Source organism: Balaenoptera ricei, chromosome 4 (genome assembly GCF_028023285.1).
Source record: "Balaenoptera ricei isolate mBalRic1 chromosome 4, mBalRic1.hap2, whole genome shotgun sequence".
NCBI classification, from domain to species: domain Eukaryota; kingdom Metazoa; phylum Chordata; class Mammalia; order Artiodactyla; family Balaenopteridae; genus Balaenoptera; species Balaenoptera ricei.
The window spans coordinates 120977778-121121156 of record NC_082642.1 but is presented as its reverse complement, the minus strand read 5'-3'; the positions used below and the strand labels follow the sequence as shown (position 1 = coordinate 121121156).

The 143379-nt window shown below is 35.7% G+C and overlaps 3 protein-coding genes across 4 annotated transcripts; 2 read left to right on the top strand and 1 right to left on the bottom strand.

Annotated features, from left to right (window-relative positions):
• Positions 1 to 22493: 22493 nt before the first annotated feature.
• On the bottom strand, positions 22494 to 29433 carry CGGBP1 (CGG triplet repeat binding protein 1). Its single transcript, XM_059921359.1, has 3 exons — positions 29217 to 29433; positions 28417 to 28622; positions 22494 to 26486 (listed from the first exon to the last, which is right to left on the bottom strand). The coding sequence occupies exon 3, from the start codon at positions 26465 to 26467 to the stop codon at positions 25964 to 25966; it is 504 nt and encodes a 167-aa protein (XP_059777342.1). The 5' UTR covers positions 26468 to 26486; positions 28417 to 28622; positions 29217 to 29433; the 3' UTR covers positions 22494 to 25963.
• Positions 29434 to 29643: 210 nt separating this feature from the next.
• ZNF654 (zinc finger protein 654) lies at positions 29644 to 121217 on the top strand. 2 transcript variants are annotated; one of them, XM_059921358.1, is made up of 9 exons: positions 29644 to 29912; positions 51976 to 52121; positions 88820 to 88901; positions 103998 to 104133; positions 106848 to 107050; positions 107647 to 107786; positions 114181 to 114322; positions 117859 to 120205; positions 120799 to 121217. In XM_059921358.1, exons 1-9 carry the CDS (start codon positions 29724 to 29726, stop codon positions 120804 to 120806), a joined length of 3393 nt encoding a protein of 1130 aa, XP_059777341.1. In that variant the 5' UTR covers positions 29644 to 29723; the 3' UTR covers positions 120807 to 121217. The 2 variants fall into 2 exon arrangements, with proteins under 2 accessions (XP_059777341.1, XP_059777340.1); XM_059921357.1 differs by lacking the exon at positions 120799 to 121217 and having other exon boundaries at positions 117859 to 120762.
• Positions 121218 to 129410: 8193 nt separating this feature from the next.
• C4H3orf38 (chromosome 4 C3orf38 homolog) lies at positions 129411 to 135119 on the top strand (the record flags this gene model as incomplete). The annotated part of the gene is made up of 3 exons (XM_059922209.1): positions 129411 to 129792; positions 132353 to 132591; positions 134059 to 135119. Coding segments are annotated over 3 exons (1194 nt in total), but the record flags the coding sequence as incomplete, so codon positions are not given.
• Between the last annotated feature and the right edge of the window lie 8260 nt (positions 135120 to 143379).

The window sequence follows — 143379 nt, the reverse complement described above, 5'->3', positions numbered from 1 at the left end:
GAGGCTGCTAGAAAGACTGGAAAGAGGGCTGAGAGAGGGCTAAGGTATTAATTGTTTTAGGCTGGATTTTCCCCGGTCAGACCCTGAGCCAAGGATCTGAGTGCAAATATTTTATTTTTGATGGTGACTTAAAAAATCGCCAATAGGGGAATGAAGAAGTGAGACAGCGAGGGGAAGAAAGTCAATACAGAACATATTAAGGAACAAGTTATCACTTTGGACAATGAAACTAAATCCCACGGGGGCCCTCTGGGAGATGTAGAGCAGGCCTCAGATTTACCCCATTCGAAGAGCAAAAAAACTGGGTATTCACCCACCAACTCCAGTCCCTCATTGGTTAAGGGCTGTTCCCATGGTCATTAGCTCCCTGGACATTCCAGTCTGCCCCACATATTTCCAAGCACCCTCCTGAGATCCAAGATAACCTCTGGCTAAGATTCACAGTGCCTGAAGTAAGAAGCTATTAGGATGTATGGGAAACATAATCACACAGGGGATCTGGGTTGGACACCAATGGCAACTGCTGTAATCTTCCCCTTGCACTGCACAGATCTACTTATGCCCCACTGTCTAGTCACTATTCTTCAGTTTAGTGGACAATCACAATTTTAAAATAAAATGAAATGAAATACTAACAATAGGAAGCTAATAGGACAAACTACAGTCTCCACTGCTGCAGTTGGTCGCGAGCCTATGACAGCTGTGCAGCGTCTTACTTCTGTAGCAGCCATTGTATAGTCCACTCATCCTTGGCTAGCATTTCCACTAGTCTAGGTTGCTTCACTTTAGGAAAATTCAGACCCTCATCCCTGAGGGGTCTGATCCCTTTTTTTACCATTTTCTAACTAATTCATGGTTGTTGTAGTTGCCTTCTCACTGTTATCATCAGACATATGATCATCAAGAAGAAAGCAGTGAATCCCCTAAGTTCCAGACATACTTCTCTTTGGCCCCATGATGCAGCAGTAACTCTATCTTCTCATGATAATAACTCAATTACACCTTCCTATATAGTAACTCTTATTTGCTTCCTGGCCTATTGACCTGAGGAGTCAAAAGTGACCAGGTGGCAGTCACAGCCTCAGATTCAGTAGAACCTTAGAGGTCCCCTGTAATCCAGCATAACCCAAGTTTTGCAGATAGAAGGACAGACATCCAAAGTGGTTCATTGTGAGTGATGCCAGGAACCGCTTCTATTTCTATCCTTTCATTCCTATACCCATGTGTCCTGGCCGTTGCAACATATATAATGACCATTGGTTCAAAGTATATATCGCATCCTGAAGAACAGCACTCCAGTGCCACAGAGGGTCATCCACAAGCTGATGCCTTGGCTTGTACCTGTTAAGAGGCTATTTCAACATTCCATCAGACTGGCAGATTCTGGTAATGCAGTATACGGTAGGACTGTTGGTTCCTGGTCACCTGAATATTGTCACGCTTCCTTTGCTGTAAAGAGGTCCAGTGCAACCAATTTGCTGCAGAGTTGTTGGTTGAGCTCCTTGAAGGACAGTACCGTTTTAGGGCTGAGCATCAGTCTGTGCTGCTGGGAGATATGATATTCAGCAGCAGCAGTAGTTAGGTTAGCATCAGTCAAAGGAAGCGACGCTATTGAGCTAAGCTATTGAGTCCGTATACAGCCTCCATCTCCACCACCATGACTATTCTCTTTAGGCCCATTGTGAGCAATGGCATGGCCAAGGACAGAGACTGGTAAGTGTCCCTGGATGAGTTATCCTGTATACTTTGTTGTTCATTTCCTCCTCCTCATGCTATGCTCATTCCAAAGATTTATCCACGTGTCTCTTCCTCAATCTTCCTTCATCTGATCTTTCAGTGCTTCACCCAGGCTCCTGACCCACCAGCCAAGCCACATGGCACTTCTCAAGATCTTATGTACAGTCTTCTTTCAGACTACTGAAAGGGGTCACCTAGTGTGAGTCTTGAAGCCCTGCTCTCTGGGAGGATTTCCTCTCATTATCGTGTCTTAGGGCCACACTCGAGTAGGTCCACAGTGTAGCAGTGGTTTATGTTTAGCTCACTCCAACATATCATGCCAACTTATCTGTAGAACTAGGCTTAAAAGAATGCCTTAAAAAAAACACCAAACATGTTTTGGATATTTTAAATAGCATACTACTAAATGACCTTTTGTTAAACAAAAAAAAGCGGGGTGGGGGGAACTTGCAAAATACTTAGAACTAAAAGACAATGTACTGTATATCAAGTCTAAGGAACTTTACTCAAGCAGTGCTTAATGGAAACATTATAGTTTTGAATGTATTTATTAGAAAACTAGAACAATTGAAAACAAATGACCTAGGAGTTCAACCCAAGAAGGTGAAGAAGGAACAACAGAGTAAAGCTGGTAGAGAAAAAAGAGGAGAAGAAGAAGAAGGAAATAATAAAGATAGATGCAGAATCAATAAACTAGAGAATGACAAAAAATTAAAATTAAAATTAAAATTTGATAAGAGAGATCGAAAAACCAAGAGCTGGTTCTTTAGAAAGACAAATAAGATAGACAAGTAAATATGCATTTAACTTATGACTCAGAAACCCCACTCCTGGTCCTATGCCCCGAGGCAATCTTGCACAGGCCCGTAAAGAAACAGATACAAGCTGCTTTACCTCAGCATTATTTGTGGAAGTGGGCATTTGAAGGCACCTTAGTTATCCATCACTGAGACAATGGATAGTTAAAATGTGATGATGCATATTATAGTATGCTATGAAGTAGTCAGAAATAATGAACTAGATGTAATCAAAGCCACATGGATAGATCTTGTAAACATGCTAAGTGAAAAATACATAGTGCAATACCATTTGCGTAAATTAAAAGCACATGTATAGAAAAGAAACACTGCGTGTTTTAGGGATACAAAATTTTTCTGAGACATAAAATACATCAGCATATACCATGGGGGAGGGATGTAGATATAAGTTGGAGTAGGATCTGAAGAGGAAATATATCAATAGTAAAATTAAGACAAAACCCAACAAGAGAAGTGTGTGCCAATAATGATGGTGTACCATGATCCAAAAAATTAGAATGGCAACTATTTGTACCTGAGATTAAAAAAAATTTGTATGTCACTATTAACTACTAATTACATGACATGGAAGTTGTATTTTATATAATGTAGAGATAATTTTCTTTCATAGTGTCAGGTAAATACATACCTCTCTTTGAAAGATTTTGAGATTTGATTTCTGGTTTGGTTTCCCTTGGGCTTTCTTATTCTTTTTCTGAGAGCGAAGTTTGGGCATAATATTCTCAGTCCCTAAGGAATTCAAATATTTATCCAACTTAAAACTTCATAGAGTATTGTCATTCTGGATGAATTAATTAAAATAATGAATAACATTCAGTGAAGAAAGGTCAGAAGTATGATTCATAAATAAAAAATTCAGAAAATGTCTTCTACTTAAAGATATCTAAACAAAATATATTTCTTTCTGTGTATCAAATGTTACAGGCAGAAATTCCTAGATTTCTTAACATTTATTCATATAGTTTAAGAGGAAACATTTTTCTAATAAACATCAAAATAAAAATCTAAAAATACTTAGCAGAATAAAACATTCCCTAAATAGGGTCAGAATCAATTTTATCTTTATACATTTTCTAAAATTTTTATATCTAAATAGGAAAGTTGGAAACCATGGAAAAATATATAGTTAACCAAATATCAAGATATCCTAAAAATAATGAATTGCAGTATCTGATCATAAAATCCTAGCTTTAGAACTCTAGTTTTAATGTTTCAGTTCCATTTTTGGAGTCAATGTACCTTAAGGCATTTTTAGGTCAGATCTAACTATTAATTTACTTATGTTATAAATTATATATTTTATACATTTTAAAGTGTACATTTTCTAACTATAAAGATCTTTAACAGTGATATTAATTTATCTCTGTTTTGGACAGTTTCAGAACATAATAACCAAATTCATGTGTTTTCCATTGCTTTGAATACTGATGATAGCTTTGTCCTAAGCCAAACACAGTTTTGTACAAAAATAGACATATTTAAGTTGGGTAATCAATTTTGGAGTGGAGATAGAATAAAACCTTCCTTTAGGCAAAAATAATTGTCCCAAAGAAATTTCTTGGCTCCAGGATCCCTGGGTATTAAGGCTGGAAGAGACCTTAAGATAGTTCATGAAAACCAATTGCTAAAAGAATCATTTGTGTTAAAAAATAAAATGTATATAATTTAAGATGTATACTGGAAATATAGCTGGTACTCAATCAATACTTTTGAATGAATGAAATGCTAACATATATTATCACAGCATATCATTCCCTTTTAAATACCCTTCATTGAACTCTTTTGTCTGGAGAAGTAGCAGGAAGGATCAGGAGGCAGGAGGCAGGGCCTGAAGGATGGTGCACATGGGGCTGAGTGAGAGCTTTGTCTATTCTTTTTGTTTTCCCTACTAATGCTCCTCATGTTGCCTATAATAGGCCTCTGGCTGAATATGTATCAGGGGTTGTTTTATGTCCCTAAGGGTACAGATTAGGTGACTTTTAGAGCTGCTGTCCATCAGATTAAATATACGTATGTATGCATTCATGTTAGTAGGTGGGCTACTACGAGTTTATTGCCATTAGTTTCACTTTCAGTTTCTCACGGTATAATGGTCTGGTTTGACAATGAGTGTTGTACTACTGGCACCAACTTTACCTTCCTTTAAATCTCTTTAACAAAAGAGCATCATATACCAAGCCTTTTACAAAATGCCCATCTAAAGGGTTATTCTGCATATTTAATTCACTTGGGTTTCTGTTGCCCAGGTTTTATTTAACACTATTTTTCTTGTTCTTCTTCTCTGACTCTGATTTTGAGAACATGATTTGTGTCCTGCTTCGCTCTGTGCTTGTAGATAATCTCTCTTGCTGAGTTTCATTCTGTATCTTAATAACTTCCATGTTTTTTGTGTTCTGTAAGCTGCCATGATGTGTAAATGAGCCCTTACAATTCCTTAGGTGTGAAACGTCTGATTTTACATGTCTGATTTAATTTCCAAATTCCTTCTTGATCTCTGAGCTCCACAAAGCCAGAAGCTGTAACTTATCTATCTTTGTATCTCCAGTATATAGATCAGAACCTGAAATATGGCAGGCATTCGGTAATTGTAGTGAATAGAAAGAGAAGCAGTTTCAGGGACTGGAATCTGGGAAAAACTTATTCTAATCATCAAATTTATTCTATACTATATGTCATATTTTGTGGCCAGGTTATTTTATGGAATATACTTTTGTTGATGAAAAAATAGTCAGTCGATCTAAGAAAGAAATGGAAAATTTTATTCAAGCCAAATTTGAGGATTATAACCCAGGAAGAGCATCTCAGAAAGCTCTGAGAACTGTTCCGCCCATTAGAAGTCAAGGCACAGTTATATAACACACAGTCAAGGCACAGTTTGAGACAAAGGGCTGTACCTCAAATGACGTATTATTGACAGTTTACATGATCCAGATCTAAGTGCCATGTGACCCCTTACGAGATCAAGAAGGAATGTTATCTTTAAGGAGTCATCTTGTTGATGCTAGGGGAATGTTGTTCTTTATGGTTGAACAGGTATTTCTGCAGGTGGGGGAGGTTTGGTCGATGCATAATGCAGATATGCAATGCAAAGTGGAGGGAGAGAGGAGGTCAAAAGGCAGAGATTTTTTTGTCAATATTTTTCTTGTCTTGTCATAAAATATGAATTTTATTTCATACTTTGTATGTGTATATTTGCTACCAACCTCACAACAAAGAAGGAATTATTATCCTCATTTTATTAAAAAAAAGAAAAGCGAATCTGGTGCTCAGAGAGTTTGAGTAATTTGCCTGAGGTGAACAGGATTAGTGTAAGTAGCAAAAAATTCTCTATCGAAAGTCTTGGCTCTTCTATCTAAATCTAGTTGATAGAAAATAGACAGGGAATTTCTCCCAATCCCAATATGGTGTCAACCATGAAAGGCAGACATATTTGGGGAGGAATTCCCAGTTTAGAATAAGAGGTTGTTGAATCTTACCTAATGGGCTTGGATTACCATTCAACAGACATAAAGGAATTCCGGTCCTCTAATTGGCAGGCAGCCAACCAAGAATATCAAGGAGAAGGAGCAAACAGATGTGTAGAAGTAATGCAATTCTCTTTCTAGATGTAACACTCCAGGAGTCATCCAAGATTAGAAGATCCAAGATTAGAAGGTCTAATGTCATAAACTGTCTCCCCAGTATACCACAAACCAAATAAAATTTCAGGGAAAAAAGACCTACTTCTAAGAATCTTTTATCATCTTGTTTCAGTTACCCATTGCTGCGTAACAGCTTACCCCGGGCTTTAGGGGCATCAAACAACAATTTTGCTGTATCTCACAATTTTGTGGGTAAAGAAGTTGAACAGGTTTTAGCCGAGAGACTCGTCTCCATGTGGGATTGATTGGCATCATCAAGTTATATAAACTGGTGAATGGGATGGTCTGGAAGGTCCAAGACCTTTCACTCGCATGACTATTACTATTACTTCTAGGAGGGTCTAGAAGGCTGAGGTCAGCTGGAACTATTGACCAGAGCATCAACATGTGACCTTTGTAGCATGACAGTTGCAAGGTGGTTGGATTTCTTACAGGACACCCCAGGGCTCCCAGAAAGAGTTTTTCAAGAAACAGGAAGTAGAAACTGCCAGTTTCTTATGTTCTGGTCCTGGAAACTGGCACAGTGTTGTTTCTGCCGCAATCTAATGGTAAAAGCAGGCCTGGAACCCACAATGATTTAAAGTGAGGGGACATAGACCCTCACTTCTAGATGGGAGGAATGTCAAAGAATTGGGGTTCATTTTTAATCCACCAAACAGCCCAATTACCATTCAGCAATTCTTGCTTATAAATGATATTCTTCAATATATTTTTTCGGTACCCAAAAGAAAGGAACTTTTTGTTCTTCTCTGTTCTCAGATTACTACTGCTATAGCTATCACATAGTACCTTATATTATGCTACTCTATATATTTTAATCACCACTTATCTTAGTCTACACTAAGATATGTTTACATTTATGCCCAAATTGTTTATATACCAGTATGAATGAAAAGTTAAGGCAGAAATTTCGTAATGCTTATTGTTGTCCCCACTCTTTCCTTCTTGGCCTCCAACTGTTTAAATACTTCCAGACTCTTTGCTCTTCTAAAGCAGATTGAACATGATACCGTTACCAGCATCTCAGCGTGGACAGACTTTTTCTCATTATCATTAAATGATAGACTGTAAGCCCAAAAAAGTATTTGGGGAATCACATAGACCAAACTTGGCATTTCACAGAAGTGAAATCTAAGGCTCAGAGAAGTCTGTACGAGCTTGTCCAAATCATGCAAGTAATTTATAGGTGAGCCTGAACTAACACTGAGGGCTCATTGATCCTCTTCAGTTGTACAGATGGCATATGTGTTTTGTGTTGGTATTTTTTTCAAATGGAATTTTATTAGAAAACTAAAAAGGAAAAACTTTTTATCTTTTAAAAATTTTTATTGGTGTATAGTTGATTTATAATGTTGTGTTAGTTTCAGGTGTGAATTAGTTATACATATACATATATCCACTCTTTTTTAGATTCTTTTCCCATATAGGTCATTACAGAGTACTGAGTAGAGTTCTCAGTGCTGTACAGGAAAAACTATTTTTCAGTGCTAAATCAACCAAATCCAGAATACCAAACCATAGAAATGATTGAATTTCCTCTGGTTACACAATTAGAGCCTTCCTGTGTCTAAGATAGTTCTGGTCACTTTAGTCTAATGGGACCACTGACTCTTAACTGTTTACAAGATAATGTCTTGTGGAAAATAGAATGCATTTTCCTTCCATAGAAACGCGCGAGCTTGTTAATCCCCATCTCGGATATCCGGTAGAAAACTTACCGCTCTTAAAGAACCTATGAAAGGCAAATCAACTTTAGATTTCATCTTAACCTATTGGCAGACATAGTTTCTCTGAACTTCCTCAGACTGCTTGCCTGGTACTGAGGATATAGATGATAAATAGCGCTTAAGTAGATAAAATTATAACACCAAGGTTTGTAATTAATGCATTTATTCATTTAATTGATTTTATAAATAACTAAGAGAAATTCAGTCATTATAAGAAATCTCACCTCAAGGAAATGATAAATCTCATTCAGTCAAGGTGCCAACCAACTCTCTCAAACTGCAGAAGCAAGTTTAAAAAATTTTTACAGTACTTTTCCTGTAGCCTGTTCTCATCACTGAGGATATAACACCTGCTTTATGTGACCACTATCATTAAGCTCTAGCTGTTGTAACACTGGAAGTGTAGACAAAATTCTTTAAAAAGAAAGCAATAAACACACTATTCCATTTTGCCAGGGTTATTAAGTACCATACACATGCTAGTGTGTCATAATAGCAGTTGAGTAAAGAGGGAGGATGCCAAAATGTATCAGTGATTCCTGAATTTTCAGATTATCAAGCATACAGTGAAACAATTGACACCTTTTATACAGATCCTCAAGATTTTAATTCTAAATTAATATGACCACCATACCTTGGGCACCTCTCATACTCATAAAAGCAGCACATATATAACAGAATCTCTTTGTAATGGATTTGATAGACTCCCATTTCCCAATGGCCAGTTGTTTGCTCGAGAGACATTTCCAGGTTAGAAAGTATAAATATGCATGTACCAGAAAATAAAAATCCCTGCAACTCTATTACCCAGAGAAAAATGTAAACACCTAAGGATGGATATATTTGTAATTTATTTTTTCATTTAATACAAAAATAGGATGTGAAAAAATTTTCATGTCTAAATCCTCTTCTACAGCATCTTTTTCTAAAAGCTGTGCAGCATTCTACCCTATGGCTGGTTTATAAAAATGTACTGATTATTAGCCATTTAAATTAATTACAATTTTGTTTACTAATAGTAGCAATGCTGGATGAATATCCTAGAAGCATATTGGTTGCATACATTCATGAATATTTCTTCATGACAGAATCAAAGACATGGAATCTGTGGGCCAAAGGTTTGCACATTTTAAGGCTTTTATGGCGTATTCCCAAATTGTATCCAGAATCTATAATTTTTATTCTCGCAGCATTGTATGAGATATCCATTTTTCCCATACACTGACTAACATTAAGAAATAATAGTCATCTTTACCAGCCAAAAATAACTTATCTCATTAATATTTCAATTTTCATTTATTTGACTAGAGTGAACTTATTGTCCTATACTGGAATTTGTTTCTCTCTCCATTTTCTCCCCTATCAGAGCTTCTTGAGAATAGGAGCCTAGTCTTGGTCCCTCAGGTCTAGAGCAAAGAGTGTTTCTCACAACACCTGACTGGTTTGTACCCAGTAATGTTTGTTGAATAAATGAAAGTGACATCAGAAAATATTAATCAAGAACTTAATAGAGAGTGAGTATGGGTCATCCATGATTAGAAATTTGTTAAACATGCATACACACAAAAGAACAATTCACACATACATAAATAATATTAAGAAAGAAATTCATTCTCTCATCATTATAATGTAAGAAACTTTTTTGGTACTAACTGGAAGAAGATCAGTCTAAAGTAATGAAAATCTTTAACCTTGGAATTTTTTTATGTGATTTTACTAATTTATGGCCACACACCCACAACTTGAAGTAGGAGCTTCCAGATCCTTTCTAAGACTACTTATGGGCCTGCTACAATGAACAGATGAGATGTATTTATAGTTAGAGCTTTCCCTTGCCTATATTAAATTCATTGCTAAAAACCTCAAAAAAAAGGTATATTCCCTTAAGTAATATGATGAATTCTGTTGATTATTCAAATGCTGATAAAAGAAAAAACCTAGTTATCATACATAATATAATAAAAGCCTTGGATCAAGGAATATAACCAGTAGAATACTAAGCAAAAATGTGTGGAGTGAGTGAGTGTGTTTCTGTGTGTGTGTCTCTCCATCATATTACCAACCAGTTGAGTGAAAGAAAAAGTTCACTGCCCTGAAGACTTTCTAGAGGGAAATCTTCCTGGATGACAAGGCAGTATGCATCAATATTTGCTGTTACCTCTGTGGGAACACAATTCAACTCCCAAACTCCTTTTGCTTTATCATTCTTCCTTTCACTAGAGCCTTGGGTTCAGTCATCAGAGGAGGAAGAGAATAGAAGATGGCATGATAGAGATTAAAATTTGACTTCCACTCACATGCCATTGACCAGGACTCTGTCACCTGGGAAAGGAGGCTGGGAAATGCAGTCTCGCCATCTGCAGGTTTGGTGAGCAGCTAACCATTCTGTGCCACATCATCTTTTGTTTTTTGTCATATTTGTGTAGCATCCCATGGTACCTTCGAGTATTTTGCTCTACCAAAGTCTCACAAATGCTATTATTTCCTTGGTATGTTTTACATTCACTTGCTTTTTATACTTCAAAAAATGTATTTAAAAAGAAAACCTTCAAAACTGTAATTGGAAAGCCAAAGTGAAATATCCACGAATAGAGCTTAACTATAAAAATACATGTACTAAAAACAAAAAGTTATAAATGCTGAGGCATTATCAGTGCTTGCAGAAGCCTCTAAGCTGACGTTGGTGTTTTCTTTGTTGAGAATGGGGATTATAAAAGGATAGAAAGAGGCACAGTGTATATTTGACCAATATCAAAAATTATTCTTTTCTGTTTTATTATAATTGTAAATTCTATTTGTTCTTGGTTGTAATATTGTCAAAGTTGTTCTTATTTTCTGAGCATTTGATTAATATATCATTTTCAAACTTTCAGCACAATTTTGTTGTAAGTACAGTTGTTTCAATCATACCTTGTTTTTCAAAAATCTAATTATTCTTTTAATAGAAGACTTTTATAAGTTATAATAACAGATATATTTGAACTTACTCCTGCCATCTTATGTTTTGTCTTTTGCACTGCTTTTTTCCTTTTCTTTTTTTGTTCCTTTCTTGCTTTGTTTGATTAGATTTCTTTTACTAAATTTCTTTTTTATTAGTGGGATTGGAAGTTACACATCCAATTCCTGCCTTTCTGTTTGTTTGTTTGCCTGTTTATATACAAATTTATATTTTTAGCAATATCAATAGTTAATTATAGCGACATCTGAAAGTTATAATTTTAGCAATATCAAGGATTAATCTTAGCACAGTTTTAGGTTTTATTTACTTTGGGTTTTACCCCATCCCTTTATCCCAATGTCTAAATGTTATTATCATCAGGAATTTTAATGACCACATTTTTCACTCTTTTTAAGCATTATATATCAATAGTATTAAGACTTAACTGTATATTTATGTGTTGCCCTTTCTTGTATATCACGTTTTCTGTTTTCTTATATTTAACATTTTTTTATATTTAACATTTTTCTATTATGATTCTCATGTAATTATCTCAGAGAGATTCTGTGGGTGGTAACTTTTGACCTTTGCAATTCAGAACATTTATTTATTTTGACCTCACATTTAAATTCTAGTTTGGATGAGTGTATACTTGTGTTTTTGAAATAGTTCATACTCAGCATTTGGAAGGTATTTCCGGAGTGTTTTCCAACACCACCAGTTTTTCCAGTGCTCACACTGACTGGGTATCCTACAAATTTAACTCAATTCTGATACTATCTACTTGGAGATAGCATTAGATCCGACCAGTTAAGGGGTCCGTCCCATAAGACTGCCCCCATGTCAGAAGCCAATCACAGCCCAAGTCGTCTGTCACTTGTGTTTCTGACTGACCAACCTAACCGTATATCAAATGTTCCCACACCCCCTCCTCAGTTCTATTAATTTGCTAGAGCAGTTCACAGAACTCAGAGAAACATTTTCTTACATTTGCCATTTAATTATAAAGGATACTATAAAGAATATAGATGAATAGCCAGATAAAGAGGTACACAGGCAAGGTCCCTCATGACTGCTTAATGCTGATAGACCACCTTCTGACCCCTTATGGTGATCTATAGGGAATTCCTTTGGGTAACACTGATTTCATCATGGTTCACTGATGGTTCTTATTTAAAAACTGACAATGGCAAATATAGTGCTGGGTATGCTATTACAACTCCTCTGTTTTTTTTCATTTTTTTAAACTTGAAGTATAATTGATTTACAACGTTGTGCCAAACTCTGCTGTACAGCAAAGTGATTCAGTTATACACATAGAGACATTCTTTTTTTTAATATTCTTTTCCATTATGGTTTATCCCAAGAGATTGGATATAGTTCCCTGTGTTATACAGTAGGACCTTGTTGGTTATTAATTCTAAATGTAATAGTTTGCATCTACCAACCCCAAACTCCCAGTCCATCCCTCTCCCTCCTCCTCTCCCCCTTGGTAACCACAAGTCTGATCTCTATGTCTGTGAGTCTGTTTCTGTTTTGTAGATAGGTTCATTTGTTGCAACTCCTTATGATGTTGTTGAGGTAGTATCTTTACCTATGGCTATTTCCGTCCAACAGGCTGAATTATAGGCTCTTAGATAAGCTTGTACTTTAGCCAAGGACAAAACTGCCAATATTTATACTGATAGAAGGTACACTTTCAGAGTAGCTCATGATTTTGGAATGTCAAGGAAGCAACATGGCTTCCTAACTTCCAGTGGAAATAAAGTTTAAAATGACCCCTATGTTCAGGAATTATTGGTTGTAATACTTTTACCTACTGCTTTGGCTATTATTAAGATTCTGGGGCATTGTAAACTTGACTCACTGGAAGCTAAGGGAAATCACCCACCTTGCTGGCATTTTTGCAAGGAATGCTGCTGTTAAAGAGACCAGAAACAGCCAAATCTCTGTCATGGTTCAAAGGCATATTTCCCCAAATGATAACTTAGAAAAACTGGCTAGAAAAGCCCAATAGTTGGCCTCAGAAAAAGAAAAGCAAAATTGGAAATCAACAACTGTTAGTTTGATAAAAAGAGAAAGCTCTGGTTTAGACCAAATAACAACCCAGTCTCACTGGAGACTCAAATTCCCACTCCTAACCACTGTACATGCATTAAATCATTGATCTATTGACAAAATGATAGCCTTCATGAATAATGTTGGTGGGGAAACATTAACAAGGCCACAAAAATGCCTACCTTTCTTATCCCACTTGTCCAAAATACAACCCAGGGAAGCCTGTTCATACTGCTCCTGGACATTTTAAACTGCCTAACAGACCATTTGAAGTCTGGCAAATGGATTTCATACAACTTCCTCTGTCTCATGGATATAAATATGTTTTAGGCTTGGTCTGTATGTTTTCACATTGGACTGAAGCCTTCTTCTGCAGACAAGCTACTGTTTCTTCTAAAGCCCTTTTGGAAAAGATTATCCTTACCTGGGGAACTCCTCTTGAACTTTTGAAGAACCCATCTTGCTGGACAGGTACTTCAAAAAGTCTATGCTGTTTGGTCAGTTTTACAATACTCTCACTATGCTTACCACCCTCAATCCTATGTTGAACACACTAATGGCATTATTAAGACCCAGTGATAAAATTTGTAGAGGCCCTCCAAAAACCTTGACCAAAATTGTTGCTGCAGTCCTTCTAAATCTCAGATTCACCTCTTTTGGAACACATTAACTCTCACCCTTTGAGATAGTCACGGGACTCCCACTGCACTTGGCTCCTGCTTCTTTTGACCTACAATTCATAGAAGGAGATAAAAGGAGAGATACTCCAATATTACAAAGGCCTGATTGCTTCTGCTAAAACTAACATGTTTTGGTAGAGCAGTCTTTTCACAGTGTGCTCTCAGGAGATGAAGACCTTAAGCATCACACCTCGCAACATGGAGATTTCATCTATTGGAAAAGGCACCTCCAGAAGAACTCTCTTCAACCTCACTATAAAGGCTTCTATCAGATACTGCCAGACTCCAAGGAATAGACTCTTGGATTTATGTAATGCACCTAAAGAAAGCACTGAACTCTGACTGAACGTGCACATAATCTGGTGACTGAAAGTAAAGATTTTCTAGAATAGAAGCGGAGGAAATCTGATGAAACAGCTTTCCAAAGTTATCTGGATCAGACCTCACCAATGTCTATGATCTTGATAACATATGGATTTTAGATAAAAAGTGCCTGAGAGATCTCCCTCCTACCCCTCCTTGTTACTCAAATGTGACTTTAATAGGTTTTCAACCTGTGCACTTTCCCTCATATGTGGGACACTACACCCAGGAAAGGTCCTTCCTGGCACTAAGGAAGAGAAGGCCACTAAAACTATAAAAACCTGATGCTTGATCAGCAATGCTTTCAGAGCAAGATCTTGATCAAAAGGGGGAAATGTTTAAAATTAATAAATAGAAACCTCAATTAAATAGAGTCTGGAGAATAGAAGGGGGAGCTCTCACACCCTGTGACAATAGAAGAGCCCAACAGGGGGGAAGAAAGTCTACTCTTCTTTCCTGGCAGGGGCTCAGCCAATGAAAAGACATAGATTCTTTGTTTACTATGGCCCTTACAACTTCCTTTCCCCCTCTATAGAAGCATTCTCCTTCCCTTGCCCTGTGGGGACTTGTATGTAACTTGCCATGGTTGCAGACCCCAAATTGCAATTCTCTGCTGATCCTGAATGAACTCTTCTTTCCTGGAGAAATATCTGGCAGCCTATGTGTTTTCTGTCAACTCCTACCTATTTGCCAAAAGAAGGAAGACTTTACTTGGGTGATGTATTAGAGTTCTCCAAAGAAACAGAACCAGTAGGATGGATAGATAGACAGATAGACAGGTAGATAGATATAGATATAGATATAGTTATAGATATAGATACAGGTAAATAAATATAGATGTTTATCTATAACTATACATCTTACCGATACATATTATATGTATATTATATATGAAGAGATTTATTTATTATTATTATTTTTTAATATTTATTTATTTATTTGGTTGTGCTGGGTCTTAGTTGTGGCTTGCTGGCTCCTTAGTTGCAGCTCGCCTGCTCCTTAGTTGTGGCACGTAGGCTCCTTAGTTGTGGCATGTGAACTCTTAGTTGTGGCATGCATGTGGGATCTAGTTCCCTGACCAGAGATTGAACCTGGGTTCCCTGCACTGGGAGTGTGGAGTCTTAACCACTGCGCCACCAGGGCAGTCCCTGAAGAGATTTATTATAAGGAATTTGCTCATGCCACTATGGAGGCTGACAAATTCCAAGAACTGTAGTCAGCAAGCTGGAGACCTAAGGGAGATCCTAGACAGCCAATGTTGTAGTTCCAGACCAAATATTTGCAGGCTTGGGACCCAGGAAAAACCCATGCCCCAGCTCAAGGCAGTCAAGCAAGAGGAGATTCCTTCTCAGTTAAAGGAGTATTAGCCTCTTGTTCTATTCATGCCTTCGACCGATTGGATAGGAGGACAATATGTTTTACTCATTCTACTGATTCAAATGTTAATCTCCTCCAAAAAACATTCTCACAGACAAATCCAGAATAATGTTTAACTAAATATCTGGGCGCCCCATGGCGCAGTCAAGTTGGCACATAAAACTGATCATCACAAGTCCACCCCTTGTCAACGTGGCACCCATATTCATCTCATTAAACAATACTCAAACAAAAACAATATTAAGACCACAGTTCCATCTAACATGATACAACTATCCTGTGTACAACTGAAAATGTACCAACCCCTTCCCTAGAAGAGGAGATAAAATCCTTCAGTGATGTTTACTCTTCTTCTTGATATCCTATAATTTCAATACTATGATGTAAAATTAACAGTACTTAAATACTGCAATATAACTTCAATACACCTACGTTATAAGGTAATAGGAGAGGAAAGAAGACAAAGACATATAGATACAGATAGATATATATAGATACACAAATGTATTCATAGCAGAATAAGGAGGAAATGCTCAATGACAGTTACAGTCCTTATATCTATAATTGGTCATGTGGTTGTAGCTGGTAGTTTTACTTTTCTTTCACTACCCACTCTATATTCCTTTTGCCTTTAGCAAGCACCTTGCCTTGTCATGTATCTTTACCTGGGGGGGGGTGGTAATCCAAACCTTGATTCCTGAAGGGTCTGAGCCATTGGTAGTCCTTCCTGGATTGAGTTGTGGTAGTTTTCCATTGATTTTAATCACAAGGGTGGTAATACTAAGAGACGCTAAGAGATCTGTGTATTCCACACATACTCTTCATTACCTCCATTGTGGAGCAGCAGTCCAATTTCCCCTGGGTAGTCAGGATCGGTCTCTCCAGTCAGCACAGTAACTACCTTCTAGGCCTACTGATTCAGAGGCATGAGGAGTCCAAAGTGGCGGGGTGGCAGTCTTAACTTGCAGTTCAATCGAAAATCATTGCTGTGTCTCAGTGTGGAAGCATTCCTCCCTTTGGAACTAAGACCTCTAGGCCAGCAGAACATAAAGTCATGAGAACAGGAAGCACGAATTTTACTAGTGATCACTAGGGGTAATAGAGACTGGTGCCACTCCCATTTTCACCCCATGATTCCTGTACACCAGCTACGGGAGAAGTAGCATCGTATATCGGATGTTGATTCAGACTATATACAGCCTTCTGGAGAATCTTGCCCCCACCCTGCGAGGTATAGCTGGCCTTATTAGCCATTTACCCTTATAATTACTCAGAAACAACATCTCCTATTCTTCATATTTGTTCTTGAGCTTGCTGTTTTTCTGGTTCTGCTATGAATTCAGCAGTGGTTTTCTTCAGGATGTGGTTTTCTTCAAAGCATTTGAGCTTTGGTTTTTCTAGCTGTGTCACTTCTCAATCAGTCTAATACAAACTACAGTTGACCCTTGAACAACTCAGGAATTAGGGACACAGACCCCACCGCCACACAGTCAAAAATCCGAGTATAACTTTACAGTTGGCTCTCATATCTGAGTTTCCACATTCTTGAATTCAACCAACTGAGGATTGGATTGTGTAGTGCTGTAGTATGTATTTAGTGATAAAAATCCATGTATAAGTGAACCTACACAGTTCAAACCTGTGTTGCTCAACGGTTAACTGTGTTTTTCCATCATCTATACAGTTAATCATCCCATACAATCAATTTTTCCATCATCCAGGAATTCCTCAAGAAGTCTTATGCATTCATGAACCCTTTCTTATTTTATAATGCTACTATGAATTTCTTCTCAGAATTTAAGGGATTTGAGGCATAAAGGGAAGGAAGTGCATGTGTTTGACCTGTCTATCCAGTCTCTGGCTTTGATATTCAAACGTAACATATTGAGATCAGAAGCAAAAGACTTCTGGTTAAAAATGGTGGATTAGCATGTATTTATCTCCTTTATCTCATAAAACTTCACTAAAATAAAAATACATGAATTAGAAATATATGTATGTATATGTGTGTGTATGTGTGTGTGTATTTAAAACTTAAGGACAAATGAAATGGAAAAAGACACATAATGTATGAGAAATTTCCTCAACCTTCAAAACATGAAGTGTAGTTGGATAGGTAATAAGTGACTGAGTGGCACAAGTACACAGAGCCAGTCAATTCACTCTACAGAACCCCTCAGAGGCTCAGCACTTGCAGGCTGCAAGGAAGCTCTTGGCATGCTCCAGGCCCACTTCCCTAGACCATACCAGTAGGCAACTATTTCTCCGTCCACATCCACACCCCTAACCAAGCAAGGGATCAGAAGCTTATTCTCTGGATAATTTGAACCAGAGAAGCTCCAGGTTCAGGAAAGCCAGTGAATAAAGGGTTGTAATGAGGCACAGGGCTAACAACATGGGATTTAAAGAATTATTACATATTGAATCATAAGCTCCTATATTAATTTCCTCACACTGCTCTAACAAAGTACCACAAACCACAAATTTGGTGGCTTAAACAACATAAATGTATTGTCTCACAGTTCTACAGGCTAAAAGTCTGAGATCAAGGTGTAGGCAGGATTGGTTCCTTCTGAGGGCTGTGAGGAAGGACCTGTTCTATGTTCTATGTTCTATGTTCTATGTACCTGTTCTATGACCTGTTCTCCTAGCTTCCCATGGTTTGCTGGCAATCTCTGATATTCCTTGGCTTCTGCCACATCACCTAGAGCTCTACCTTTAGCATGGCATTCTCCCTGTGTATGTGTGTGTGTGTGTGTGTGTGTGTATGTGTGTGTGTGTGTGTCCAAATTTCCCCTCTCACAGGCACTAGTCCTATTGGATTAGGGGCCCATCCTATTCCAATATAACTAATTACATCTGCAATGACCCTTTTTCCAAACAAGGTCATATTCTGAGGTATTGGTGGGTTAGGACTTCAAGTTACAAATTTGGTGGGGGAGGACAGAATTTAACTCATAATAGTTCTCTTATTCATCGTGTTCTCAGAATTCCAGTAATTGGGCATATTATTCACATTCTTGTGTTGACCAAACAAATAGACTGCCAGATACTTCTCCAGCAAAGATGGGTTTATTCAGGATCAGCAGAGAATTGCAACTTGCGGTCTGCAACCATGGCAAGCCATGTGCAGGCAAGCCATGGGTAAGTCCCCACATGGGGGAACGCTTTTATAAAGGGGAAAAGGAAGTTGAGAGGGCTATCATAAACAGACCCGTGGCTTTTCATTGGCTGAGTCCTTGCCAGGAAAGAATAGGAGTCTTTCTTCTTCCTGTTGAGTTCTGCCATCATCACAGGGCATGAGCGCTCCCCCTTCTGGTCTCCAGACTCTATTTGACTGAGGTTTCTGTTTATTAATTTTTTACATTTGTCCCTGTGAGTTTGAAGAAATTAAATGCACTTAGATAAAAGATTTTCAGCAACTTACTTCTGGAGTTCTTCAAAAATTGTGTTTTATTTCTGATTACCTGTTGCCTGGTCCCATTCATGCACATAGGGATTCCAATCAGCTATTTAGTTCTTAAATATGAATCAGCATCTATGAATCACTAGATACTTAAATAGTGCTTCCAATAAGGAAGAGACAGATTAAAATTAAAGTCAGAAATAGAGGAGCCTGGAGGAAATAGAGACAGTGCAGGAACAGAAGAAAGCTTTTAAAAAATTACAGTTGTCACAGAGATAAAAGAAAATTCTGCAATCATAAACCTAAAATGGGATGCTATGAAAAGGAAGTGTTCAGAAAACAAGAAAGAGGTCTTAGAAATCAAAAGCAGGATGGAATAAATGAAGGAGAGTAGATTATCAAAGAAATAATATAAATATAATACAAAATAATATATATTCCATTTGTTTCCCTGGAGACCTTCCTTCCCAGCCCTCTTTCCTCTTGCTCCAATATGAACCTGTTTTTCTGTAGATTCAATACAATAGTACACTTAAAAATGTGGATTGATGACTACACAGATTCTAGACATGAATTTGCTACTTACAACTCTTGTGATCTCACAGTGAGTTGATAATATTTTGTGTTAGTCAAAGGAAGGTAATAGCATTAAGAATCCACAAGCAGAGAAGATGAAGAAGCATTAGAGGAGAAAGAAGGAAATCAGGAAAGAAAGATTAAGGACAGATGGCCGTTGGTAACAGGGAAAGATTGCACCTTAATTGTTTTGTGTTACTACTATACTAAGTAGTAAAGAAACTGCTGTTGTGTCAGCAAGCAAAGTGATGTTAGGTGATCCCCCAGTAGGAAAAGAGTATTTAGAAGAGTGTACATTCCACAATAGCAACCTTCATGGAGAGGAACAGAATTAAATGACAAATGATTACCAGACATGGAGTTCCAATCCTGATATAATGCTGGTTTTCTGAAACAGGAAATTAAGGTGTTAGATAGAAAAACTACCTGATGATATTTTATGACATTTGTTTTATTCTCATTAACTGACAGATTAGGAAACACCTACAAGGTTTTAGCAGTTATTAGATTTATGTTTGTTATAGGTATTATTGAAGCATTGTGGAGTAGTACTTACAACTACTATAAAAAACTAGAAAATGTTTAGGCTATTTATAGAGTACAGGGATACTAAAGTCATAGCTTTGGAATTGACTCCCCATTACATACTTAGTAATGAATAACTTGGGGAGAAGAATAATGACTTCACTTTGTAAATATGCAACTAAATTTTATAAAGATAAGTTTTAAAGAATTCAAAAAGATGTTTTAAAATATTTGTTCAGCAATTAAAATTCTTTAATATTCTCATTAATAAAGTAGATGAATTATGTGATATTGCTGTTCTTTACAGTTTGGATATAACTACTGTGGGAGCAAGTTTCAATAAAAATATAATTCATATTTTGTGTGTGTGACACAGATAACATGTGCTTGTTGTAAGTCAACATATGGGAGTATATAAAACAAGGCAAATATTGCCCCCCCACCCCATTCAGTATCACCACTTGTCAGTAATCTTAACCATTTAGTGTGTGTTTTTCACCACATACAAACATATTGTACTTTGCATAGCACTGTTATTTTTCCTCAAAATACACTATATATATTTATAAATGTATATATAGAGAAACTTAGCAACCTTGTAGGTGTCTCTTTTAATACACACTTTTAGGGCACTTGAACAATTCCATAATATTGATGTGTCATAATTTTTGGACCATTGCACTTTTGCTGGACATTCATAGTATTTGCAGTTTTTTATGATTATAATATTAAAATGAACTTCTTTTTACATATATCTTTATATATTGGCCATTTTGTTTCTGATATATTCATAAAAGTAGAATTTGTTAGATTAAAAGGAATACATAAAATTATTACTATTACTATTGAATATGTACTACATGAGCATACTAAGAAAAAAATTTTTAAAAATCAATGTGTTCTATTACATAGATTCCTTGTATGCTTAAACAGAAAAGGTTGTAGAATCTGTCATTTAATATACATACCAGCTCAGGGGTTTGGATTATGATCATCATTTGTTAATGTCTAATTGATTAGGTACACCAGTGACTATCTTGATATTCAGTATTCAATGAAGCTCTTGATGTATCATGGGCATTGCAGTAAAATGTGTGGCAGGTTCTTATTTACATTAGTCAATCCCATTGTTTAATAGAATTTAATCTGGAAAATGATAGTTTCTGTCTAACATATACTACCAGATTTTCAAAGGATGTGCACACATTTAATTTGGAAATTTTCAAATTTTATTGCTCTTCCTGTACAAAATAAGACTTGGAGAGTGTAGATGAAACCGGTGATAACTATTTTGTTGGTAATTTACTAGTCTTACAAGGAATGCTTAAAGAAGTTGGCTAGATAAGACAACAATATGTGCCCTCCCGCTCTTCTGCCCCCATCACTGTGTTAACGACAATAAATCATCTTTATTTTCTCTGATGTAGAGTAGATGTGATGGAGTGGCTAGAGTAGCCACTAGAGTAGTGTGGCTGGAGTAGCGTCAAGCACATGATAAGAACTCAGTAAGTACTAGTTGATTGCATATTATTCAAACTTAACCAAGAACTTGAGGCCATGGACTTTTAAATTATTTGATTCCAACATTTAAACAAGAGAGATCTAAGCATTCATTCTAAATAGTATGCATATAAAACAAATGAAATCAAGTAACATATTAGAGGGGTAATCAGATGGAAGTCATGTCATACGTATCAAATGCATCACATCACAAGTTTAAGTCCTATTCTACTTCCTAGTTTTAGTCTTTACTGCGTTGTTAGCTAGTCTGATCCCAGGAACATCTTTGCATCATGAGATACCATATTATAGGTGCATAATACAACTCAGTTTACACACAGAAAGAAAAAAAGGAACTATTATGAGACCCAAAGTCACACACATTCAATTGGTTTACATTTAATAAAGGTTATGATGAGATTCTTTAGGAAAAATGAAGAAAAGCCTCTGTTGGTTTGGAGATATTAAACTGGAAACAGAAGTATTGACTAATTTCTTAAGGTCCTTTCTACCGTTTTGATTTCAGAAAAAACAAGTCAATTGCTTTATAAATTCATTAATTTTTTTCCAAATAGAAGTAAATAGAACGAGGAATAGCTGTCCTCAAAACTATGTAAAACTAGTAAGAGACAATTTTCCACTTATATGCATTTTCTCCCCAGTGCTGATAAGAGTATAGCAAATCTTTCAAAAACCCAATAAAACTTACAAGATGCAAGTTAGGTCCTTGTCTTCCATAATTAGTCTTTCTAAAGGTAAAAAGTTACAGTATGTTTCCAATTAATAGCACTTATTAAGCTTATTTAAATATTACCTATATAATTTTAGGGGAAAGGGGCTATCTGTAGCTATGATGTAAATTTGGTTTGACAGAATATATATGCTTTTACATTGGACATAAGGACTAATAATCTTACAAAGAGATATAACTAGTAGAAAAATAAATCTAAATTAGTAAAGTTTTATTAATCTGTTGGAATTATGAAATATATGCTATTGACCCACAAAACAAAACATGCTTTCAAAAACTTCTGAAACAATTTTTGAAATTTATTTCTAAAAGTCACAGAGACAAAACTTTAAAAGAGACACATTTATACTAAGGATACATGCGTGAGCAAAAAAAATAAGCAAGGGAATACAAAAATGAACATAGTAAAATTTTAATGAATACAGTATTCTGGATACAAGTAGAATACCACTACATAAGAACTGTATTTACCTCAAAAGTCTATGGTAGTATGGATTGAGATAAACCAGGTTTAGGATAGTCACTTCACTATTCACATTTTAATCAGTGCTGACTAGAAGCCAAAGCAACTTATTTTAGGCTAAGATTTTCAGTTAAATTATAGAATGAATCTTCTATTTAATAAACATGTTTTAAGGTGATCTGTACTCATTTAAAGGCAGCTGGGGCAAGTCAAACCACAGAGAGCCCTTACAAAGACTAAGCACCAAATGACAAATTGTTTGTGGCTTTTGTTTGGGGCCACCTTACGTTTAATTTTGTTTAAATGTGTTTTCCATTAACATTTACATACAAATTCTTTCAGGCAAAAGATTTTAACATGGAACTTTCTGCTTAGCGATCTTGCCAACTGTTACTTACAATAGTTTTTAAGCAATGAAGACTTCAGAACAATCCCAAGCCGATACTTAATTGGTTACAACTGTAAGATGCAGAACTTTTTAAGTATTGGTATTTTGGTCCCTGAAATTCAGTAGGGCCAAATGCGTTAACTGGAAGTAACATTTGTTTAAAAAAAAAAAAAAAAGAAAAAAAGTCTTACTCAAAGATGATAATGAATAAAATAACTATTTAGGCTCCAATACACAATCTTTCTAAATTTCCACCCTGTAAGAAATGATTATACTGTCTTTCAGGCTTGCTATATGCCCCAGAGAATCAAAAGAAACCAACAAGGAATTTAACATTTCAACAAGCTAGGAACTATTTACTGTAAGCATATAGTGAAATTCTGGAAGACATACTATCATACTTTGAGAAAACACTATTAACAGGTAAGCATGTGTTGAAGGCAGTTTATAAATGAAACATTACAAATCTTATGTTTATGCATACAACTTATAAAATAGAAAAAATGTGCTATTTTTCCCAATAGTATAGCATCACACTAACACTATATAGTTAAGATTGAGAGCTCTGTACACACGTCCACACCTCCACAGCAGCATATGCCTCTTAGACATTCTCCATTTGTTACCCAACGTATGCTAACCATGGTTTCACAGATTTGTACCAGTTTGAGCAGGCTAAGACTTATCTTTTTAACTATGAAGTAAAGTTAACCAGTTTCAGGGAACGAAAAGTTTCACAATCAGTAAAGAAACACATTAAACCTCCACAACAGGATGGAAAACGCTTCTAAGGACATGATATAATCCTAACAGGAGGACGGATTATGCCCCTAGATATACTGGATATACAAAAAGGAGCCTGGAGAAATACATTAAGCTATATGGGACCTAAATGATCATCAAATTAGTAATAACTGCTAGAAACTCAAATGTGAATTATTGGTATTTTTCTAGTACAACGTCATCCAGTTTATTGTTTAGGACTACTCAAAGCCATCCTGCCACTATGTGTTTGCTGTTAGTGCAAATTAATGTCCAAACAATAGGGAGCAGTCTGAATCACATGAAAGTCTTGAAAAAATTAGAATGATTGTATGTCTAACCTTATCTTTGTATTCTGAAAATACTGCTATAAAAATCAATTATTTTCCAAGTTTCTTAGATCTTGTACCATCTTAGATAATTCAAATTAAACATGGTTGCCTGCAAATTCTTTACTAGAGGAAGTAAAAGCAAAGTACATTTTGGTTATGTTTTGCCACTGGTTTCCTCTTGCACGTGCTTAACAAATGAGAGCACTATTCTGGGCATTAATTGTGCTACTTTAACATAACTGAACATGAGAAAAACTGGTAGCTCAAATTTTGACAAGTGATTTTTTTTTTTTTGGTGGCAGACTTATTTAAAAACGAAAACAACAACAACAAAAAGCCCACATAAAATCTAAAATAAGATGGGCACTTTGACACCTCATACTAGGAACTTAAGTCCACCAAAAAAACTTAGACGTGGAAAGCCGATTCTGAAAAACATAATATCTAATCTTTTTCTTATTCACTTTGGCTGTTTTTTAATGAAGACTTGTGGTAAAATGACTTCAAAGATAACTCCAAGTCACATAGGGCATCTTTTGTCAGTGCTTTGTAATAGAAATATACTTTATAAAGATTTTTAACTTGAATGGTTTCAAACACTTTGACTTTTTTTAAAGCTCTACTCCAAGTTTTCAGCTGTTTAATTTTTTAAAAATATAATTTGGGTATCCAACAAAGAGGACATACCTGGGCTAAGCCACTTTAATAACCTTACAGGATAGTGGAATTCAGATAGAGATCATTTCCTGAACATGGTTGACCTTTAACAGATCTGATTATTTCCTCACCCAAACAGTTATGCAGGATACTGCCAGATCTTCATTACAAAAATCTTGCCAGTATTTTTAGACAATGGTTTACCATCTATGATTAAAAACCTTATACCACCAGAGGCAAAGCACATAAAAGTGAAAGTAAGTAAACTTGTTTCTAGTCTATCTAAATAAACTCTTATAAAATCATGTGGAAAAATTAATGCATAAAAAGTAATTTCCTTATCATCTGATCTGTCAGCCAAAAAGTAATTACTAATTCTCTGTAAAAACAGGAAACTCAATCATAAAATGTCTACCTGTTTAAATTAAAATGCCAATCTTGAAGTCTTTTAACATCATGACATAAAAAAAAAAGTTTGCAAATTCAAAATGATGCTTGAAATGAAAGCTATGGTTCGAAAATTTGTTTATAGTATGAGACTAAAATCGTGTCACTGCAAAATTCCCGGTGGCTTTTGGCACTGACATTAAAAGATTTTAGTCTTTTGGTCACTTGAAGCTGCTACTAATACAACAATAAGCCTTTAATAAAAAAAAAGGAAAAAAGACAGTGAGGAACTGAAAGATAGTTAACTACATCATATACAAGTAAAGCATAGTCTGAAATAAACAATCATTTTCTGCTAGGAATCTGAAGATATAAGAATAGTTTCCCACCATCCCTTCCTTTTTGAGGATCCTCTAATCAGAAATAATTCCTTTAAGTTACTGTGAGTGGTATTGCCTGGCAGCAGCTTCAACTTCCTAGGCTAGTCTTCAATCCAAGTAATTAGGTAATCTCACAAGGAATAATCATACATGGCAATGGGGTAAAAAAGCAGGGCAGTTCTTCCATGCACAAACATTTCAGGAGAAAAACCATCAATTTTAAAGATAACCATCAGGTTTCAGGTATCCTAGCACACTCTAAACCCTAAGTTTTGCTTTACACCATTGGTGACTAAAATTAACAATATGTTTTGCAGTGAGGTTTCTTTTTTTGTTGTTTTTTTTGTTTTTTTTGCCTGCAACTATATATACATTGCAAAACTATTATGCATCACATGATTTAAAATGAAATAAATATAAAAATGAACCACACAATCAACACATAACTTTAATACTCCACATTATTTATCTTGATCACAATGGTGATAACCTCCTTGTCAACAATCTTGTGAGTTAAGGAGTTGATTCTCATTCTCATATCCATCAGGCAGATATGCTCTCCTCAGTTGGTCTGACTTGGGTATGGAGCCTCCATTCTTCACATGGCGAGACAGGAAAGCACGGACTGCTGGGTGATCAGCCTTCTCAAGTGGGATGTTGGCTTCCAGGCACATTTTCACAAAGTCCTGGATAACACTGACTTTCTCTGTTTGCGCAGTACTGTTGCACTGAAGCGATGCAGTTAGAGGCCTCTGCTTCTTTCTCACGTTCTGCTCTTCAAATTCTGCCTTCCTCTTGGTATGAGTCTTTGACTTGAGGTGGTCACTAATGGCAGACTTGCGAACATGATTCAGAACCACATTGCAAGAAGTGCAGAAGAGTTTTCCTCCATCTTCGTGCAGCTCACCTCCAAACTCAGTGACTCGATCCAGGGGAGTCACATACAAAGCAGTCTTAGAACGGTTTCGAGCAGGTGGTGCTGTCACTACAAATCTTTCCATTCTGACTTTGAATAGGGTTCTTTCAAGACAAGAGAAACAGAGTATTATAACAACACTTCACGAGGGAAGGAATAATAAAAAGGTAGATATAAACATTTTAAGATTAAAGGCTTCACAAAACTTAATTCCAATTAATAGACTGTGTGTCTATTAAGTCTTAACTTACCTGAGATATGTTAAGGGAAGGCAAAACCAGAGCAAGTTACTAGTAACAACTAGGTCCATTCCTTGATTTTGATGAAATTCAAATAAATTCAAAGTATGAAAAAAGAACTATCCCAGATGTCACTATCCTTTAGAAAAACCTAACTACAGGTCAACATTTATGGTATTAATTGTATTAATCTCATCCAATTTAGATATGTGTTCAAGTTTAAAAGAACTTCTTTCCCTTCACAGTTCTGGGGCAACAGATTTTAGGGAAACAACTGCAAGGAACTGTGTACAAAGTTTGTTCAAACAGGTGGGCCACTAAACTGGCGTAATTCTACATGAAGTTGAATATAATTTCCAAAATTGTTCTGAGAAGAAAGAAAGTAAAAACCAAGAAAGAACACAGGCCAAATGCAATTAAAAGCAGCAACAATGATGTTAAATTTTAAAGTCAAAATACAGAGCTCAAAGTAAGTCATTTTTTTTAATGCATATACACCTCTACTAAGATACCTTTCCAAAAGGTGATAGACAAGCTATGTAAAGTGCCTTATCTAACACTTTTTATTCCATTAAAGAATAATATTTACATTTGCTAATATTTATTTCACTTATTTAACTATTAAGTTAGACCAAAATTAAGAACACAGTATTTTGTACATGACAGATGCTCAATCACAATTTGTTGATATGGAATAAGTGATTATCTTCACTATTTTTCCAAATATTTAACTCAGAAGCAGCTTAATAATTTCTCAATTTAACCCCAAAACAAATTTTTGTGATCATTGCCAAAATCGTAAGGTTATGGGCACTGAAAACTTGAGATAACAGAAGTTGTAAGTGATAACCATTTGTTCCCTGAGGCCATGCCATTGGATTAAGCTCTTACATTAACCTAGATATAAGAAGTTGAAATGAATTTGATAGAATTCAAGATGGAATTCTGTTCTGTTTAAATACATTAGAGAAAAATTCCCAGGTGTGCTCTGAAGAACTGTACTTTGTAAGTGTAATCAGAAACAATGGAGTATTCCGTTAATCTATGCTACAGAATTCATAGCTGGTTACCATGAAATCTCTCTCAAAAGAATTTATGTATTAGACACCTGTGGACATAACCTCAGAGAAGAACTCAACATTCCACAGAAATTTTGGAAAGTATGATCAAGTTTAGGTTTTAATAAGTTTAATTCTTTTTTTTCCCATTAAAAATGTGTTTAACGCAAGGCTCTTGTGTCAAATATTATTTAGGTTATAGGTTTTCAATGGCAGGTAAGACAATTCCTGCTTACTAAATAGTGAATTACCATTACACATAGTTGTACTTTAAGTTAATGGTATGTGTTTTATAATCATATAGCAAGTCAGTCCCTATTATAATTAATGGTTCTAAGCTATTTATGAAAAACATTACATATTTGTGCCCAGTAATGCTTAAATCATTCTATTTGAAAAGTCTTCTGTCTTTGGATTTCACACTCTAAAACAATTAACATGTTAGTTATTCTTTGAAGCATAAAACGCGCAATCACTTGTGCTAATATGAAAGGCCTACACATTCCAAAATCTTTTAAGTTTTAAAGTATATTTGTGTTACTGCAGAGGTAAATATCCACCCAGTAGAGGATGCTCGAGTTTACAGAACCGAAGAACGAAAGTGTTTTCCATAGAAGTAAAGATATTTTAAACGAGTAAGTTACAAAGTTAAGAGCAGGAATTGGCCAACAAAAAAAGCAAATCATTTACTAGATAAAAATAAAACTCAACAGAAGTTTTCAAGTTTAAATGTTTACCAGATTAGTTTCCAGTTTTTTTTCGTCTTGATACCTAGTAGCGAAGGGTCTCCAGCGCAAAACCAAAGACGCATGAAATCCTGGCACTTTCAGTTTGTTCAAACCCGGAGATGCCTTCGAATCAGTTTTTCAACAAGTGATGGTGTGGAAATAGTTTCTGGGCTTGCACCCTATTTTCCCTGAGGTGCTGGGAAGTCATGCCTTTACTGTAAAACACGAAAAACAAATGGAAAGAAAAAACGGGGGAGGGGGAAGGAAAAAGGGTGGATGAAAAAACGAACAAGAACGTCCACAACAGCCACCACGCAGGTGTGCTTAAAATCACTCTTAAGTCCACACCACAAATTCGGATCCCAACGTTCACCCCAACTCTCCTCATCCCAGTCCCTCCACAGTGGTGCGCCCGGATCTGCACCTCCCCGGGCGCCCAAGCCCCAAGGTTCAGGAAGAGGGAAAGGCGGGGCTCGCGACGCGCCCGGCGTCTAGACTCCCTCCTCCCGCGCGGAGCCCAGCACGCCGGCGCCCCACCGCCCCTGCCCGCTAGCTGGGCAGGGCCGAGTCCCAGCTGCCGGCCGTGGGCCCGGGAACTCGACAGCCGAGTTGGCGGCAGTCTCAAGGGAGGAGGCAGCAGGCGCCTGGCGGAGGCGGCCGCTGTCAGGCTTCCCGTCCCCTCCCTCTTCCTCCCGCCGACAACGGCGCCCCGGCCCCGCCCCCGGCTCCCGCTTTGGGACGGAAGGCCCCGGGCCCAAAGCCCGCACCAACGGCCGGGCCCACCCTCGGCCTCCCTAGCTCCTTGGTACCGTAGGATCGGGGCCGCCTTGAGGGGAAGTGGACGATACGCGGCCGGAAAGAAAAGGAAGAGGAAGAAAAGGAGGTGCAATGGGGTGAAGGCGGAGGACCAGTCGCCACCGCCGCCACCGCCGTCGCCGTTGCCCGATCGAGCCCCGCAGCGGCCGCCGTGTCCCCCGCCGAGCCCAGTCCTCCTGCGCCGCCTATGGGAGAGCTCGTAGGCGGTCCCCAGCAACCGCCGAGCAACATTGACCAACGGACCGCGGATCTATCAAACAGACGGCTGATTTGGCCAATAGTAGTGGAAGGGCGGGCATGTGCATGATTGGCAGCTAGAGTTCTCCAATGAAAACTGGGGGCGTGGGTGGGCGGAGCCGGAAGTAGAGCCAGCCGAGAGGCCCCTGTCCGGCTGGGGAGGAGGGAAGGGGGAGGGAACTAGACGAGGAGGAGGAGGTTAGCCGAGGCAGCTACAGCGGCGGAGGCGCAGGGGCTGGTACGCGCTGGGCGGCGAGAGCCTCATGGCGGAGGAAGAGAGCGACCAAGAGGCCGAACGCCTCGGAGAAGAGCTCGTGGCCATTGTGGAGTCCCCGCCAGGCCCTCCCGGGCTTAGAGCTGCGGGCGAAGGCAGAGGCGGCGCTGGCGGCGGCAGCTGCCGTGGCGGCGGCGTCGGGATCAGCAGTCGGGATTACTGCCGACGCTTCTGTCAGGTGAGGAGCCCGTCGGCCGCCAGGACTTGTCAGCCAGGTCCTGGGCCTCCCTGCTTTTCCTGGTCTTCCCGTCTCCGAATTTGGGCTGTGTCCAGCGCTCGCGCCACCAGCCCAACAAGGAGCGTGAGGGTGAAGCTCCCCCCTCCACCTATCCGGCTTGGGGTGGGGGGCGGGGAGCGGGACGGGGATGACCTGCGCAGGTTTAGGGTTGCTGAGAAAGTGAGAGTTTGTCGGGGGTGGAGGGGCTGGAGAGAAGGAGGGCCAGCTGGCAGGAAAGCTCTGTACTGACAAGCCTGCCCTGCCCCAAACAGACCCCTTTCTGCCCGAGGGTCCCGCCTTTCTTGTGTTTCCTACCCTGTTTCTTGTCACCTCATTTGGAATCTCTGGCAACATTTCCTGCCTTCCCTTCTCCGCCCCTTGCCCCCGTATTCTCCCCTTTTCCGGAGATCGGAGGCTTGCCATCTCTCTACCGCCCCCTCTTCTGTCATCGCCACCCCTCCCCCTCTGCTAGGGTCTCCTGTCATCTCTTCACGAGACCCCGCTGGGCCGGTTCTCCAGTTGGTTTAGGCGCTGACACACAGTGATTTAGTTACTCTTTTGGGAGGTGGGGTTAAGGCAGTGGGATTGTCATCTTTCCTTTTCTTACCCCTTTCCCCGATACACGCAAGCTCTTTTCTAATTAACTGCTAATAGAGAAAGTAGCTTTCCTGAAACTATTGCTCCAGTTACATCACCACCAACCCCCTTCCTTTAAATTAGTGTATTTTATTTAGCTTGTTAAAAAAAAAAAGAAAAGTGTCTGAATAGTGACAGTAAATTATTTACTTTGTCGACTGCCACTAAAATTTGATGAAGTTTAGACTGACCATAATCAAATATTAAAGCACCAAAGTACTTGTGTAGGGGTGAAATTTGTGTTATCTACATTCACATCTACATATATTTATAGTTTAAACATTTTGTTCTCTTTCACAACACTCTTACTTTGCAAACTCTTTTGGAAAAAAAATTTAACTGCTCCTTTTCCACCCCATTCCTTTATTTGTTTATTATCTTGGCTGTATAGCGTTCAAGTCATGGCTCTACTACTTCTAGCTGTGTTATCTTGAACAAATTACTTCACCTCTTTGTGCCTTAGTTTCTTTCCTCTTGTGTCAAATAGGGATAGTAATTAAAGGAATGAATATGTAAAGGGTTTGGATCCTTTACATATTAATTAAAGTAAGGTGTTAATTTCATTCCGGTAACAAGTAGGAAATAAAGTTAAGCAGAAGTGGGCATAATGTTTGCTGAAATTTGATTTTATGTCTTTCCAAGCATTGAAGGAAAAAGGGTGGGGTTGACATATTCAGGTAAGTTTTTATACTTTAAACTGTTTTTTGATTTCATCCCCCCTTCCCCCAATAGATAAGTTGGTTTGACAGTGGAAATTGTCTTGGTGTAAAGATTATGTCAGTTTTCTTTGGCATTGCTCTCTATTTAGTGACTTTCTTAAAATTTTTTTTGTTGGTATTGGCATTCAGGATTTAGAGGTTCAGTGTCTTTACAGAGCTTGTCTTCTATGTTTTATATCTAGAAACCATGTTATTAGTAGACTTTGTATCTACAGGAGTTTTAAACTTCTGAAAAATTAGGCTACAGTTGCTCTTTTTAACATAGTCATGGAAAGTCTTTTTATTTTTTTCTGTATTTTGCTTTTTATATCATTAATGAGCAACTTGGCTTTGGTTACATTTAGCTTTGTAAATTTACCTGAAAAGATAACCCTTACTTGCTGTAGAATGGGAAATTTAATTTGAGGGCCAGAACATTTTTGGAGAACTCTTAATTACTCTTATTCTGTTTCTTGAAATCAACTTTAAGAACAAATGAATAAATTTAGTTTGTGAAATACGGTGTCCGAATAGTGACAGTAAATTATTTTAAGAACAAATGAAGTTGACTGTTTTATAAAACTCCACTACCTCCTAAAATATCCAGGGAAGCAAAACTAAACAGGAAGAACTTAATGAACTTTTATTTTATATTGCTAAATTATGAGTGTTATACTGACATACTTTGATGTTACCAACTTTTACCTGAACCCTCATAACATATTTTATAATACTCTAGATTACCAAATGATCTCTTCTTAGGGTTCTTGTCCTGGTTCCACCTTGTAGGTGAGCTTTGTGAAGTCCTTTTTTGTATTAAAACTTTTAGATGGAATAAAAGATTACCTGTATTAAGTTGAATTTTACCGACTGATTAACAAAATTCTAGTATAGTAACTCTGTTTTATTTGCCAGTAAGGGAAGCAGTAGATTATATAATCTAATTCCTAAAGATTGTTTCTTTCTAAACGTTTGGTTTCCTAATGTTCGCTAAGGGTAACTTGCCTTCATTAGTAAATGACTTAATTGTGAGTAATCCATAAAATGGATAATACGCACTTGGGTTGGTGACAGTTAACTAAATATATGAATTATACACACAGCCTTGTGAAGTTGAGAAGAAAGGCTCCAATTTATCTTCCTCCTTTTAGAGAGAAATATGAATCAAAATTTCTTGGCAGTTAGTTGTGTGGGTGAAGGGAGAGGAAGGAACACTTCTTTTCAAAAATGCTTCTGTGTCTTTTACCACAGGGAAAAGTAAAACGGAAGACTAGATAATGTAAGTGAAAAATTATGCATGTACTCAGTGTATTTGATGATATACTTTTCTATTTGAGAAACAATACAAGTATAGTAATTAAAAATCTCAAACTAAGGGCTTAGGCTACAGCATTTTTGAGATGATGGATTTGGGGGATTGAATGTGTTCATTTCCAGTTACATTGAATAATGTTACACTAACTGCCCCATCATATCCTCCTTTGGCTCTTATTAGTGGACTCTCAACAATTGCTTAAATAGAATTGGCACTTAGCTGATATTTAATTTCAGGATGAAAGGAAGAGGAATGTAATTTTTATTGAGGACCTACTAACTCTTAAGGCCTTCAGATAGGTCTTGTTATGCAAGTTACATAGTTGAAATTGAGGCCTGAACAAGTTAATTTGTCAGGTGAAGAAGCTGGGATTTTGGACCCAGCCTTCAATTTCTCCTGAACAACAGATTGAAATTACAGATGAATCCTCAAATAATTATAAAGTGATTTTTTTTTTCTTTGTCAAGTTGTACAAAGGAGAAAAAAAAGGTTACTGGAAGAACTCAGGGAATCATGGATGAAAAATTTAAAAAGTACTCTTTCATTATGCCACAGTATAAAAAATATTCCAAGAAACAGTTAATTATTATTTCTCTGACTTGTTAGGGGCTGTGAACATTTCCCCAATTCCTGAAGTTTGTGGTAATTCAACTTAATTTTGTTGCTAGATATATTGAAATATTTTTTATCATAAATTGTAAACTAAGCAAGTAAAGTTACCTTCTTAGTTCAGTGCCAGAATGAATATAATGAATGATAAATAAGTATTTCTGGAAGCACTTTGATTTGTTGACTAAAATAGACTTTAAAATTATTTCTTATTACAGTGGGGTTAAGTAGCCATCCCATGAGGATGTCAGGAGTATAAAATGAGAGAATGAACATGAAGTGCTCAGTACTATACCTAGCACATAGATAGGCTTAAATAGATAGAAGCTATTAATATTTCTTTCATGTGAAATCCTCTGAAGGTTTAAGAGGGACATTAGAGATAACCTAATCTGTCGGTCACTTTGAGTTTGTATACCACAATCAACTTTAGAGAGAATTTAGAAATGTTACAATTCTAAAATTCTGTTATTTAACTAGAAAAGCCAAATGTTCCTGATGAAGCACTAAATGATTTGCAAAAACAACTACATTTTTTTTCAGATTTTATTTCCTGTAGGGGACATTGGGCAGTGTCGGGAGATATTTTTGATTGTCTTAATTGGGGGGTTGCTGCTGGCATCTAGTGCGTAGAGGCCAGAGATGTTGTTGAATACCCTGCAATGCACAGGGCAGCCCTAACAACAAAGAATTATCTGGTCCAAAATATCCATAGTGCCAAAGTTGAGAAACCCTGCTATAGTCTTACTTTGGAACCCTTAGTGGATACTTTACATCTTAAAAAAGGTCTTTAATGATCCTCACATAATTTTAAGCAGCTACTGGGTACCCGGCACTTTAATAGATAAAGAGATAATCTAACAGAAAAAGGGTTCGCTTCATAGTTTTATAGAATACATGCTAATGCCTCTTACTTTAGAGAAATTAAAATTTAATTGTTTTAGGAAAATACAAGCTTTATCTCTTAGTCTTGGTATAAAATTTACATAATGTTTATAGTTTCTTGAGCAGTTTCTTAGGGTATAATAATACATTGTTACTAGTCTTGGAATTAATTGGAATTATTTTTTGATTTGCTATTACTTTTTATATGTGTTTTACATGTACTTGGTTTAATAAGTCATATATAACTTAAATATGAGGAATTGCATTTTGCTGCTAGTAGAGACCTGACTTAAACAGCTCAAACAATAGTACACATTTATTTCTCACATGAAAAGTCTTGAATGGATAGTGTAGGGATGATATGGTAGCTTTATCATCATTTTACCATCATTCACTCTTTCTTATCAGTCATCCTTATCTTCCTATCTCAAGTTTGCCTCATGATCCAAAATAATTGCTGAAGTTCCAGCCATCACATCTGAGTTCCATGTAGCAGGAACAGGGTGTCTCTGGGGTAAGCCAAAAACATCTTGCCCTAAGTTCTACTCAGTAACTTCCATTTCCATCTTGTTAGCTATTCCCATCTGAAAAGAATGTTAGGATTTGGGTTTTTTTTTTTTTTTGTATTTTTTTCCCTGATAGACACATGTCTATGATTCTATTAATAAGGAAGAAAACAAGAAGATATTGTAGAGGCAATTGTTGTTTGTTTGTGTTTTTATTTTGTTTTTGATTTTCTATTTTGCCACTGGTTATAATTTTATTATATAATATAATATTTTTTAGATAGCAGTCATTCCCTGTCCCTTTTCTTCCCTGCATCTTCCCCAGAGGCAATTACTTGCAGCTCTTTTAGCAAGTATGATATTTATCTCCATGTTATTTATTTATTATAATTATTATAATAAGGAAAAACAAAACAAAATGAACCCTGGATCTTGTTGGCTGTGTTTGGGGAGCTAATGCTTTGTTGTTATTTATGCTTTTTTTATGTTGACTTTCAGAATTGAATAGTGCTAATTGTTCATAATGACATTATTTGTAATACCAAATTATTGAAAACAACCTTTAGGCCAAAGTTAGGGGAATTGCTACATATAATGGAACCCTATGTTCTCCTAACAGTCGTGTATTTAAAGAATATTTATTCATATGGGAAACTGTTAGTGGTATAATAATGACTGAAAAGACACAGATGACAGGTGATTTCACTTTTGTAAATAAAAAAGACTGAAAATAAACATACCAAATCGTTAACAGTGGATAATTTATTAGTGATATGTTTATAGCTAAATTTTTTTCTTTACATTTATTTATTTTTTATGTTTTCTTGATTAAACCTACTATCTTTATAATCAGAGGAAAAATAAAATATAAAAAATACATTTTATTTTTTTCTCTCCCTATTTCACAGATTGCTTATTTTCTGTGAATAAATGCAAGAATATTTTGAGCATGATGAAATTTTAACTCCCTGTTTCTCAAAAATAATGTTCATTACTGCTTTCTAATAACCACTCATGACATTGGCTTGAAGAAATTTATCTCAATTTTTGTAGATAAGATGGTAGAAAAAAATATTTTTAAATGAAGTTCATTGCTTTAAAATTTTTATTGATACCATTATTTTGCAGTTCTGCCAAACAGAAGGCACCAATTGTACTGTTATTGTTGGCACAGAATCTTTTTGATTTTCTTGCCAAAATGTGGTCAACTATACCTTAGCAGTTACAAACAAAAGCAAAAAGAAAACTTTAAATTAAATTTAAGAAAGCTATGGTAAAATGTGTGTCTGGTGATGTATTTGAAAAAATAAAACATGATCAATAAAATATCGTCAATTAATATGCCATTTAAAATGTATATTAATATATAATGGAGGGACTTCCCTGGTGGCGCAGTGGTTAAGAATCCGCCTGCCAATGCAAGGGACATGGGTTCGAGCCCTGGTCCGGGAAGATCCCACATGCTGCGGAGCAACTAAGCCCGTGCGCCACAACTACTGAGCCTGCACTTTAGAGCCCGTGTGCTACAACTACTGAGCCCGCGTGCCACAACTACTGAAGGCCGCACCCCTAGAGCCCATGCTCCACAACAAGAGAAGCCACCGCAATGAGAAGCCCGCGCACCACAATGAAGAATAGCCCCCACTCGCTGCAACTAGAGAAAGCCCACGCACAGCAACGAAGACCCAACACAGCTAAAAATAAATAGATAAATAAATAAATAAATTTATATTAAAAAAATGTAATGGAAAGGCTGTTAGGCCATTTAAGATCTAATGTAATTTATTTAACTAAATATTAATTTTAGTTACACTGTAAATACAGCAGTACCTAGTCTGTTTTGGAGAGCATTTTTAAGGTTTGTAATTTCGAATGAATCTAATACAAGGTAATCTTCAGCTGTCATGTAATATATATCACATTTATTTTTTAGCTCCTTTTTCCTCTGACAGGTCAGTTCATCACTTCAGCAGTACACTCTATTCAGTTTGGGTCTGCTCTCTAGGATGAGACCCAGTCAACATCACCTGGTTAGAGCTATGGTGGAACACTTGGTGGCAACTAAATATGAGAGGAGGTCAATCTGTATAAAGTGCTACATAAGATCCTAAAGTTCAGTACATTGACACTCTTGTACCAACCTCTTAATACCCTCAATTCTCCAAAGCAGCTATGAATGTGAAAATAGCTGAAAGGCTTTCCATTTAAACAGTAGAAAAAAGAGTCATTGATGTTAGGGTTGACACTTGTTGTTTATAGTGTTGGCCCTCCATATTCACAGGTTCTGCAGCCCCGAGTTCAACCAACTGGACATGAAAAAATATTGGGGGGAAAAGTTCCAGAAAGTTCCAAAAAAACAAAACTTGAATTTGCTGCGCACCGGCAACTATTTACGTAGCATTTACATAGCATTAGGTATTTAAGTAGTCTAGTGATGATTTACAGTATATGGGAGGATATGTGCAGATTCAAATATTACATCATTTTATATGAGAGACTTGAGCACCTGTAGATTTTGATATCTGTGGGTGGGGGTAGGGGTTGGGGGGTGGTCCTGGAGCCAGTCTCCCAGATCCTGACGAATGACTGTATAAGGCACTGGGCATATAATGATAAACAGGCATTGTCTCTGTTTTTGTATGTAGGTATAACTTTGATAAGTTCTATGAAGAAAAGGTATCATACTATAAAATGCAGGCTAATAAAAGGCATTCTTGGGCAAGTTGAACTTGGCTGAGATTCTTTGGTTTAGTTTGAACATGTTGAATTTAAGGTGCGTATCTTCACCGAAAAAGAGATCTTAAAGATGGCTAGATTTACATAATCCAGGGCTCAGAAGTGAGATCTGGTCAATCATAGTTGTGTGGATGGTATTTGAAGCTGTGTGTGTGAATGAGCTCACATAAGGAGATAATATAGAGTGAGTAAAGAAGAGGACTTAGAAGTGAAGCTTCAGAAACTCCATAGTTAAATGGCCTGGTAGAAGAGGTTGAGTCTTCAAATGAAGTCTGAGAAGGATTAAAGAGCTTGGAGAAAACCAGGGAACCATGGTGTCACAGAAGACAAGAAAAGAGAATATTTCAGGATGGAGTGAATAGTAACTGGCATCAAAAGCTAATGAGATACAACCATTGAATTAACGTGCAGGTCTTTGGTGACTTTAAGCAGAGCTGTTTTGATGTAACGATGGGAGCAGGAGTCAGACTGGAGTAGTTATTCAGAGTTGAGTGATACACTGTAATTGATCAGTTAATTAACTTTGAGAAAGAAGGGGATATCCTCATTTTCTGGCTACATTTGTGGTAAAATAGAGAAGTGAAAGGAGAAGAAGTTAGAAAAGTAGTTGTATCAGTAGATATTAATAGATAAGTGTACATTGTTCTGTGTACCTTGAAAATATGTATACACATATGATACCCCAATAAAACATGTACACAATTTATTAATATATAGTTCTATAACTAAAGTTTACTAAAATTAACCCATATCTGTTTTGGTTCCCCTAAAGTTGAAATGTTCTAAATATTCGCTAATCATTGTTGCCAGTGATTTGATATGTGTGTGTTATATTTTTAGTATCTGGAAGATTTATTTTATTGGAGTGCTCTATATATGTATATAACTTATATTTTGAGTGTTTTCCATGTGTCAGGTACTGTGATCAGTCTTTCACCTGTTCTGTCTCATTTAATCCACTACCCAACAGGGTATGTGCCGTTATTCTCATTTTACAGATCAGGAAACATAAGACCAAGAGAGGTTAAATGTTTTGATTAAGTCAGGTTAGAATCCTGGCCCGTCTGTCAAGAGCCCGTGTACTTAACCATTCCAATATACACATATAATGTATCTAGGAATATGCATTTGGTGTCTGTTATAGCATCTGTGCATATGTATTGATATGTACTACAGCATACTTAAGCAATTATTGACCGAGTAAAAGTAGTGATTTAAAAAGACTCAAGGCAGCAGAAACTAAAGATGTTCATGAATGTAAAAGAGAGGGAAAAAATTGAACTTAAGCTATCAGAGGTTCCCTGTAAGATGTGATTCTCAACCTTTTAATTTTTTCCCCCAACTTACCTGAGTGGGATATGCTTCGCTCTGAAGCAGTGGTTCACTATAATGGTTATTTTTTAAATGCAAGAGTTATGATGATTACAGACCTGTTAACTTTATGTTATTACCTTGTGTTTTGAAGGCTGGAGGGTATGGAATATATTTTAGATGTTTTTCTTAATGATTAAAATTTTAAAGTTTGTTTCTCCATATTATTTAAGATTCAACCTTGAATATCTTGAAATCTTACTAACCTAGAGCACAGTGGATGTGCATTTTTAGACTTTATTATCTATCCTTTACCATGTTTTGAAAGCTTTTGCCAAAGATCTTTCAGGTTATAGAACTTGTTAGTAAAGTTTAAGATTTATATTCCATGCTCATGAGGGTGTGGTGAAATGGATATCTCATTTTCAAATGGTGGGAGCAGAAATCACCACAACCTTTCTGAACCATAATTCATCAAAATATATTAGAAACTTTAAAAATAATTTGTACTTTTTGACTTATAGCATTAATTTCTGAGGAAATATAAATTTGGATTAAAGCGATTTATCATAGCATTAATTGTAATTAATGAAAGGAATGAGTTGAAAATGGAAAAGCAACCAGAACACCTAAAACAGTTGAACATTTTTCAACCCTCATAAACTAAAATATTATTCAACCTTAAAAAATGATGTCCTCAATGACTATATAATGATCTAGGAAAATAAAGTACAATGACAAAAAAATTAGGTGGAAAAATTTGTTTGTAGCAGGATTATACAGTTTGAATATAGGCTGGTCCATTCTCACTGTATTTTAGAGGGGGAAAGTGCTGTAAAGAAAAATCAAATGAGCTATTTCACTAGAAACAGGATTTCTTGATGATAATCCATAGGGGCCATTCGTGTACTTCAGGAAGTCTGTGAACGCTGAAATTATTTGCAAAAAAAGTTGTATTTACATTTCCTTGGTGAGCGGGTCTAAGTTTTTTTGTTTTTTTGTTTTTTTGTTTTTATCACATTCTCTTAAGAATTTCAAAACTTGCTAAACAAGCACAGACCACAATCATCCAAACATACCAACAGGTTATGAACCTTTGCTGTAAGCCATTGTGACACAAGCAGCACTGCCTACTTTTGCAAATAAAACTTTATTGGGGTTTGCCCTTTCACTTCTGTGTTTTCTATGGCTGCTTTCATGATGTAGCAGGGTTAAGTAGTTGAGATGGAGAACGTATGGCCCATAAGCTGCTTTCTGGCCCTTTCAAAAAAACTATGTCAGCTCATGTCCTACTTTCTTATTTATTCTTTTCGACAACCCTGTGAGATAGATAATATTTTTATCTTCATTTTAGATGAGACACAGAGAGGTTAAACAGCTAACCCCAAGTCACACAGCTAGAAAAGAGAAATTACCAAGATGTTAACAGTGGTTATATGTGGGCAGAATAGGCAGAAAATGATGGATGATTTTTTTTAAGTATTCAGATTCACTATAGTGAGTGTACATAACATAATCAAGCGGGGAGAAAGTTGTGAAAAAAAATTAGATAAAACTGAGTTATGAGAACCTTAAAACTCATTCATCCTTTTTTATTATATTGATTTGCTACATTTCATCCTGTGTTTGTAAAGAGCAGATACGCTATTTCTGCTTCTCTTTTTGGGACTTAACTCTTATGCAGTCCTTTCTTAATGAGATTTTTTTGAAAAAAATAAATTATTCTGTTATTTATTCTGTTGATAGTTTCTTAAAAACTATTAACTGAAGCCATTTTGTCCTTTAACTCTTTTTTTTATTATTATTGTTGTTAAAATTTTATTATTTTGAATTACTAGTTAGCCTTTTTTTAATTGAAGTATAGTTGGTTTACAGTGTTGTGCCAATCTCTGCTTACAGCAAAGTGACTCAGTTTTACCATATATACATTCTTTTTTTAATATTCTTTTTAAAATACTGTTTTCCATTATGGTTTATCCCAGGAGATTGGATATAGTTCTCTGTGCTATACAGTAGGACCTTGTTGTTTGTCCATTCTAAATGTAATAGTTTGCATCTACCAACCCCAAATTCCCAGTCCATCCCTCTCCCTTCCCCCTTCCCCTTGGCAGCCACAAGTCTGATCTCTATGTCTGTGAGTCTGTTTCTGTTTTGTAGATAGTTTCATTTGTGCCATATTTTAGATTCCACATATATTTCCCTTTAACTCTTTTTTTAAAAATTAATTTTATTTTATTTATTTATTTATTATTTTTGGCTGTGCTGGGTCTTCGTTTCTGTGCATGGGCTTTCTCCAGCTGCGGCAAGTGGGGGCCACTCTTCATCGCGGTGCGCGGGCCTCTCACTGTTGCGGCCTCTCTTGTTGTGGAGCACAGGCTCCAGACGCGCAGGCTCAGTAATTGTGGTTCATGGGCCCAGCTGCTCCGCGGCACGTGGGATTCTTCCAGACCAGGGCTCGAACCCGTGTCCCCTGCATTGGCAGGCAGATTCTCAACCACTGCGCCACCAGGGAAGCCCTAAAAATTAATTAATTAACTTATTTTTGGCTGCATTGGGTCTTCATTGCTGTGCGCGGGCTTTCTCTAGTTGCGGCGAGTGGGGGCTACTCTTCGTTGTGGTGCACGGGCTTCTCACTGCGGTGGCTTCTCTTGTAGCGGAGCATGGGCTCTAGGCGTGTGGGCTTCAGTAGTTGTGGCATGTGGGCTCAGTAGTTGTGGCTCGCGGGCTCTAGAGCACAGGCTCAGTAGTTGTGGCACACTGGCTTAGTTGCTCCACGGCATGTGAGATCTTCCCGGACCAGGGCTTGAACCCGTGTCCCCTACATTGGCTGGTGGATTCTTAACCACTGCGCCACCAGGGAAGTCGCCCTTTAACTATTGAGATTCTTTTTTTTTTTTTTTTTTAAAGTTAAGGGATTATTTATATGCTGCCTACTATGTTGGGATTCTTTTTAAATTATTTTATTTATTTATTTATTTATTTATTTATTTATGGCTGTGTTCGGTCTTCGTTTCTGTGCGAGGGCTTTCTCCAGTTGCGGTGAGGGTGGGCCACTCTTCATCGCGGTGTGTGGGCCTCTCACTGTCGCGGCCTCTCTTGTAGCAGAGCACAAGCTCCAGACGCACAGGCTCAGTAGTTGTGGCTCATGGGCCCAGTTGCTCCGTGGCATGTGGGATCTTCCCAGACCAGGGCTCGAACCCATGTCCCCTGCACTGGCAGGCAGACTCTCAACCACTGCGCCACCAGGGAAACCCTATTGAGATTCTTTATCCTCTCTTTTATATTTTGAATTTAACTTCAACCACTATTAAGTGCTCATAACTTAATAGGTGGTCATAAAATGCTGCATATGTGCCTGTCTGACAATATATACATAACTTACTTTTTCTTAATATCAATCAATTGAATTATCCTTAATTATCTTAGGCATAGATCTAGATACATAAAAGTGTTGTAGAAGATATTCTTGAAAGAAAACATTGGCTGTGTACTATGTGGAAAGCTTCATCCTAATGATTACAGGGGATTTAGGGAGGAAAAGGTCACAACCCCTTCCCTCAAGGAACTGAATCATCTAGTAAGGGAGAAAAGTCATATCTGACTACTGTAAATGCTGTTACGACCTTGATCCAAGCTACAGTTGTCTTTCCCCTGGACAATTTTATCTCCCTGCTTTTAGTTTTTCTCAGTTTTTTCTCCACACAGCCAAAGTGATCCTTTTAAAGATATGAGTGAGGTCTCTTCTAAACCTTCCATGCTTTTCTATTTCAGGGTCAAAGCCAGAATTCTTACCATGGACTGCAGGGCTTCGTGATCCAGCCCCTGTCTAGCTGTTTGACTTGTCCCCTATTACTTTTTGTCTCCACTACTTACCTTCAGCTACCCTAGTGTTTTTGCCCCCTCTTTCGACTTGAATAACTATTCTCCTGCCACTTGGCCTTTGTTTTGTCTGCCAGAAACACTTCATTTGGATCAAATGAATTGTTTCCCATTATCAAGTTCACAAAGAGAAATTAAAATCTAGAGTCCCAAAGAGGTTAAGATACAAAATTCTTGCCTTCCTGGAATATTGCTTAATCAGAGACAGAGTGTGCCTGTCTGGTTAGGGCTGGGGAGTTTTCAGGAGCTGTAGCTTGGTCGTGTTCCTCTGACTGGGAGTGGCTTCTTTTACACCTCAAAAGGAAAATTATTTAACCTCCAATCTTACTTTTTAAAGAATCCGGAAGGTCCGTGGGCAAACACTTAATACTTTACCCAGCCAACACCCATTAAATTTAGAAACGCTAGTAATTCCTTGAACTTAGTACATAGTACAGTTGACTCACATCACTTTCGCCAGTAGGATTTAGTGATATCACTAAAGATGGATATTAGAGGAAAGATGGGTGCACAAAAAACAGGGTACCAAGTCAGTTTTGGTTTCAACTTTACCAGGGTGCCAGTCAGTTATGGCAACTGCCAGTGTCTATAACTTGTAAAGTTTTACTGGGAAAATTCATCAAGTGGTTGTGCCACTGTGTGCTTATGATATTTTTCTGAGGGGTGGAAGTACTTTACCTGAACGTTTCTACTTCCTCGAAAGCTGTGTCTGAATTTCTGTCTTGCAGAGTTTATAAATTTCCATGGATTACAGCCGCAGGCACCAGGTCATACTTGATGTCTCTTCCTTTAGATTTCCTTTATATTAAAAGCTTTTACTTTCCATTTTATCTGTGTTGTCCTGGTAGTCCTGTGCTACAGTGAGTATAGATTCTGTTTAGTGGCACAATTTCTATACTGCCTCTTGCAAAGAGTGTATCACTTACTTGTAGTGTGTAAAGCTCAAAGTATAATCTCTACAAGGCCCCACAAGGCTCCAGCCTTGCAATTTCCATAGCTCTAGTGTTCTGCCCTTGTCTCTGGACTTCTGTGTCCCCAACCTGTGCCAAGTCATTTTTAGCCCTGTGCTACCTTGGCTTTTGCCACTTTCCCTGAAATTCTTAGGTCTATTGAGCTAAAATCATAAAAGCACTCCTCTGGTGTCCCATATTTGTATTATTTGGATAATAACCATAAATGGGTACCTGAAATGAAGCTGCTTTTAATGTTTCTGATGTCTGCACTCATAGGAGTCCAGTAAAGACAGTATCTCTTCAGCCACTTGCTTCTCTAGACCCTTTCTTTATTCTGCTTTTAACTGTTATAGGCCTTACATAATTTGTTCTACCTCATTGGCAGTGTAAACATTCCTTTTTGTCACGTTCCTTCCAGCAATAATAGGATATGCCATTTCAGATAAACATAGTTGGTTTCTGTTTTTGTTTATATTTTAGCCTGTTCTTAAGTTGGCCCCTCTTGTCTTCCTTTCCCTTTCTCTTTGCTTTTGGGCTTAGGTTTTATTATTCTTCAATTATGTCTTGTAAGATCTGCCATAATGTCAGAGATGAAAGTCAAGGAATTCTGAGTTTATCAAAAAAGCATTCATTATCAAACAGATTTTCCCCACTCTCTTCTCTCAGGTTTAAGGAAGTCTTACCAGCTCAACATAAAACCTAGGTCTGACCTCTTACTTTGTTTTTCTTCAGATTTGCTTTTCCTTGTCCACTCCCTGAGGCCTAACCTTGAGTTCCTGGGGCACTTTTCTTTGTGACACCATGCCATATCATACATTGCCCTTGGTAATAACTAGTAATTTGAAATGCACCTGAAATTCTTCAGGTATTTAAAGGTAATCTCTCAGCTTTTTTTTAACCTTTCAAATCTGTACATATTTTATGTTACTGTATAGCAGTCGCAGTCTTCATGGTGTGGTTTTTTCACTTTTATTATGTACTTTCTGTCTATTTCTTTAAAATACCATCTTACCATACTTGAATTTCCAGTTCAGTTCACCGAGATTTCCATCCTACAGTTACCTGCTATCCCTCTGTTAGATACCTTTGGAATCAGTCACCCTTCCCTTCTGATGAGTAGCAACTAAAATACTTTTTTCCCCCATTCCATCTTTAGGAACACATAGTTCTGGTATATATATTTCCTTTGTCTTTTTTCATATCTGACTAGTCTAGCTTCTGAGATTGAACTTTTAAGGAAGTCCCTCTCTTCTTCCATCTTAACATGGCCTCCTTTTATTTATTTATTTTAACTCTTCCACTGTTATTTTAATTGAAAGTTTATCATCTTTTTAAAACAAATTTAGTTCTTCTTGAGACTAAGCAAACCTGGTACCTAAAGTTCGTTTTTGAGGCATAGGCCTTTTAAGTTTCCCTTTTGGCTTTGACTTTGTAATAATTCCATTGAACTTTCCTTCTTCCTCATCCTAGGAAAGTGATTTATGCCCTAAACAATAAAGAACCTTGACCCTTCTTTATCTCTGCACTTAATAAAATCCACTGGACATCTTCACTGAACTCAGATAAAATCTTGACATCTATAGCTTTGATTAAATTTGTGTACATATCAATCTCAGAAGTTACTAGAGATTATATTATGACAGTGACTCTAGAAGCCTTTGGACAAGTCACATGAATATAAGAGCTGTTCTCTGAGAACAAAATTAAGAGGGACAGAATTAAGTCAGCTGATCTAAGACTAATATTAACAATTTAAAGTCTAGACACTCACACACTAGTGTGCTAAGACCCGTATGGAACTTAACCAGCTTTTCAGTTTAATCCTCTGGCTTGTAGTCTTTGTTGAGAAACCAGACAGAATGAACAAAAAGGATTTCCACCTACTAATATCTAAAAAACCTATATGGCTAATGGACATTTAAAAAATTCAATAATTATTGCCTCAGCCACACCTGCAATACCATCTGTGGCCAGGCCATGCTAATTTTTTTTTTTTAATTGAAGTATAGTTGATGTACAATATTGTGTTAATTTCAGATGTGCAGCATAATGATTCATTATTTTTGCAGATTATATTCCATTATAGGTCATTACAAGATAATGGGTATAATTCCTTGTGCTTTATGGTATATTCTGTTGCTTATCTCTTTTATATATAGCAGCTTGTATCTGTTAATCACGCACCCCTAATTTGTCCCTCTCCCCTTCCCTTTCCCCTTTGGTAACTACCAGTTTGTTTTCTGTATCTGTGAGTCTGTTCCTGTTTTGCATATACATTGATTTGTATTATTTTTTAGATTCTACATATATCATATAGTATTTGTCTTTCACATATTTCACCAAGCATAATATTCTCTAGGTCCATCCATGTTGCCGCAAATGGCAGTATTTTTAAATTTTTTTGTGACTAATATTGCATTGTATATATATGCCACATCTTAATTCAGTTATCTGTTGATGGGTACTTGGGTTGCTTCCATGTCTTGGCTATTGTAAATAGTGCTGCTGTGAACATCAGGGCACGTGTATCTTCGAATTAATGTTTTTGTGGGCTTTTTTCCATATATATACCCAGAAGTGGAATTGCTAGATCATATGGTATTTCTATTTTTAGTTTTTTAAGGAACCTCCGTACTGTTTTCCACAGTGGCTACACCAATTTACATTCCTACCAACAGTGTAGAAGGGTTCCCCTTTCTCCATATCCTCTCCAGCATTTGTTATCTGTAGACTTTTTGATGATAGCCATTCTGACAGGTGTGAGGTGATACCTAATTGTGGTTTTGATTTGCATTTCTCTTATAATTAGCGATATTGAGCATCTTTTCGTGTGCCTGTTAGCCATCTGTATGTCTTCTTTGGGAAAATGTCTTTTCAGGTCTTCTCATTTTTTGATTGGATTTTTTTTTTTAATTGAGTTGTGTGAGCTGTTTGCATATTTTGGATATTAATGCCTTGTTGGTCGCATCATTTGCGTATATTTTCTCCCATTCCATAGGTTTTTTTCCTTTTGTCGATGGTTTCCTTTGCTGTGCAAAAGTTTTTAAGTTTAGGTCCTATTGGTTTATTTTTGCTTTTATTTCTTTTGCCTTAGTGGCCATGCTAAATTGAAGTCAGATGCAGATTTTTGCTTAGCCCATGCTAGTTAAGACATTGTCATGTGCACACACATCTGTGGATATCACCAGCTGCAGGCAAACGAAGATATTTGTTCACCCAACATGTTCATTTGATATTCATATACATTTCCATATATTTTGGGGTTCCCTTGTCTGTGTGCCAATTTTAATGTTTATACAGGGAGCATTTAGTATATTACTCTCCCTAGTGAGTTTGGAATCAAAGGAAAAATTGACAGGTACCAAAATTGATCTAAAGCCTTTAAAATGAGCCTACTACTTACCTTTGGACCTACTTAAGAGAAAAGTTGGGTCTTTAAGTTGATACTCAGCCAGCCACAGGGAGGACTCTGGCCTGCCTCATACCATATGGATGCAACATACTCAAGAAGAGAGATGAGAGTCTTCTGGGAGTGATACTTTTCACTGGTTTTCCACCAATGCTCTTTTTCTGTTCCAGGGTGTTATTTCTGATCTCACATTGTATTTAATTATTACTTCTCCTTAGTCTGTTTCATTCTGTAACAGTTCTTCAGTTTTTCCTTTCATGACCTTAACACGTTTGAAGAGTACTGATCAATTTTTTTGGTAGAATATCCTACAATTTGTGTTTGTTTGATGATTTCTCATGATTGGAATGAGTTTATGCATTTTTGGCAAAAGTACCACAAAAATGCTTTTGTATTTCTTGGAGCTTCATATCAAGAGATTTATGGTAATAATATGCTTTATTACTTATTGGTGATATTACCTTGATGACTTTGTTAAGTTTGTGTCTGTGGGGTTTCTCCACTCTAAAGTTGCTATCTGTTTGTAGCTGATAACGGTCTTGCGGGAGATGCTTTGAAACTGCAAATCCTGCATCTCCTCAAACTTTTCACCCACTAATATTAGCATTGTTGCATGGATCTTGTCTGCAACATTCATTGCTGTGTACAATATTTGCCTAATGGTGATTCTCTATTTCTCTCTTTTGTTCTATGTTTATTAATTAGTCTTCTGTGAGGAAGAGCTGTCTCTTACACTTATTGATTAATTTGATTATTTGTAGGGACTCATGGATATATATCTGGTTCCATGGATTAAAGTCCAATACTATCATCATTTATTTTGTTGCTCAAATTGTTCTAGCTTTAACTGCTCGGAGCACCTTCAGGTTGGCTCCCGTGTTCTTATATTCCATCACTGTTTCAGCATTTCATTACTTAGTCCTATCTTGGTATTTTCCCTGTTCCATCCCTGCCGGAGGAGGGCTTGAGCAGCCCAAGTTCCTTGTGCCTGAGGAGCCCCAATTTCCTCATATTGGAGAATAGTGTTTAGAAACCAAGATTTGGGCCTTAAGTGTGTATGTTGCTACTGAGGTGTCATTGCTCTGTGGCCCTCTCAATGGACAGAGCTAGGAAAATATATATATATATAGATAGATAGATAGATAGATAGATAGTAGGTATATTACAAATGAATAACCTAATCATACTGAAAGCGGGTGGGGAAAAGGCTAACTTAATGTTTCTTACAATGTTTATTTTAGGTATTTAGAAGATTAACAAGATTTATTCAGTGCATAGATTGGCATGTATTATAGGCATTTTTTGAAGCTCTTAGAATGGAAGGTAGTTGTGATGTGGTTAATCACATACGATCATGGCCATGGTTTGTAAATCAGATTTTAAAAGTGGGTGGATTCACTGTAAACAAGTAATGAAATTAACATTAGTGAACAGCTCCACTGACACCTGTGAAGTGTTTGATATAATGAAAGTTGATGCCAATGGGAGGTTTCAGGTAGGAAAATGACAGGGATGTGAATGGCCAGCTAACAGAAGTAAAGTCATGTGTGATAACTGTGTTAATGATCTAGTCTATTATTACCTGGGTTTAGAAATCAAGAGGATTGTTTGCTCAGTGAAAAACTAGTGTTTGGTAGTCTTCATTGTTACATTAGAAAAAAGGAGAATTCAGTTAAGAAACAGATAATCATATTTTAGTCAATCACTTTATGTGATACTTTAGGGGTTCCTAGACTGCTACGTTTGTATTATTTTTATACATTTGTGTATTAGGCAGCTCTGGCTGCCATAACAAAATATCACAGACTTGGCAGCTTAGACAATAGAAATTTATTTTCTCAGTTCTTGAGGCTAGAAGTCTGAGATCAGGGTGCCAGCATGGTCGAGTTCTGGCAAAGACGCTCTTCCTGGCTTACAGACTGCTGCCTTCTCTCTATGGCCTCACCATGGCCCTTCCTCAGTGCATGCATGTAGAGGGACAGAAAGATCTCTCCTCTCTTCCTCTTGTTATAAGGCCACCAATACTATCTGATTAGGACCCCTTCCTTATGACATCATTTAACCTAAATTACTTCCTAAGAGTCCTATGTCCAGATACTGTCACACTGGGGTTAAGACTTCAATACATGAACTTTAGGAGGACACATTTCAGTCTGTAGTAATTTGGATGATGTTCTTAAGAATGTAATTATACAGCAGTTCTTTACATAATAACAGTAAAAACTGTTACTTATTAGAATACCAAAGAAAGTGACAAATGTAAGATGTGTTGCTCACTGCACAATGACCTGGTAGAGCACATTCAGATTATGATGTCATGGTATCAGCTCTCATTACCTGAGTGCTTATGATAACAGTTATAATGCAGGAGAAAACTTTCAAAGTAAAAAGACAATGTAATGTATAGTTTTACATATTTTAAGGAAAATATTTAAAAAGTAGTGTTATAGTGAATGTTATAGTGACTTATTAGTGTCTGGCATGACATTAAACAGTGTAAGAAGATACAGTCAGCCGTCTGTATCTGTGGGTTCCACATCTGTGGATTCAACCAACCGTGGATCAAAAATACTTGGAAAGAAAATTCCAGAAAGTTCCAAAACACAAAACTTGAATTTGCTATGCGCTAGCAACTATTTACATAGTATTTACATTGTATTAGGTATTATAAGTAATCTAGAGATGATTTAAAGTATACGAGAGGATGTGTGTAGGTTATATGCAAATACATTATTTTATATAAAGGACTTGAGCATCTGCAGATTTTGGTATGGGGTGGGGGATCCTGGAACCAATCCTCCACAGATACTGAGGGCCAACTGTATGTAAATTTCAGCCAGTTTTGTTTATGTCCCTTCAAGGGTATTGTGGGAAACCTACTGGAGGTGTTGTGCACTAGTACTTTTATTGTGTTAGGTTTGGGCTCAGCTGGATCAGGCAGGGTATTAATAGCCGAATCTTGGTGAATGAGGGAAGCTACAATGAGAATAGAACCTGAGAAAGTAGAAAGCTTCTCTTCTAAGGAGGTAAACCCAGCCCATAAATAGGAAGTGAATAAGGTTGTAAGTAGAAATGTATTAGGGCAAACTATTTGGGATTAAAGGTAGAAAAAATGTGAGTCTGTTAGGTACCTGTTCTTTATGTGGCACCAGAATGGTGTTGTGGGGGCCAAAAAGAGGCAATAAAGGTGGTCAAACACTTTAGTGAAGAGAAAATTTAAAGCCAGGAAACCACCATTTATCTAACCTTCTTCTCCTCTTCTTTTTTTTTTTTTTTTTTTTGCCTGTGGTGGTTTGGAAAAATTTGTCCTACTTGGAGTCATCATAGTTACTAGTAGTTTTTACTTCCCAGCTAGTAAGGACTACTAGATACAGAAGGGGGATACAAGTTCACAGAGCTAATACTCTCTTGCTTTCTTCTTTATCCATACATGTTCCTAGAAACATTGGAGACATGCTAGACACCTGGTAATGCAATTTGGAATTGTCAAACAACTGTGAAGGGTCTGGGATTTTATCTAAGGTAGATTGCCACAGTTTCACAAATGTTGGCCCAAGACATGAAACTCCTGTGTCAGAGATAGCAGACTCTGTTACTCATGGCACAGCAAGCAGCATGTGCTTCAAGTTCATGATGGTTCCCTTTGCCCCTCAAGTGTCACAAAGGTGATGTGAGTGGCCCAGGTGGATCCTGAACTCATAGTAAGTTTATATCACAGCTTACGAACCCCAAGCTTAGGGAGTCCTAATCTTTTATAATGGTCTGCAAGCATATCTGCCTGACCTTTGCTCCAGAGAGACACATTGCTTTGGACAGGGGCATCATGGATATCATCTCTATTTTTCAAGGCTGTTTCCTATAAACATCTTTGAAAGGATGAAGGCAGTCAGGGCCTCTTTTAAAAAACTGTGGAAATACAAGAGACTCATGGAAAATTATCTCCAACAGGAAGTGATTAGTATGAAAAGTCCTTGAGCTCTGAATGTTCTTGGCTTTTCTACTCTGCTCTAGTTTTACCAGCTTTTAAATCAGGAGTTGGCAAACTTTTTCTGTAAAGGGTCAGATATTAAATATTCTAGACTTTGTGAGCCATATGATTTCTGTCACAACTACTCAACCTGTTGTAGCAGGAAAGCAGCCATAAATAATATGTAAATGGATGAACCTGGTTATGTTTCAATAAGACTTTATGGACATTGAAATTTGAACTTCATGTGATTTTCATACATCACAAAATGTTTTTTTCAACCACTTGAAAATGTAACATCCATTTCTTAGCTTGTAGGTCATGCAAAAATGTGTAGCAGGCTGAATTTGGCCTATATGCCATAGTTTGCCAACCTGTTTTATAAGATGAATTTCTAGAATATAATAGTTTTAATACAGCAGTCTTGCATATGAGAGATCATAATTAACATTTTACAGCAATTGATAGTTCTAAAATGTTTTCTCATAAATTATTCCCAATTTAGCTTCAGAGTAAATCTGCAAGGTAAGCATTATTATCTCCATTTTATGGTGAGGAAACTAATGCATAGAGAAGGAAGATGACATACCCAATTCATAAAACTAGTTAAGTGACAGAGCCAAGACTGATTTTATTCTGTATTCTTTTCTCCTCAGTATGGTACAGTTTAAACTTTCCTAATCAGTATCACACCACTATAATACTCATTTGTTGCCAGAATGTTTAGAGTTCAGTCTTGTAAATAATAATGATAATAATAATGCATGCTTATTTCTAATTTTCTTTATTACTGTAGTCTACTGTCTAGCTATTTTAATGTTTGATAATCGGCATTTTGACAAAAACTAGATATAGGATGTGAAGGCATTTGTTACAACATTTGGTAAAGATTTGGCAGTTGAACCCTGTGGTCATTTATATACTATATTTCTTTTCCACATTTTCAAATAATAGTTCATTTTATTTTCAGATGTATACCATGAAACTAAACAATAAAGAACTTTTTCCCCCTCCTAAATCATGTGTTCATGCTGAACTAATGTTTTAATTTATCTGGTAAGTTTTATCCAAATTTAACATTTTCTCTAATAATGTACTTTTTGGATTGCTTCCCTATCAGGTGGTTGAAGATTATGCTGGAAGATGGCAGGTCCCTTTGCCACAGCTTCAGGTTCTTCAGACTGCACTTTGCTGTTTTACATCAGCCAGTGCATCATTCCCAGATGAATGTGAGCACGTACAATATGTTTTGAGTAGCCTTGCTTTGTAAGTACTCTTTAATTCTTATGAAAGTATTTTCTTGATATATTTGAGAACTGGTTTTTGCTTATTTTCTCTGCAGAAGGAACCTTTCCTAAAGTCTTCCCTCAAAAAGATTTCTATTTCTTCATTTAAGTGTTTAGGTTTAATTTTGAACATTTAACCACAATTTTGCTTTTAGCTTTAGAGTTAAGTGGAATTGTTATATAGATTCTTAGGTTTACTACTGGCACTTTCCTTTCCTTTTTAATTCCCCAGATTCCCTTGGCAAACTTTAATGGTAAATCCCAGCAGCAATTGAGGCCATCATAGTTAGCAGAGGGATCTTAAATCGAGCCAGAAAGAGGTTAGGAAACTTTGGTTTTTAAAAATACTTGTAAAGGACTTTGCGCTAAAGATCACAAACTGAGCACTTGTATTTATCCTTTTTGCCCTCCTAGATCCTACTAAAATAGTAAAGAAGTAAAAGAGGGAAATACAGTGAAAAGAAAATAGAGAAGAGTCATCAGTGAATGAAAAGATCTCAACAACTTTCTTTGGGAAAGAAAACAGATAGAGGAGTGTCTTTGAAACATGTCAGAGCAAGTCACAACTTAATTTTTTTTTTTTTTTTTGTTCCTCACATTACACTCACATCACATTAGTGGGTTGTGAATTCATTTATCAACATTACAAAATACAATAGAAAGTATCAGAGTGTGTCTCATGGGATAAGTATTATTTTGTGAAACTCTTGTTTTATATATTTATTTTTATGTAGGCGTATATACTTTATTATTTGTAAAACATTTTTTGAAACTCTGGGTAGCATATAAAACAAAATTATCCTCTGCCTTATAAGATAGGAGGAAGACCATCTGTCCTGCCTCCTTCCCCTTGGAATCCTAGGGAGGTATAGAATTTGAACATTCAAGGTATGAAATAGAGAGTAGGGAATGAGACACTTCTGGAGAATACAGATAAAGGAGTTAATTGCAGTTTTTTCATTCAGGCCATTCACCAGACCCTAGGGCCTGGGTAGGGTGGGGAAACAGCATTGATACTTTCTTTTTTTCACTAATGAAATTAAATGACTTTGGAGCAGTGACCTTTGTATTCTGGCAATTAAGGGTTCTTCTTGAGACAGCTACCTAATCACTTAATTACCCTAAAGAAAAACTTACCAGTCACCAAACTCTAGACATGCTCACAGGGCTCCCAATTAAACTGCTTGTGGCTTTATTCTTAGATATTAATGGATATTCAAGAATCATCATACATTTGGGGAATGCCTTCAACATGAAAAAAATACAATGAAGACAAACTAAAAAAAAAAAAATTCTGGAAGAAATACTGTTAAGGTTGAAAACAAAAAATTTAAGGGGGAAATATAAAATCTATAATTAGCATTTTCAGAGAGTTGAGAAGATTTGTAGGACATTAAAACACCAACATATCATGCTGTGTGACAGGAATAAAGAGATACCAAAAATAAGTTTGTGGAAATTAAAAAAATGTGATGGTTAAAATTTAAAATTCTGTAGGAAAGTTGCAAGGTAAAGTTGAAGAAATAATCCAGAATGTAAAACAAAACCAAAGTGAAGGAATGCTCAGAAAAAAACTGATACAGTGACTTCATGTAGGAGGTTCATTATTTAACTAGCTGAAGTTCCAGAAAAGGAATTTAGAGAATATATGTTGGAGGAAATTTTCAAATAAATATATAATAAAAGAATTTCCCAGAAATAAAAGTCATAAACTTCCAGACCGAAAGAGCCCAAGAAGTGCTCAGCACAATGAATATAAAAAATACTCAGCTAAATACATCATTTTGCAATTTGAAAATACCAAGAATGAAAAAACAGATTTGAACACCTTCTAGAGAGAAAAAACTAGGTCACCTACAAAGGAACAAACATCAGATTGATATTGGTTTTCCTACAACCAACAGTGGGTGGTAGAATATAATGAATCAATGTCTCTGAAGTTTTGAAGAGAAATTATTTTCAGTGTAGAATTTTATACTCATTCAAACTGTCAGTGAAGTGTGAGAGTAGAAACAATATTTCCAGGCATGTAAGGACCTAGGAGATTGATTTGTCCACATACTCTTTCTTGGGAAGTTATTAAAGAATGTACTCCAGAAAAATGGGGTATAATATAAAAAGACCAGATGACAATGGATCTAGAAAACAGTAGCTTTTACTTAAGATAGACAGAAGAGAAGTTCCAGGGTCACTGCTAAATAGTAGGTCTTACAGATATGTCACCTCCAAGAGGGGAATATCCAGTAAAAATGGAGACTTGAAACTAACCTTGAGCATTTGGAACCATTTAAGGTAATGATAAAAGTAGACAAGGCAAAGGAAATAAAAAAGCAATTAGAAAAAATAATCTGAACAGGAAAGGACACAGAGTCATAGCAAACTACTTAGATATGCACTGAATGTTATTTATATATAGTTTTCTTCATGTAAATGATGCTTATTGACTTCAAACTTTTAAAGCACAAAAATAATTATCGTTACAGAACCGAGGACAATTATTAACCTTTCAATATAAGACTATTTGATGGAAATTGCAAGTTGAAAGTGAAGGACAAGGGCACTAATATCCTTCCTTAAAATTCTTATTTTACAAAATGGAGTGTCAGTACATGAAACCATAAATAAAGGTGTAAGTAAAGTTACAAAGATAAATAATAGAGGAAGTAATAATGAATAACTGTTGGGAGGATGTACTTGTTTGAGGAGTTTAATTATCTTCTATCACAGCATGAAGTTAAGAGATAATATTTAAAATTGGTAAATCAAGAAATACTAGCAAAGCTTATTATCACCAGCTATTAAAAATACTGAAAGTTGTTAACTCTGGGTCATTGGCAGTGAGAGAGAGTGTTGAAGCCTTTCTATACACTTAGCATTTTTAAATATTGAAGGTGTGTAAATTTAATATATGTGAACTTTTATGTTTTACATATATGCATAAAAATTTTAAAGAGTGCATGTACACTGTGCTTCTTTAAAAGTTTATATATATTTAAAGTTGTAGAAGCTATGTGAAGTGATGGATATGTTAACCAGCTTAATTGTGGTGATCATTTCACTATGTATCAATTTGTATATCTTAAATATATACAGTTTCTATTTGTCAATTATACCCTAGTAAAGCTGAAAAAAAATTATGGGAGGGGAAAAGAGTTTAGAATATAACGTTATTTAGACTTGTAAGAGGACAGCAGTTTTAAAAATATATGTATTATTTTTAAAAAATAGATTTTTTTTTTGCGATGCCTAAATGAATATGGGAGGTATTAGGACTTCTTGATTATAATTGACAAATCCTACCCAGCCTAGTTTAAACAAAAAGAGAAGGGCTTGGAGGGATTTATTAGGTGACTCAATCATGGAAAAGCAAGGAGTAGAAGTAGTTTCAGGATTTCCCGAATCTAGAGAATAAAATATCTAGAATTGTTCTCTTCCTTTCCATCATTCCTTTTTTGGCTTCATTCTCTCAGGGCTGTTAACAATTCTGGGATTAAGTTTACTTTATTAACCAAGGGAGAAGAAACCCTCTACTCCCACTTCTATTCCCCAAAATATTTTGGGAACTCAGGCCTGGCTGAGGTTATGTGCCTATTGCTTGAACTAATCACTCTGTTGAGAAGAGTATGGTAAGATTTTTGGCTATCTGATAGCAAGCCCACCTCATGGCTAGGGGAAAGGAGGATACTACATTGGCAGCCCTGCGAGGACCATAGAAATGTTGGAGGGATAAGCAGTTTCCTCAAGAAGTGAATGTGGTAATGTGAACGAGAGCTGGCTAAGTAGACAAAAATAATGGATGTCACTACAAAGAATATTTTTATATGATATTTTGAAAGCTACCGAAGCAGTTTCAATTATTCTCTGCTGATTTCTGAGGAAAATAAATAAGTATTAAAAGAAATACATTATTTGTAAGCAAGAAGTATTGTTCTTGATTCAGTGCCTATTTGGATATTTCCCCCTTTTCATCTGTATAATCTTATTAACTTTTGTGTTGTAATGTGAAAATGTTTTTAAGGCTTTCAAAAGTACTTTTTTAAAAAAAAATTAAGTCATTTGTTGACTTACGTTTCACTGCTTGCTCGCTTTTTTTTTTTTTTTTACTACTGCTCATGAAAAGAATAATGTATTAAGCAAAGGTAAATCTTATCTAAGATGGACAGCGCTGGGCAAAAGAAAGTAAATTATCTTAGTGGTTTGTTAAATAGTAATGTTTCTTATAAAGAAAACTTTCTGCATTATTTGAATTTACTTTAGTGGAAAAGATAATGCTACTTTTTTTTTTTTTTTTTTAAATATTTGATTAGCACTTAGCACAAGGCCTGGCACAGAATAAGCATTTAATACTTAGTTATTATTAATGATACTCCATTTTTTTTAATATTAATTAATTTATTTATTTAGGCTGTGTTGGGTCTTCGTTTCTGTGCGAGGGCTCTCTCCAGTTGCGGCAAGTGGGGGCCACTCTTCATCACGGTGCGCGGGCCTCTCACCATCGCGGCCTCTCCTGTTGCGGAGCACAGGCTCCAGACGCGCAGGCTCAGTAATTGTGGCTCACGGGCCCAGCCGCTCCGCGGCATGTGGGATCCTCCCAGACCAGGGCTCGAACCCGTGTCCCCTGCATTGGCAGGCAGATTCTCAACCACTGCGCCACCAGGGAAGCCCGATAATGGTACTTTTAATACCAGAAGAAAAATGGGGAAATGGCCGTATGGTGGTGCCATTAAAAGAGTTAGTGAGTCTGGAACAGTGTTCTATTTTATTGAAATATTTAAGCCAGAAAATTCTTCTAACAATTATTCCATAATTATTCATTCATTCATTCTGTAAATCTCTGTGCTTGGTTCTAGAGATAAAATAGAAAATAAGATTGGTGAGTCCTTGTTTTAAAGACCTTACAGAGCTAAAAGATATTACACAGGCAGCTCCACTAGTATGTATTGTTAAGTATGAAAGAATTATAGGGTACAGTGAGAGAGTTTAACTGGGGACCTTTCCCTGTCAGGGAAAATTTGCTCGGTGAACTAAAACTTGAGCTGAGCTGTGAAGGAATGATGGGAGTAAATTAGATGAAGGAGCAAAAGAGACTTCCAGGAATGGCAAACAGAATGTTCAAGGTGCCTGGACAGGATGTCAGGTTATTAATGGATTTCATTATAACTCATATCTATTTGTAGAATTCTTGTTTATGATATATATAGTGTATTTTAAAAGTTTTATTCACTTAAAAAATATATAGGTGAGCTAAAGAAGTAATGTTTATAACATTCTGTCTCATGCTAATATATATATGTATAATATATGTGTATAAAATATATGTTATATGTTAAGCATAAAACTACTATATTCTCTGGTAGTTTTGTCTGGTCTGTATATCTACCTTCATAAAAACCTATACCCACCTTGTAAATCAATACGTATGTGAAGATCTGCCTTCTGTAGACTGGGAGATTCTAAAAACTACACTTTTTCCAAGATGTTCTTTACAGAGAAGGAAACTGGATTCTGTTTTTATTCATACCTGAGTGTTTTTTAAAATTTTATGGAAATGAATAGTTATGTAGAGAATTGTCTTAAATTGACTAATTATAATTTTACCTGGGTTGACTCTCCTTGTAAGCTGTATTTTCTAAAGAAATGAAGATTTTGCTGTGTATGTATGTATGTGTTGGTACTAAAAAGGACCTCAAATTAATTCCTTTTTTATACATAAGAAAACTGAGGCCTGAGAAGTTAGGGGGCTTTTGCAAATCTGAGTTACTTAAGTTCTGACTGTTTATTTTTCCTGTTGTTTTCTTGTTTTAGATTGGTTAAATACTGATTTCTAAGTTTTCCAGGTAGAGCAAAGCCAAACACCCTGAAACTAAGCGGACCTTCAGGCAGAGAACATAGACTTTATAAGTTTTACATAAAAGCAAGCTTTAATGCTGCCTTTCTAGCCTCTTTTAGCCAGGTGGAAAGTAAACGTTCATAGATTTCAGCATTCCAGGCAGGGTTCAGTAATGGAAGTAGTAATTTGCCTGGCAGCCGTTAGGTCCACAAGGACCCACACAGTCCACTGAAGGAGGGAACAGTTCAGCTAGTAGCATTTAGTATATGCAGTGGCAAACACTAAAAGTATATATGTCAAGTTGCATAGGGAGAGAAGACCAAAGGGCCTTCTTTTTCATGGAACAAAGTGGGTATACTCAGCCTCTTGTGACTAGACAATCATGGGCCACACGTATTACATGAGAGATCAGTGACCCTTTCTGATTATGTTGCTGAATTGTACCATATTTCATCGAATTTGTGCCTAACTTCAGTCTTTACTATATTAAACCATGTTTTATTCGATTACATTTATAACTTAAGTCCAGGCTTCAACTAATTTAGGAGACAGCCTGGAAATCAGAGGAAGAAAGGCTAATTCTAAAGTGCCATTTTTTTTCAGTGGTGCCAGGCCCCACAAAAGGTGTTAGTCTTGTAGGCCCCAGTCAGTATGTATATCCTTTCTCTACAACATGTAACAACTCTTATTACTTCCTGACTCTTCAATTATTTTTTTTTGAATTTTATTTTATTTATTTTTTTATACAGCAGGTTATTAGTCATCCATTTTATACACATCAGTGTATATATGTCAATCCCAATCTCCCAATTCATCACAGCACCACCACCACCATCCCCGCCGCTTTACCAGCTTGGTGTCCATACGTTTGTTCTCTACATCTGTGTCTCAGTTTCTGCCCTGCAAACCGGTTCACCTGTACCATTTTTCTAGGTTCCACATATATGTGTTAATATACGATATTTGTTTTTCTCTTTCTAACTTACTTGACTCTGTATGACAGTCTCTAGATTGATCCGCGTCTCTACAAATGACCCAATTTCATTCCTTTTTATGGCTGGGTAATATTCCATTGTATATATGTACCACATCTTCTTTATCTATTCATCTGTCGGTGGGCATTTAGGTTGCTTCCATGACTTGGCTATTGTAAATAGTGCTGCAGTGAACATTGGGGTGCATGTATCTTTTTGAATTATGGTTTTCTCTGGGTGTATGCCCAGTAGTGGGATTGCTGGGTCATAAGGTAATTCAATTTTTATTTTTTTAAGGAACCTCCATACTGTTCTCCATAGTGGCTGTATCAATTTACATTCCCACCAACAGTGCAAGAGTGTTCCCTTTTGTCCACACCCTCTCCATCATTTGTTTGTAGATTTTCTGATGATGCCCATTCTAACTGGTGTGAGGTGATACCTCATTGTAGTTTTGATTTGCATTTCTCTAATAATTAGTGATGTTGAGCAGCTTTTCATGTGCTTCTTGGGCATCTGTATGTCTTCTTTGGAGAACTGTCTATTTAGGTCTTCTGCCCATTTTTTGATTGGGTTGTTTGTTTTTTTAATATTCAGCTGCATGAACTGTTTATATATTTTGGAGATTAATCCTTTGTCCATTGATTCGTTTGCAAATATTTTCTCCCATTCTGAGGGATGTCTTTTCATCTTGCTTGTAGTTTCCTTTGCTTTACAAAAGCTTTTAAGTTTCATTAGCTCCCATTTGTTTATTTTTGTTTTTATTTCCATTACTCTAGGAGGTGGATCAAAAAAGATCTTGCTGTGATTTATGTCAAAGAGTGTTCTTCCTATGTTTTCCTCTAAGAGTTTTATAGCGCCCGGTCTTACATTTAGGTCTCTAATCCATTTTGAGTTTATTTTTGTGTATGGTGTTAGGGAGTGTTCTAATTTCATTCTTTTACATGTAGCTGTCCAGTTTTCCCAGCACCACTTATTGAAGAGACTGTCTTTTCTCCGCTGTATATCCTTGCCTCCTTTGCCATAGATTAGTTGACCATAGGTGTGTGGGTTTATCTCTGGGCTTTCTATCCTGTTGCATTGCTCTATATCTCTGTTTTTGTGCCAGTACCATATTGTCTTGATTACTGTAGCTTTGTAGTATAGTCTGAAGTCAGGGAGTCTGATTCCTCCAGCTCCTTTTTTTTCCCTCAAGACTGCTTTGGCTATTCGGGGTCTTTTGTGTCTCCACACAAATTTTAAGATTTTTTGTTCTAGTCTGTAAAAAATGCCATTAGCAATTTGATAGAGATTGCATTGAATCTGTAGATTGCTTTGGGTAGTATAGTCATTTTCACAATATTGATTCTTCCAATCCAAGAACATGGTATATCTCTCCATCTGTTTGTATCATCTTTAATTTCTTTCATCAGTGTCTTAATATATAGTTTTCTGCATACAGGTCTTTTGTCTCCCTAGGTAGGTTTATTCCTAGGTATTTTATTCTTTTTGTTGCATTGGTAAATGGGAGTGTTTCCTTAATTTCACTTTCAGATTTTTCATCATTAGTGTATAGGAATGCAAGAGATTTCTGTGCATTAATTTTGTATGCTGCAACTTTTCCAAATTCATTGACCAGCTCTAGTAGTTTTCTGGTGGCATCTTTAGGATTCTCTATGTATGGTGTCATGTCATCTTCAAACAGTGACAGTTTTACTTCTTCTTTTCCAATTTGTATTCCTTTTATTTCTTTTTCTTCTCTGATTGCCATGGTTATTTGATTGCCTGGCTATTTGCCAGGACTTCCAAAACTATGTTGAATAATAGTGGTGAGAGTGGACATCCTTGTCTTGTGCCTGATCTTAGAGGAAATGCTTTCAGATTTTCACCATTGAGAATGATGTTTGCTGTGGGTTTGTCGTATATGGCCTTTATTATATTGACGTAGGTTCCCTCTATGCCCACTTTCTGGAGAGTTTTTATCATAAATGGGTGTTGAATTTTGTCAAAAGCTTTTTCTGCATCTATTGAGATGATCATATGGTTTTTCTTCTTCAATTTGTTAATATGGTGTATCACATTGATTGATTTGCATATATTGAAGAATCCTTGCATCCCTGGGATAAATCCCACTTGATTGTGGTGTATGAACCTTTTAATGTGTTGTTGGATTCTGTTTGCTAGTATTTTGTTGAGGATTTTTGCATCTATATTCATCAGTGCTATTGGTCTGTAATTTTCTTTATTTGTAGTATCTTTGTCTGGTTTTGGTATCAGGGTGATGGTGGCCTCATAGAATGAGTTTGGGAGTGTTCCTTCCTCTGCAGTTTTTTGGAAGAGTTTGAGAAGGGTGTTAGTTCTTCTCTAAATGTGTGATAGAGTTCACCTGTGAAGCCATCTGGTCCTGGACGTTTGTTTGTTGGAAGATTTTAAATCACAGTTTCAATTTCACTGCTTGTGATTGGTCTGTTCATATTTTCTATTTCTTCCTATTTCAGTCTTGGAAGGTTATATCTTTCTAAGAATTTGTCCGTTTCTTCCAAGTTGTCCATTTTATTGGCATAGAGTTGCTTGTAGTAGTCTCTTAGGATGCTTTGTATTTCTGCAGTGTCTGTTGTAACTTCTCCTTTTTCATTTCTAGTTTTATTGATTTGAGTCCTCTCCCTCTTTTTCTTGATGAGTCTTGCAAATGGTTTATCAATTTTGTTTATCTTCTCAAAGAACCAGCTTTTAGTTTTATTGATCTTTGCTATTGTTTTCTTTGTTTCTATTTCATTTATTTCTGCTCTGATCTTTAATATTTCTTTCCTTCTACTAACTTTTGGTTTTGTTTGTTCTTCTTTCTCTAGTTCCTTTAGGTGTAAGGTTAGACTCTTCAATTATTTTGACCAACACTTATTCAAAACCGTCTCCAATTTTGTGTCCATCATCTTTACTAATCATTTGTGGAAGGCGAACCTTGTTTATTTTATAGAGAAATCAAGGCTGTCTAGCCGTTTTCTTTGTTTTCTCTCTCTAAGGAAGAGATGTCTTCCTTTTTGAGGCCATTGGCGGTCTGAATTAAATTCCCTTACTAACTTCTCTCAACATTGTTTTGTTTTTCTTTACTATTTCATTAGGATATTTTGTTTTCAGGATTTGTTGCATTTAAAGTCAAATTAGACAAACCTATGTGCATTTATTTATATTGGCCGTGTTTAGATGCTCAACATTTCATTTGGTGCCAGTTGTGGACTGGCGTCTTTTTTCCTTGTAATTTTGGTTTTTATTACTCATTTTGTTAATTTTGGAGTGAAGTAGTTGAGACTGTTTTAATGACAAAGAGATACAGGGATTGTTAAGTGGTATATTTGTATTGGCAGAAGTGAAAAGGGATCGGATGATGACATACTCTCTTCTCACCCATACTATGTATCAAAATCTAGAAGGATGTATGTGTGTAGTTTTAAAAATGGTATTTATTTTTTTCTGATCTAACTAAAGGAAGGAAAGCTTGATAATTGCCTTGATCAGTGTGGATACAGTAAAACTAGAGTGAAAAAGCAGTAGACTAAGAGGTGTTACTATTTCTGCTGCTATCAGGAAGATCGGTGTTATTCTTTAGAAGAACATGTATATAGTCATTATGAAGGAAGTAAATACATGTTTGAATTTTTCTAATATTTGAATGTCTTAATTTTATGCTCAGTCAGATCCCTGAAAAACTACAGATCTGAACATTTTAACTTTTCCTTCCTTCCCCTGCTAGCTTTGGTTCATAGAACTAGACTACAGCATTATACTGTCAGCTTTCACTGTGGACTGAAGTAAGAAGAAAAAGAAAACAAAAACAAAACATACACGAAATACATCTGTAGTTGTTGAAAATTTGACAAAATTTTGCTCATTGCTCCTTATGCAGAAATCTTAAAAGAAATTCCCCCAGATGCACCTAAATACATAAAGCAAATATTAAAAGACCTAAAGGGAGAAATAGACAAGCAATATAATATAGTAAGGGACTTTAATACCCCACTTTTCATCAATGGATAGATCATCCAGACAAAATCAGTTAGGAACCATTGGCTTTGAACGACACTTTAAACCAGTTGTACTTAACAGACATACAGAATATTCCATCCAAAAGCAACAGAATACACACTCTTCTCAAATGCATAGGATGGATCATATGTTAGTCCATAAAACAAGTCTTAGTACATTTAGAAAACTGAAATCATTTCAAGCATCTTTTCTGACCACAATGGTATGGAAATAGAAATCAATTACAAGAAGAAAACTGGAAAATTCACAAATATGTGGAGATTAAACAACATTCTTACTGACAGTCAGTGGGTCAAAGAACAAGTCAAAGAAAAATTTTAAAATACCTTAAGAAAAATGAAAATGGAAATACAACATATCAAAGCTTATGGGATACAGCAAAAGCAGTTCTTTTTTTTTTTTCAGTGTCTGGTTTTTTTTTTTGTTTTTAACATCTTTATTGGAGTATAATTGCTTTACAATGGTGTGTTAGTTTCTGCTCTATAACATAGTGAATCAGCTATGCATTTACATATATCCCCATATCTCATCCCTCTTGTGTCTTCCTCCCACCCGCCCTATCCCACCCCTCTAGGTGGTCACAAAGCACTGAGCTGCTCTCCCTGTGCTATGCAGCTGCTTCCCACTAGCTATATCTATTTTACATTTGGTAGTATATACAAGTCCACGCCACTCTGTCACTTTGTCCCAGCTTACCCTTCCCCCTCCCCTTGTCCTCAAGTCCATTCTCTGTCTGCGTCTTTATTCCTGTCCAGCCCCTAGGTTCTTCATAACCATTTTTTTTTTTTAGATTCCATATATATGTGTTAGCATACACTATTGTTTTTCTCTTTCTGACTTCCTTCACTCTCTATGACAGACTCTAGGTCCATCCACCTCACTACAAATAACTCAATTTCGTTTCTTTTTGTGGCTGAGTAATATTTCATTGTATATATGTGCCACATCTTCTTTATCCATTCATCTGTCGATGGGCACTTAGGTTGCTTCCATATCCTGGCTATTGTAAATAGAGCTGCAGTGAACACTGTGGTACATGACTCTTTTTGAATTATGGTTTTCTCAGGGTATATGCCCAGTAGTGGGATTGCTGGGTCGTATGGTAGTTCTATTTTTAGTATTTTAAGGAACCTCCACACTGTTCTCCATAGTGGCTATATCAATTTACATTACCAACAACAGAGCAACAAGGTTCCCTTTTCTCCACACCGTCTCCGGCATTTATTGTTTTTAGATTTTTTGATGATGACCATTTTGACTGGTGTGAGGTGATACCTCATTGTAGTTTTGATTTGCATTTCTCTAATAATTAGTGATGTTCAGGATTCTTTCATGTGTTTGTTGGCAATCTGTATATCTTCTTTGGAGAAATGTCTATTTAGGTCTTCTGTACATTTTTTGATTGGGTTGTTTGTTTTTTTTGATATTGAGCTGCATGAGCTGCTTGTAAATCTTGGAGATTAATCCTTGCTCAGTTTCTTCATTTGCAAATATTTTCTCCCATTCAGAGGGTTGTCTTTTCGTCTTGCTTATGGTTTCCTTTGCTGTGCAAAAGCTTTTAAGTTTCATTAGGTCCCATTTGTTTATTTTTGTTTTTATTTCCATTTCTCTATGAGGTAGGTCAAAAAGGATCTTGCTGTGATTTATGTCATAGAGTGTTCTGCCTATGTTTTCCTCTAAGAGTCTTCTAGTGTCTGGCCTAACATTTAGGTCTTTAATCCATTTTGAGTTTATTTTTGTGTATGGTGTTAGGGAGTATTCTAATTTCAGTCTTTTACATGGAGCTGTCCAGTTTTCCCAGCACCACTTACTGAAGAGGCTGTCTTTTCTCCATTGTATATTCTTGCCTCTTTTATCAAAAATAAGGTGACCATATGTGTGTGGGTTTATCTCTGGGCTTTCTATCCTGTTCCATTGATCTACATTTCTGTTTTTGTGCCAGTACCATACTGTCTTGATCACTGTAGCTTTGTAGTATATTCTGAAGTCTGGGAGTCTGATTCCTCCAGCTCTGTTTTTCTTTCTCAAGATTGCTTTGGCTATTCGGGGTCTTTTGTGTTTCCATACAAATCGTGAATTTTCTTGTTTATAGTTCTGTGAAAAATGCCATTGGTAGTTTGATAGGGATTGCATTGAATCTGTAGATTGCTTTGGGTAGTATAGTCATTTTCACAATGTTGATTCTTCCGATCCAGGAACATGGTATATCTCTCCATCTGTTTGTATCATCTTTAATTACTTTCATCGGTGTCTTATAGTTTTCTGCATACAGGTCTTTTGTCTTCTTAGGTAGGTTTATTCCTAGGTATTTTATTCTTTTTGTTGCAGTGGTAAATGGGAGTGTTCCCTTAATTTCTGTTTCAGATTTTTCATCATTAGTGTATAGGAATGCAAGAGTTTTCTGTGCATTAATTTTGTATCCTGCTACTTTACCAAATTCATTGATTAGCTCTAGTAGTTTTCTGGTAGCATCTTTAGGATTCTCTATGTATGGTATCATGTCATCTGCAAACAGTGACAGCTTTACTTCTTTTCTGATTTGGATTCCTTTTATTTCTTTTTTTCTCTGATTCCTGTGGCTAAAACTTCCAAAACTATGTTGAATAATAGTGCTGAGAGTGGGCAACCTTGTCTTGTTCCTGATCTTAGTGGAAATGGTTTCAGTTTTTCACCATTGAGAATGATGTTGGCTGTGGGTTTGTCATATATGGCCTTTATTATGTTGAGGAAAGTTCCCTCTAGCCTACTTTCTGGAGGGTTTTTTTCATAAATGGGTGTTGAATTTTATCGAAAGCTTTTTCTGCATCTATTGAGATGATCATATGGTTTTTCTCCTTCAGTTTGTTAATATGGTGTATCACATTGATTTGCGTATATTGAAGAATCATTGCATTCCTGGGATAAACCCCACTTGATCATGGTGTATGATCCTTTTAATGTGCTGTTGGATTCTGTTTGCTAGTAATTTGTTGAGGATTTTTGCATCTATGTTCATCAGTGATATTGGCCTGTAGTTTTCTTTCTTTGTGACATCTTTGTCTGGTTTTGGTGTCAGGGTGATGGTGGCCTCATAGAATGAGTTTAGGAGTGTTCCTCCTTCTGCTATATTTTGAAAGAGTTTGAGAAAGATAGGTGTTAGCTCTTCTCTAAATGTTACATACAATTCGCCTGTGAAGCCATCTGGTCCTGGGCTTTTGTTTGTTGGAAGATTTTTAATCACAGTCTCAGTTTCAGTGCTTGTGATTGGTCTGTTTATATTTTCTGTTTCTTCCTGGTTCAGTCTCGGAAGGTTGTGCTTTTCTAAAAATTTGTCCATTTCTTCCGTGTTGTCCATTTTCTTGGCATATAGTTGCCTGTCCTAATCTTTCATGATCTTTTGTATTTTTGCAGTGTCAGCTGTAACTTCTCCTTTTTCATTTCTAATTCTTTTGATTTGAGACTTCTCCCTTTTTTTCTTGGTGAGTCTGGCTAATGGTTTATCAATTTTGTTTATCTTCTCACAGAACCAGCTGTTAGTTTTATTGATCTTTGCTATTGTTTCCTTTATTTCTTTTTCATTTATTTCTGATCTGGTCTTTATGATTTCTTTCCTTCTGCTATCTTTGGGGTTTTTTTGTTCTTTCTCTAATTGCTTTAGGTGTAAGGTTAGGTTGTTTATTTGAGATATTTCTTGTTTCTTGAGATAGGATTGTATTGCTATCAGCTTCCCTCTTAGAACTGCTTTTGCTGCATCCCATAAGTTTTGGGTTGTCGTGTTTTCATTGTCATTTGTTTCTAGGTATGTTTTGATTTCCTCTTAGATTTCTTCAGTGATCTCTTGGTTATTAAGTAGTGTATTGTTTAGCCTCCCTCTGTTTGTAATTTTTACAGATTTTTTCCTGTAATTGATATCTAGTCTCATAGCATTGTGGTCGGAAAAGATACTTGATACGATTTCAATTTTCTTAAATTTACCAAGTCTTGATTTGTGACCCAAAATATGATCTATCCTGGAGAATGTTCCATGAGCACTTGAGAAGAAAGTGTATTCTGTTGTTTTTGGATGGAATGTCCTATGAATATCAGTTAAGTCCATCTTGTTTAATGTATCATTTAAAGCTTGTTTTTCCTTATTTATTTTCATTTTGGATGATCTGTCCATTGGTGAAAATGGGGCGTTAAAGTCCCCTACTATGATTGTGTTACTGTCGATTTCCCCTTTTATGGCTGTTAGCATTTGCCTTATATATTGAGGTGCTCCTGTGTTGGGTGCATAAATATTTACAAGTGTTATGTCTTGTTCTTGGATTGATCCCTTGATCATTATGTAGTGTCCTTCTTTGCCTCTTGTAATAGTCTTTATTTTAAAGTCTATTTTGCCTGATATGGGTATTTCTTCTCCAGCTTTCTTTTGATTTCCATTAGCATGGGATACCTTTTTCTATCCCTTCACTTTCAGTCTGTATGTGTCCCTAGGTCTGAAGTGGGTCTCTTGTTGACAGCATATATATGGGTCTTTTTTTGGTATCCATTCAGCCAGTCTGTGTCTTTCGGTTGGTGCATTTAATCCATTTTCATTTAAGGTAATTATCGATATGTGTGTTCCTATTACCATTTTCTTAATTGTTTTGGGTTTGTTATTGTAGGTCTTTTCCTTCTCTTGTGTTTCCTGCCTAGAGAAGTTCCTTTAGCATTTGTTGTAAAGCTGGTTTGGTGGTGCTGAATACTCTTAGCTTTTGCTTGTCTGTAAAGGTTTTAATTTCTCTGTCAAATCTGAATGAGATCCTTGCTGGGTAGAGTAATCTTGGTTATAGGTTTTTTTCCCTTTCATCACTTTAAATATGTCCTGCTACTCCCTTCTGACTTGCAGAGTTCCTGCTGAAAGATCAGCTCTTAACCTTGGGGATTCCCTTGTATGTTATTTGTTGTTTTTCCCTTGCTGCTTTTAATATTTTTTCTTTGTATTTAATTTTTGATAGTTTGATTAATATGTGTCTTGGTGTGTTTCTCCTTGGATTTATCCTGTATGGGACTCTCTGTGCTTCCTGGATTTGATTAACTATTTCCTTTCCCATATTAAGGAAGTTTTCAACTATAATCTCTTCAAATATTTTCTCAGTCCCTTTCTTTTTCTCTTCTTCTTCTGCCACCCCTATATTTCGAATGTTGGTGCGTTTAATGTTGTCCCCGAGTTCTCTGAGACTGTCCTCAATTCTTTTCATTCTTTTTCCTTTATTCTACTCTGCAGTAGTTATTTACACTATTTTATCTTCCAGGTCCCTTATCCGTTCTTCTGCCTCAGTTATTCTGCTATTGATTCCTTCCAGAGAATTTTAAATTTCATTTATGGTGTTCATCATTGTTTGTTTGCTCTTTAGTTCTTCTAGGTCCTTGTTAAACATTTCTTGTATTTTTCCATTCTATTTCCAAGATTTTGGATCATCTTTACTATCATTACTCTGAATTCTTTTTCGGTAGACTGCCTCTTTCCTCTTCATTTGTTTGGGCTGGTGGGTTTTTACCTTGCTCCTTCATCTGCTGTGTGTTTCTGTCTTCTCATTTTGCTTAACTTACTGTGTTTAGGGTCTCCTTTTCACAGGCTGCAGGTTCGTAGTTACTGTTGTTTTTGGTGTCTGCCCCCAGTGGCTAAGGTTGTTTCAGTGGGGTTGTGTAGGCTTCCTGGTGGAGGGGACTAGTGCCTGTGTTCTGGTAAATGGAGCTGGATCTTGTGTTTCTGGTGGGCAGGTCCGCGTCCGGTGGTGTGTATTGGGGTGTCTGTGACCTTAGTATGATTTTAGGCAGCCTCCCTGCTAATGGGTGGGGTTGTGTTCTTGTCTTGCTAGTTGTTTGGCATAGGGTGTCCAGCACTGTAGCGTGCTGGACATTGAGTGGAGCTGGGTCTTAGCGTTGAGAAGGAAATCTCTAGGAGAGCTTTCACTATTTCATATTACATGGAGCTGGGAGGTCTCTGGTGGACCAATGTCTTGAACTCGACTCTCCCACCTCAGAGGCATAGGCCTGACACCTGGATGGAGCACCAAGACCCTGTCAGCCACAGGGCTCAGAAGAAAAGGGAGAAAAAAAGAAAGAGAGAGAGAGGGAGAGGGAGGGAGGGAGGGAGGGAGGGAAAATAAGGTAAACTTATTAAAATAAAGAATAATACATAATTATGAAAAAAATTTAAAAATTAAGTAATAAAAAAAAAGAAAGAAGAGAGCAACCAAACGAAAAAATAAATCCACCTATGATAACAAGCGCTAAAAACTATACTAAAAAAGAAAAAAAAAATGGAGAGACAGAACCCTAGGACAAATGGTAAAAACAAAGCTATACAGACAAAATCACACAAAGAAGCATACACATACACACTCACAAAAAAAGGAAAAAAATATATATGTCGTTGCTCCCAAAGTCCACCGCCTCAATTTTGGGATAATTTGTTGTCTATTCAGTTATTCCACAGATGCAGGGTACATGAAGTTGATTGTGGAGATTTAATACACTGCTCCTGAGGCTGCTGGGAGGATTTCCCTTTCTCTTCTTTGTTCTCACAGCTCCTGGGGTTCAGCTTTGGATTTGGACCCGCCTCTGCATGTAGGTCCCCTGAGGGCATCTGTTCTTCACTTAGACAGGACGGGGTTAAAGTAGCAGCTGATTAGGGGTCTCTGGTTCACTCAGGCCTGGGGGAGCGAGGGGTATGGATGCAGGGCGAGCCTGCAGCGGCAGAGGCCAGCATGACATTGCAACAGCCTGAAGTGCGCCGTGTGTTCTCCCGGGGAAGTTGTCCCTGGATCACGGGACCCTGGCAGTGGCAGGCTGCACAGGCTCCCGGGGTGGTGGGGGAGGTGTGGATAGTGACCTGTGCTTGCACACAGGCTTCTTGGTGGCTGCAGCAGCAGCCTTAGCGTTTCATGATCGTCTGTGGTGTCCGCGCTGAGAGCCGTGGCTTGCGCCCATCTCTGGAGCTCGTTTAGGCAGTGCTCTGAATCCCCTCTCCTCGTGCACCCCAAAACAATGGTCTCTTGCCTCTTAGGCAGGTCCAGACTTTTTCCTGGACTCCCTCCGGGAGTAGTTGCTGTGTTGCACTAGCCCCCTTCAGGCTGTGTTCACGCAGCCAACCCCAGTCCTCTCCCTGGGATCCGACCTCTGAAGCCGGAGCCTCAGCTCCCAGCCCCCACCCACCCTGGCCAGTGAGCAGACAAGCCTCTCAGGCTGGTGAGTGCTGGTCAGCACCGATCCTCTGTGCGGGAATCTCTCTTCTTTGCCCTCTGCACCCCTGTTGCTGTGCTCTCCTCTGTGGCTCCAAAGCTTCCCCCCTGCAACCCCCACGTCTCCGCCAGTGAAGGGGCTTCCTAGTGTGTGGTAACTTTTCCTCCTTCACAGTTCCCTCCCAGAGGTGTAGGTCCCGTCCCTATTCTTTTGTTTCTGTTTTTTCTTTTTTCTTTAGCCCTACCTAGGTACGTGGGGAGTTTCTTGCCTTTTGGTAAGTCTGAGGTCTTCTGCCAGGGTTCAGTAGGTGTTCTGTAGGAGTTGTTCCACATGTAGATGTATTTCTGATGTATTTGTGGGGAGGAGGATGATCTCCACGTCTTACTCCTCCGCCATCCTGAAGGTCTCACAAGCAGTTGTAAGAGGAAAGTTCATAGCAATAAATACTTACATCAAGAAAAAAAATGATCTCAAATAAACAGCCTAACTTTGTACTCCAAGGAATCAGAACAAGAAGAACAAATGAAGCCCAAAGTTAGTAGAAGGAAGGAAATAACAAAAGATCAGGGTGGAACTAAATGAAATAGAGACTAAAAAGATGATAAGAAAGATTGATGAAACTAAGAGCTGGTTCTTTGAGAAGATAAATAAAATTGACAAACCTTTAGCTAGAGTCACCAAGAAAAAAAGAGAGAGGACTAAAAGTCAGAAACAAAAGAGGAGATGCTATAGCCAATTCCACAGAAATACAAAGGATCATAAGATGTTACACTTGTCCCGTGTTATCCATGGGGGCTTAGTTCCAGGATTTCCCTACAGATACCAAAATCCACGGATGCTCAAATCCTTTATATTAAATGGCCTAGTATTTGCATATAACCTAAGCACATTCTCTCGTATACTGTAAATCATCTCTAGATTACTTGTAATATCTAATACAATGTAAATGCTATGTAAATGTAAATACAAAGTAAATGCTATGTAAATCATTGCTAGTGCTCAGCAAATTCAAGTTTTGCTTTTTGGAACCTTCTGGAATTGCCCCTCCCCCCCAATATTTTTGATCTGTGGTGGATTGAATCCATGGATGTGGAACCTACAGATATGGAGAGCTGACTATACCATGGATAATTATACCCCAATAAATTGAACAATTGAGAAGAAATGGATAAATTCCTACATACATATACTGCCTACCAAGAGTGAATCATGAAGAAATAGAAAATCTGAACAGTGCAATTATTAGTAAGGATGTTGAATCAGTAATCCAAAACCTCTCAAAAAACAAAAATCCAAGACCAGACAGCTTTACTGGCAAATTCTACCCAACATTCAAACAAATACCAATCCTTCTCAAACTCATCCAAAAAAAGAAGAGAAGGGAACACTTCCAAACTCATTTTACGAGGCCAACATTACCTTAATATCAAAACCAGACAAGGGTATTATGAAAGAAAATTACAGGTCAATGTCTCTGGTGAACATAGATGCAAAAATCCTCAATCAAATATTAACAAACTGAATGCAACAATACATTAAAAATTTGACAGAAAAAGAACTGACAACTAAAATTTGTATGGAACCATAAAAGACCCCAAATAGGCACGGCAATCTTGAGAAAGAAAGACAAAGCTGAAGGCCTCATACTTCCTGATTTCAAACTAAGTTGACCCTTGAACAATGGTGGGGTAGGGACACCAACTTTCCCATCCCCTGTGCATTTGAAAATCTGTGTATAACTTTACATTCAGCCCTTGTATCCAAGGTTTGACATCCACAGATTCAACCAACTGAAGATTGTGTAGTACTGTAGTATGTATTCAGGGAAAAAAATCCAGGTATAAGTGGATCTGTGCAGTTCAAACCCAAGTTGTTCAAGGGTCAACTGTATATTACAAAACTATAGTAATCAAAATGGTATGGTACTGACATAAAAACAGACACATAGGTCATCGAAAAGAATAGGGAGCCCAGAAGTAAACCAACACATATATGGTCAGTTAATTTATAACATAGGAGCCAAGAATATACAGTGGGGATTGGACAGCCTCTTTAATAAATGGTGTTGGGAAAACTGGACAGCCAAATGCAAAAGAATGAAACTGAACCACTATCTCAAACCATACACAAAAATCAACTAACAATGGATGTAAGAATTGAATGTAAGACCTGAAACTATCAAACTCCTAGAAGAAAACATAGGTGGCAAGCTCCTTGACACTGTTCTTGGTGATAATTTATTTCGATTTGACACCAAAAGCAAATGAAACAAAAAAGAAAAATCAACATGTGGGACTACATCAAAGTAAACAGTTTCTGCACAGCAAAGGTAACCATCAAAATGAAAAGCACCTTTACTGAATGAGAGAAAATACTTGCAAATTATGTATCTGATAAGGGGTTAATATCCAAAATACAGAAAGTATAAAGATTCATACAACTCAATAGCAAAAAACAATCAGTTAAAAAAAAATGGGCAGATCTGAATAGACAGTTTTGCAAAGAAGACATACAGATGGCCAACAGGTATATGTAAATGTGTTCAACATCACTAATCATCAGGGAAATGCAAATCAGAACCACAATAAGCCATCATCTCACACCTGTTAGAATGGCTGTTATCAAAAAGACAAGAAGTAGTAAGCGTTGCAAGGATGGGGAGAGAGGGAATCCTTGTGCACTGTTTTTGGGAATGTAAATTGGTGCAGCCACTATGGAAAGTGCTACTATGGAAGTTCCTCAAAAAGTTAAAAATAGAACTACCACATGATAGAGCAGTTCCACTTCTGGGTATTAATATGAAAGAAGTAAAAACATTAACTCAAAAAGATATTGCCAACCCTATGTTCATTGCTATTTACAGTAGCCAAGATATGGAAGCAACCGAAGTGTCCATTGATAGATGAAAGGATAAAGAGATGTGATATGTATGTGTATGTGTATATATATATATGACTATTATCAGCCATAAAAAAGAATGCAGTTTTGCCATCTGTGACAACATGGATGGACCTTGAGGTTATTATGCTACGTGAAATAAGTCAGACAGGGAAAGTCAAATACCCTAACGATTTCAGTTATATATGGAATCTAAAAGAAAACAAAACAAAACTGAACTCATAGATACAGAAAACAGATTGGTGGTTGCCATAGGTGGGGGTTGGGGGTAGGCCAAATGGGTGAAGGTGGTTAAAAGGTACAAACTTTGCAGTTATAAAATGAATAGGTCATTGAATGTATGTATAGCTTGGTGACTATATAGTTAATAATACTGTATTGTAAATTTGTAAGATGCTAAGAGAGTAGATCTTGTAAGCTCTTATCATAGGAAAAACATTATGGCTATATGTGATGACGGATGTTAACTAGACTTGTTGTGATCATTTTGTAATAATATGCAAGTATCAAATTATTGTACACCTGAAACTAATATAATGTTATATGTAAATTATATCTCAATTAAAAATTTTTCCTAGGATGAAGGCACCAAGGCAAACTTATGTTTTTAAAATATTTAATAAAAATAAATATGTGACTCATCTTGGCTGTAGCTTATTGGTTATATTTTTCTTAAGCCATGGACTTTTGAAAAAGTTTTCCATTCTAATTTTGGAACTGGGGGGATGGAATATAATTTCCTGCTGGTCTTATAGGGAATAATCACAAGTAAATTTATTTTTGTTTCCTTTTTTACTTTCTTTTTGATTAAGATAGGTTTATAGGTGGAGATAAGTTTATGAGTTATGGATAAGTTTTATAGGTTATTTAAATCAAGATCTCGTTAGGGAAATGTAAGTCATGCTAGGTAATTCAGTAGAGAGAATTTAATTTAATTTATAGAACCAATTTCATAGTTGTTAGAAGATCTAAGAGAATAGACCAAGGAGAGGATGATGAACCTACACTTAGCAACTAGTAGTTAAGTCGCTGTTAGTCCTGGAAATAGAAGGACAAAGGCACAAGGATGGAATACTAGAACTCGGAGACTGGAAATGGTTGATGAGGGGAAGAAGCATTGACTTGTGTGAGAGGAGACCTCGGAAGAAATATAATTACTGCTAAAGAGGTCCCAGAAGAAGAAGAGCAGGGGGAAAAGACCCCTTATTCCTCCCTTCCTCCTAACTTTCAGTTTTCTACCATTGCCTCCCTTGATCAAACTTAACCATTAACCAGTTGGCTTCTGCATAACTGACAGAGATCTCTGGGGTATTTTCCCCCATCAGTTTAGGTAATAAAAATGTATTGAGAAGTCCTGGGATGGTAGTTATTGCCTCCCAACCTCGAGGGAGGAACCAACAGTGTAGGAAACCACTGGAAAATCACACACTGTCCCAACACCTCAGGCCAACACAGTGAGGAGGAAACTCATTCCCCTGAAAATGGGTCAGTTTTCATTCATCCAAGAAGGGTTGGGAGGACTGGATCAGAGGGGACCATCACACGATACTGGGGTCAGGGTGGGGTTTGCTGGACCCCAAGCGGGCTCCTCAGACACCAAGGGAGAAAGAGATTTCATTTCTTCTCGGGGAGGAGTTCTTGGTCACTAGGCTCAATTCTTACCGTTTATAAAGCTGGGGTGAAACTTTCATCCTGTAGGTTCATCACAAGGTTGTCAGCAGTGAGATGGATATGATTCTGTGGTGTGCTGATTGTCTTGGAGGTAAGAGACCTCTGTTTTTGAAAGATATTTTCACTGATTATTAAATTTTTGGTTGACAGGATTTTTATCCTCAGTACTTTAAAAGGTGTCCATCCATTGTTTTCTGGCTTGCGCAATATTTTTTTTCCTGATGAAAAGTCTGCCGTCCTTATTTTTGTTTCCCTGTATATAATGTACCCTTTTGGGAAGCTGCTTTTAATATTTTCTCTATCACTTTTTCTTTTTTGTTTTTGAGTAGGTAACACATGTTCGTGTTTCAAAATTCAAAAAGTATGGTGAGCTTACAAGGAGATATTGTTCAGTTTACATCCTTCAATTTCATTTACAGTGGAAATGCTCCCTAGTTTCCATTTCCATAGGCAAACAATGTAACTGTTCTCTTGGGTTTCCTTCCAGAGATATTTTATGCATGTACAAGAAAAATAATCATGTTTCCTTTTCCTCCATTTTACAAAAATGCTAGTGTAGTGTGCGCACTGTCTTGTACCCTTTGTTCATTCAGATATCTTCATTCAGATATCTTTCCCCAACATAGAAAAACTATCATCAGTCATTATAATGGTTGTAGAGTATTTAACTGTTATGGATATATAAAAATTTTAACTAACCGGTACTCTATTAATGTGTGTTTAGATTATGTTCCAATCTATTGCTGTTATCAACAATAATGAATCTTGAATTTTAATGAATTGCCACGTATGAGTGGCACTTGGAATATGTACAGGCATACCTTGTTTTGTTGCACTCTGCTTAATTTGATTCACAGATAACTGGTTTTTTTGCAAGTTGAAGGTTTGTGGCAGCCCTGCATTGAGCAGGTCTGTTGGTGCTCAACAGAATTTGCTCATTTCATGTCTCTTTGTCATGTTTTGGTAATTCTCATAATGTTTCACACTTTTTCATTATTATTACATTTGTTGTGATCTGTGATCAGTGATCTGTGATGTTACTGCTACAACTCACTGAAGGCTCAAATGATGGTTAGCACTTTTTAGCAAGAAAGCATTTTTAAATTAAGGTATATACTTTTTTATACATAATATTATTGCACACTTAATAGATTATAGTATAGTATAAACATAACTTTTATATGCAGTGGGAAACCAAAAAATTCATGTGTCGTTATTGCAATATTTGCTTTATTGCTGTGATCTGGACCTGAATCTGCAATATCTGAGGTATACCTGTGCAAGGATTTTTGTATATTGTACAGGTATCCTGGGAGTAGAATTGCTAGATCAAAGAGTCTTAGGTTTATCATTTCGATAGTGCCAAATTTTCTCTGTAGAAGTTGAGCCAATTTACAATATTGCCAGCCATATAAGAGAGGACCTGTTTCCCTACATCTTTGTCAATGCATTGTTTTATAAATTTTTAAAATTATGATAATTTTCAAACCTACAGAGAAGTAGAAGGAATAGTATAATGAACTGCCCTTACCCATCACCAGCTTCAATAATTATCAATATATCATCAGTATTCTTTCATCTATACCTCCACACTCTTTACCCATTGCTAGTTATCTTTTTTTTATAGCTTTATTGAGGCATAATTTCCATGTCATTAAGTTCATGCAGTTTAAGTATAATTAAATGATTTATAGTAAATTTATAAAGTTGTGCAGCCGTCACCACAATCCAGTGTTACTACATTTTCTCCACCTCTAAAATATCCCTCATGCTTACTTTCAGACAATTCCCAGCCCAAGGCAACTACTGATCTGTTTTCTATCTTAATAGAGCTGCTATACCTAGACATTTAATGTAAACAATATGTCACAACATGTAGGCTTTTACATATGAGTACTTTCATTTAGAGTAATGTTTTTGAGGTTCATTCATGTTTTAGCACTTATCAGTAGCTCATTCATTTTTGTGCTGGATAGTAATCCATTGTATGGATATAGTAAATTTTGTTTTTACAATCATCAATTGATGGATATATGGATTGTTTGCAATTTTTTGACTATGAACATTTGTGTACAAGTGGGCAAATGTTTTTATTTCTCTTGAGTAGATACCTAGGGATGGAATTGCTAGATGCTATGATAAGTTTATGTTTAACTTCGGTTTAACATAGAACTGCCAAACTGTTTCCAAAGTGACTACACCATTTAAAATTCTAACCAGCTATCTAGAAAGGTTTCAGTGTCTCCATATGTTCACTAACACTTGTGATTATTTGTCTTTTTCATGATAGCTATTCCAGTAGTTGTGTAGTGGTGTCTTATTTTGGTTTAAATTTGCACTTCCTCAGTGCTGTTGATGGCAAATATCCTTTCATGTACCTATTTGCTATTGCGTATCTTCTTTGGTAAAATGTCTATTCAAATCTTTGCCCATTTTTAAATTGGCTTGTTTGCCTTCTTATTAAGTTGTAAGAGTTATTTATATATTCTGGTTGCACATTCTTTGTCAGATCTATGATTCGTGAATACTTTTACCTATTCTGTGGCTTGTCTTTTCATTTTCTTATTGGTGTCTTTTGAAATCTATTGCTGATTTTAAGAAACTTGATTGTAATTTTCCTTGTGTAATCTCTCTCACATTTCTTACTCTTAAGCTTCTTGGAATTTTGGATTTGTACTTTTTTACCAAATTTGGGAAATTCTCTTAAGAATTTTTTTAGGAAAAAAAAGGAAGTAAGGTGGAAACTTATGGAGGTCTTTCACAGGATTATCATAAATTATATCCTACATTGCTTATTTGTCAGAATTTTCAGAATTCACTATTTAGCCAACTGATAAGAATGCTAAGCAAAAACATGTATCTATAGATATTTCACAAGAATATGTAGAAATTTCCTTTCTTAAAATGAATTAAATATTACAAATAAATTTTATTTTCAATTGTAAAAAAAAAAGAATTTTTTTAGAAATCACCATTATGTTTTCTTAAAGGACACCACTTGAAGGGAATCCACAGTTGACCTGCACCTGACTGATTGTTCTGTTCATTTTTTTCAGTCTTTCTTTGTGTGTGTTTTGTTTTACTAATGCTATACCTTGTTTTCACTGATTTTATCTTCTGCAGAGTCTAATCTGACATTAATCCCATACAATGTATTTCTCATCTCAGACATTGTATTTTTTTATTTATAAAAGTTTTAATTGGGTCTTTTATGTCTTCCATTTCTCTGCTTAACCTGATTATTCTTTACCTTAGGAGTTGGCAGACTGTGGCCCATGGGGTCAAATGCTGTCCATGGCTGTTTCTGGTTTTTTTTGTTTGTTTGTTTGTTTTAATATGGCTCCCAAGCTAAGACTGGTCTTTATATTTTTAAACAATGGTGTTAAAAAAAAAAAATGTGAGAGAGACTTAATGTGGCCCAGAAAGCCTAAAATATTATCTGGCAACCCAGACTCCACCCTCTACACAATGTAACAGTGGAGGAATTTGAAGCCAGTGGTGCACTGAAGGTCATGATAGCAACAACCCACATGATAGCAATAACACAAACTCACTTAACTCACGAGTAGATTTATTTAAATGCTCAACAGTAAAGGCTAGCAGAAGAAAAGGCTTGTCTATTTCCAGGCACCAATTTTATTAACATCTGTTTATACTTTCATATATCATAAAATCCAGCTTTCAGTTAAAAATTATAGACATATAAAAAAGAGCAAGAAAAAAATGCACTATTAAGAGACAGAGCAGTTTGTAGAATCAAATTTAGATATAAAGATCTAGTGGGAAAAGTGGATAACATGGTTGAACATATTGAGAATTTCAGCAGAGAGCTGGGACACTTTTTAAGAAAGATTCAAATGGAAATGCTGGAAATAAAAAATATAGTAACAGATGAAGAATGCCTCTGATGTGCTCATCAGTAGAGTCAACACAACACAATTGAGGAAAGAATGAATGAACTCAAATACAGGTCAGAAGAAATTACCCAAACTAAATGACAAAGAGAAAAAGAGAAGAAAACAGAACAGAGCATCTAAGAGCTTTGGGAAAATATGAAATTGTATAACATATGTCTGTTAGAATCCCAGAAAGAGAAGAAAGATGAGGCAGAAGAAGTGCAAAATAGTAGCCATGAATTTTTCAAATATAATGAAAGACGTTAAACCACAGGTCTAAGAAACTCAGAACAAGAAACAGAATAATTTCAAACTCTCTCTCAGACTACCACCTAGGTCCCCTAGATGCATCACATTCAAACTCAAAAAATCACAGAGAAAATCTTGAAGGCCACCAGAGAACAAAGACATTACCTAATTTAGAAAGCTACAGCAGGCATCTCAGAAACTATGCAAGCCAGAACACAGTCAAGTGACATCTTTAAAGTGGTGAAAGAACAATTCTTTCAACTATCAATTCGAGAGGGAGAAATAAAGATGTTTTCGGGGAAGCAAAAACTGCAAGACTTATTCCCAGAAGACCTGAACTACAAAAAAAAGTAGCACAAGTATGATGCCAGACAGAAAATCTACTTAAAGAAATGAAGAGATCTGAAAATGGTACAAGCTTGAAGATACAGTTGACCCGTGAATGATGGAGGGGTTAGGGGCACCAACCTCCCACACAGTCAAAAATGCATGTAGAACTTTACAGTCAGGTTTCCATTTCTGCAATTCTGCATCCATGGATTCAGCCAATCACAGATTGCATAGTACTTTAATACATATTTATTGAAAGAAATCTGCGTACAAGTGGACCTTCACAGTTCAAATCTATGTTGTTTAAGGGCCAACTGTAAATATAAAATTGAATTTAAAAAATTTTTAGTCACTGTGAAACATAACTGTCTAATGCAGGGGTTGGCAAACTTTTTTTTTTTTTTTTAAAGGCCAGATACTTTAGCTTTGCAGATCAGAGAGTAACTACTCAACTCTGCTCTTGTAGCACCAAGGTAGCCATAGACAACATAAATGAATGCATGTGGCTGTGTTCCAGTAAAACTTTTACGGAAACTGGCAGCCAGCCTATGGGTTATATTTTCTAAGTGCTGAGATTAAAGCAAAAATTGTAGTGAAGTATTGTTTGTAGCATGTAAAATTTAAATGAATGACAAAAAGAGCACAAGGATTATTATATTATACCTAAAGCAGCATAATATCATTTGAAGGTAGGCTAGGACTTATATATATAGTAAACACTAGAGTAATCACTAAAAACATTGAATACAGATGGATATATTAAGCGAAAATGGAGATAAAATGGAATCATAAAATCACTCAATCCAAAAGAAGGTGGAAGAAGCATCAAATGGAGCAATGAACAGAGAATAAATCCATAGTAGGTTTCAATCCAAGCAATATATGTAAATTGCCTAAACCTATTAAAAAAGACAAATTGGTTGGATAGAAAAGCAAGTTCCAACATATATATCCATACCCCTATGCCCTTTTTTAGATAAACAGGTACACACTTTTCTACACTCTGCTTTTTTCACTTAATATTATATCTTGGAGATCACTCCATAGTGATACAGAGATAGTCCAAATTTCTTTTTACATCTTACAGTATTGTGTAGATGTACCATAGTTCATTCAACATGCCTTCTAATGATAAGTATTTGGATTGCTTCCATTCTTTTCCTATTACAAATAGTGCTATGAGTAATATCCATTGGCATACATCTTTTTGTATGTTTGCCAGTACATTTTTGGGGTAGGCTCCTAGAATCTGTGTCAAAGGATGAATAGATATGTAATTTTGCTAAGTAGTCTCAAAGTTCCCTTTATACAGCTTGTACCATTTTGCATTCTCACCCATAAAATAAAGCTTTACCTCCGACCTCACCACAGTTTTGTGTTGTCAAACTTGATTTTTTGCTATGCTAATAGAAGAGAAATGGCACATCAGTGTGGTTTTAATTTGTATTTTTCTTATTGTGAGTGAAGGTGAACACCCTTTTGCATATCCTTAAAGACCATTTTGTTTCATTTTCCACGAGCTACCTGTTTATATTATCTCAAGCCCATTTTCTATAAGTTAGTTGGACTTTTTCTTCTCAGTTTTCATAAACTCTTTATGTATTAGGGATATTAACCCCTTCCTCTGATATTAGTTACAAATGTATATGTTTTCATTTATGTTTTGCTTTCCTTATGGCATTTATATTTTTAGACGTTTTAAAATGTAATTAAAATTTATCAGTGTTCTGTTGCTTCTGACCATGAGCCATAGTTAAGAAAAAGTTCTCTATAACCAAGTTATATGTGATTACTTCTGATATTTGTAGTGTTTAATTTTTTATATTTAGGTTTTTTATCCATTTTGAATTTTTTCTTATGTTTGGAAGTTGGAGTAAATCAATTTTGTCTTTTAATATTGGGCTATCTGATATGGAGTCAACATTTCCCCTGATTTGAGATGCTGTTTTTGTCATATACTCATTTTTCACATGCAGTTGTCCTGTTTTTGGATTTTCCATTTGATTTCATTAGGCTATTTGTTGATGTGTCAGTATAATGCCAGTTGAATAATAAAGGCTTTACAAGATGTTTTAATATTGGCAAGTTCCTTTTCATTGCTCATGCTATTTCATGGTTTTCCTAGATATTAACGTTGTAATCAACTTTCTACTTTCAGAAAAACTTGAGGGTATGTAAATTTATAAATTAGGAGAATTTAATACTTAACTTACTGAAGTATATATTTTATATGCTTTTTATCTTCCTCCAGTTCAAAAACACTAGAACACTAAGGCTGAAGCTTCTCCTTCCAACTTTAATGTTACTGATGCAATGTATTTTTGCTATGACTTTTAAAGCCCAGATGAAATTATTATTATTGCTTCATACTGTCAAATGTTTTAGCCTATATGCTTACTAATTTGCATCTTAGGCTCTTCTTGCTAATTTAATTTCCTGTGTCTTTGTAAACAGTCTTTATTATTCTCTGGTTTATATATTGTTCTTTGTATTTGGCATTTTATAGCTTACTGTGATTAGCTAGGTATAGATTTATTTTTATTAATCATTATTGAGATTTCCTGGGCTTCCTGTACCTGAGGATTGGTATCTTTCATCAGTTACGAAAAATTCTTACCCAGTTTTTGTCTTAGCTTCATTCTCTCATTCTTTTTTTTTTTTTTGAAGTATGATTAGGCATGTTAGACTTGTACACTCCATTCCTCATGTCTTTAACTCTTGCTTGTATTTTCCATTTCTTTGTCTCTCTGTATTACGCTTTATTTTTTTACAGATCTTTCAGTTTACCAGTTCTTTCTTCAGCTGTGTCTAATCTGCAATTAAATATGTTCATTGGCTTTTAATTTCATTGATTTTACTTTTTATTTCTATAAGTTTTTTGACTGCTATTGTTTTTTATCATTTTAATATTTCTTTATTCCTTAATATTATCCTCATTTTATATTCTGGGTCTGGTTTAAATATATAAAGTCTTCATGGACTTTCTGTTGCTTCTTGCTCATGGTGTTGTGTTTCCTTATATACTGTGGTTTTTATTGTCATCATCATTATTATTTACATTGTGAATTTGTATTTTCTTGGAATAAGTTTATTTGCAAAAATTGGGGCCTGAATTTGAAGTGGGTATTCAGAAAGGATCTACATTTGTTCTGGCAGGGACCTGGAGATATTACTAGTCCAGGACCAATTTTAGCTAAATTCTTGGCTTGAGAATTTTTGGACCACATACATAATATGAATTCAGGTGACAACCTATATGAGAGGATTTTAAAACTAGATGTTTTTTTTTTTTTCTTTTCCAGGGTAGTTCAAAGTGCAACCAGGCAGTTTTCCTTAACAGTCTTAGAAATGTGGTGAAGTTGTTGGGAGGAGCATATCGGTATAGCTGTTTGAAGTTTTAGTCAAGGCAAAAGCCAGCTATTTTATCCAGCATTTTACTTGTTTTCAGAGGGTGAATCGCTAAGGGTACTAGTCTGTCGTACTTTAGAGAAAATAATGTACAGTTTATCAGTATATAGTTGGAAAAAAAAACTATGAACCTCTTCTTTCCTCACTAAAGACATTACTGAAGAAAGTATTTTGAAGATAAATGCATTGGAATGCTTGAGTATGACAAAGTAAACGCTCTTTGTTAAGATTAAGTAGTGCTGGGACTTCCCTGGTGGTCCAGTGGTTAAGACTCCACACTTCCACTGCAGCGGGTGCAGGTTCGTTCCCTGGTCAGGGAACTAAGATCCCACATGCTGCATGGGCGTGGCCAAAGGGAAAAAAAAAAAAAAGATTAAGTACTGCTGAGTTTGAAACATCTATATGATCAAAGATTTAGAGTTAGTAAGTGTAGAAGAAATTGTTAAAAATGAGTGTTTAAAGTGTGGGCAATAACATTTTATTCTATTCTTATTTAATTCATGTAGAACAGACCTAATTTTCTTTGGCTTAAATTGGTAAGTGGATTTCTTATATTTGGATAGTTAAGCATCATAATTTAGTGGAATTTTCCTATAGCAGATAAATGCACAAATCCACATTCTTGTATTTTAGTGTGAAAATTACTTATCTGCTTCAGAGACCCAAAAAAGAAAAGTAATTCTGGTCATAATTACCAATCTATTTATGTGTGCCTTTGTATTTTAAGAAGTCTGGTACCTTATTACCACTTGTAATATATGTGAAGTCTGGTAAACACTTGTAATATATGGTCTGAATTCCAAGCAACCCAAGGATAGAATATAGTTTGTTTCATAAATGGAAACTTTAGTGATATTCTAGTTATTTAAACTTATATAGCTAATAGGAATATACTGATTGATGAAAGTCAAATAAAAATGACGGTAAAAGGTATAATTTTTTAAATTCAGAGGGATTGCCATCTATAATATACTTGTCCCACTGCAAATAATTTATGTTTTTATATAAATCATTTTACCTGGGTATTTCTATTTTGAGTAATTATTTCAATTTAGGTGAATGAACTGTAGGTAACCCATAATTTGGACTAATATTAATTATAATTGGTTAATGTACAGACTATGACATATTCAGCATTATACTAAAGATCTATTTTATTATACAAATGTTAAACACTATATGAAACATATTCAACATTAAAAACCAATATAACATTATACAATAATAAATTTTTGGAAAGAAACATTTTGATGAATTTAGTTAGATATCTTAAAAAATCTTCATAATTTAAGTGAGGAAAAATTGGTGTCTTACATATCAGCAAAATTGACATATGCAGAGCTGAGAACAAATCTGTGAAGACCTCAGGTTTCTTCTTAGATTGTTGAAGGAAACTTTGATGGCAATGTTAATAATAGAAGTAGTAGTACTATATTATTATTAGCATGCACCTGTAGCACCCCCAGGGGTTGTTTTAAGTGCTTTACAAGAAGTAGCTACAATTATTGTTCCTGTTTTATAAGTAAAGAAACCGAGGCACAGAGATATTAAGTGACTTGCCCAGGGTCACATATCAAGGAAATGGTGGAGCTGAGATTGAAACCCAGTGTGGCTGTACACCATGGGTGAGTAAAGGGCCAGATAGCAAGTATTTTTAGGCTTAACTCATAAGGTCTCTGTTGCCACTACTCAGTTCTGTTATCTAGTGTGAAAGCAACCATAGTCAATATGTAAATATATGGGTGTGGTTCTCTTTGAATAATAATGTACTTATTGACAGTAATATTTAAATTTCATGTAATTTTTACCTGTTAGGAAATATTATTCTCTTGGGTTTTTTGTTTTGTTTTGTTTTGGGGTTTTTTGTTTGTTTGTTTTTGTCTTTGTTTTTTAACAATTTAAATATGGCTAACTATTCTTATCTCATGTATTATACAACAACTGCTATATATATTTTGGGGTCCTACCTTGTTCTACTGTGGATTCATTTACCCTGCACCTTGTAGAGTTTGCCTCCTTGAGGGCTAGACAATTTGATCTCTAAACATTTAGTTGATCCTTTACACTAGGCAATAGGAAATTCAACAGGTCTGAGACAAGAAGTTTCTACTTCTACATATACTCTAGGTTTTTCCCTTAGTGATTTCACTACTATGTAAATACTTATTGACTTTCCTGAATCTTACCCTCAGGCAGAGGTAGCTAGACCATATTGTTTTATCATTATTTACTATACTTATTTTGCATGTAGTTTTTCTCATTTTAATGTCATTGTAATGGACTTGGGCCTTGTTATTGAGGTAGCTGATAGTGAGGCATATACAGATCTCTTGTAATGTTGGCTCCCCTTTCATGTTCACATAATACAGACATAATTCTGCATATTTAGATTATCTACAAGGTCATATTAATCTGCACATTCATCTCTAAATTTACTGCCATAGCATATTTTATTTCTACTAAAAACCTTTGTATTTCTTCCTCCTCCAATAGAATAAGTGGTCTACCAGTCAGTACTATCTACTCAATGTAATGATGCAATTTCTACCCCATTCTACCTAGTACAAAGTTAACACCTCCTTGTTTCAACATGTTATAATAGTGATATATGCAAAGTACAGTACTATGATAGTACAGAAGAATCACCTATATATTAGTCTGGAGAGAAGGAAGGGAGTTTTTAGGCTAAGTTCCTAGGTGGAATCGTATAAATAGGTCTTGAGGAAGCAACAGATCCAAACACCTTTTAGCACACAGGAGTTTTAGGCTATGTAGGGAAGTTTGCTGCAATTTGAGCATGGAATTTGGTAATAGCTATGTGTGTAAAAGTAGTTTTGGATCAGAAATAAAGGTTCTTATGTCAAAATAAGGAATCTGAATTTCCTCCTCTTCATCAGTGATCTCAAATACCTAAATAAAATAGGATGGGAATATAAGTAATAAATAAGTCAAGTAGGCAGTGTGCTGGGGAAATGGGAGGTGGATGGAGACTGGCAAATTGGAAAAGAGGTCCATGCCTTGACTAAAGGCAGTAGCTGCTCAGCTTATTTTGCAATGGAGAGATGAAAGCCCTGTGTTACAGGGGTTCCTCTTTATCAAGAGCTCAGAGAAATCTACATTTAATCTGAAATACCACAGTTTTTAAATATTGGAAACTAAAATATCTTAAAATAATATTTTATCTATATAAAACAAATGTGTCAGCTGAAGGTCTTTGCTTTAGATGGTAAAATCTACACAGCAAGTGGTAAGTCTGTAAGTAGATCATTCTGTGTTTTAGGAAGATAACAATGGCAGCCATGTTGAACATGGATTTTAGGTAAATGTGGAATAGCAAGACAAGAGATAGGGTCTATTAGAAGTTTAAAGATGAGATAGATGTGAATTAATGTTTTATTAATAGGGATAGAGAAGATTCCAGAAGTACATTGATGGTGCTATTTTATACTTACTTATTGATGGTAAAATAAATACATAATGGTTGATAATGAAAAATAATTCTCCTTTTCATCCCTGACCCCTAGTTTCTGTTTCCCCTATGTAAAGGCAACTGTTTTTACCAGTTTGTTGCATATCCCTGTAGTAGTCTGGCAATATGCATTGGTGTACATGTGCCTTCTACTCTCTCCCTTCCTTTACACCAGTGATAATGTAATGAATAGATTTCTCCATCTTTGTTTAACAATACATGCCTGGAATTTTTCCCTTATCTATTCATATAGATGTAAATATATTCTCACTGATATTCTCATTAATATTTGTATTATATTTCACTTCATGGGTATATTATAATTAATTTAACCAGTCCCCTGTGGTAGACATTTAGTATGTTTCCATTGTTTTACTGCTACAAACCATCTGTGGATGCATATCCATATATATGTGTGTCTTTGAACTTTATGTGTGTATTATTTGGAGGATTAAATTCTTATAAATGGAAATGGTAAGTCTAATGGTATGTGTGCGTTTAAAATTTTTTTGACTATTACTATGTTGCCTTTAAAAGTAGTACCACTTATCATCCCTCCAACTAGATAGCAGAGCCTATTTCTGTACTTCAGAGCCATCATGGGATATATCAACATTTTTATTTTTGTAAATATGATAGGAGAGATGACATTTCATCTTTATAATTTCACTTATTTAATTATAGTAGAGAATCTTTTCATATTTGAAAAAAAATCCCTTGCGTTTCTTTTCTGTGAAGTAGTCTTCTCTCCCAGTTTTCTACTAGGTTGTTAACTGTTTTTTTTAAAAACAAAAATTACTTGTATAAGCTTTTTAATTAAGGAAATCAGCAAAGATTCTCAGTGTATCATTTTGCTTTTGACTGCTTTTATGTGGTTTTGTTCTGTTGACATTTAAAAATTTTAAGTCAAATTTATAAATATATCAATTTATGGAGTATGGTTACTATACTGTATTTAGAAGGGTCTTTGCAATTATTGTGTAATACCTAGGTCTTTTATATAATTTTAAAATTCTCAGTTATATTCTGCATTTGCATTTGTATTTAAAAATTTGTCTTTATTAGTGATTTGCTTTGATTAAAGGCAAAAAGTAAAAAGACAAGAAATAACACATGTTGGCAAGGATGTAGAGAAAAGGGAACCTTTGTACACTGTTAGTGGGAATGTAAATTGGTGCAGACAGTCTGGAGGTTCCTCAAGAAATTAAAATTGGAACTATCATATGATCCAGCAATTCCACTTCAGTATTTATCCAAAGAAAATGAAAACACTAACTCAAAAAGACATATGCACCCCATGTTTATTGCAGCATTATTTACAAGAGCTGAGATGTGGAAACAACCTAAGTGTGTCCATCAGTGGATTAGTGAATAAAGAGGATGTGGTATATATACACAATCAAACATTATTCAGCCATTAAAAAATGCAGTATTGCCATTTGTGACAGCGTGGATGTACCTTAAGGGCATTATGCTAAGTGAAATAAGTCAGATAAAGACAAATACTGTATGAGCTCACCTATATGTTGAATTTTAAGACCAAAAAAACCCAAGAAAACCCCAAAATACCAAGCTCATAGATACAGAAAGCAGATGAGTGGTTGCCAGAGGTGGGGGGTGGGGAGTAGGCAGAATGCACGAAGGGAGAGAAAAGGTACAGACTTAAGTTATAAAATAAATAAATCATGGGGATGTATTAATAATACACAGTATGGTGACTATAGTTAATAATACTATGTTGCATATTTGAAAGTTGCTAAGAGAATAAATCTTAAAAGTTCTCATCACAAGGAAAAAATTGCAACTGTGTATGGTGATGGATGTTAACTAGACTTACTGTGATCATTTCACAATATATACAAATGTTGAATCATTATGTAGTACACCTGAAACTAATATATTGTTGTATGTCAATTATGCCTCAAAAAAAGGCGCCAGAAGTGTTTAAAAAATACAACTTCAGGTATTCCTAGTTGAGTCTTCTAGGTTAATAAAATTTAAAATTTTTCAGGGATTCATCATTTGTGATACTTTAGGATTACTAAATAATTTTTAATAGTTTTCCATGCTCATGATTAGGAAATAAGTTATATTTCTTCCTGTGTGAACTCATGAATTGTTAAAGGCACATAAAGTACTTAGTAACAGTATTTTCCAAATAATTTATTTAAAAAGGAGGAACCACAGAGTTTGGACAACTTATCATAAATGGGATAATCAAGGTAAGCCTAGGGTTTGAGGACCATGTGTCATTTATTAGGTATAAAATTGGTGATATTGCTATAATATAAATGTTGGCTAAGACTTTCATTGTGCCTCTTATATTTTTGGGTCAATTTTACCACCCCTTGTATCTCTTTGAAAAAAACTCAGAATTTGAGTTTTCTCTGGGGTCCATTGTTTTGGGGTGAAGCTGGACTGTGTGCCCATTTTGAATCATTGTTATATGTATAGCCACATTTTTGCCACCTGGTATACCACTGCATTTTTTCCCCCACTGTGAACACTGGTAGACATAAGTAATATAATTGTTCATTCTACAGGTATAGAATTTCAGTATATTTCTTTTTATTCTAATTTTACCGAAAACATAACATGAATCCTAAATGATCAATATAATTTTTCAAAGCCAACTATTTTAAAACTAAATATCTGATATTATGTAACTGTTATCTCTTGAGACTTTTAAATTGGGGCAAAAATTCAGAGAAGCAATGCAAGTTATCATTCACTTATTCTTTGTAGGAGTTTCTTTGAGTTGCTGCTGTTCTTTGGAAGAGATGAGTTTTATGAAGAGCCCTTAAAGGATATTCTTGGATCATTCCAGGTAAAACAGTTTACTACTTACATTTTGTCTACATTTAAAACATGCCTTTATTCTCCCCCTAAAAATAGTATATTGATTATTTATTGATTATAAGCTTTTATATTTACTAAGGTGGCAATGCTTAAGATTCTGTTATGTTGGCAAAAAAGAAAGTTCTTAAAATTAATCTTTAGCTGTACTTCTAAGCAATTCATACAGAGGATTTTAATTCCACATTTGCTAGACTAGAGCCTGCTGCCACCACCCTTATAGATTCCCAAGCGTATCCTGGACATATACTTGCTTTTTACTGCTAAAGGCTTTTATTCCAAAGCCCCATGTAGAACTCAGCCCTGGAAAAAGGACTCTTTTTGCCTAGACTAGAAGCAGGCTGTTTGTTCCATGCCACTTTTTCCTTTGGTTGTTTCCTGATTTTCCCATCTGTTTTCTTAATAGCCTTCCCAAGATAGGAGGCAGATTTTTTTTTTTTTTTTTTTTTTTGCACATGCTCTATGAGTGAAGAGTAAATCCAGAAGGGAATGACAAAAGATCTAAGACCTCACCTGTAGATACAAGAACATTTGATGTTTTTACCATTTTGTTGGGAAGCAATACGTAGTACCATGGCTCACTAATGGGTCCTTGGCAGTCTCTCATTGCCCTTTTTTGGGGTGGAATAAAGATGTACTTTGAGCTCCCCCTAGGGGTACAGTTGTTCAGACAACGTATTGCAGTCTACCTTGAGGAAGGAAGTCATCAGAGTAACAGAAAAGTCATGCAGTGCTTTCTCTCACCTAGAATTTTTATTTCATGTTTATTTAAAGAACTTTTAGACTGAATTAAAACAGATTTTTATGAGTGATCACTCTGGTACATACATAAAATAGGAAAACTATAAACAAACTTAATTGGCTAAGGTATATCTAAAACTTCTTCACATTCAGAAGCTTACTCTAGAATTGCTTTTCCTTTCCAGTCATCAGTGTCTATTTTTCTACACCATTTTGTCTTCGGTGGCATCAAAAGTGTTGGTGATGCAGCATTTCCTAAAATAATTAATAAAAGAACTAAAAGTCACTGGTACTGGGCTTTTAAAAGCTTAAGCTGGCTTTATAGTAAGTTCTGTTTAATCAACTTTTGGCTCCTGCTTCAGGGGTATTGTTAAATTAGATTAATTACCCTATACCCTTCCTATACCATCTGATATCCAAGAGTTAAGAGAGTGCTCTGCTAGTCTCCTGGATTTTATTCTGTGTCACCAGTATACCCTTTTGCACGTTTTCATGTTGTCTCCGAATGTCCGTGCATGCAGAATGACAACTGCATCATGACCATTACCAGGCTGACATGGATTCAAAGATAGCATTGAATGTAAAACATAATCTGATTTCAGAGTTATAAAAATATGAAAAAATGTATCTTAGAATCAGTGAAATTAGGTACATTATATTGAACTTTCTACTTTATCCATCCTTACATTCAGCAAGTGGTAAAAATACCTGTTCTCATGGAGCTTGCATTCTAATTAGAGTCTGTATTCAAGTATTTAAAACTTCTTAATTTTCCATTCCATTTTTCCTTTGACACTTGTGCTCTTGGCAATCTATTCTTGAACTTTTACTTCAGCAAATATTTATTTAGTCCCCATTGTGTGGTAGGCACTAAGCTCTGGAAAAAAACATAATAAGCAAAAACAAAAAAGCCCCTGCTATTGTGCAGTTTAATTCTAGTGTAGAGACAGAAAGACAAGAAGTCAAACCTTTGTAAAGTTAAGAGTATTTTAGAAAGTGACAAATGACTTCAGTGGGAACTACTGAAGCGTTTTTAGAGTAGATGAGAGACAATACTTGACTTCTGTTTTAAATGTGTGAAATCATAACATTTGTGAAGGGATATATCCTTTTTCTTTTTTTCTTGTGAACAGGGTTTCCATTCAGTTATCAAAATAATTAATCCCTCAAGGGAGAGTTAATGGTTTTGTATTGTTTTCTGTCTCCTACTCAAATTCTAAGGCCCACCCCTTCTCCTGTTTGTTTGTTTTTAATCTCTGCATTTCCACTACTTTTGTTGCTGTTGCTTCTTCCTACTCTGAATTTTCTTGGGCCTCTAAGTCCTGCCTCCTTGGAGAGATTTCACCTTCTGTTCCCATCTTAGCTTTATCTGGAGAATAGTCTTCCATTTTCTAACTGAACTGCTGCTGCTGGTGCTTTGCTGCTGGTGCTTCCCAGACATGTGCCCTAAGGGACCCAGGAAAGGCCAACACGTAGTCCATCATGTATACTCTTCTAAAACCTCACATTTGCTAAGTTTTGTGAATTCTCCAGGCTTTTGACTGACCTTTGATAACCCAGTGACAATCCCAATGTCACCTTTTGAATTTTTTAATACTTTCTACTAGTGCAAGCCCTAGTTCCCAGGTGGTACCTTTCTATCCATCTTTCATACAGCTTAAGATCATGCTCTTTCTCCTCTACAAGAAGTAGGACAAACACAGCGCTGCTCATACTTTAATGTACATAAAGATCACCTGGGGATCTTGTTAAAATCCAAGTTATGACTCAGTAGTTCTGGGGTGAGGCCTGAGAGTCTGCGTCTCTAACCCGCCCTGAGGTGACGCTGATGGTGCCGGTCCCTGATCACGCTTCGGGTTAGCAAGGGACTAACATTCTTTGCTGGGTTTGAGTTAATCGCTCATCTGTTCCCCCATCTACTCCCCTCCCATTTTCCAACTGTGAGTATCCCAGCTTGCCACTCTGTCATCTTGGGCAAGTTACGTAATTTCTGTGTCAGTTTTATCATTTGTAAAATGGGGATAATGATCGTACTTGCTGTATATAGGGTCATTGGTTTGGCATGGTTCTTAGAAAAATGATCAGGCTTAAGGCCTAAGGCAGGCCTGTAACCTGTCTGGTGAAATGTGTGGACTCTGAAGTCATACTATTCGGATTTCTGTTTTTCACAGTGAGATCAAAACCTACCTCTTAAGCTTATTCTGTTCTTCCATGAATTTCAGAATTCCTAAACCTTGAGTTGTTCAAGTAGAAATTATTAATTTTTCTTATCCACTGACTATATTTTTTCCTCTGCTTTATTCCAAGAGGAAACTTCATTCTTAGAGCCAGATGTTCCATATACAGATGGTATGGTCTCCAACTTAACGATGGTTCAACTTACGATTTTTCAACTCTACAATGGTGTGAAGGCATACCATTCAGTAGAAACTGTACTTCAAATTTTGATCTTTTCCCAGGCTAGTGGTACGCCATATGATACTGTCTCATATGCTGGGCAGCTGCAGCAAGCAGCAGCTCCCCGTAGCTCCCAGTTAGCCATGCCATCATAAGAGTAAACAACCAATACACTTACAACCATTCTGTACCCAGACAAGCATTCTGTTTCATTTTCAGTATAATCAATACATTACATGAGATGTTCAGCATTTTATTATAAAATAGGCTTTGTGGTAGATGACGTTGCCCAACTGTAATGTAAGTGTTCTGAGCATTTTTAAGGTAGGCATGGCTAAGCTATGATGTTTGGGAGGTTAGGTATATTAAATGCATTTTCGACTTATATTTTCAACTTACGGTGGTTTATTGGGACTTAACCCCAGTGTAAGTTGAGCAAGATCTATGCTGGCTTCTAAGACCTTGCTTACTTGGCACTTGGCTTCCAGTAATTTTTCTTTACCTCAACACAAGAAGATGACACATTTCTTATATGATGCCCCTACGTCATTATTATTTTTAATCTGTTCATTGGTGAGCTTTCCATAGGCTCGTGATTGAATTCATACACTCCAAAATCCATTAATTTAATTAAATATTTTAGATTCCTAATGAAATGACAAAAATAATATAAAATTTGGAAAAAATTCCTTGTAAATGCTGTTTACTAGGATGAGGACTTATTAACAGTCGATTAACTGAATGTGATTAAATAGGGAAATGAGAGAGAGAGATAAAAGAGAGACCTTCCAGTGCTATCCAGTAATACGCCACTCCCCCTACCAGCTTGTAACAATAGGGGCTGGAGGAAATAGCAGGTGGTGGGGCGTTTGGTATGTGACCAATCTCATTTTTGTTGGTGCTTCTTGAAGATGCACTAGGTGTGCAGCAGAACCAACAGAACAGGAATCGTGTTATACCTACATTAAAAATGGGATGTATGGCTCTGCATGAGAGCATTCCTTCCACTGAGAGAATGACTGTATGACCCAAACTAAATGCAGCCTGCCCCAATACCCAGAGGTCAGAAAGTTTTGTAAAGTTTTGTCTCCCACTGTAGCTTCCTCATAATTTACTGCCTCATGGGCCATTCGTCTAACAAATCAAACTTATAAACTTTTACCTTCTCTGTTTGGGCTTGAAGGATTTGACAGAGACCTGTTTACCCATTAGTAAAAGAGCTCTCTGTTCTAAATACTCTAGGTAAAGATGAATAAAGAGACTAACACCAATTACCATCAGTTACATGGTAAGATAAGACAGTTTTTAAAAAAAGGATCAGTTATGTTCTTGCTGTGGTTGAGTCTATGGTATCTTCCATGAAACTGGAAGTGAAATTGTAAAGAAGGGACAACCTCAGGAATGTATGGAAGTAAAATATTGTATGGAGATGAAACTACTAAACTAAAAGTGTGTTGAAGGGCGATCAACAGCATATTAGCTCCAGGAAAATCCAAATCAGTGAAGGAAATAATTTTTAAAAATTAATTTTCAATTCATAATTACATACAGCTATATCTTATTTCAGTTTTCAGGATAAAGAAAAATTCCTACAGATGCAGGACTCCTGTAGAACGAACAGGATTCTCACAAAGGAAAGAATAAAATCAGGTCTGCAGTGAACTTCTTCATTGTAACAAATGCCAGAATAAATAAATAATGTCTGGAGTTTTTAAAGGGAAAAATATTATTTAATAATACAGCTGCCAGGCCCTATAGTCTATGAGAGAGGGCAACAGAAATAAATAGTCCAAATACTTGGAAAACAAACCAGCTACATCTTTTATCAGGAAAACAAATAAAAGAAGTATGCCAGCTGATTTAGAAGTGATCAAAACAAAGAATTTACACAGAGTTGTTACAGAAAAAAAATAGGACTGACCTGAAGAAACAAGTAAAAATTAGCACACTATTGTTAATATCGTTATTATGAAAATCCTATTAATATCAGAAATGATTCTGAAAAAAGAAAATACAAGTTTTAAATAAAAGCACACACACAATAATCAGGAACTAAAATCTCAGATTATGTTATTGATTGGATGGAGGTAAGGAAGATAGGGAGGAGTCAAGTATATTCTTGGGCATCTAAGCTGAAGTAACCACGTAGAGTAGTGCTATTCACTAAGTGAGCAATGATCATAGGGGGAAAAGGAGGATATAGAAAGAAGATAAGTTCCATTCTAGACACAAGAGTTTTAAATATCTTTGGAATATCCAAGTACTGATGATGTGCAATAATGTTTAGTTTCATGGGTCTATATATGTATCTTCCTAATTTGTTTCTTTTTAATCCAAGAACATATATAATTTTTATTAATCAAGAGAAAAATAGATGTTATAAAGATTTTTGTTCACTTGTTTAATTTAGGGGAAAAAAAACAGAGAGACCCTGGAGTAGTCAACAAAATGCCAACCAAGGGGGGTGGGATGGGGAGGGTGGGAGGGAGGGAGATGCAGGAGGAAGGAGATGTGGGAACATATGTATATGTATGACTGATTCACTTTGTTATAGAGCAGAAACTAACACACCATTGTAAAGCAATTATACTCCAATAAAGATGTTTAAAAAAAAGCGTTACTGCCAGAGCTCTACAAATGTTTTAATGAGCCTACCTTGATCTCAGAGAAAACTCTATCCCCATCCTTTGGGGTCAGTGTATAAATCGCAAAGATCTTTTTTGTTCAGACTAGAAGTTGGCCTTCCTTAAACTTTTTTTCCTGGGACTTCACCCTATTTTTAAATCTGCTTGACCTTCCTTGGGGGAGTATAGGAAGGAGGTGGGAGGAGGTAGGGGACATAAACTTCCAAACAGGAGGAGGCCCAAGGCTATCTTACTGCAATAGCATCTTAAAAGGAGCAAAAAATAATCAGCAGTAAAAGAACCAGCCACAACAGATCGTTATGCCCACCCTGTTTCACTGGGGCAAGTGTTGATCTCCCCTGAGAAGTTAGAGTATATATTCATCGTGGTCATAAGACCAGCACATCTCCCAGATTTTATTATTTTTAGCTAATAGGAATAAGTTTAGAACTATTAACATTCCACTAAAACCTTCTAAAAACTGGGATCATGTCCCGTCCTCCCTAGGCTACTTGGAAGAAATTCCCCAAATACTTAATTTGGCAAATTCCTCATCTTGGTATTCAAAACCAACTTTGTATTGCTGGTTAAAAGGTTTTTAAATATAACCATATCAGCTTAAGAACAAGACGTAAGTGAGAAGCAGTTTCAAAATTGTGTTCCCATATTTTCTGCTTGAATAGAAGCTCTCCTGTCTCTGCACAACTCCATCTTGATTGCATATGACTTGCCCCACCTAAGTTTTTCCACTGTTACAGAGCACTAATCTATATTCTGTCTGTGGTTTGATAGTCTCTCCAACTACGTAGTTAGATTTGGTGGGCAAAGACTAACTTTCATCCTTTTGTTTCCAACACTTAGTAGTCTAAGTCCCCTAAGGGGGACTGGTATGTCTGCCAGTACAAAGGAAGGATAAATAAGTCCATAGACATTTCTATCTGATGTCTAGCCATTTCTTTCTTGTAAAAAAATTCTATTTAGAGATGTATTATCCTTGCTGAACTCTTAAAAAATAAGAAACAATGAGGTGTATTGTCTGAAGCTGTTTACTTCATGGTCCATTGGTTACCACTGTGTACAGTAAGATGGGGGAGACATCAATAAATGTATTCATGGGATGAAACCATCAAATGTTTACTTGTAGATTATACTTTGACAATGTGTAGGAAAAAAGAGAAACTGAAGTATGTTTAATTGTGAGAAAAGTATAAGGGAAAAGATTTCACTATCTGTGAAAGAAACATGTTTGACAAGTGTGCCACATATTTAGTACTGGGAGTAAGAGGGATTGATGTTAAAATTAAAGTTTCAGATTCTGAAATCATTTTGTAAAGATTGTATTCCTTAGATAAATCTTGTGTTGAAATGGGTAAAGCTTTGATATTTTTCCCTGGCATTTATCTTGAAATTATTACTCACAGTTAATAATTCTTATATATCACCACCTCAGAAATCTTTTCACTTTTTCTGTGTTTTTTTAAATAATTTGTTTGAGTAGGAAACACTTTACTTTGGTTCAACTGTTGAAGTTCTACAGTCACTTTGAAGAGATAAAAGACCCAGAATTATTTCAAGCATAAAATATATAATAAATAAACTTGAGATAGTTAAGCTCAAGGGACCAAGAGCAAGCCTCCAAAAGACAGGGCTGTTAACATCAGTAAGTTGCATATCTCAGAAAAGGCCGGTATACCTGGGCATATGGAAGAGCAGTCATCTCAAAAGAGATGAACATTGATAGTTATTCACACCATAGTATCCAACATAAATGAAGATCTTAATATCCTGAGTATCTTGCAATCTGTGTGTTGTCAGGAGCAGACATATAAGTGCCTTTAAAGTCAGTGATAGGACTTAACTTTGAAATTAGTTCTAAAAGCATATCAGGATCATTGAGGCACTCACTATTCACTGAAAGCTGATTCTGTAGAGTGTCTTTAATACATAATAATTAGAATTATCAACATATTAGTGCTTGAAGTAGTTTATATTTTCCCAGATAAAATATTAGCTCAGAGAAAATTTAGCTGTAAAGAACTGTAGAGGATATTAAGTCCAATCTAATTTTTTAATAAATGATGAAACCAAAGACCAGAGAGATTCATTAATTCATTCATTCAACAGTGTTTACTGACGCTTAAGTAACTTGCTCAATTTGTAGCATAGCCCATATTGTGACCTGTTCTCTTGACTGACTCCAGTACTATTTCTGCTGAGTCGTATTTTACATTCAGCTCTCTGTGTAGGAATCTATGCTCAAATAAATCTTGCATATACTTTAATTCTGCTTCAGGGTCTATCTTAGAGGCTAGAACTATAACAATAGCACTTCTCTGTTGGCCATAATATTTCATTACTTATTTAAAAATATTGATAGTAGGGCAGGGTTGTGCTTTCATTAGCATGGCAACCACCAACTAATTTTGAAATCTGATTATACTCTCAGTTGATAGTTTTACTGTATTTATGATTGGCTTCTGCTTCAGAAAAAAACTGATTACTAATTTAAGTAACATTTACATTGTTACCTAAAATTTTTTAAATGTATAAAAATGCAATCAGGTTTATTAAACAGGAGACAATTACTCATATTTAAATATTTGTTTTTTTCAAAAGCCCCAAAAGAGGTATCTTAAATAGTTCACTAAGTACGTGATTCTAGTTATTTTAAAAAATCAAGTATGTGTAATTTATATGCATTAATGAATTTTTATAATTTTAAGACTGAGAGTCACTTTAGAAATTATTTAATCCAATAATCCCTTATTTTATAGATCAGAAAATTAAGCTCCAGTGGAGCTGAGGTTTATAGAAGCAGAAAAAGGGCCTAAATCCTTTTCTCAACCCAGCATTCTTTTCAGTATTCCCTAATCTATTATATGAAATGATGTAACCATGTGTTTGCAATAATGTATATGTCAAAAGAATAGGTTTAAAGAAACGTTTTTATTTATACTACCATCTTAAATGCTTCATGGTCTTAACATTTTAAAGCCTTTTCAAGACCACCTTATCCGGGAGAGGGAGGAAGAAGAAACTTTAGTTTGGTTACCTGAGTGATAGCAGATGAAGGCATCAACTAGAGTGCAAATTATAGAAATGGCAAGGAAGAAGCAGATCAGGAGATGTTGAAGAAAACTGCCATGACATTAGGATCAATAGAAGCAGATGAGTTTTATGTTTGATTCCAAACACAAACATAAAAACAAATAATACCTAAAACCAGGAATCCCCAGACTTCTGATATAATACCCATCCAGATTTTTTTTAAGTTTGAGCACATATCCCCAATATATGTATATTTGTTATTTATGTACATGCACTAATACTATAATACATTATAAAACATAAAAATACATAGTAAAATATTTTAACAGTGTAAGACTTTAATGACATCAGTATGACTGAATGTGCTTTATTTTTGAAAAAATTTTAACAGTTCATATAGTACTTCAAAGTCTGATTTTTTAAGTTCAGTTTGCTTTGATACTTGGTTTTAATAGTTGTCATAGGTGAAAAAGATACCTTTGGTAGATCCAAATGGAAAAATTTTTTTTCTAAAAGTTGATACTCAGTTTTAAATGCCTTCCACCAAATTTATAATTTTTTAATAAAAAATTTGCAATTTTGCAACTTTTTGCAAATTTGCAATTTTTTGTTGCAATTTGACTACTAAATTTCTATTGTTGCTGAAATCAATCATTGTTTTCTTGAATAGCAACCATTTTTTAAACAAAATAACTCATTAAAATGCTCCAAATGAAGGATTTTTTTTTTAGAATTTTATAATTTTATTTATTTTTTTATACAGCAGGTTCTTATTGAAGGATTGTTTTAAACAGAAAATTCTAGTTTAAGTTTTTTAATGGCATAGATACAAGCATTATAGGTGATATCGATTTTGGGCAACAACAATCATGTAATGATGTAAATACGTCCAAGCATCCATTTTAAATGATTTTCTCCTTAAGAACTTTCTTTTACAAAGCAGTAACTTTTTCACTGTATACTATTCCCTTTATATGAGCAAACTCAGAATGTTTATGTTTTCAAAAACATCAGGTAAATACTTCTTAGGAACTTATCACAGAAATGAACAGCAAATTTGTGAGAATTGTCTTTTTGTAAAAGAAAACTGCGTAACATCTTTGAATTTTATCACTTTTAAAGTGCTTTGCCATAAGATAACCGATGAAAATATAATAATAAAAGATATGATCATTCTCATTTCAAAGTACTGTAAAGATTTTACTGTATTTTAAGGCTTTGTTTTTATAAATTAACCATATTGAATACCTTTTGTATTTTTGCTTTGATTTGCTGCAGTAGCTTGCTTATGAATGAATTTGACATGTGGTATTTTATACTTTTCTTCTGGAATCTGCATTTCATTCAAAATAAGACAGATATTTCATAGTGCTTCTACTTACACAGATTTCTGTAAATTCCTATTCTGATTTTAAAAATTATTTATTGCGAATACATCTTCTCTGATATACCTTTCCTTTTCTGACTGTTTGAAGAAGCTTTTAACTACGTAGGAAGTAAGATGGCAACACTTAATTAGTAATGCAAGGCCTTCCTCCTATATTATGAGTACCAGAAGAGTGGAGTGGTACAGATTTTCAGTACTGCAGGAGAAAGTATTATGGATTGAGGTGGCTAGTGGAGGCTTCTCTGTGGAAAAATAGTTAAAAAAGGATTTAGATAGGTTTACCAAAAGTTGTAGGAGAAAGAGAATGATACGAGAAAAGGCATAGGCAAGAAAGGACAAGATAAGTTTGGGAGACATGGAAGAGACCAGGCTGGAGAAAAGGAGTCATGATGTGCAATAATAGGTGAGTGAGTAGGTAGGTAAATCCAGAGGTCCTTAAATATGAAGTCGGGGCATTAAGAACTTTTATCCTATGATAAGCGAAAGGGTTCAGATCAAGTTTGTGTAATGGCCAGAACACTGACCTGCAGCTTCACAGACATGTTGTGGTGGCTAACTCTAAAGTGGCAGCAGGTGCGGGGAAGAAACATCTTCTGGAACTAAACGGATTCTGAAAGAAGAGTGAGGGAGTTACGTTTTCTCTCTGCCTTTGGCAAAGACACAGGATTGAATGTAAGTTTCTGAGGAAATTATATTTAGCACAGTGCAGTGGGTAAATAAAGGATGAGGTTAATATACAGGTCCAAATTTAATTAAGTAAACATTCTAAAACAACACAATATGAATATACTCTAGAAAAGATAAGTTGTAAATTCTATAGTGATTTAAGTGTTTCCTTTTTCACTTGGGAGGCTTTTAAATTGAATATCATCCAAAAAGCCACCATACTATTTAAGGAAAAATAAGCCAGAAGATACTTAGAAACTTTTCTTTCATCCTGTGTCTTTTTAAATAGACCAAAGTGAAATCTTTCTTTCATCTCTATTTCCTATCCAGAGTTATTTCCCCATAGAAATGGTCTCCAAAATATGGTGTACTTGACTCAAGGAGTGCACGCACACAAAAACCAAAACTTTCATTTATAATTTTTATATTAGAAAAATGAATTTAAGCTAATTTACTACTCTTTAATAGAAGGATTGGTAGGAGTACAGATATATAATTTACAGTGTAAACATTTATGAAAGTGCACTCCAAATGTAGGAGAGATTGGGTTTGCCAAAAAGTTCATTCAGTTTTTTCTGTAAGATGGCTCTAGTAGTTAGTAGTGCTTAGTTGTCTTTAACTTCATTTGAAACAATTTTGTTAGATTTTATTGTGACAGCTGTCATATCATCGTGTGTTAAAAAAAAAAAAACACATCAAAATTGGTGAATTTCTGTATAGCCATTTTAATATTGAAGATGGAAGAAAAAAGCAACATTTTTGGCATATTATGCTTTATTATTTCAAGAAAGGTAAAAATGCAACTGAAACGCGAAAAAAATTTTGTGCAGTGTATGGACAAGGTGCTGTGACTGATCAAATGTGTCAAAAGTGGTTTGTGAAGTTTCGTGCTGGAGATTTCTCACTGGATGATGCTCCATGGTCGGGTAGGCCAGTTGAAGTTGACAGCGATCAAATCGAGACATTAATTGAGAACAATCAACGTTATACCACGCAGGAGATAGCCGACATATTCAAAATATCCAAATCAAGTGTTGAAGATCATTTGCACCAGCTTGGTTATGTTCATTGCTTTGATGTTTGGGTTCCACATAAGTTAAGCAAAAAAACCTTCTTGACCGTATTTCAACATGCGATTCTCTACTTAAACGTAATGAAAACGTTCTGTTTTTAAAACAAATTGTGACGGGCGATGAAAAGTGGATACTATACAATAATGTGGAATGGAAGAGATTGTGGGGCAAGTGAAATGAACCAGCACTAACGAAACCAAAGGCCGGTCTTCATCCAAAGAAGGTGACGTTGTGTATATGGTGGGATTGGAAGGGAGTCCTCTATTATGAGCTCCTTCTGGAAAACCAAACGATTAATTCCAACAAGTACTGCTACCAGTTAGACCAACTGAAAGCAGCACTCGACAAAAAGCATCCAGAAAGTCAACAGAAACACATAATCTTCCATCAGGTTAATGCAAGACTGCATGTTTCTTTGATGACCAGGCAAAAACTGTTACAGTGGCTGGGAAGTTCTGATTCATCCGCCATATTCACCAGGCATTGCACCTTCGGATTTCCATTTATTTCAGTGTTTACAAAATTCTCTTAATGGAAGAAATTTCAATTCCCTGGAAGACTATAAAAGGCACCTGGAACAGTTCTTTGCTCAAAAAGATAAAAAGTTTTGGCAAGATGGAATTATGAAGTTGTCTGGAAAATGGCAGAAGGTAGTGGAACAAAATGGTAAATAAAGTTCTTAGTGAAAATGAAAAATTTGTCTTATTTTTACTTTAAAACCGAAGGAACTTTTTGGCCAACCCAATACAATCAAAAAGTATGCCAGAGTTGACTGTGGGGTAGGGATTGTTAAATATACAGATTATCAGGGTTTTCTCCTAGAAACCTTGATTCAGTAGGTTTGAATTGAGGTCTGGGAATCATTTTTTAACAAGACCTCCAAGTGTTTCTTATTTTCAGCCAAGTTTAAGAAATTAGCAATAGACCTATTTCACCATATCTTGACTTTAGGCCCAAGTCCAGTTCTAGGTCCCACAGCACTAATGGCTGTATGATTGGTGCCTCACCTATCCTAACACAGCGAGAAAGAAAGATTGTCCAAGAGCTCAGCAGCAGAGCTAAAGCCTAATCAGTGATTCATGGGCTGGCATCCAGCTCACCTTATTTCTTGTGCTTTGACTGGACCAAAAGCCAGCTTACAGTAGTTTAATTTGTATGGGCAGCAATATGTATGTCTAGAGTAATTTAGGAGTTTGTTTACCTTGAGGTTTGAAATCGATGATTGTTTTTAACCATGAAGTCATTGCCACAGATCATTACTATATTCCATGTGTTAAAAAATCATGGCTGATCAATAACTTTATACCATATTTTTATGAGTGCTGTAATATGCTGACACATGGAAATGTAGAAATTTATTTTACGATAAGGCAGTTGGGTGTCCTAAAATAAAATATTTATTCAGAATCTTAAAAAATAGAAAAAAAATAGCTAACATTTATTAAGTACTTATTCATTGTCCTAAGCACTTTTCAATACTGTGTATTATTTAATCCTTACAACAATCCTATGAAATAGGTGTTTTTAGTATCCGTTTTGTAGAGGAGTTAACTGAAGGAGCAGAGAGGTTAAGTAACTTGCCCATTTGGTTATAGGGTTTTTGTTTGCTTGCTTGCTCATTTTAATTTGGGAATTCCCTAAGTAACTTTTAGAAGATACTTACTTTCATGTTTTGACTTAATGATCCTTTGGCTTCTTTGAATGATTCTTCATCTTGAAACTTGATTTCTTCTACTGCCTTGTTCTCTTATAAAACAAAATCTCTTTCATGTATTTTAACAATGAATGAAAAGTGGCATATAGATATCACTTTGGAACGTTGAAACGATGAAAGAGCATGACAATTTAATAAAAGCAAAGTGTTCACTGCCACTTTGAATATGTAGCCTAATGATTCATCTGATAAATAAAATTTGTAAATATATATGGTTTTATCCTGAAGCTTCGCTTTATAACTGTTACTAAGTTTTTTATGTCTGAGGGATTTTTTAGCACAGAAAGAAATTCTGACAGTCGCTTGTATTTTAATTGATGTGCAGTTTATTCCAGTTTTTAGCATTGCCAATTTCAATATCTAGTTTTTTCTTAAGGCCTTAAGCTCAATTTATGCATTAAAAAAACAAATCTATCCATACCTTCACTAGGCCTTCAGTTAATCTTTTTAAATTATCAAATTAAATTCCATGAAACATTTTAAAAAACACCTAACAAAGTATATAATGAATCAAAGCATCATAATCAAATGATTAAATCTTGTAAATCTAAGTCTAATAAATTTATAAATTCAGTAAACCAAGTTCTCCTAAATATTAAACATTGTTTACAAACTTGTTACATATTTCATATTTTAATCACAAGTCTAAGATAACAGATTCTCTAAAAACATTTCAAATATCTTTTTTAAAAAATCCCCCAAAATGCATAGACAAATTATCAGTTAATGCCCAACTTATCAATAGTATCTTTATCTTAAACCTAATGCAAAGTCTTCATATTATAGCCTGGATTCATTCCTTCAGCCTGTCATTTCTCATCCCAAGACTATAAATCTACTTACACAACAAAGTGGAATAGAATTTCCATCTTCCAGCCTTCTGCTACACCTAAGATTCTACATTTGGGATCAGGGACAGAGACCTGTACCTACCTGCCAACCAGAATCTGCATTGGACAGGGACCTCTCTATTACCTTCTTATTGTTAGGCCTGCCATTGTTAACGGAAACTTTATGAACCCTTACATAAATGAACGTACACATTTTACATTTTTGCAACCTGGTTCTTTTCCTAGGAATGATGCATCCTGTAAGTTTTTCCATTAGGTTTTTGCAGCCTGGTTCTTTTCCTAGAAATGATGCATCCCACATGTTTTTCCCTTAGGTTACACTTCATCCCTGTTATAATGGGATTTTCTAAGTCCAATTATGTACAAACTGTGTAACCTTTGGCATTAAAGCCTATTTGTGTACTAATGGGGTTTTGACACCCTAATTAGGTTACTAAAGCAACCCTTTCTCTTCTGTAGTTTAACAGCTGCCTCACTGACCATCAGTCATTTTATTGACAATGATGATCAAATTTAGTTTTTAACCCCTTTAAATTCACAAAGCCAAAATGATTTTTCTCTCCTAGGAATGCCAGAATCACCTCCGCAGATATGGAAATGTGAATCTGGAACTGGTGACTCGAATCATTAGAGATGGTGGCCCATGGGAAGATCCAGTGTTGCAAGCTGTTCTAAAAGCCCAGCCAGCATCTCAGGAGATAGGTACTTCAGGAGACTCAAACTCTAAACCAACATTTGTGAGAAGCAAATACAATTTCATTTTCTAACTAGAGCAGTAATAGTGATTTTTCTTTATTTTATAATACTGAATAAGAGTAATGTATTTTCACATGAAGTGTGTTTAATTTGTTATATTAACCCAGCCCAAGAGTGATTTGACATAAGATTAGGTACAATTATTTCTAGTAATTTCCTATTAAAATGGGAATTCAGAGTATTAACATATTTAGTATCCCCATGCTTTTTACAGAGTTTGTTTTCACTTCAGTTATGTTTTTTAAAATCTATTTAAGTAGGAACACCCTTTAAAACAAAAAAAAAAAAAAAAAACACCCTGCTTAAGCACATGGAATCTCCCTTATACAGGAAACTCTGTGAAGGATGGAACTCCTTCAGCTTTTGTTTTGATATACACTACCATATATCCTACACCTAGCCAGTGCTCAGTATAAATATTTGTTTACTGAATGAATGACCACAAGATGAATGCATAAGTGAATGAATGACTAATTAAATGAGTAAGTAAATTTCGATTCCAGATACTCTAGAGCAGTATTTCCCAAACTTCATTCATTAATAGAAGTTAAGTTTTGTCTCATCCCCTTACCACCTGCATACCTTTTGGACATCACTTCCTCTCCAACCTAGATGCACAGTGGTTCCTGTGAGCCAAAATCTGCTTTTGAAGGCAGGAAGCTCTGTCAACTATTTCTAGTTAATTCTTTTTTAAAAAAAACATTTGCCATATTATTCCTGAGCCCCAGAACATTTGGGTCACCAAAACTCAGAATGTAAGCTCAGCAGTAGTGAATAAGCACAAAAGTGTGGACACAGTTGAGAGCATGGAGAGAGCCTATGGAGTGCAGTTATAACATGGCCAAAGGGAAAGACAAGACCTGCCAGCTGGAACCATTCAGATATTGGTCTGGTGAGAAGACATTTCACACCACCAATTGCCTGAGCAGGTTAGGATCTTTCCATTTGTCCCAGGTAAAGGAGTGGGGTGGGTTGTGAGTAGAACTGAATGGAGAAGGGGCTATGATTCTAGGGCTTAAGAGCAAGCTGACCCCAGATACAAGTGTAGAGGACTAGAAGAGATGTTAGAGAAGATGAAAAAAGAGATAAGACCAGGAGAAGCAGTGGTGGAATGAGATGGGAGGTAGGACAAGACTAGAAGGAAAGAGCTAAGGTATATGTGACAATGGTGTGGTATAAATATAAAGGATACAAAGGAGACTAGCACTTGATGTGAGGGTCTTGGAAAGGAATAAAAACAAAAGAAAAAACTGAAGAGGGAGGCAGTAGTTAGATCAGAGGAGGAAGAGTCAGCTCATTGAGGAAAAGTATGAACCATCAAATATAGGGAAGGCAAGGGTGACAGCCTTGAAGGAATCTCTGAGGAAACTGGAGAATGTGGCCAGAGGGGACAGGAGCTAGGCAAAGACAGAATCATAGGGAATGAGAACAGGGGAGCAGAGTTTGGGGTTTTAGGGTAGCTTTTAGGCTCCTTTCAGTAGGAGCTAGAACAAACCTGTTGCTTGTTGGTGTGAGGGCTGATGGCCTCAATATATACAGTTTATAATATGTATATAGTCCTTTCATACTTACACTAGCATACCTCACTTAGGGAAAAGCTGCTCTAGAACCTCATTAATGTAGATGACTGTACTCTAGTTGGTACAGGGTACCAGCATATCAGGGTAAAGATCAGTCTGAAGTTTATCTTTGCATCAACTATACAAAATCAGTGTCTGCTTATCTTATAGTATAAACAGAATTGCAAGGCAAATGTTGAAGCCCAAATAAAACATTATTCATAGGCATTTCAGAAGCTACTGATTAAACATATGTAACTAATTAAAGGATTTTTGGATTTGAAATCATGAAATATGGGTTCCAGTTCCTGCTCTGCCACTTATTTAATTAATACTTTGTCCTTGGGCAAGTCATTTGACCTCTCTGAGACTCAGTTTTGTGATCTGTAAAACAAGTATTAATATTATACCTGTCATGAGGTTGTTGTTAGGTCTAAATGAACTTATACAGATAAAGGTTTTTATATATTTTAAAATTGTGTAAAAGCGAGTATTAATTAGTAATTATCCTTAGTGACACATGGGCATACATTAATAAGCAGTCCTGTTTGGCACTACTTGTAACTTAATTTTTTTGTTAGAAAGTAATAAAATATATTTCTTTTATGATTGAACTTTTTCATTAATTCAGATTACATTTCTCTATAATTAATCTGAATTAATATGGTTTAATGACAAATTACAATTTAGCCTTTTAATCTTATAGGAATGAAAATATTGGTCAGTAAGAAGATAAAGTATGTAATCTTAGACTAGAAAGAAATTCCAGATCCCATGTCATTTGAAACATATTTTAACGTTAGTGAACACAAAAAAAGAATATTTCATGGTTTTTTTTGTTTTTTAAATTTTGCTTACTTTTTAGACTGAGAAAGAATCAGCAAATATTTCTTGGGCACAGTTTTGGTGTCTCTTACTTCCATTTTTCCAATCATTTAACTGAACATTCTTTTCACAAATAAACTCCTAATAAGAAAAATACTATTTAATTAAATAGTTGATTTAATTATATACCACATGTTAGCGCTAAGGTGTCAAAGAACAAAGTTCGAGACAGTCTTTTCATGAGAGTAATAAGAGTCTGTTTTCTTTTTAATATAGTGAACAAATATTTAAGTTCTGAAAATCCACTATTCTTTGAACTACGTGCCAGATACCTAATTGCTTGTGAACGCATACCTGAAGCAATGGCTCTTATTAAATGTTGTATAAATCACCCAGAAATCAGTAAAGACTTGTACTTCCATCAAGCACTCTTCACATGTCTGTTTATGTCACCTGTAGAAGATCACCTATTCCGGGAGGTATTGTTTGAGATTATGTTTGCCTATTACCATTTTAACCTTACCAAAAAAAAAAGTAGCCCATTCTTGTTAAATTCCTTTTACAGTAATATCAAAGGTTTTAAGATTACATTATCTAGATGTTCCCTTTGGCACCATTCTTTAAGCTCATATTGAATTAGAGTCTGATATTAACAAATGATGAAATTAAAATTTTTGTTGATAGGCATTATTCATGTTGAATGAGCTTCTGGTGTGACAGAGGTTAAATAAAAACTGAGAAGCATTATGATTTTGCATTTTAAATAAACTCCTAAGAAATTAAATGCATATGTTTGTTATTTTGGTTTTTTTTAAGATGAAAGAACCTTTTTCTAATATGGACCCTACATACCTACAAGCTGTGGACATTGAGATTAAAAGTAGTCATTGTAAACTATAGGTTCTATATAGTGAAACTATGAAAACATGAAAATATCTCTGTACAATTCATCATTGTCTTTGTAGAAGAAAACTAGAAATCTAATTTCTCCTGACTACTTAATGTAAACATTTATTACACCTATCTTTCTAGATATTTTTAATGATACAAACTGGTTTTTCTTTTCCTCTTATAGCATTTACTGAAAACTGATTGTAAGAGTGGAATTGATATCATCTGTAACACTGAAAAAGAAGGCAAGACTATGTTAGCCTTGCAACTCTGTGAATCCTTTCTTATTCCACAGCTCCAGAATGGGGATATGTACTGTATCTGGTAAGTGTTCCTAATATAGAAATTGAAATGGTGAGATGGGGTACAGAAGAATTGGTTAGCAGAATTTGTACTTTATATTTTTTTTAAGTTACGTGAAAATGTTAAGCCACTTTTTCCCCCACATTTATTGTGCAAAAAATGATAGGTTGTAAGACCTATTGTAAGGATTAAAAAAGAAAATGATCATGTACCAGTAATCGATAGCGTTGATTTTTAAGGAATGTGTTACAATAAAATAGTTATGTTTTAAATTAAATTTAGAGTGTTATTTTTAAATTTTTTTAAGAGTTCATTTTTCAGAGCAGTTTTAAGTTTTACAAAAAAATAGGGAGGTACAGGCATTCCCTATATATTCCCTGCCCCCACAAAGGCATTTCTTCCCCCATTATCAAGATCACTCACCAAATGGTACATTTTTTACTAAGAATGAACCTACATTGACACATCTTAATTACCCAGAGTCCACAGTTTACCTTTAGGGTTCACTCTTGGTGTTAATTTTCTATGGGTTTGGACAAATATATAATGACATATATCCATCACTATAATATCATACAGAGTATGCCCTAAAAATCCTCTGTGCTCTGCCTATTCATCTCTCCCTCTCACCCCTGCCCCCACCTCTGGAAACAACTGATTTTTTTTTTTTTTTACTATCTCCATAGTTCTGCCTTTTCCAAAATATCATATAGTTGGAATCATACAGTATGTAGCCTTTTCAGATTGGCCTTTTTCACTTAGTAATATGCATTTAAGGTTCCTCTGCGTCTTTTCATAGCTTGATAGCTCATTTCTTTTTAGTGCTGAATAATATTCCATTGCCTGGATGTACCACAGTTTATTTATCCATCATCTACTAAAGGACATCTTGGTTGCCTCCAAGATTTGGCAGTTATGAATAAAGCTGCTATAAACATCTGTGTGCAGGTTTATGTGTGGACATAAATTTTCACCTCCTTTGGGTAAATACCAAGGAGCATGATTGCTGGAACGTATGGTAAGAGTATGTTTAGTTTTGTAAGAAACTGCCAAACTGTCTTCCAGAGTGGCTGTACCATTTTTCATTTCCACCAGCAGTGTTTGAGATTTCCTGTTGCTCCACATCCTCACCAGCATTTGTTATTCGTGTCCCAGATTTTGGCCATTCTAATAGGTGTGTAGTGGTATCTCGTTGTTTTAATTTGCATTTCCCTGATGACATATGATGTGGAGCATCTTTTCATATGCTTATTTGCTATCTGTATATCTTCTTTGGTGAGGTGTCTGTTAAGGTCTTTGGCCCATTTTTTAATTGGGTTGTTTGTTTTCTTATTGTTGAGTTTTAAGAGTTCTTTGTATATTATGGATAACAGTCCTTTTTTGGATGAGTCTTTTACAAATATTTTCTCCCAGTCTGTGGCTTGTCTTTTAATTCTCTTGATATTGTCTTTCACAGAGAAGTTTTCAATCTTAATGAAGTCCAGCTTATCAATTATTTCTTTCATGGATCATGTCTTTGGTGTTATATCTAAAAAGGCATCAACATACGCAAGGTCATCTAGGTATTCTCCTATGTTATCTTCTAGGAGTTTTGTAGTTCTGTGTTTTCTGTTTAGACCATGATCCATTTTTAGTTAATTTTTGTGAAGGGTGTAAGGTCTGTGTCTAGACTCTTTTTTTTTTAATGTGGATGTCTAGTTGTTCTAGCACCATTTCTTGAAAAGACTATCTTTTGCTCCATTGTATTGCCTTTGCTCCTTTGTCAAAGAACAGTTGACTATATTTATGTGGGTCTATTTCTAGCTCTCTGTTCTCTTCCATTGATCTATATGTCTCTTCTTTCACCAGTACAACTCTGTCTTCATTATGTTAGTTATATATTAAGTCCTGAAGTCGGGTAGTATCATTCCTCCAAATTTGTTCTTCTTCAGTATTGTATTAGCTATTCTGGGTCTTTTGTCTCTCCACATGAACAGTTTGTCCATATCCATAAAATAACCTGCTGGGATTTAGATTGGGATTGAATCTGTAGATTAAGTTGAGAAAAACTAATAACTTGACAATATTGAGCCCTCCTGTCAATGAACATGGAATATATCTCCATTTATTTAGTCCTTTGATTTCATTCATCAGAGTTTTGTAGTTTTCCTCATGTAGATCTTATACATATTTTGCTAGATTTTTTCCTCATGTAGATCTTATACATATTTTGCTAGACTTATACCTAAGTAACTCATTTTGGGGACACTAATATAAATGGTATTATGTGACTATTAGTTTTTCTAAGCATTTTTAAAACCACTTAAAAATTATTAGCAGAAAAAAAAATTATTAGCAGAATATTATGAAGCATCAAATTTATCTAGCAATCATGTAATTTATAATGTGGTTTGAGAGTATTTTTAGTACCAACCCTTAAGTGCTATTAGATGAAATCATGAATAATAATTAGAAAATATTCTAATAACTTCTGCCTCCCCTACCCCAGTACACACGCACACACACACAAAAGAAAAAAAACCCTACCACTTTGACATGTCATTAATTCTTAAGAGAAAAGTAGGTTTCATGTGCCTAACATCATAATATGAAATGATATGGGCTATAAACATTTTTTAATAAATGCTTTCAAATTTTAAGTTCTTAGATACTTAAAACAATAGCTTGAAGGGGGTTTAAAGATAAATGTATTTAATATATTATAGATTTTATAGATTAAAATCTTCAGATTCAGAGATAGAGTCAAATAGCTAATTAATAGAACTGGGTCTAGAAACTAGTGGACTTATCTTCTATGGGACTGTACTCTTAGAATATACAAATTTTTATTCAGAAGTTTACCATGTAAATTGAAATTATAAATAGAGGAGAGGATCAGGAGACGATGGTAAGACATACACTTCTAAATAGTTTCAAAGTATTATCATTTCTTGATATGTAGTTATTTTGAAACAGGATATAGCCATTACTATTATAGTATTTCTTTTCCTATGGTGATAGGAATGTTCTCTACCCTTGGCTATATTAAACTATTTAAACAGAATATCCATTGTTTTCATTTTAACACACTCATAAATAAACTGGAATCAAGTATAAACAAACCAAAAAGGACCAGGAAAACATTTTATTTTCTTCTTCTCTTGGCTAACCAATTTCTACTCTTTAGGGAAGAACTTTAAAAATAGAACAGTGCCTATCTTTCCTGCTCCTGGCCACAGTCACCTTCTAAGAATAGAAGCTGGGTGTGTGACTCCCAGCTGCCTAACTGAAAAGGAATCTTTAGCCTGCTTCTTTGTCCTTCCTTCTGAGTAGGCTGAGTTCTGATCGCCTGCCCTCTTATTTCTTCTACCTCCCTCCTTTATATTTCTGAGTGCTGGGGTCCGAAAAAGTTGATTTTCACTGTAACTTCAAGAGCCGGATTCTCTCCCGCTTATAAGGTCCGTGTTGTCTGTCTCATCTTGCTCTTCCGCTCACTCTGCATCTCCCCTCTCTGAGGACAACACCTGATCACAGTCCAGCTTTGCTCTGTCTCAAGCCAATGAAGCCAGCTGCTAATCCAGTTCTCTCACCATCGATAGTAATAAGAATATTATAATAATAGCAGCTGCTTATATTTGCTGAGTGCTTCCATTAGTCTCTGCTTTATATATGCATTATCTCATTTACTCCAGCAATCTTATGGGGTAGATAATATTATGCCCAAACCATTCAACTAGTAAATAATGATTCAAACCCAGGCAGCCTCTGCTATTAAACATTACTTACTATAAAATGGGTATAGTATGAAAAAAAACCTATGTGGTAAGGGTGGCTATAGACCTTGTTATAGTCTCTCTGCAACTAGATAACTTGGTGGTTATATTAGCAGTTAGCTACCTGGGAAATGTGTTTGTACACCAAATCAGTGCTGTGTTGTTTCTTTTTTAAGGACCCTTTTTTGGAAAGGAAAACATAAGCTTCATTAAACTTTCCCTTTGGTCTTCACAAAGAAGACTATCTGAGCAATTTATTAAACATCAGTATATACCAGACATTTCACCTTAGGTGTTTTCACTTATTTCTCTTAATTCTTTTTATGTATAAGAAAACTGTGGATAAAAGAGATAAAAGCCACACAGCTAGTAACAAAATGGAGTTGGAATTTATACTAGTCAGTTTCCAAGTGATAACATCCTATGTCTAACTAGTTCAGGGAAAAGGTAGTATTTATTGAATGTATACTGGGGTATGACATGAGCCACAGAAAGGGCAGGGTTATAGGTGGTCCTCAAAGATAATTGCTAACAGGGACGTTGAGATTGCTGGGGGTTTTTAAAAGTATCTCTGTTCTGCCATTTGGCTTCAGTCTTTCCTGTTGCAGACCAGAAGAATGCCAACAGTCCCCAGGCTTCATAGTTTAGAGTTGAGAACATTCCAGGGATTCTGACCAACTTAATTGGGGTCAGTTTCCCATCCCTGAATTAATATTTTAAGGAGAGTGAGGAGGGTCACTTAGGAGGCATGGCTACTGAGGTTCCAACCCTGCGTATTTGGGCTGTTCTTAGAAAATGGTGGTTCACTGTGAACTGGGGAGTACCATCTCAGTTGGTATGTAATGCCCTATTGAAATGTAGGTCTCTTATTCCCAATCTCCTGTTCTTTTTCACTACCTCCACTATATAATGTGTCATTGAGAAGATTTACAATGTATTAATAGTTGGGGAAACAGGACTTATAAACAAGGAAGTATATGAAAGGCATTAAATCAATAAGAGAGAGAAGATCTGTTCTGAAGTAGTTATCACTTTAGTTTGGGGTATTCATGAAAGTTTTCATGAAGAAGAGGCACTTGATATGGACTGTGAAAGATAAGCTTGTCTTAGAAATAAATATTTTCCAAGTAGAGCAATCAGCACAACAGAAAATGAGAATAAATGAAGCACATTAACTGACACTGAGGAAACCAACCTAGAAGAATGCCCAGGATTCAAATCCTGATCCTTCTGACACCAAAACCCATGTTTCTGTTGCTTTTAACACCACAAGGCATATTGAACAAGTACTAAATGAAATAATCTGGGAGGCTGGAAGCAGATCAGTTTAGCAACCCCTATAGAAGTACATATGGAAAATTAAAGGGCCTAACGTGGTAGCATTGAGAAAGAATGATATAACTGTGGGCAAAAATATAATAAAAATATAAAGACTATGAAAAACAAGCAGGTTAGAACCAGACAGGTTAGAGGAATGTTTAGTGTCATTGATCTAGGAAAAGATAATCAATTTTGCAGGAATTTGATTTGTTCTAAACGGATTAAAGTGATAGAAACCAATCTCAGTTGAAATATCCAGTTATGGAAACTGGGAAAGAAGTCAGAGCTAGAGATTTGGGAACATGGTGTGAAACCTGGTGAGCTTTCCAAAGGAATATGTGTGCAAAAAAAAAGTGAGTGGTGGACGGAAACTTAGGAACACCCACACAGCTAGTGTGAAATGGAAGAGGAATTTTGGTTTTACTTTCTGTGTTGCTTGCCATCATTTTTTGTTTTGTGTTCTGTGTTGTCTCTCTAAATAGAGTATGCATACCTTCATGATAGTAGTCAAGCTGTCCTTAGATTTAATAGCTGTATGTGCTGGGTTCAAAGTACATTCTCAGTATATCACTTTTTTTTTTAAACATTTTCATCAATTATTTTAATACGTTTTAGATTATGATGTTTTATGTAACTTTTATGACACTTTTCAAGGAATTCTAATTTGCTAAAATGTGATATCCAAATGTAACAATTATATCTTATGATTTCCTTTGCCTCAAAACCCACTGCTCCTACCTTGTTCATCTAATAACCTTGGCCACATTTTAGAAAAGAATCTACCTGTGAAGTACTTTAAATGGTCCATAGCTTGTTTGTTTAAAATACTACATCTTAATGGAAGAGTAGATGATATAAAACATAAAATTTCAGAATCAGTACTATAATATACTTACACTTTTAATCTGTAGTACTTTTGGTATCTTAATAGATTGAAAAGTATGAACCATTTCTTCTTTGCAGAAATTCTACAACATTGATTTCTAAATTTGCAAGTGGGTATTAATTAAAGGTCAAAGTTAAATTTTTTAAGCAATATCATTAATATTGGTATACTGAGATTAGAATTTGTTTTGATCAAGTACTAGAGATGCCTTAGGTTTGTTGGCATATAATTAGAATGCATTCCATACAGCAAATTGCAATTTCTAATCTCACCTTTTCTCCTAGCTTCTATTAGTCCCAAATAGGTAGCGGAAGTAGCTTGGAAGTTAACTTAATGTCCATTTACACCCACTTTGTATACATCCCAGCCAGGGCACTACAGAATCAGGGAAAGACAGCTAATGTCTGTATTTGAATAAACTGTATTTTTGATATTTCTCTTTTTTTCTCATTTACAGGGAGTTGATTTTCATATGGAGTAAACTTCAGCTAAAGTCTAATCCTTCAAAACAAGTTTTTGTAGATCAATGCTACCAGCTTTTAAGAACAGCAACTAATGTGAGAGTCATATTTCCTTTCATGAAAATCATTAAAGATGAGGTAAATAGTATATATTTATCCCTTCATTTTAAATTAAATTTAAATGACAGTTCACTGAAACTTGAATCTCTTGTGGTAAAATTTATTTGATCATGTAATTGAAGAAAAGGAGGATTTTAAGGCCACATTCTCCATATATTATATCCTCCCCTCCCCACCACCTCAAACTCCCAACATGGTACAAAGAGTATGCATAAATGAAAATAACTGAAAAAAGAGAAAAAAAATTTAGTGTTACATAAAGTTTAGTATGGGAACAACTGCTTCCATATGAAGCTATTATCTCTTTTCTTAAAATTAAATAAGCCTGGCACTTTTAACATTATTCTAAATCCTGTATGTAGAATCTTAACTAATTTGCAAATGAACTTTGTGTAACTATAGGTAATACCTGTTCACTATCATAGAGAAATACAGTTCATAGTTTTACGTTTGGTGTTTAGGTAAAAATGAATAATGAATTCTGAGACATTCTTGAAACCTAAGGACAAATTTTTAAAGTGTTTACTTAAAATAATAGTAAAAGTGTTTAAAGTGTTTACTTAAAATAATAGTAAAGTGTTTACTTAAAATAATAGTGTTTACTTAAAATAATAGTAAAGTGTTTACTTAAAATAATAGTAAAAGTGTTTACTTAAAGTGTTTACTTAAAATAATAGTAAAGTGTTTACTTAAAATAATAGTAAAAACCCATTACCTGTTTTTAAAAATAGTTCTGAAGCAAGTTTTTCATGGGCCACTGGCAAGTGAGTACAATTCTACATATGATTCTTACATAGACATAAAAGTAGATCCTACAGATCTTTTTACTTTTTCTCCTCAAGTATTAACAGAACTTTGAATACAAAGATAGGAAAGATAAAGCTACCTTACATTTTAGGTAGCTCCATTTAACTGAATCTTTATGTGGGTTACTTTTAAATATATAAGGAGGCATCCATTAAGTAATATATTTTAATTTTTTTACATATTTATGCATTTATTACATTCATTATCACATCACTCATTAGATGTATGACCATGTAGTGATCATATTCCCGTGATAAAAAGCATTATATACGAGGGTTTTGTTTTGTTTTATTTCCTATTTATTTTGCTAACTGCATTAATAGCTTCATTATTAAAGAGTGAAATATCATTTAAATGCATTGTCAAAGTTAACCTCTCTCCCCACCAAAAAAACAGGGAAAAAAACAAACTATGCTATAGAATACTTCTTAATATTTGAAGTACATCAGAATTACCTGTAAAACTTTTTAAAAAATATTTATCTATCTCTGTTTTTTTAACATATGATTCTCATTTGTACCAAAAATCGAGAGACTTTGTTATAGAAAATTTACAATATAGGTGAAGTTCAGCCAGTTATCATAGAGCTTTCTCATTTTCACATGTGTGGTCAACCTAAGAATACATGATAAGAGGAAAAATTCAAAGATGAAATAAATATTTAAAATGTGCTTAATTTCTTATACACTCTATTAAAAACATTTTTATCTGATGGAATAGATCATTCCCATGCCTCAGTGCTAAGAGGCACAGGCAATGCTGTGTGAGTTCAGAAGGAGACATTGCAGATAGCATATCTGAAAAGCCTTCACAGAGGAAGATGCTTTCAGCTGGGTTTTAAATGACAGAGAAGGATTATACTAATATTTGTAGAGGATTTTGTAGTTTACAGAGCCCCTTCTCCTCATTCTATTATTTGGTTCTCACAACTGTCCAGTGGCATTAATAGGGTGGCACAGAAACGGGGACATGTGTGGATGACGAAACTAATCGAAGAGTTTAGTTTCTGTGGGGTTGGGGGTGGGGTTGCTATAGACCCTAAAGGGACTGAATGCTACTCTAAAAATTGAAATGTCAGTCCATAAATATCCTGGAATTGTTAAAGGCTTTCAGGTAAGAAAGTAGCCTGTTCCCTTTTGTGATAATCCTGAAATTTTTAAACCTCAGCAACTGTGAGTACATTATAATTTCATGAGGAAAGAGAGGATGTAGATAGAACATTGGACAAAGAGAATGAATTGTTTTGAAGCAGTGGATTTGAATTTGCTATATCTGGAAAATTTAGGTAGGTTTTATAACTGACAATTATAGAAATGAGAAATTTGAATTCAGAAAAGGATTCCAAGCTGGAAATGGTGGATTTATAGGAGGAGACTAAATCAGTGGAATATATCTGATCTCATTCATTCTGCAAACATTTAGTCAAAGGTCATTGTATGCCAACTCCTATGTTAACCTCAGAAGGATACAAAAAATGAGATACTGTCCCTGTGATTTAGGAATTCCAAGTCAAGAAGTAGGGGCATAGACAATTATAAAACAATATTACATGCTTTTTAGAAATAAGTATAAATTATTTTCAGTGGAAAGAATAGCGAATGTTTTTAACTCTACCCCAGGGCAGGGGCCAGAATGAATCAGAAAAACTTTCAAGGCAGAACTGATTCTCAAAGAATGAATAGGAGATGGGTAGGAATTTACCAGCGAGGTAAAGTGATATGCAGAGTTCAGGTCTGCTTGTGGAACTGTAAGTAAGGGTTGCATAGCACGTAAGGAACTAAGAGGACATGAGGCTGGCAAGGTAGTGTTCCTCCCTGTCGTCTGTAATATACCATATGCAGGCAGTATGATACACAGACACAACTGTTAAAGACATATGATTATTTTATCTCTTTCTATTCAAACAAGCATTTAGATCATTCTAGAGGCATTATTTATAACTTGAATTAAGGTGGATAGACAACAAACTCCCAACTAAAAGCTGATGCAGTTATCTTTGAGTCATCAGTAAAAGTTTCAAAGCTTGAATACTTTTCAGATAACTTCCAGTAGGTTCATTATTCTGATACCTTATTAGATTTGGAAAGTTTGTAATTGCCTTCTTCATGTGGATTATACTTCTCCCCTTATTTGGATAAATCATGTCACTTAATAAGTACAATAAGTAATATTATTTAGTGCAGCTTTGTGAAAGAGTTTCCATAAGCAGTTCTTTTTTTTTTACTTTGTTATTTTTTTAACATCAAAAATTGATAACTGTGTTTTTAAATACATATAATTTAACCCTTCTGCCACAGAACGTAAGACTGGTACCTTAAAACAGGGGCCTAGATATGTAAGAAACTTGAATCACCGTAAGTTCATGAAGCATTTTATATTTTAAGAACCATAAGGTTATGAAGCATTTTGTATTATGGTCAGTAGGGCTTGTCAGACTTGAAAACTAAATAAATTGGAAGCTAAAACACTATCTTTTCCAGGTTATTCTCAAGTTAAAAAAGATTTATTTGTATATTAAAAAGTAGTTAAACATGGCTACCCATTGAAGAAAATTGCACATTTAGAATACTGTGTTTGTTTATTTAGCTTTCATTTCAGAGTTGTAGTGGGTTGGCCAGAAAGTTTGTTCGAGTTTTTCCGTAAGATGTTACGGAACTTTTTGGCCAACCCAATATTTTAAAAAGATAAACTAGTAAGTGTTAATAATTTTTTTTTAAAAAGTAGCAGTAATATTTTTCTTTTTACAGGTTGAAGAAGAAGGCTTACAAATTTGTGTTGAAATATGTGGTTGTGCTCTACAGCTAGACCTTCATGATGATCCCAAAACTAAATGTCTAATTTATAAAACAATTGCACATTTTTTGCCAAATGATTTGGAGATTCTCAGGATTTGTGCACTCTCAATATTTTTTCTTGAGCGCTCCTTGGAAGCTTATCATACTGTTGAAGAGCTCTACAAACGTCCAGATGAAGAATATAATGAAGGCACAAGTAGTGTTCAAAATCGTGTTCGTTTTGAATTACTTCCAATTTTGAAAAAGGGATTGTTTTTTGATCCTGAATTCTGGAACTTCATAATGATTAAGAAAAACTGTGTAGCATTACTGAGTGATAAATCAGCAGTTAGATTTCTAAATGAAAGTACACTGGAAAATTCTACAGGTAATGTAAAAAAGGCAGTGGAACAGCAAGGTTTAGATGAAGGACTTGACTCTCTTACAGATCAGAGCACTGGAGAGCTTGATCCTGATGATATATCTGGAGTGCAACCAAAAGGTCATATTAATGCAAAGAAAAACCTCACAGCTCTTAATGCTTCCAAAGTAGATCACAATGTCCCAAGGCATCGGTGTATGTTATGTAACAAGGAATTTCTAGGTGGTCACATTGTGAGGCATGCCCAGGCTCATCAGAAAAAGGGCAGTTTTTCATGTGTGATATGTGGTAGAAAATTTAGAAACAGAGGACTTATGCAGAAGCATTTAAAGAATCATGTTAAGAAAATACAGAGACAGCAACTTGCTGCAGCTCAACAGGAGGATCAGGAAAATCCTGCTTTGGAAGAAATAAATTGTTCTGATACTTTCATTTCATTTGAAAATGGGAAGTCTGATAACAAGGATTTGGAAGTAGAGACTATTACCGGTTCCAGTGATGGAAACAAAGATGTCATCCCTTCACATGTGGGTGAATTCATTGAAATTCCCGGAAGTGTATCGGAAGATGTTATTGAAAATATTACTGAAAATGGCAATCCTGATACTTCTTTAAATAATGTCTCAGAGCCATTACCTGTATGTGTGGATGACTATGAGGAGGAAGAAGACGAAGAAGGTGATTATGAAGAAGATGATTACGACCTGAATCAGGAAACTTCAGTACTTCATAAAATCAATGGAACCGTGTGCCATCCAAAAGACATATATGCGACAGATCAAGAAGGAAACTTTAAGTGCCCTGCTCTTGGCTGTGTCAGGATATTTAAAAGAATTGGATTTCTAAATAAGCATGCAAGGACTGTACATCCAACTGATTTAAATGTGCGGCAAACAGTAATGAAGTGGAGCAAAGGAAAATGCAAATTTTGTCAAAGGCAATTTGAAGATTCTCAACATTTTATAGATCACCTTAATAGACACAGCTATCCAAATGTGTACTTTTGTTTGCATTTTAATTGCAATGAGTCATTTAAGCTGCCAGTCCAACTTGCTCAGCACACAAAAAGTCACAGGATATTTCAAGCTCAGTGTAGTTTTCCAGAATGCCATGAGCTTTTTGAAGATCTTCCTCTGCTATATGAACATGAAGCTCAGCACTATTTAAGTAAAACACCAGAATCATCTGCACAACCAAGTGAAGCAATTCTTTGGGATGTTCTTACAGACTCAAAATCTAATCATCAGGAAAAAGACTCATCTAGTAATGAGAAACAAACTGTTAGTCTACCAGTTTCTACTAGCAAATCAAGGAAAGATCCTACAGAACCAAAGACATGTATAGAAAGTATGGAAAAGAAAACAGACCGTTTAGTTCAGAATGGAAATGAACATTCTGATCACACTGTTTCTGATATAAGCTTGACAGACCAAAAGATGCCTGACATAGAGCCAAATTCTGAAAATAATTGTAGTATTAGTGATTTAGTCAATGGACACAGTGGAATAGAGCAAACACCTTTAGTTTCCTCAGATCCTGCTTTGAAAATTGATACAAATAGAATCAGGACAGAAAACGGTTCCATTTTACCTAGTGTTGTACCACAAGAACACAGTACCCTGCCAGTACCTCAGGCACCTTCCAAACCAAATCAGACGAGTGAACATACTTCATATGGCTTAATTTTAACAAAGCCATATGTCAGACCATTGCCTCCCAGTTACCTTGATGAACGGTACCTTAGTATGCCAAAACGCAGAAAATTTCTGACTGATAGGGTAGATGCCTGTTCTGATCAAGATAACGTTTGTAAAAAATCAGTGAAAAGATTAAGATGTGGCAAATGCCTGACCACCTACTGTAATGCAGAAGCACTTGAGGCTCACCTTGCACAAAAGAAATGTCAGACACTCTTTGGATTTGATTCAGATGATGAAAGTAAGTCTTCTATCTTCTCAGCAGGTATATCTGTAGAAATAGAAAATGCCATAGATCTTTGTAAGGTTAAAAAAATTAACATTTATATAACACAGGTAATAAAGCACTACCCCATACATTATTTCCTTTAATCCATACAACCACCATGAGATGCTATCACTATTCCTGTTTTATAGATCAAGCAACTGACATTCACAAGTAATTTGCATAGGCATACACCTGTGAACTTGTGGAAGCCAGAACTTGAACACAGTTTTTTTATACTTTTGGATCATACTCTTTAACTGTATCTGAGGCTTTTCTTCATTCCAAGTTTTATGTAATAAGAGATCTAAAAACAAAGTAATTATGATGGAAATGTTTTTCATCTGCATGCCAGAAATGTAAACCAAGTTGAGCCTCTATTACAAAAACAAAAATAAGAAAGAACCAGAAAATAATTGAAAACTAAAACTGAGCAAAAGAAGAGCTTGCCTTTCTACTAATATTAATATTCTTTAAATGAGTAAGGGTATAAATAAACAGGAAATCTAACTTAGAATACTAGATGAACATCTATAAATATGAATTAACAGACGTGTTCTGTTTTACAGGTGCCTGATAAAAATGTTTCAGAACGATCTGTCGATCAAGCAGTAGTGTGCAAAAAGCACTACAAGAAAACGCATCATCAGTTTGCTATTTCCCTGATGGCCTTAATTTTAGAGCGGTCTTGGATTACTAAAGATAAAGACAAAGCACATTTTCTAGAATGAACTCACAGAGGAGATGTGCTGGTTTAGACTCCAAAAGGGTTATTACAAAACTCCCAAAGTACCAGTTATCCAGAAGAACCACATTTTTTTAAGAAGTCGATGATGATTAATAGCAGCATGTTCAGTTTCGCTTATGTGAGAAACATATGCAGGCAACTAGTCAAAAAGAACAACCAGCTATGGCCTTACAGAAAGGGAAAAACCCATTACAAAAAACGGAGAGGGGGGGATGGTTTACAATAAACAACTTAAAAGTATTCCACAAATAGGGTTTGTTTTCTTGTCATGCCTAATCAGATTATGTCCTCCTTTCTGGTCAAACATGCTTTAAGGAACCATTTCTGTTTGGTTTATTATTACTTAGAAACTGATTGATAAGATGAAAGTAAAACGATTTATCACCATCCTAGCTATAAAAGATTGTACCTTGTTTCCAGATGATTGATTAGGTCAAAGTTCAATGAATGACATGCCAGCATTTAAAATTAACAAACAAAAGAAGACAAAACAACAGTGCTTTGCTAATAAGCTCTTGACAGAACCTTCCACTTTCCATTTTTATAATACCAATGAGTTATATTTAAAAGGCAGCAGCGTCAATAGAAAACATATTATCAGTAACTCTGGGAAGAGATGGGAGGATCTAAGACCATTAAAGGCTATCTTAGTTGAAAGAAAACACTGAATTGCAAATTCTTCAATGTGAATAATGGTATAAGCACACTGGGATATTTCTGTTTGTATATAGAGTAGTGTTAGGACATTGCTTGATGATTCATAGTAAGGTCCTTTAGACATTAATGTGAGTTATCTAAGTACAGTCCTATAAAAATAACTGACTATAAAAAAAAAATATGCAGCTAAGAATCCGGTCAAGAATTCATTGGTTTTATTCAATTAGAGTTAATTCTAAAATAAGCCATATTACTCATGCTTTCTTATTTATTTCTGATGAATTTGGTCTGAATAGTAATTTTTATATATAAAAAGAAATATTTACACAAAAATTTGCACAGCAAGAACACAGTAAGATATATTGATGCATTTATTTTCTTTGATGACCAGTAATTTTCCTAAGGAAGATTTTTAACTTAACAACAGTCAATAAATCATTAAAACAAAAAGGTTTTTTAAAATACGCTCTCAGATGTGTTCCACTTGTATAGTCTTTAAAAGAGGAAGCTTAAAGACTTCCTTTTACCTAACAAAACAGTGTGTTAATCTATAGCAGGGGTAAAATGAACAAAAATGCAAAGGCAAATTCTTCAAAAACAGAGCTGTTAATGTACCAATGTCAACCAGATATTCCAGTTATTCCAACTGATACATTCTTGTTCAAAGTATATAATCTCATCAGACCCTACTATTATAAATTTCTGGATATTAAAGCTTCGTGAATGAAATTACTAAGGAAGTGTGACTTTTCTTCCAGGGTAGCATCCAGGCTTTATTAAATTAGGATTTCCAGGTCATGATAAATCAGATATCTAAAAAACGACCCAGTTTTATTAGTTTATTTATCATAGGCATTCACTACTATGCAATTGATAGTCATAAGTCCATATCAATCAAATCAGGTTTTTGTTTTGTTATGTAGCCTACATTAGGCTGTGGAATTTACATTTAAATAACAAGTAAACAACTCAATAAGGTTTTTAAATCCTTTAAGGTCAACTAAAGAAAAAAATGTTTTCCATACTTCCTGATACTAAAAATATAATACTTGAGTTCTATTTCAGTTCAGTCTAAAATACATCATGTAATAAAAAGTATTTGGAAACTAGTTCATATGGACAATGAAGTTATTTTGAAATATTTCTGCTTTGTACATTTTCCAGATGTTTAAAATCACAGCTTAACATTTTATCACATTTTTAACTTTTTATTTTTTATAAGTTGTAACTGTTGACATAAATCCATGTCTGCAAATTATTTTCATTCATTTTGCAGTTCATACCAAGATGTTTTAAACATATTCCACTTGTTATTTTTTTGTCTTTGAGGTTTTATTTCTACTTTTGTGTTGATAAGGGAAAACTTTCTGAAAGACTGAGATCAAATTGGTTTATACATAACTAGATCAAGGAATGTTTTATAAAATTCTATTTGACCACATTGTTCTAACCTCTTTATATACTTATCAAATAATTGCTATTGAAAGAATGTGTACATTTTCTTATGTATGCCTTATAAAACATAAACTTACATCATTTTGCTTTTATGGGGTGCATAAACTTCCAACAGTTCCAATGTGGGATTCAGAAGACAAGGAAGCTTTCTTCTTATTCCTCAAATTCTTCTCTTTTTCTTTTCTACTCCTTCTATTTTAAGGATGTGTTTATCTTACATGGACCAAGTTTCAATCCTTCATTTTCAAATAAAAATTTCCTTTGAAACATTAAATATTAACTTTCTGCTATGTTTCAGTAAGGTCAAAAAAATAGCAAATCTGAATTTTTGCTGCTCAGATATTATGGAGAAGATAGATAGAAAAGGAGAACCTTCGTGGACAGGGGCACTGGTACTTTGGGCTTCAGCCATATTTTTTTTTTTATAAACCACCAATTATATAATGAAAACATAACATAACATTGAACTTGTGATTCTTTTCAAATCACACTTGAAGGTTCAGCTATACTCCTTTCATGTTTGGTTCAAACTGTAGTATGGGTGAAAAACCTAAAAGGGATGGTAGTGTTTATTTTTTAATTTATTTGGTACTGTAAAACACCATTTCAGAATGACTAAATGCTGCATATGCATTTTGGAATTGTTAATATGTGAAAGATATTACAGATTCAGCAAGAAAGGAAATTTGTGCTTCCTTGTTGAACATTAAATTATTTTACTTTGCATTTTATAAGAGTACAAATTAAAACTGAGCCATTGAACTGCAATAAATCAACAATAGTGTCATTTCAAGAAATTTTTTTGTACTGTACATAGATTTGTTCAATAAAACATTGTCCTTGTTGGTAATGAAGTGTTCAGTTTTATGTAGCACATTACTTCAAAAGGAATTAGGCTTAAGGTATATGTTAAATAAGAAATTTCTATTATGTTTCATAAGAGAATGAGGTATTTCAGTTAATATTACCATATTCAGATTATTGAGTGATTTTAAAGAACATAGAAAACTCTAAAAGTCTACACAAAATAGATATTTTTAGACATTGTTTAAACTAATGTCTATATGCAGGAATTAAAAGTTGATAGAACACTGGTTACTAAAGTCATTTCAGGTAAGTGGTTTCAGTGTGAAATAGTACCCTCTGGAAACTTAGTAGGTGGAAAACAAATACCAGAACTCTCCAAGACAGTGGATGGACTGATCTGCACTGGTAATTCTTCAGAGATGAAGAGCCTCTGGTGGAACTTAAAGACGGTGAAGTCGCTTTGAAATAAGATGTAAATTATGAAAATTACTTCCTACAAAAGTATTTCAATGGGAAAACGTTCAAGCCAATTAGTAATCTGTATCTAAAAGTGGGGTCCTGGGGGCTTCCCTGTTGGCGCAGTGGTAGAGAATCTGCCTGCTAATGCAGGGGACACGGGTTCGAGCCCGGGTCTGGGAAGATCCCACATGCCGCGGAGCAACTAGGCCCGTGAGCCACAACTACTGAGCCTGCGCGTCTGGAGCCTGTGCTCCGCAACAAGAGGGGCCACGATAGTGAGAGGCCCGTGCACCGCGATGAAGAGTGGCCCCCGCTTGCCGCAACTGGAGAAAGCCCTCGCACAGAAACGAAGACCCAACACAGCCAAAAATAAATAAATAAATAAATAAATTTTTTTAAAAAATAAATAATATAAAATAAAATTTAAAAAATAAATAAATAAATAAATAAAAGTGGGGTCCTTGGGCATGGGGGCTCCTACTCTTTTGGCTCACTAAGAAAGGAAAACCTACACTTTTCGCTATAACTTGCAGCTTGGGGCTGAAGTAGAGAGAAACTCTTTGATGCGATGAGAGCACTGCAAATGAAAGAACAGATATTGTGTTAATTACGGTGATTTGCACATATTACAAATGTTATGCTTTGAAAAACTATGAGAAAGTTACTGAAACATTCTAGAGCTGAGATCTAGAATTCTCCATCTATGATTTACGGTCATATGATCTTAGACTATTAAATAAATGTATTGAGGTATTTAGGTAAAGTTATTGGGGTTATCTAGACTTTCCATTTTTTCTTTTCTGAAATTTGAGAAATGCTGGGAAGCAATCAAATATTAAATACACTTCCAAGATAAACAAATTAGATTGCTTTCATAGCATAAGATCCATACTAATTTCAAGAATCAACTGATAACAAGGCCAGAAGTTTGGGCTGTACATCAATATTTAAAATGGAGGCGATCCAATATTACATGGAATAAAAACTAAAGGGAGAGAGGTTCATGCCTTATTTATGGGTGCTGCAGCTGGAGAAGAAATTACTGTGTACCAGGTTACTTTATATGTGTTACCTCTTATTGTTAAAACAACCCAAAGGTAGATATGAAAAATGCTTTTTAGACAGCAAGGCTCAGAAAGGTTAAATAACTTGACTAGTCACACAGCTAATAAATGGAGAGGTGGAACTGAAAAGTCAGATGTTCCCTCCTAAAATCCTGCCATGCGGTTTCCATTCTGCCATGCAGTTTTCCCTACAAATTGTACAGCATGAGTGGATCTAATGTATCCAGATGGAGAGGGTTAGTCTTGCCTAAGGATCAGTGATTTCACAAAGGATGAAGTCTGGTACAGACATGGCTGTTTGGTGTTCCATTCTCTTCTACTAGCAATGATTCTTAAGAGTGTGGTCCCCGGAAGAGCAGAATCGCTATCACCTGAGAACTTGTTAGAAATGCTAAAGTTTGGGGAATTCCCTGGCGGTCCAGTGGTTAGGACTCTGCGCTTTCACTGCCATGTCCCCAGGGATCGGGGAACTAAGATCCCATAAGCTATGAGGCGTGCCTGCTGCCCTCCCTCAAAAACAAAGAAATGCTAAATTTTTGATCAGGTGAGGGACCAATCTGTCGTTTAACAAGTCCTCCAGGTGGTTTTGATACACACCAAGGTTTGAAAACCACAGATCTAAAGCAACAAGTTTCTTCATAAAGTATTAAATTTATAGAGCCTTAGAAACTCAATTTCCAGGACATTTAAAGAAGTCCCCTATAAATAGGTACTTAAATAACTACTGTTGAATGAATGGATATTTTAACAGATCTAATACCCCAAAACCATTCTAATCTAGAAAACTTTTTTCAAAGTATTCAGTGATTGAAACTACCACAATGTAATTTAATGAAAACAGCTCAAAGATGTATGGAGATCAGCTACATTCAAATTCCACCATGAGAGTTTTAAGGCAATTAAGTGTATCCCACTGAGCTCAGACTTCCACATCTGTTAAAAGGGGAGAGCCGTTCTTGCAAGGTTAAGAATTAAGCTCCTGAAGGGCCTGGTGCTGAGGCCTTCCTGTTAATGATTTTACTAACTTTCTCTTGGTTCCAACCAAAAACAGCCATGCTGTTTTATTCCATGCATTTTTCACATTTTGCTCCCTTCACCTGTAATTCTTTTTCTGCCCCACTCCTCATTCTTTGCTTAATCTTCTTGGGCATCACCACTCTCCAGAAAGCCTAATCTCTTGACAATTCTGGATTTCTCTATTGAAACCTATTTCTCCCAGTCTTCCTCCTCTCAGTAAACAGCAACTCCAGTTGCCCAAACCAAATCATTGCAATCATTCCGGACTCATTATCGTGTCCTTCACTCTCACCTGGACTACTGTATTAATCTTCTAGTTGGGTTCCCTGCCTCTACCCTTGCCCTTCTGGCAGTCTGTTGTAGACACCAGCAGCCAAAATGATACTGTTTGAAACAAGTCAGATCATGCCATTCCTCAGTTTAAAATCCTCCAATGGCTTTACAATTCATTCATTTATTCAACAAATATTTATTGCATACCTACTATGTGCCAGCCTCTGTAATAGACAATTGGAAAAAAAAAAAAGAAACAGATAAAAATCCCTGAATCTCAGAACTCACATTCTACTGGGGGGATAGGGAGGGGGGGGGGCAAAAGTACAATATAAGTGCTATAGAGAAAAATTAAGTGTGTAGGGAAAGTATAAGTGAGCATGGCATTGTAGGTGGTGTTTAAACAGGATGATGATAAGACATGATGATACCACCTCTTTGATGACTGTTGAGCAGGGAAAGTAATGAATGAAGTAAGGGAAAGAGAGCCACTCAGATATCTGAGGGGAAAATGTGCTAGGCTGAATAGCAAGAGCAAAGGCACTGAGGCAAGGACCTGCATGGCAAGTTTAAGGAACAAAATAGCAAGGGAACCACTGACTGGTCTGGAGTGAGAGACTGAGAGAATAATAGGAAATGCAGAGAGAGGTAAAAGATAAAAGCCAAAGTTTTTACAATGGGCTGCAAGACTCTAGACTGCACTGATACAATAGCCACTAGCCACAAGTGGCTATTAAAATTTAATTGAAATTCAAATAAAATTTAAAATTCACCACCTGAGCTGTACTAGCCACATTACAAGAGCTCAATAACCATATGTGCCCGATGGTTACTGTAATAGACAGCTCAGATGCAGAATATTTTCATCTCAGAAAACACTTTTGGACAAGTGGTTCTATATCAGTGGTTCTCAACTTGGGGAATTTTGCCCCCCCCCCCCCAGGAAACATTTGAGAAACAAGGTAGGTTTGGTAGGGGGGAGGAGGTGCTACTGGCATCTAGTGGGGAGAGGTCAGGGATGCTGAAGCATCCTACAATGTTGTGGGACAGACCCACAACAAAGAATTATCCTGCCCAAAATGTTAGTAGTCTCAGCCACAGCTGAGAAACCCTGCTCTAGATCAATCTCGACAACTCCAACCTCACCACTCACTGCTTCCTCTTTGCACAAGCTGCTTCAGCCTCCTGGCCTCCTTCCTACATGCCAAGCACTCTGTTCTTTCCTCAGAACCTCTACTTTTGCTTCTTCCTAGAACACCCTTCTGTGGTTCAGTTTCACACTTTTTTTAGGTCTTTCCTTCAATGTCACTTAGAGAAGCCTTTCTTCACAGCCTGTATAAAATAGCAACATCCTCTCCTCCAACCCTCTCTTTCTGATTTCTCTCCATAGAATTTCCTGCCATAGTATATAGTTTCTTATATGTTTATTGTCTATTTCCTTCCACTAGAATACAAGCTCCAAAGGACTTGCATTTGTTTCCAGCATAAAGAACAGTGTCTGGCAAGTCATGCTCAGTAAACACATTTTTAAAAAATGAACGAATGAAAAAGTTGGGCATGTCTTCTTCCATTTGGTTCCACACCAGTATTGTGAGCACTTATCTATTTATTTGCAACACTCCCAAAAGCTCCTTGAAGGAGGGTCTGTGTCATTTCTCAGAATCTTCAATATCTAGCATAATAGGCACTCAATGACAAATGAAGAATTGGTATCTGATGAGTAAGTGGTACCCCCAATAACATCCACTGGCAAATCAGTTTAACCATGGTTTGAATGCCTTATTTTAAAGGCTGTATTTACAGTTCATTTTGACTGATATTTAGCTGTGATATTTTTTTTAAAAAGTTAAATCTGCTCACCTGTATCTGCAGGTGTGTACATTTCAGCTACTAACTGGCAATAATCTAATTAAATGTTAACAAATCTAAAATATGGCTAAATCAATGGAAGGAGACAGAAGCCAGTGACAATGCGTTGAAGTCTGAAGTTTCCCTCTCGTGAATGTTGACACCAACAGTGATAACAATAGCTAATATAGTACTGGGCTCTTTCTAGGCGCCAGGCACAGTTCTTCACCCCCCTCCCTGCGCTTCAACAACCCTATGAGGTAGGTATCTCTACTAGATCCGTTTCGAGACAGAAAACTGGAAGACCAAAGAGCTTGCTCTCGGTCACAGTTAGTAAATGACGGATAAAACCCTGGGAATCTGGCTTTCAAAGACCCCAACCTTAAACTATTCGCGATACTGCCTCGCCTAAAGCCAAGCCGGCGAGGATAAGAAGGGAAGCAACAGCGGACCGCAGCTTATTGGGGAGTTTAAGTCAGCTGCAAGGCGGGCAGGCGTGGCACAGGATAGGTGATTTTTTCCCCTTAACTTTTCCAAGTATAATGTTAAACAAAACCAAATTGTTTTAGCACAGAACTACGTAATTTAAGAATATCAAACTACAGGTGCTCCCAACGCAGAAGTGGCCGCAGAGAACTTTCGAGCGCTCCCGGGGTCCCGGCCCAAAGGCGGGGAGGGGGCGCCTCCATTGGCCGGCCCCGCGGCATCACGGGAGCTTGTCATGCGCTGGGGCCGCCGCCGGCTTTCCACGCACCTGCCCTGCGCAGCCCTCCCAGGCGTTCTTTTGGAGGAGGGACTGCTGAGGAGTTTAGGTTTCGTTTTCCCTTATGGAAGGTCGATGTTCCCGGTGTAAATACGGAGTTGCCCTAAAGTGAGATCCGTGGGACTCCACTCAGTCCCCGAGAGCCCGGAACCACGGGTCGGAGCACCGCGTTCCCTTAGTGCCCTCATTAACGATCACTTCCGCCCACGGCTCTGGAATACCCGAGGCCCTTTGGCTGCGAACAACGGGAAGGGCATTTCCGGTACCTGTTGCCACGGCGCCGGTCCAGTGGGCCTAAGGGGGCGAAGTCATTGGCGTCCTCTCCCCCCCTCTCTGGGGGTAGAGATGTCGGGGCTCAGCTACCCAGAGATGGAGGGCTGTCGTAACCTGCTCGGTCTATTGGACAACGACGAGATCATGGCCCTATGCGACACCATCACCAACCGCCTGGTGCAGCCTGAGGACCGCCAAGGTAAAGGTAGACCCTTCTCCCCAAGGGCGGCCGTCCCTCCCCAGGCCTCACCCGGCCCCCAGCTGGCGGGAGCGTGTGAGTGGAGGCCGTGGTAGGCCTCCTTCCCAGCCCGTCCGGGATTGCGCTTGTGCGGAACCCTCGGGAATCTCGGCCCCTATAGCTGCTCTGTTGCTTCAGATGCACGCTGAAAATGGCGCTGCTTCCAGGTTTTATCCTTTATACGTTGTGGGCAAACGCTGCTTGTTTCGAAGATGCAGAGTACGTGAATAGTGATTTTGTTTGTTTGTTTTTTGAAGATTTTCGGGGAGTCAGGGTGTTTTCCATTTTCAGTTTCGATCAGCTGAGGAGTGTCAGCCGCTGCTCATTTTCTTCAAGCTTGGGGGAGGATATCATAAACACTTTTTATCAGTCTGCTGCGTAAAACAACTACTGTGATAAAAGAGCAGATAGGATGAATCCATGTCTCTTTTTGGATCACAAGTTTTTCAGAGATGATTCTGTGTACTAGGACTACATTACTTTCAGAGCCAAATAAACATTTCGGTAGAGTAGATTTCATGGATTATAAATATTCAGTCTGGTTGCAATGTAATGAGGAGCTTAAGCATTTATGATTTTGTATATTACCTGGCTAGTTTTAGTTTAAATTTGCTGAATTTTAGTTTAAAATGAGAAAATGTCCGCCTCCTGTATTAGCATATGACTTAAGTATCTACAAAAGAGTCTGCCTTTTAAAACTTTCTCTGCTTTTAACATTTCCGCCATTTAAGGTCATTCATTTGAAAGTGAACCAAGAACACTAAATGAATAAATTTCTAAGAATTTAGACTGAAAATAATTTTAGACTTAATATAGTTCTTTGGCATTTATATATTTTACATGCTAATCGCCTTCTAACAGTCTTGGTGAATGTGAATTTAAAATTGTAATAGATAAAATTGCTGAATTTAATTGATGGTGGATCCAAAAGCAAACAAGAAACGAAACTACCCAGTACAAAAATGTTAAATGATTTGAAGTCATTTCTCAGAGAGGAAAAAATAATAAGCATATTGAAAGATACTCAACATCTTTAGAAAGCAATGAAAGGAAAACCAAAACTACATGGTGTCTTTCATATGTACCAAGTTGGCAAAAACTAAATGTAAAAACTTCAAGTGTTGTTGATCTTGTGAAGTATGTCGTTGATAACTACTGAAGGAGTGTAAATTAGAACTAGTACTTTGGAAAACAAGTTCTATATTATCTCCTAAAATGGAAGGTTACTTACCTGAGCTTCTCAAACTTGAGTGTGCCTATGTGTCCCTCAATGATCTTGTTAAAATGCAGATTCTGATTCAGTGGTTTTGGAGTGGGCCCAGAAATTCCACATTTCTAACAAGCTCCAGGTGATGCTCATGCTGCTTGCCCCTCTGGGCTGGGAGACAAGTGTGGAAGTGTCCAAAGTAATAGTATTTGTAATTGGATACACATAATAAAAGTCTATAAACAAAAGGATAGCTACCTTGTGGTATAGTCTATAATTACCTATGGTACAGCTCTGAAAATGAATTAACTACAGCTGTGTCTGTCCACATAGATTAATCTCAGAAACATTAAAAGTTAATTATAGAAGACTATATATATTGATGGATTAGATTTATAGAACATTCAAAGAAATACCCAACTATATTTTGTAGGGATACATAGTTATGCTGTACAACTCTAAAGAAAATCGAGGGAATTCTCCGGTGGTCCAGTGGTTAGGACTCTGAGCTTCCACTGCTGGGGGGCCCTGGTTCGATCCCTGGTCAGGGAACTAAGATCCCGCAAGCCCCGCAGAGTGGCCAAAAAAAAAAAGAAAAAGAAAAGAAAATCGAGGGAATGATAAAATTTTGGAGAGTAGCTACATGTGAGGTGAGCGAGGAGAGAGAGGGAATAGCATCAAGTAGGGAGAGGTAAAATGAGGGCCTCAGAGATACCAGTAATTCCTGTGTCTTAAGCTGTGTCGTGTGTATGTAGGAGTTCATTTTATTACCATTCTGTATACCTCACATATGTAAAAATCATCTTTAGTCTGTTGTTTAATAGAAGTTCTTTAAAATTAAAAGTCCTGGTTCTGCCATTTCTTAGAAGTATGATTGTTGATACCTCATGTATCCCTGACTTTCGTTATCTGTAGAGTGAGGAGATTGAAAAGTATTGTAATTTTACCTATATTTTAGGGATTGTGAATGAATTTAGTTCCATTGACCTTATTAAAATTTTTTCTTCTCTTATTCAAATTTTTTCTGAAAATACAACCATTCTTTAAAAGAAAATGCTTAAATTCACAATCTCGTATGAGAAGTGAAAGGAAGGAGGAATTTTAGGTGGGGAAATTTATAGTTTAAAGAAATTTTTTTTAAATCCAAAACCTGACAACCCACTTCCTGGTTTTTAGAAATGATAACCATCTTATACAAAAGCAATAATGCCATGACAAGAGTTTATAAATATTATTTGATAGAGTTTCTGCTGACCCTGGACAAATTTACAAGTGACTCATGATTTTCTATTAATCTTCATAATTTTCTTTTAGATGCTATTCGTGCAATATTAGTGTACAGTCAAAGTGTAGAAGAACTTCTGAGGCGGAAAAAAGTCCACCGAGAAATCATATTTAAGTACTTGGCAACACAGGGGGTTATTATACCTCCAGCTACTGAAAAACACAGTCTTATTCAGCATGCAAAGGATTACTGGAAAAAGCAGTCACAACTGAAATCGAAGGAAACGCCAGAGCCAGTTAAGACAGAGAACATTAGACTCTTTGAACAGGTAAAACAGACCTTATAGTCATATCCTGAACTGTAGTTCTGTGTAAAAATCTTTAGATAATCCTAGATCTGGAATGATGTGGTTAATGTTCTTTTTTTTTTATAATTTTAGCTTTACTTTCTATCTTTTGCATCCTAAAGAAAGAGCAGTAAAGCACCTGAGACAAAGTATTTTTGATATTTAGTAATGTATACGTAATATTCTATTGATTTGTGAGAAAAAATGTTTTGTATCCCTTTATCAGATGGGGACTATTGATTTTTAAAAAGAATGGATAGACTACAGGATCAATTTAATTTTAATTTAGCCTCTGGTTCTCCAATTTCTTTTTTCCACTTTAGAAGAATGCTGTTGTAAGCCCTTTCTCATTTTGAAGACTTGCTTTGGTATTAAATTGCAAAAATTTCATGAAAGAAACTTAAATTTTTTTATTTGTTAGCTAGAAAAAAATCCTGTTTTAGTAATTTCCTCCAGCTGACATTGGCTGTTCGTATTTCTTTTTATCTCCACTGTACATTTTAAATATTGTGTGAATATTTAAATATCGATTGAACCTTTAGGTAACTTGCAGTTTTTGAACTACATACCCACATTGAATTAATGGTATTTTACAGTGAGAGAGGTTTGCCTTCACATTAGGAAAGGAACTTCTAAGCCTTCCTTAATGTACTGAAAAGAATGTTGACTTTAAAATCATATAGATGTGATTTCATATTAGGGTCTGCTGTATACTAGCTGTAAATGAGCAAGTAAGGACCTTTGTGAGCCTTGTTTATAAAACGGGCATAACGATAATATCTGTGTCATAAAGCTTGTGGAGAAAGAAGGAAATAGCACTTAAGTGCCAAGCACAGTGCCCAGTACATTCAGTAATAGCACGTGCCCAGTAAATACAAGATCTTTCACCATCTAGATGAGGTACTATGCTCTGGAATACACTGTTGAATAAAATCTAGCCTATCAGGTGTATTTTTGCAGTATTCATTTTGGAAAGAAATAGTATAAAATAATCCCAATCATAGAAAATAAGCTATTTCAATCATATTAGAAGTGTCTGTTTAAAGACGTGTTTATTATAAACTTTGCTGCATATAAAATATACCACAGTGAAGTGTATTCATTTAAAGCATACAGTTTGAAAGTTTTGACAAATAACACACCTGTGAAATCACTGCCACAATCAAGAGAAAATGCTTATGTAAATCCTTATTATTGGCTCTTAATTCATGCTGATATTTTAAGAGACTTTGAACCTTAATTTCTTAGAGGAATTTTCAGAAGTTTAAGCTGAGAAATTCTAAAATGACCTCCCCTTTTTGAGAAATAATTTACTGTGCAAGATCGGTTCAGTGAGTTCACAGGTAGTTCATTTCCTTTCTGCTATAATTAGTACCTTAAAAGTTAGCTATGAAACAGGCAAGATAGAAAATAGATACAAGAATTAACGTTGGTTTTATTAATCAACAGGAGAAAGAAGATAAAAAAGCTGAAAAGGTTGATTTTCGTCGATTAGGTGAAGAATTCTGTCACTGGTTCTTTGAACTTCTTAATTCTCAGAATCCTCTTCTGGGACCACCTCAAGATGAATGGGGGCCACAGCACTTCTGGCATGATGTCAAGCTTAGGTTTTATTACAACACAACTGAACAAAATGTGATAGACTACCATGGAGCAGAAATTGTGAGCCTTCGTCTGCTGTCACTAGTGAAAGAAGAATATCTTTTTCTCAGTCCCAACCTAGATTCCCATGGACTGAAATGTGCTTCTTCTCCCCATGGTCTAGTTATGGTTGGAGTTGCTGGGACTGTCCACCGAGGGAACACTTGTTTGGGCATTTTTGAACAAATTTTTGGACTCATCCGCTGCCCTTTTGTGGAGAATACTTGGAAAATCAAACTTATCAACCTGAGAATTATTGGAGAGAGTTCCCTTGCTCCTGGAACATTAATGAAACCAGCTATTACATTTGAACCAAGTGATCTAGAAGCCTTTTATAATGTAAACACTTTGTGTGGTCCAGTGAAGGATGACTCAATGTAAGGCAGGCATTGGATAGTGAGACTGGAGACCAAACTTTATCTAGTGGAAATGAGGCACTTTGAACAAAAGAGAACTAATTTTACCTAACCCTTGAAGCATTGAGTACTATATGTCAGTCTAAAAAATGTTCTATACAGAAATTCTTCCAAATACTACATCAGTAATGTCTAAGTGATTTCAGATTCAGGGATTGACGTATTTTAGTTGAAATGTCTTTCTTGACTACAGGCTAACATATTATGTGAACACTTGCCTCTTTCTACTTGAGTTGCAGCAAATGTTCTGAAGGCTTCATGCAATTCATCAAATAAATCCCACTTTAGATGTTGTAACTAACTGTGTGCCTTAGAAACCAGTTAATATTTTCATTTTACTTGGTGGATATTCTGCTAATATCTGTACTTGTCATGCGGGAAAAAATTAATAGTGTTCAAGGCTTCCCCTTTTAATTCTCATTTACTTTTGTCTGAATCTGGGTAATTTTACAAATGCATCTCATGACAGTATTGCTTAAAAAATACAAATTTTAGAGATGTTTACTATAAACTCAGTAAATGAGTAAGCTCATTTTCTAAAATGAGTAAACTCTCATTTTAGAAAACTTGAATGACATTCTTATACAAAAAGTCCAGTAATTTAGCTGGTGGAAAAAAATTTAATTTGCCTTTTAAAATATTTGAGGAACATTTTTCAGAGTTATCTGCTGTTGTCCAAGCTAAGTATCTTAAAATCTGCAACACTTTCTGAACAATTTTGGGCAATGATAAGTGCTGTTCTCAAAACAGACTTTTTTCTTTATCTAAAGTTTCAGCTAACAGTTTTATAGAGCATTTATTGTAATAGCATATAAAGGAAACATACTATTGAAATTTTTTTAAAAGGTTTGCCCAGTTCCTAATTTAAATGAGTTACTCTGTTTTCTCTTGAATGATTGTAGAAGAGGTGACAAAAAAAAAAAATTAATACATATATTGAGATATACTCCCACATCATGAATTAAAATTATTAGGATTTTTTTAACCTCTTAATTTGTTTTACTAGATTTGAGTTACAAGGTTAAGTTGCCAGATTACACAGTTGGTTTCAAGTTTAAATTCCTCATCACCCAGCAGCTACTTGCTGAATCTGAATTTAATTAGTAATTTTAATTTACAAAAATGCCATTTGGAAAAAATTCAACTGGGAAATGTGATGAGGTATTGTTCATATTAATTTTTTTAACTTTAACTCTGCTCATGATCATCTAGGGTAACTGATAAAATTTTGGAAGCAGGAGGAAAAAATTGATCTTTTTTTTTTTTTAGTCCTATGCCTCTTACGTTACGAGGAGTACAAATTGATGTGTCCTAAAATAAGAACTTAATAAAGGAGAGAAATCCCTTTTTCTGCTGTAAGAATAGTTTTTTGTTTAGATTTAAACCCGTTATCTTTTTCTTTAAGTTTGAAGTATCATTATAACATGTAATCGATAAATATCCAAAGTAAAGGATAAAATTTGAAATTATTACCATCTGTTTTCTTTGTGCTATTGATGTCAAGTACTGCAGAAATAATACCAAAGATGCTCAGGACGGGCAGAAATTACCTGTAGATATGTTCAGTATTGAATTTTTGAATGTGTAATGCTCAAGGAAGGCTGTAATCTGCATGTTCTTTTAATCACCCTTAAAAATGTGAAATCTTTCCAATAGACCAAATGAGAATTAGAGCTATATTTTATTCCCTTTGAATCCCCACAGCTGGGCACACAGTAGGACCTAATGTCTAAGTGAATGGGTGAATGAATGAGCAAAAGAAGCTTATATACTTTATAAAAGACTTTTTTGCATGTAGATTTTGTCTTTGGTTCTAGTCATTAGTGGTGGTTTTGGGGTTATATCATGTTTGACTTTAATACGTGAATACACAAACTTTTAGACCCCAAACTAAGATTTAGGATAAAATTTTAACTTTCCATTAAAATTTACTGACTTCCAAAAGCCCAAGGTCAGAGTAGGATATACTGGAGGGCCCTAAGATACCTAGAAACCATTATAAGGGAAGTGTATACTTGCTGTTCAGAGAAAGAAGACCTAGTAGAACTGAAATTTGCTCATGAAGCTTAAAGCTTGGTCAGGCCTTTGAGAAGGTCCAAAAGCACAGTGCAGATTGAACGCTACTTTTACTACCACTCACTACTTTGTTTATGTTAGGGAATAGTAGACACTACAGCTTTGTCTCTTACTTCGTTATACTCAGCTGGTATTTATGAAGTTTGTGGAGTCAAGTAGTAAAGAATACAACTAACTCCACACATAATTCATAGTAATTGGGTGGTCAAACCAGGGGACACCCGGTCTTTATTTACTGGAGGCTGATTTGCTATAGCTAACAGTATACATCAATATCCTTTTTTGTTAAAAACTTAATAGTTGTATTGGGATGTTTTACTAATATCCAGAATACCGAAGAACGTATTTCATGTGTCTTACTAAAATACCAAATAATAGAAAAAAAGCCGTATCTAATTTATTAAATCAACTTGAAAATGGCAAACACAGGAAAACATTCTTGGGTTTTCAGAAAGGCAACATTTTTATGCTAAAGGAAGGCTAGTTACCTAGTCCCAGTAAGAAATTGTAATAGCACCCCAGAAAAGGATTTAAAGAATAATGGTTTAACTAAATGAGATAATCAGAAACATTGTGTTTTAACAAAATGGCTCTTGTGGCTTAAAAGGTCATAAAAATGAGTGAACCATACCTTGATGTTTTTCTCAGCATCTATTTTCACAAATTTAGATGCCCTTTTCACTGTTTTTTTGGGTTGCAGGGGATGGTCATTGACCTTTTGAAAAAGAGAGCTATATTCTTTCTAGAAAAAATATGTTTGCATATAGTATTACAATTTTTGCATATTTCATTGAGTTCTTGGACTTCCCTGAAGCACATCTGTGAGTCCTAACAGGGATCCTTATGCTCCATATTCAAATCCTGCCGTAATAATTTTATTTCCCCCAGACTACTCTACTGTATTAAAAATTAAAATTATTTTTAGAAACTTTTGTGCCCTTGCCAGAGTCCTTAAGCTAGAGGACTGAATCTTACTAATGAAAGAATAATCTCCAGAAAGTCTGTCAGTTTACGATAGTTGTTTGTATCTTGTTTTTCAATAGATGTTAGATATTAAGGCAAAACCTACTGCAGTACTGTCAAGTGAAACATTAATGCAGAATTTATTTTATTTGGACAAGACAAGTTCAATGAACATGCTTTGGAGAAAGTCATAAAAATGTGAAAAAAATATTATGTTCTCATGATCTTTACAAAACTTTATCCTAAGGAGATGTTTATTTGGTAATGATTGCGTATTGCTAATTCTAATGAAAGATTTTAAAAATACGAACATTTCTTCTGAAGGGTCTATATTTGTGATCAGCTCCCTCCCCCTCTCCTCCCCAACCCTATTTATAACCTTTGTATATAGTCAGTTTGAAGGTACACAGCCCAGCTGTAATGCTGGGAAACAAGACTTACAGATCTGGGTTCTCTTCAAGTTTATATGCATGTATTTATTGAGCATCTACAATCTGTAAGTCACTGAATCAAGCGTAAGATAAAATAATACATCAATAAGTTGATTTACCTCAACTTCTCATGTTGAATTCAAATCTCAATCTCTGGGTTTAGATGTCTTAAAGTGAGAACTACATTAGGCCCTTTGCTAGAGTTGGAAGGAAAATAATTTCAGAACTGTGTCAGAGTGCACTAAATCCTTTCAGCTTTACTTTTTCTAGTTTGAACCTTTCCTGTAGTCTTTCAGTAAAGTGTTAATATTAAAATTGAGTATGATGTTTACTGTGAGTTATAATGTACTCCAAAATATTAAACCAGAAACTCCAGAGTTACTTCTGTTAGTCATGTAATGTTAATAGAATCACTGGCCTTAATCTTATTTACCTTGTCAGTGAGTCATTTAGTGAGGGTTCTTTGGTTAGCAGTTTTCATCTTCAGTTTTTAGGCACCCTAAATCTCAAGTATGAAATTAGTTATATTTCAATTAATGAATTGAAGGATTGAAGGAATCTCCTGCTGTCCACTGCCAACTGTGTTACTTGTCTGATGTGATGTTTTCTGAACAAAAAATCAGTAACTACTTAGGAAAGCCTTTTTGCTTGAAGCATTTAGTTTCATAAACTTGCATTAGTCTTTTCTGTCTCTGATCTTTTACTATACTAATTGTGCTCAAGTTGTTACGTGTAAGGTACTTTTGCCTCCCTAAGTAGTTCCTAGAACTTGTGTTTCCTACTTATTTCTCAGTCTTTTCCCCACTGGGCTTTGCACAGGATAAATAATTGCTACATTTGGGGTGCTTATTATATGGCAGTTACTTTTCTGTGCATGTTGCCTGTATTAATTCATTTAATCCTGTGGACAGCTGTCAGTCTTTAACAGGGTTGAAGTAACTTCCCGAGCTTTCATAGCTGATGGTAGAGCCTAGATTTAAACCCAGGTTTTAGAGCCTGAGAGCCAAGTGGTAACTAACTACTACACATACTGCCTCTCATCTCCAGTAAGTTTTTTTTGTTTTTTTGGCTGCGCTGTGAGGCATGCGGGATTTTCTTTCCCGACCAGGGCTTGAACCCGAGCCCCCTGCGGTGGAAGCTCGGAGTCTTAACCACTGGACCGCCAGGGCAGTCCCTACAGTAGGTTTTTGATGAATCCTTTTTGACTTATTGTCATTTGCTGGCACTTATTTCCAAAGCAAAGATGCCTTTGAGTTGTTTATCTGGATTAGGTAGGAGTGTTAACGCATACTGCATCCTTTTGTAATTATACCTCTTAAGTTGATTGTTTAGTGATATAAAACCACTTGGAGGAAAGATAATGTTTATGTATGACAGTATTACTTATGAAAAAGAATAAACTGGGTAATTGGGAATTAAAAAACGTATGTAACAATTTATATCAAATTTCTTAAACTCACTGTATTACCACAATCTCTGGTTCTCTTTCCTTCCTCTTTGACACCCTTGTGCTTTCGGCCTCAGAAATAGTCTTTGTTTCACACGTTCAGTTTCTTGCCACATCTGGATGTAGCATATCTGCAGTATTTTCTATTTCAGCTGCTGTAATTAGACCCTCTTTACCTAAACCTTGACTTATATAATAATTTATTTCTTTGCTTTAATATTTCTTGCATATTTGTGACATTAAACTTCCTTAAAGTACTACAGCTTTCATCATATCTTCCATGCTCAGAAATTTCATTGGTGTTACATTACCTCCAAAATAAAGTCCGGATTTCGTAATCTGCTTTTTATCACTATTTAGCTTTGATTCCGTTCATTTTCACACATTGTTTGATCCAGCCAACATCTATTGCTAGTCTTTGTATTTATCTTGTGCTTACTTAGCCCTTTGCTTTTACTGGCAAGTATCCAAAGTTGTAGAATTTAATTTTTTTGTTGTTGCAGACAGTCTAAAATATTGTAGAAAGAAAAGGACCCTGATAGAAATGGAGTTTAAAAACTAAAAATTTCTCAAGAAGTCAAGCGTTTTATCTCCTTAGGAGTTTTGTGTACGTTGTCTAGATTAATCTTTCCCCAGGTTTTGCATGGCTGCTTCATTTTCATCTTTGAGGATTTGGCTTAAATGTTTTCTCCTAAGTGGACTCTCTTGTTAATATTTATCAGAGCACCTCGTTTCAGTTTTAGCACTTTAGATATTATTGCTAATTTATGAATTTCCCCTACTAAGATTTTAAGCTGAGAGCAGGGACTGGTTTACTTTTCATTGTACTTCCACTGCTTTGCACAGAGACAAGGTATTCAATAATGTTTATTAAAGATATAAGTAAGGGAACAAATGCTAGTTTTTATTCAGAGCCTTATATATTTCTAGTCCTCTGCCTATCTGCTAAAGACAATACCTAGCATATATATTAGGTACTCAGTAAATACTTGTTCAATGAATAAAGCCAAAGTTATTTTCGTGAATAATGACATATGAACTCAAATCAACAATACTCTTTGGTAGATAGTATTATTAAAGTCTTATGCTTTTGTAAAAGATGAAGAAACTGAAGCCCAAAAAGTCAAGTAATGTGCTGAAGTTAACGTAGTTTTGTTGTAGAGATTTTTTTCCCTTTGGCTTTTTTTTTTTTGGTTTGTTTTATTTTCTTTTTAAACTACAAAGCCTATTTTTTTCTCGCACTTTATTTCCAGTCTGACTTTTGCTACTCCCTTATTTTGAAAGAATTTAAACTCGATTCCTCATTTCTTCACATGTAAAAATGAACCAGTTAGATGATTTCTAAGGTCTGGAACAATTTTGTTACAGGTTACACGATTTTGTGATTGTATGCCTTCTCAGCAACTTAAGAATATTAATTTTAAGTGAATTTGTAGTTCATTATTAAGGAAATTCTTTTATTATTTTGCTTCCTCATAAATCACGCTCATTGAAAAAACAAAGAATGATAAATGTGTTTTTCAAACATTTTTAAGGATATGTGTATAATGTGTTTCTATTTACAGAGGAAATAAAAGAAAAAAATTACAGATCATATCTAGAATAGAAAAGGGAAAAGTATGAAGTCTTTAAAATACCATCCTACTTTCTAATCACTAGAAATGCTTAAGTTGTTTGAAAAATTGGTGTTCTGTACAACTTTTTTGCTTTGTTGCATATGGTTAAAATATATGTCCATGTTTTAGTCAAGAAGAGTGTAAAGTGGTTGACAGAAGGCCAAATTATAGACTGCCAGCAATCCCTGGTAAAAATAAAGATGTTAATAAAATAATCAAATATAGATGACTCCAAGAGATTGAGTAGTAGGAATTGGCAAATATTTAAGAGTGACATTGGAGACAAGTGGCAGATTTGGGGTAGGATTTTTCTGTAGGAAGCATGGCCCTGGATGGATACTGCTCTTAAGGTCACTGAAAGTTATTCTAGGAAGTGTAATGGAAAAACATTTGTTGAGCAGATAGGAGGTTTTGCTGTACTGACTGCATTGATTAGAGAAGTACAGCTTTATGATAAAATGAGTTTAGAGTGCAGAAACTAGATAACGATAGAAAATTGTAGCATGTCAGGTCCTTTAATGCTGGAACTAGTAATAGAACAATCAAAATCATTGAACAATAAACTCCTAGAAATTAAGAGAAATGTAGAATAAGCCATTATTTTAATTCTAAGAGCAACCTTATACGAGAGCAAGAGTTTTAGACTGAGGAAACAAGTTGATTTTAAATAGCATATCAGTGTTTTCTCTTAAATGTTCTTTGAATTTGGTAAACATTTATTGAGCACTTACTATGTACCAGGTATTTTAACAGAAGACAGTCGGTACATAAATTAGCTTATTGTTTCTTCTAGTTTATGTTTTTCTCACTTTAACTTGTATAAAGTAATTTTACTATTTAATAAAGAATTTATTTTATTAGAAAGTGCTTCTCTGTGATCTCTCATTGATGCACTCTTACTACTTTAACTATTGTCATCTTTTGGTGCTTAATCTAAATTGTAGGTAAAATCCTAACCTTCAGATCAGAGCAATGCTGCTAAAAGAATGGAGACCCTAGTAAACAGTTTCACAGTTCAGAAGGAAAAAAATGCACTGAAACATTTTTTTTCACATGTATTTTGTAATTTTTTTGCACGTAATTCACATATTTTGCAAATTTTAAATGTAAGATGATTTTCATAAAAATCTCATTTTTTAAAATGGTGTTCTGTTCTTAATGTACATTCATTAGGTACATATGTATACAACAAGGACTGTGTTGGTCAGTTTAGCCAACATGAAGTCAACAAGGTGTTCATCTTCACTAATGTACTTTCCTATTAATTTTCATGTTTATTAAACTTGCATTTTACAATTGATACTCCTTTATTCCCAATTCACAAAAACGACTTACTGAAAAATGATGAAATAGTACAAATACCACCATTCATAAAAATTCCATAATGTAAATAGTAGAAAGAACTTCAGTGTGAATGCAGAGTTAAAATCTGTATATTCTGTGCAGGCGATTCTGTGAGTGTGATGTCTTCAAAACATCAACTGAACCATATAAGGAAGGACAATGATAAACATCCGAAATTTTTTTTGGACTGCAATCCATTTACCACTGGTCAATAGCACACAGCCTATCAAATATTTGTGGTCAATAGCACACAGCCTATCAAACATTTGCATGTCGCCAAAGTTTTCACATCCTTTTTAAAGCACACTGATTTCTCTCGTAAATGAATTTAGTTAGGTAATTTTATATTTTCTGGATAATTATAAAATAATACATCTCAGTTTAAAATTTGTTATGCAAGATGGAGAAGAGTCCAAAATTATCGAGGCATCATCCTGAGTTGCATTCCTTAAAGCCAAGTGTAAGATACTGTTGCCAGTTTCTGTCCCAGGCACCTGGCTCACAGAGCTCACTCAGCACCTGGAGGTGTGAAGCCACCTCACTTTAATAACTGGAGCCCCTGCCTTAGAAGGGTCTCCCATCTTAGCTCAATCACTTGGACAGTAAGGCACATTTTAGCATCTCTTGATGATTATGTCCATCTGTCCTTTGTTTCCTGCCATCAGATGTAATCCTCAGAAATAACATAGATTTTTATATATATAATAATAAAATAATAACACTAGCCTCTAACAACCATGAAGCAATCCATTACATGTGGGTCTGAACTTGTAGACTCAGTTCAAATATCAAATCTATAACAGAAGGTAATAATAATAAAGATAAAAAACTTGTTG

Excerpts from the sequence above, each read along its gene's own strand:
- CGGBP1 (XM_059921359.1), bottom strand. The coding sequence starts at position 26,467 with ATGGAAAGATTTGTAGTGACAGCACCACCTGCTCGAAACCGTTCTAAG.
- ZNF654 (XM_059921357.1), top strand. The coding sequence starts at position 29,724 with ATGGCGGAGGAAGAGAGCGACCAAGAGGCCGAACGCCTCGGAGAAGAG. Across the intron at positions 29,913-51,975 it reads ACTGCCGACGCTTCTGTCAG|GTGGTTGAAGATTATGCTGG; the intron begins GTGAGGAGCCCG and ends CTTCCCTATCAG. Across the intron at positions 104,134-106,847 it reads GCCAGCATCTCAGGAGATAG|TGAACAAATATTTAAGTTCT; the intron begins GTACTTCAGGAG and ends TTTTTAATATAG.